Source organism: Heteronotia binoei, chromosome 4 (assembly GCF_032191835.1).
Source record: "Heteronotia binoei isolate CCM8104 ecotype False Entrance Well chromosome 4, APGP_CSIRO_Hbin_v1, whole genome shotgun sequence".
In the NCBI taxonomy this organism is placed as follows: Eukaryota; Metazoa; Chordata; class Lepidosauria; order Squamata; family Gekkonidae; genus Heteronotia; species Heteronotia binoei.
The window spans coordinates 101309791-101453969 of NC_083226.1; the positions used below are offsets into that span (position 1 = coordinate 101309791).

At 43.0% G+C, this 144179-nt stretch overlaps 2 protein-coding genes across 5 annotated transcripts; both read left to right on the forward strand.

The window, feature by feature from the left end:
- The first annotated feature begins 8371 nt into the window (after positions 1–8371).
- On the forward strand, positions 8372–33995 carry CCDC112 (coiled-coil domain containing 112). 3 transcript variants are annotated; one of them, XM_060235581.1, is made up of 10 exons: positions 8372–8497; positions 9470–9585; positions 16361–16482; positions 18484–18573; positions 19016–19091; positions 19919–20303; positions 22799–23212; positions 25497–25592; positions 33503–33621; positions 33697–33995. In XM_060235581.1, exons 1-10 carry the CDS (start codon positions 8447–8449, stop codon positions 33725–33727), a joined length of 1500 nt encoding a protein of 499 aa, XP_060091564.1. In that variant the 5' UTR covers positions 8372–8446; the 3' UTR covers positions 33728–33995. The 3 variants fall into 3 exon arrangements, with proteins under 3 accessions (XP_060091564.1, XP_060091567.1, XP_060091565.1); XM_060235582.1 differs by lacking the exon at positions 8372–8497 and adding an exon at positions 8756–8774; XM_060235584.1 differs by lacking the exon at positions 9470–9585 and having other exon boundaries at positions 8392–8497.
- Positions 33996–36238: 2243 nt separating this feature from the next.
- Positions 36239–111546, forward strand: PGGT1B (protein geranylgeranyltransferase type I subunit beta). Of its 2 annotated transcripts, XM_060235580.1 has the most exons (10): positions 36239–37798; positions 41208–41326; positions 55285–55352; positions 62947–63098; positions 67493–67625; positions 72305–72350; positions 79153–79337; positions 79961–80069; positions 93601–93660; positions 110902–111130. In XM_060235580.1, exons 1-9 carry the CDS (start codon positions 37650–37652, stop codon positions 93624–93626), a joined length of 987 nt encoding a protein of 328 aa, XP_060091563.1. In that variant the 5' UTR covers positions 36239–37649; the 3' UTR covers positions 93627–93660; positions 110902–111130. The 2 variants fall into 2 exon arrangements, with proteins under 2 accessions (XP_060091563.1, XP_060091562.1); XM_060235579.1 differs by lacking the exon at positions 93601–93660 and having other exon boundaries at positions 110902–111546.
- Positions 111547–144179: the final 32633 nt, after the last annotated feature.

Sequence of the window (144179 nt, forward strand, 5' to 3'; positions counted from 1 at the left end):
GTGCTGGATGCGGAGTGCAGCAATGCGTGGTACGGTGCCGATGGCTGGGGCCTCTCGCTCACCAAGATCCCACCTTCGTCACCGCTATAATATAGTGGGTTCTAGGAACTGAGGACTCAAGGCAGTAGTGATAACAAGCTCTTTATTGACTACAGTATGCTTAACTTCGTAACTGCCAGAACAGGCCCCACAGGGCCTACTATATACAGTACTGTGTTCCCGTGCTAGTCTTTGGTAGGGCCATTCAAACCAGCCGCGGGTCTGTGATTGGAGCAGGGCAGTTAGGATTTGGATCCTCTTGCCCATTGTTTCTCAGTCCCCAAGCTCATCACATACATGTGTTCACATACATAACATCACCCAAAGGGTGATTAACACGTGGAATTCACTGCCACAAGAGGTGGCGGCGGCTACAAGCATAGACAGCTTCAAGAGGGGATTGGATAAGCATATGGAGCAGAGGTCCATCAATGGCTATTAGCCACAGCTTATCGTTGGAACTCTCTGTCTGGGGCAGTGATGCTCTGTATTCCTGGTGCTTGGGTGGGGCACAGTGGGAGGGCTTCTAACCCCACTGGTGGACCTCCTGATGGCACTTGTGTTTTTTGGCCACTGTGTGACACAAAGTGTTGGACTGGATGGGCCATTGGCCTGATCCAACTAGGGTTGCCAAGTCCAATTGAAGAAATACCTGGGAACTTTGGGGGTGGAGCCAGGAGACTTTGGGGGTGGAGCCAGGAGATGTTAGGGGTGGAGCCAAGATCAAGGCTGTGACAAGCGCCGCAGCCGCAGGTTCCCGCGCCGCAGCCGCCGCCTGAGGAGGAAGCTGTCCTTTCCTCCTCCTCCCGCTCGTCCTCCCCGCCCCTCGGCCCTGCCTGAGGCTGGAAGCCTGGGTGAAGCAGGGCGGTGGCGCGGGCATGGAGAGCGGGGCCGGGGGCTCGGGGCCTCCTCCTCGGCCTCCGGCGCTGCTGCGCTGGTGCTGGCGGGGCTGTGCGGTGCTGCTTCCGGCGCTGCCGAGGTGCTGCCTCCGGCGCTGCCGCGCTAGTGCTGGCGGGGCTGTGCTGCCAACGCTGCCAGCCAGCGAGGCCCTCGGCCGACAGCTCCTCCGCCACCGCCACCTCCTCCTGCTGCTGGGCGCTGGCGGGCCCGCCGCCTGCGACCTCACTGGGCGGGAAGGGGGCGGCAGCGGCGCGGCGGCCTCGCACGCTGCGGGACGGGGCGGCTCGCCATTTCCCCCCTCTCCCCCCGCTTCCATTTTTGGGGGGAGCGGGGGAAGAGGGGGGAAATCCTGGGGTCCCCCGCCAGGGCGGGAGGGTTGGGACCCCTAGATCCAACATGGCTTCTCTTATGTTCTTATCATCTTGCACTGGCATTCAGAGGCTTCAGCAACTGGCCTGCCAAATGGTTTCATAGGCACAGCCCAGCAGGAGCAGTTTGGCTTGAAATACTTGTAGGTCTGGATTGTAGGAATCAGATGTCCTGGACCAGTCAGCATGGCTCTCTGGAAACTCACTGTGCAAAAGGGCCCCAGGAATTTTAAAATACTGTACAGAGGTGTTTAAACATTGCTTATTTCCTACTGAAGCCATTTCTCTACTCTTCGTATATATTCAGTTTAATTTTGCAAGCTGGAGACAGAAAGTATCTCTATAAAAAACTTAAAATGCAAGTATCATGTGTGTACTATCTGGCATGATTTTCTAGATGACATCTGCTGGCCAAACTCTAGAGAAACAATTTTAACATTAGTACACACATGTCCTTTCTTTCACTCATAAAAATGACTGGTTCATAAATTTAGATTTTCACTGAAACTGCTTATTTCCAATTTATCCTTCCTTCATCCATTCTCCCTCATCCATTATTGCCTGTGGTTGATTGTGATTTTCCAATGAAGCAACAAGCAGTGACAGGTAGGAATGTGCAGTTAGCTCTATCCAAGCCAAAAAAATAGCTGGAAAATACTTTATTGGTATTTATTGGCTATTCTTTCAGCTTGATATAGAGGGGTTTTTTTTGGGGGGGGGGGTCTGATTTTTTTGATGTTCAATATGTCCAAATACAAAAAATCCAGATTTTTTTTTCCTGTGCACACCCCTAGCGGCAAGACAACAAAGATACAAAAAGAGCTTTAAAGAAATTCAAAGTGAGAGAAAATAGAAATAGAAAAAAAGAAAAAAGAAACTTGAGAATGACCACTGTTTCATAATATTATAGGTTATAATAGAACATATGATAAATGTACTATAAAAGTTGGCTTGCTACGCATGGATTGTTCATACAATATTTGGCATAATGAAACCTCTTCTTACATCTCTTTTAAAAAGTATATGTTATTCACTGTGGCTTCTTCCACACAGTTGTTTTGCTGCACCTTGATTTCCTTACTGCAGTGTTGTTTAACAGCATCCTCATAACATTATTCTCTTTCTTTCCTACCTTGTCTTCCCCTGCTTCATTGAAATCTTTCCCAAATTTGGGAACCTGTGTTTGAACACCATGTGGACAGGAAAGGGAACAATTTTCAAAATTGCAGCACAGCCTGCCCACATCAAGGCCTTTTCCTTGCCTGAGCCCTGAGCCAATATTTTTACCACACATACTATTTCCCCTCCACAAAGCTGGGACTTGTAGCTTGTGATAAAAGATCACTGCAACATCACTACATTACCAATTTTTAAATAAAATTAGAAAAAAAGCCTCCAGTGGCACATGGGGGTGGATGGCAGTTGTCAGGGATTGAGCCAAAGATAGTGTAGGAAGAATTACCATGTAGATGCTCTATTACTAGTGTAAATGCCACTGCTTTCACAATGGCACTGAAAGCTGAAAGGAGCATCATCACCAGGTCTCAGATTCAGCAGGAGCTCACAGGAGCACTGCTCCTGAACCTTTCTGAGGGTTCCCCCTCTTCCTCCCAACCTGCCTTGTCCATTGAATAGTAGGTGCAGCTGCATAACAATCCCTGGATTAGGAGAGCAGCCAGCCAGCCAGCCAGCCACCAGGGGCTTTGCCACGCCCCCAGCAGCCCTCATTAACCCCTGGAGAAGCCCGCATCACCCTTTCTCCACTTCTTATGTGATTTTGGGTGGTGGGTGGCCTGCTGGCCTTTTGAGTGGGGGGGGGAGCCCAGGAGAGCCCCAGGCGAGCAAGGCCGCTTGGGCTGGCTGGATTAGACCGGGGAGCCCAAGCAGGCCTTGCTCTTCCAGGGCTCTCCTTTCTTGCATTGGGTTGCTTTTGGCTGGGGGCAGTGGCATATGCTAATGAGGTATGCTAATGAACTCTGCCACCTATTTTTCTACAAAACGACCCTTGATCATCACCATATGGAAACAGCTTTCATTGCTTTGTTTTAGGTATAATCTAAGAAGTTTTTTTTTCCTTCATGACATAGTGAGGCTGACTATAATGAAGTCTGAAAATCCTTGCACAATAATCATCTTAGAATAGAATGGTTAATGGCTCACTATGAAAAATAAAGTAAATGCATCCGAGGGTACAATGTTCCCTTGACATTACAGTATGGCAGCTTAAGACAAAGAATTACATAGCACTGAAGGAAACAAAGAAAAAGATACTTTCAATCCCCTCTGGGAAGTAATCAATAAGGACAATTTCCTAGAATATGCTTTGATGACTATTTGTGGGCTTTAGAGTGCTCCTCAACACTTGCTAATTATTATTCAAACTGAGCTACATAAAAATTGCTAGCACAAAGGAATAAAAAAAATAACTGCAGTCACACAAACAAACGGGGAAAATACAGCAGGAAAGTACTCTGAAAAACATCCATCAGACAATACAAGATGACTGTCACAGCTTTGGACAGTTTGGGTATGGGATGGATCCGTTTGGTTAGGGAGGCGGTGCATACCCACATCCTGTGGTTATGGGACTCTCTTGGGGTAGAGTGGCACACTCAGATTGGGGGCTGTCTGGGGGCTTTCACCACTAGGTGGCAAGGGAACCAAGTAGTGCTGCACCCATGCAGCTCTCTGAGGTTCGCTACTCCTTGGCAGCACCCCAACAAGCAGGCTGGGCGTTCAGGGTTTATGGGGTAGCAGGCAGGTCACCTGAGTCAGGATCAGCGTTCCCTCTAAACTGAGTTAGTGTTTTTAAGCAGTTTTAAGCCTCTGGCTCACACATTTTTGTCTTAGCTCAGGAAAAATGGCACCAGAGGAAAGTAATTTATGCAGTAGCTTACAGTTTTATTGTCAGTAGCTCACAACTTTGTTCCAGTAGTTCACAAAGTAGAAATTTTGCTCATAAGACTCCACAGCTTAGAGGGAACACTGGTCAGGATCCATCTCTATGCTGCACCAATGCTTCTATAGTGTAATCAATAAAGCTGTGGCCACTTTATTCTCCAAATCAAGGTTGTCTGTGTTAATTTCCTTGCCTGCAGACTCTCTATGCCTGTGAGGCCTGCAAAGAATATGTAATATAAATATCATTTTTATGTCTTCTTAAGGGAAATGTGCATTTCCTCTTTCCTCTAAAAGCTCACATTATGATGCTCAGAGTAGCCAAGACAGTATAACTGCAATGAAGACTGCATGTCAGGCACAATGTGAAACAAGCTTCTAGGTGTTAGACTCCCACAATCTGCAGAGTAAATAAGGTGCTGAGCAATAGCACTGCAGATGGAAAAATAAAACAGGCATGTGATGAGGAGAACAATTTTTCAAAAGGTACGTGCTTAACCTCTCACACAGCAAGCACTACTAATTGTGGCAGCTCAGTGACATTCATACACACAGAGGGATTCAATTGTTCTCGGGAACATTTGACTATTGTAAGCTAGCAGAGAAACAGCAGGATGCTGAAAATAGGCAAGCTGTAACAGAGAGCTCCAAAACACATTCACTGTCTTTTTCAGACTACAGTGAAATCAGGCACTTTTGATGCTTTGTGAAAACGAAAAAATAAAATCCATAGTTTTGTGAAAATGAAAGCCATTATTCTGTACAATTTACATAAAATCTCAATTGCAAGGGCTTATATTTTTCTTATTACTATTAATAATAAACATGTCAGTCTTCATTCCCTGGGGTTATAATTCACAAGCCACTTACATGGTGTAGAAACTGAATATTCCTTGGAATAGAACTGTAGGGTTTTAGGGTTTTTTTTGATGGAACTGGATTTTTATTTTACACAGTGGATTCATGGGACGGAGACAGTGCTGGTTGCCCTGGTGGATGATCTTCAGCAGCATCTGGATCGAGGCAGCTCGGCAGTACTGATGTTGTTAGACCTATTGGCAGCGTTCGATACGGTCGACCATCGGTTGCTGACTTGCTGTCTCACCGACGCGGGGATTCAGGGGCTGGCCTTACAATGGCTTTCCTCTTTCCTTGAAGGTCGGGGACAAAGGGTGGCGATTGGGGGTGAACTGTCCCAGAGACACACGTTTGATTGCGGGGTGCCTCAGGGGGCAGTGTTCTCCCCGATGTTGTTCAACATCTATATGCGCTCCCTTGCCCAGATTGCCCGAAGGTATGGGTTGGGTTGCCATCAATATGCTGATGACACCCAGCTCTATCTACTTATGGACGGCCAGCCTGCCTGTGTCCCAGAAAACTTGGACCTGGCGTTGCAAGCTGTGGCTAAATGGCTCAGACTGAGTGGATTGAAGCTAAATCCAGCCAAGACAGAGGTCCTTTGCCTGGGTCGTCATGGCCCCTTAAAAGCCTTTGACAGTGCGCCACTGACAACGGCGCACAAGGTCAGGAGCTTGGGTGTACTATTGGAGCCTTCCTTAACAATGGAGGCTCAAATAGCAGCCACGGCTAAGTCCGCATTCTTTCATCTTAGGCGGGCGAGGCAGTTGGCCCCTTTCCTGGAGCATGACGATCTGGCAACGGTGATCCACGCAACGGTCACCTCGAGATTGGACTACTGTAATGCCCTCTACATGGGGCTGCCCCTGTGCCGAACCAGGAAGTTGCAGCTAGTGCAGAATGCCGCTGCCCGGCTGCTATTAGGGCTTCCTAGATGGGAGCACATCCAGCTGGGGCTCCAGGGACTGCACTGGCTGCCAATAATATACTGAGTTCAGTACAAGGTGCTGGTTATTACCTTTAAAGCCCTATATGGCCTAGGACCTGCCTACCTTAGGGACCGTCTCTCCCCACATGTTCCCCAGAGAGTGCTGAAATCGAGTTCTCAAAACCTGCTTGCAATCCCCGGGCCAAAGGAGGCCCGACTTAAGTTGACCAGAGACAGGGCCTTTTCAATCACAGCCCCTTGCTGGTGGAACCAGCTACCGGAAGAGGTGAGGCAGTTCCACAGGGCAGTTCTGGGGCAGTTCCGCAGGGCCTGTAAGACAGTCCTCTTCCGGTTGGCATACAACGGATCGGTACTTGAAAATTTCGAATAGAAGGCTGTAGTATGGTACTTTGGTAAATGACTTTGTTTTACTGTTTTTACTGGTTTATTGTTTAAATGTTGTAAATTGATGTATTTTAAAACTTAATCCTATGTTAGAACTTTTGTGTTGTGAGCCGCCCTGCTCTGCTTTGGTGGGAAGGGCGGGATATAAACTAAATAAAATGAAAATGAAAAATTCTACTTCATCTGACTCAATACACAATTAAATGTTTTCAAATAAAGTGATGTCTACAGGCTGCAACCCACAAACTATTTAAACTGGAGTTAATTCTCTGTATCTATTGGTGGGAAGAAGTGGACTTTATTGGACATGGGGGTGGATGGGTGCTAGGCTGCAAGCCTCTTACCATAATAGCGTATTTACAACTTTTTTGAAACAAAGAAAACATTTCTCTTTCATGATGCATAAGATGGTATGATTATCTATATGCAGCGTCCTGTGCTGTAAGTCTGTGGGACAGAAATTATGTGAGTCTGTGGTCTGATGAACAACTAGGTGCCCAGATTGCCTCAGTCCATGCCAAATACAAATTGCTATTTTTGTAACAGCAATTTACTACAGTGTACATGTAACCACTCAATAAGGTGGCGTACTTTTTGTCATGTTAAGCTATTACAATGGGGCATGCATACAGCAATTTTCTCAGTACTCTATTTGCCTCAGTTTCTTTTGGCTGTTACTTCCCCACTACTCTTAGAAGGCTTTTCCCGTTTTTTTTAAAAAAAGTGGCAATTAATGGATTGCTATAATGCAATAAAGTTATAATAATCTATTGTAACAATGTGCAAGCTGCACATTTCCCCTTATAACTCCACAATAAAAAATACTGGATATTTAGTTTAAAGTGAAATTGGAAACCAGTATGTTGTTGCAATAGATTGCTATACCGTTAATGCTCTATAATGATCTATCAATTAATGATTTTTAAAATGCCCTATGATGATCATACCCTCCCTCACTGACTTTCCCTTTATATTGTTCTTAGCTGAGCTGCCCCTTTTTCTTTCTTCTTTGTTTTTCTCTGGTTGTTGCACCGTTGTTTGAATGTGTATTGGTAAATGCTGACCCAACCTAATTGTTATGTCCTAGTCAAGGGCATATGTGACTAAGACATAAGGTTGCATTATAAGAGGCCTTAATTACATCTTTAAGCCTTTGTTACTTTATTGTAATTAATTAATTCTGAAATATTATTATTAAATGCTGTTATACGAATAATTTTTACCAATTTACATTTTCTTTTCTTTATTACAGAAACCACTTTCTTTTTGGTCCAGCATTGGTTTATTGTATTTTATATCATGGGACTGTATGTGTATATACTTGTTTGACCTCTGAAGAAGACTATTCTAGGTCAAAACGCATCAGGTCAAGTGGTTTCCCATTGTTGTTTTATGAATTTACAAAACAAGGAGGCTAATGATGGGCCCCTAAATGTTTTTAACTTTCTATTAACTTTCTGCAGTGGTACGCTGCAGTACTGCAGTCCAAGTACTGCTCACCACCTGTGTTTGTTGGTCTTAAAGGTACTACTGGTCCCCTACTTTGTTCCAAAAGACCTTGTAAAGCTTAGGTAAACCAGCACAATTCCTGAGGTTGTCCAGTTTCAGTTACTGTAAATCATCTTGTCTACAGGAGCAGACAGGCTATTTTCATTACCAGGAAAAATCCGGGTGGACTGCTGCTGCTGCCCTGAGCGCCTGAGTGGCGGGAAAGGACGGAGCCCTTTTCCAGGGCGGGTATGGCTCGCTCTGCAGCGCTGTAGAGGTCGAGCCGCTTTGCATTCAGTAGGAGTTACTTTTGGTTAAACAAGCAGGATAAATCTGCACGAAAAAGCAACAAACTACAGGGCTGTTGCGTACCGGCGCTTGCAACAAACGAGATCCACCGGACACCTTCGCAGGCATCAAAGTGCTGCAAGTGCACATGCTCGGAGAAACAGAAAGGCGAAGCCCCGCCCGGCTCCTTCTCGACGTCCAACTGCTCGACGCAGCGTCGGAAAGGCTTTCTTGCCCCGCGATCATAGACCCGCCCAGTTTGTCGGTTTCCAAGATGGCCGCCCTAGCAACGGGGGTATCTACGAGGAGATCTAGGCAGCAGGAGGTAAATGTCCCCCTCCCTCAGTTCCGCTTTCCATATTGTTTGTATTCGGGGGTTTTCAGTTCGTTCTCAGGAGGACTTTCTTTGCGCGGCGGATAGATATGTGTCGGAAACACATGTCAGACCGGGCACGACTGGGTGGACAGCTTTCGGACGAAAATCCGTTTTCAACCTCGAGGAAGAATGTACCTGTTCCGGCCCAGACAAAAGAAATGCACTGTGACGTGAGCTTCTTTAGGCTCCAGCCTGTATCTGATGCTGGACATGGCTTGGGAATTCAGTAAACTTATATAGATATCAGTGGAGACAAGACCGTTTGGGACGCTCAGGTTTAGAAGAAGAAAATGAGCGAGAGAAGGCTTAATCACAACGAAGTTGTGTGTGTGTCTGTGCATAAACCCGTTTCAGTCTAGGACAGCTAGGTGGGCCTAGAGAGACATCCCTCAGATTAAACGTTCGTTCTCATGAATAACAGCGAAGAAACTTCTGCACAAATAGGAGGTTGTACCATTCTTTGGATATATGCAGAGGAAGCTCCCTGCATATCTCCGCTGTGCCCAGAACCGCCTCCCAATGAAGAGAGCAGCATAGCGTAACTTTTTGTAGATCTATGTGTCATCAAAGCCCTCTGGATCCCAGAATAGCTGCCCAAGATTTTTCAGCTGCTTCGTTTGCAAGTTTCCCATACATGAATTTTACTCTCTTGCTGTAGCATCTTTGGGATAAGGTATAGTGATGAAAGTATTTAAAGTTGTATACAGGCATTTTAATATGTGTCCACTACAGAATCCATTTCTGTATTCTGTTTTAGATTGAATTTGTGTGATGTCATTACACTGAACAACATTGCTGTTAAATGTGAATAATTTTAAACAAAAATTAAATTTTTACCTGTTCTTTCCTCCCATTTTAATTACCCTGTATGCATTAATACTTAGTTTCTGATTAAAATAAGCGTTCTTATGTTCTTTATAGTATGACAGCTCTTTCAGTACTCCAGGTACTGATCAAAATATTTGGAACTGGCAGAGGAAAGCTGAACAGATTAAGAAAGCGGAATTCATAAGAGAAGGAGAAAAACTAAAAGTCCAGTAAGTTTAGATCTTGTAATGAATTTAGGTGCTCCAAATTAGTAGAGAAGCACTGTTAATATAACAGATGAGAAAGTGCCTTAGAAATAAATATGGATTAAAATTCTTGTTTTTACGTTATATAACAACTTCATTGTTTGTCTTCATAAAGATTTTCTTGGATAACCTTGACTTCTATATGAGATACAAACATTTTTACTTATTTATTTAGATTGCTTATAGTCCACCTTTCCACTGAGACTCAAACTGAATTACATAGTTTAAATCAAGTACAGTCAGCATGGGCCATCAAATGAACAGTACAATAGGTTTGGGACTACAGAAATCTGAAAACAAACAAAAAGACAAAAAGAAGCAGAATTGCTCCATTTTGATGCCTCTCCTAAATGTTGTTAATATCCACCATGTAATTATGTCCTTCTAATGTCAGACCTTTTCAAAATAAAGATCCTGTGAATTTAGGGGGGGGGGGGTATTTGTGAGTTTCCTGCATTGTGCAGGGAGTTGGACTAGATGACCCTGGAGGTCCCTTCCAACTCTGTGATTCTATGAAATATCAAACTGGACTGAAGCAAATTGGAAACAAAGTATAGACATTTTAATCTGATAGTTAAATGCTGTAGAAACTACTTGGTCTGGAACATACCACAGTGATAGGCAGCAGTGGGTAGTCTGATCTTGTAAAAATTTAGCTGGAACAAAGTCCCATGCTTTGTTTCCGCTCTCTTTCAGATTTATGGATTTCAGACTCTTCAATCCAAATCCTGCTGTACTTTTTATTGGATGGCCCATTCTGTTGATTGTATTGATTTTAGACTGTGTAATCTACCTTCAGTCTCAGAATGGCAGGCTATAAAGAATGCAAATTAAATAAGCAGTTTTTATATCACTAGAAAACAGCTGAAGTTGAGATATCTTTGGGGTTTGTACTTATCCAGTCATAAGATTTCTGTTGAATATGATGCCTTGAAAAAGAAGCAGAATTGCTCCATTTTGATGCCTCTCCTAAATTTTAATATCCACCATGTAATTATGTCTTTCTAATGTCAGACCTTTTCAAAATATATGGTCAACGTAAACTGTCCTATATGTACAGATATTTAAATCAACATTCGGTTTATTTTAAAATGATACTCATTGATTAGGATTATTCCAGAGAGTATTGGCTGTGGATTGCTGACTGAAAAGCAGCACAGATAGCATAAATGCTGCAAGCTGCCTGCCAAATGTTAGTTTGCTTATTGAATTTTTTTTATTTCTCCCTTGTGAATGTGTCCTTAAAGTGAGCCATTGGTGTGCACTTAATTGCCACCCCAGTTGCACAGCCCCACCATGTTGTAGCAGATTTCATTAACTGATGCATAAGAGGGACTTGCTGTGTTGTGGCAACTGCAGGAGGAGGAATGTAGTGGCTTGCATTTGTTGCCTGTATTGTGAGCACTGGCCAAAAGTATGTAGTGTCTTATGGATATTATGCTATGAAAATGGAACTGTTCAAGGCACCTTTTGTTTTTGTCTTGTTACTAAAGTAAGTTAAAATATCCCATCCCCCCCAAAATATGAGAGTACTTTAAAATAATTTTCAAGTTTGATATTAAAATGAATTGAAAGAGTTTATATTTGATGTGCTTGACTGAAAGCCTTTTAGCAGAAAAACATGAACAGTGATATTTCAGTGTGTGTTGTAAAGAAGCATATGTAGGCACAAGGGCCACCAAGCAGAATAGCTACTGTCACAGCTGCTGTTTGCTCCATGCAGAAACCCTGTTGCTACTGCACCTTTGATTAGAGGATGACCCAAATGGTTCTTGCTCTTAGGATATGGCCATTAGCAAGAGCCATTTGGTCCCATCCTGTAAATTAGGTGCAGGAGCAACAGGATTTCCACATGATGGGTTTCCCTGCATTTTTCCTGTCTGAGGCCCTCCACAGTGGCCATTTCCCCCTCATGCCACTAGGAGGCATTTTTTTAAAAGTAAAAATGGTAATTTATATATTGTTGTAGTATTATAAAATTATAATGTTAGATCCTCTGAATTCTTGGCTTTCAAATGAAAAAAAGTCTCTAGCCCCTTTTGTCACAGAGGGAAAAAGGTGTATCTGAACTGACAAGAGTTAGATATATTTTAAAGCATGAAAGTTTGAAATTCAGAGGATCTGGTATGATAAAACTGTGTCAAACCAATTTTATTGTTGCAATGTATTGTAACAATATTTATAGAAAAAAGCACTAAAGCAAAAATAATACCAATACATCACTTTTCACCCCTTCCATCCCCCTTATTTTGACCCCTGCCGGTGTTTACTTAAATTGCTAAAAATACAAGGTAATATCTCTTGGAAAAAAACACCTTATACTCTATCTTCTTAACCTTATCAAAAAGATACTAATAGTCCAATAAAAACAAAAGCCCCCCCAAAAAAGACAATTCCATTTCTTTATAATTATTACTATAGTCCACCATTCCACAAAGCTTCAATTATTTCAAACATCACTAAATGTCCCTTTACTTTCCAATGATTTCTACGTATATTTGAAATTTCTCCCACTTTTTAAACTTCTCCAAACCATAGTCTTTTAAAATTCTTGTAAGTTTGTCCATTTCACTCCAAGACATAACTTTTAAAATCCAGTCCCATTTTTCTGGTGTTTTATCTTGCTTCCATAGCTGCGCATACAGTATCCTTGCAGCTGAAAGTAGATACCACACAATAGTTCTGTCGAATTTTGGAAAACTTTCCAGTTTTAATCCCAACAAAAACAAGTCTGGAGATCTCTTAACGTCGTAACCTAAAATTTCTGACATTTCTTTCTGAATCATTTGCCAGTATTGTCTTGCCTTTTCACACATGTTGTAAAAAGAACCTTCATGCTTTTTACACTTCCAACATCTGTCTGACATCTGGTTGCTCATTTTTGCTAGTTTCTTAGGCGTCATATACCATCTATATAACATCTATATAAGCATCTGAAAAAAGGCACAAAGATCAATGTTTACAAAGCGGTTGTGATGACAACCTTCATCTACGGCTCCGAATCGTGGGTTTTATACCGTCATCACCTGCGACTCCTTGAGCGCTTTCATCAGCGCTGCCTTCGCACCATCCTCAACATCCACTGGAGTGACTTTGTGACCAACACTGAAGTCCACAAGCGGGCGGAGGTTACAAGCATCGAGGCACTGCTGTTGAAGACGCAGCTGCGCTGGGCAGGGCATATCTCCAGGATGGAAAACCACCGCCTTCCCAAGATTGCTCTGTATGGCGAACTTTCCACCGGCCATCGAAATAGAGGGGCACCAAAGAAGAGGTACAAGGACTCCTTGAAGAAATCCCTTGGCACCTGTCACATTAACCATCACCAGTGGTCTGACCTAGCCTCAGATCGCAAAGCATGGAGGCACACCATCCACCGGGCTGTCTCTTCCTTTGAGAACGCACGCATAGCTGGTCTTGAGGATAAAAGGAGATTGAGGAAGAATCGCACTGCTACAGTACCAACCCCAAATCAGACTTTTCCCTGCAGCCACTGTGGCCGGATCTGCCTGTCCCACATTGGTCTTGTCAGCCACCAGCGAGCCTGCAGCAGACGTGGACTACTGCACCCTTCTTAAATCTTCGTTCGCGAAGTCAAGTCGAGAGAGAGAGAACATTTTAAAACAATTCTCTTTAATATTGTAACATGTAGATTCTTCATAGAGTTCTTCCACAAGTGTTCCCATGACTCCATTTGTATTTCTTTATTTATATTAATTGCCCATTTAATCATTTGAGATATAACTACTTCATCTTCCGTAGACCATTTCAATAACAGTTTATAAATTCTTGATATCAATTTATCACCAAACAACATTCTTTCCAATTCTGTTTGTTCTTGTCTTAAGCCTTCGTTTTTAATATCCTGTTCCACCAAGCTCTTAATTTGTTGCATTTGAAACCAATTGTATTTATATTCCAATTCTTCGACCGATTTTAATTCAACCTTCTCACCATGCATCTTTAACAATTGTTTATATGATAATCACTTCACTTTGGAGGTATCTGAATATAATTTTATCACTTCTGTTGGCACAATCCACAGCGGTTTTCTCTCATCCCCATATCTTTTATATTTTAACCATATATTCAGCAAATTTCTTCTTATATAGTGATGTGAATAAAACCCGTCCATCTTATTTTTCCCATAATACATATAAGCATGCCAACCAAAAATATTTCCATGACCTTCTAGTATCAGTAGTTTTCTATTTAATAACGTCATCCATTCTTTGATCCACACCAAACATACTGCATCATGGCACAACTTTAAATCAGGCAATTGGAAACCTCCCCTTTCTTTTGCATCAGTCAAAATTTTCATTTTAATTCTTGGTTTTTTCCCAGCCCACACAAATTTTGAAATCTTCCTTTGCCATTTACTGAATTGTTTGAAATCCTTCACAATTGGGATTGTCTGAAACAAAAACATAATTCTTGGTAGAACATTCGTTTTGATTGCAGAAATTCTGCCCAGCAAAAACAAGTTCAGTTTATTCCATTTTAGCAAATCTCCATCAATCTTACGCCAAAGCTTCTCATAGTTATTTTTATATAAATCTATATTTTTCATAGTGATTTCCACACCCAGATATTTTACTTTTGAAACAACTTCACAATCTGTTGTATTTTGTAATTCTTCCTGTTGATTCTTTGTCATATTTTTACATAAAATTTTTGATTTTTCTTTATTTATATAAAATCCTGGCAATTCTCCATACTCTTTTCTTGTGAAGCAGCAATGGTGTTACATATATAGGATTTTTATCAATAAACTTTACATCATCAGCAAACTCTCTATATTTATAGGAAAAAACCTTTCAGTTTCAATCCCTCAATTCTTGTATTTGCATAAGCAAAATCTCTAGAGTCATTATGAATATCAATGGAGATAGAGGGCAACCTTGTCTCGTACCTTTGTTGATTATCATTTTTTCCATAAATCTGCATTTATACAGTCTTGCTCGTTGTTCAGTATATATTGCCTTAATCATTCTTATAAAATTTTCTCCTAATCCTAATTTCTCCATCACTGCAAACATAAAGTCCCAATTTACATTATCAAAGGCCTTCTCTGCATCAGCAAAGAATAATGCCACTTCTTTTTCAGGGTGCTTCTCATAATATTCAACCACGTCTATGACAGTTCTAATATTATCTCTAATTTGTCTCCTGGGAAGAAAACCTGTTTGCTCATCTTTAATAAAATTGTTCAAATGCTGTTTGAGTCTTTCTGCTAGTATCCTAGCATATATTTTGTAATCATTATTAAGTAGTGAAATTGGTCCATAATTTTTTACGTTTGTGGTGTCTCTATCTTCTTTCGGTATCAACGAAATTACTGCTTCATTCCATGTATTTGGCACTTTCCCATCAGTTCTTATTATATTCATCAATTTTTGAAGTTTTAGTACTAATGTCTCTGCGAGGACTTTGTAATATTTTGCTGTAAAACAATCTGGACCCGGTACTTCTGGTATGATAATACTACAAGAATTTGAACAAAGTAGTAGACAAGTGCACCTTTAAGACCAACTAAGTTTTATTCAGAATGCAAGCTTTTGTATGCTCTTAAGCAGACTTCATCAGACAAAATGGGAATGGAAGCAGCAATTCTTAATATGTGAGCAGTGTAGAATCATGGGGATGTTTTTAGCAGATTAAAAGAATCACAAATAGGGATCTGTGTTTGTTAGTGTTAGGACAAAGCAGGGCTGAAAAAACACTGGAGGGTGATAAAAAGCAGACTGCTGTTGTAGGTGTGAAGTGCCATAAATCTAGGTAACATTTTGGCTTTGTTAGTTTAAATAGAGGGCATGGCTTCTCAAGAACCAAAGTTCATGGAAAACTGGGCCAGTTTGTTGGTTCATGAACTGCATTCAGGCAATTGCATTGAACCTCCATGTTTTTGTGGCAGTTCGTTCTACTCACATGTCTCTTTAAATATCTTCCCTTCTCTCACTGAGTCACGCTTTGTTCTATTGCTTCAGACCAACACAGCTGGGATCTAACTACAGGAATTTGCCTACTGGGATCTAACTACAGGAATTTGCTAGGCATGTTATGCTGTATGAGATGGCAGTGCAACACCCTTGTCTGTTGAATTGTGGATTTTGTAATAAGTAAAATAATAGGGTAATACATAAATCTGGAGTAAACATAATTATGAACAACATGATTATGAGCAACATGATCAAAAACAAAGCCTTATTCTGGCCCTTCTTATCGTAGCTAGATTGGAGTTGACGACTCATTGAAAAGAGAGTTTGTTCATTAATACAGGCATGGTACTTAAGCATTTGGGAAGTGGGCACAGTGGAAAAGCTGTCTTTCAGAAGTGCTTAGCTAAGTGATTGACAGCTGTTTATAAATAAAGATTCAAAAGGCTTGTAACTACTTGGTAATTTTTTCTGCTTCCTTGCATGTAAGGCTGTACTACTGTTATCAGGCAGTTTTGTGTTGTTTTATTTACTCTTTTGCTCATTTTCTGAATTATATGTGATATTTGTAAAAAATAAGCTTTTAATAAGTGTTAATCTTGAAAATAATCTGGCATTTTCATTTAATTGATATAAACAAGGATTAGTATAAAATGTGGAGGGGGGCCCATGTGTGTGACCTGGAGTTCCTTGGAGAAAGATGGAATAGATGTGGTTGGTCAAATATACTTTTAAAACCCAAACTGGAATAGATGTGGTTGGTCAAATATACTTTTAAAACCCAAACTGTGTTTTCCCAGACTTATGAATATTGAAAAGGATAAAAATAGCCTTCTCTTCAACAAGAAGAGTGACTTTAGAATGGAGTACGGCATGCTAGAAGAACTGGAATACAAACTGACTAAAAACCGGAAAGAAGAAAGTAAAAATATTCCTTTCTTTATTCCAATTTATTCACTTATTTTGATAATTAAATTCCTGTGAAGGCAGAAAGAATTTAAATGCTATAACTGTGCAATAGTTGTGGGGATCTACTGAAAGTATATGTGCTATCTGTGTATGTGTGTATCTGGACATGAAAATAAGCATATGATTGGGCAGCATAATGCTGTTTCACAGGAGCAGGGTCATATCCTAGACCAGGGGTGGCCAGACATGGTTAAAAGAGGGAGGGAGAGCTGGAAGGAAAGCAAATTCAACTTTAAATGGATTCTTCAAGCTGTGGCTGACTTGGCTTGGAGAAGTGATTTAAACAGAGAAATGCCTTCTCCAAGTTGGTCAATGGGGCAGTGGGGGCTTCAAGAGCCACATGATATGTGTGAAAGAGCCAGTTTGGCCACCCCTGTCCTTGATGATAACATCTTGATCCTAAGTGATTGTTCCTTATCAACTTCATGTGCATTCAGATGTGCCCATTGAGATACTATTTAAATTGGTTTCCCTTTTTATGTTAATAGAAGAGCAGCTCTACCTCTGTGTGTATGAGTGAGTGAGTAAGTGAAGTGCTGTCATATGGCTTCTGACTTATGATGACCCTGTGAATTAATGATCTCCAGAACACCATATTGTTAACAGACTTGCTCAGGTCATGCAGACTAAAGGCTGTGGCTCCTTGGTTGAGCCAATCCAATTCAAGTTGGGCCTTCCTCTTTTTCCTAGCTTTATTGTCTCCCAGTGAGCTTGTCTACTCATAATGTGACCAAAGTACAGTAACCATCATTTAGTTATTTTAGCTTATAGGAAGATTTGATCTAGAACCCATTTAATTGTCTTTTGGGCAGAAAATTAAATTGTGGAATCTAGTAAAGAAATTTGTACTAAAAGAAGTAAAATATAAATGGCATATAAAATCGTTTGTCTAGGTCAAAATAAAAGCCAGTGCAGGGGAGAGAAAAAGAGATGTGGTTGTAACAGAGTGATGCTTCAGATGTGTTTGCAATTTAATGGAATTTGAAATAGTGAGGTTTGTGGCTTCAGAGGGAGCTCTCAGGTATCCTCCTGTCATGCCTGCACCCAACTTCAGCTGAGAGTTGTGTTGACTGAAGTGGATTGTAGAGAACATACCACTCCAGTCTTGGCCCATCTACACTGGTTTTCAGTTTGTTTCCCAGTAAAATTCAAGGTACTGCTGGGGTTTTTCCACAGAAAGCCCTGTGCTAAACAATGGGGATGTCATGGGGTATGCCCTAATATGCAAATGAGTTACTGCTGGCTTTTTCTACAAAAAAAGCCCTGGTCTCATTTATGTCAGATCTGGCTCTCATAACAAATGAGTTTAACACTCCTGCTTTAAGGACTATCTAATCCCTTATGAACCCACCCAACCATTACAGTCATTTCAGCAGCCTTGCTTCATGTGCCCCTGCCTTCTGAGCTTAAGTGGGTGGCAACCCAGAAGAGGACCTTCTCAGTCATGGCACCAAAGCTTTGGAACTCTCTCCCAAGGAAGAATAGTCTGTACCCTTCTGATACCATCTTCTGCCAGTGGGCGAAGATTATTTTGTTTCCCGTGGCATTCTCTCAGTGATCCTTCCTTTCTAACCAATGTTTTAATAATTGTTTTTGTGTTCTGTTTTTAACTGAAATCAGATAAATAATGCTTGGATCGAGTTATGTTTTAATTTATAGTTTTATATTTGTATGCTTTAATTGCTTTAAGCTGTTTTAGCTGCCATATTGTAGATGCTAAAAAGTGATAAAAATGTAATAAAATAAGAGTGACTCAGGAAAAGGTGGAAGGACAAATGTCTCTTATGTAGAAAGTGAACAGGAATTGATAAAGCAGTACGAAAAGGAAGCAGATAATTAAAGTGATCAGACTTGAGAAGAGCTTAGATAATTCAGGGTTCCTAAATGCAATACAAAAGACAATAAATGTTAAATGATAATGACATGGCTAAAATGAAACCACTTTTTCTCACAGAAGTTAAAATCCAGCAACAGCTGACAAAAATTCATAATAATGTTAAAGGACTTCAGCGGCAGTTGAAAGATGTGAAACTAACCCCAGAATGTAAGTATTAATTTTTTTGCAAGTTAAAAAAAATTCTTGTTTCCTTGTGTTTTGCAGTGAACCTTTGTTTTAGCAATGAAGTGGTGTTGACATTTTCCTAGTGTGTAAATCTGGAGCTTTTAATTGGAGATTGGCATGAACTGGGAAAATGAAAGTTAATGTAAGTTTGGAGGGTCTCACAAACCTCTACAAACCTTTCTGTTGTTTCGGTTTGAGGTTTACGGTCCGTGATCCGGCATGGCTTCCAAAAACCATTTAAAGGAATCCCTTTAAATGTTTGTTGCAGGCTGAGCTGCTGCTGCCATGGTGCCACTCACAAATGAACTTAAGAAGGTGTTTAAATGCCTTTGGAGTTCACTTGCTGAGTTGCACTGCCATTGGTTTGGAGAAGGCATTTAAAGAGACTATACATTATTACCGTTACTTTTCTTCTGTCTTGCAGTTGTTGACAGACTCAAAGAAATCATGGAAGAGATTGAAAATGCAATAAATAACTTTAAAGAAGAACAACGACAAATGTATGCTGATTTCCTTGGTTCTAAACTTGAGTATGGTTAAACATAGCAGTTGTGTGTGTATGTATTTGTAATGGAAGAAAGCTGTATATTAGCCATAGGAATAGGTTTAAATGTTTTGTATTTGTTCCCTTTAAAAATAAAACTAGATTATAGAAGTTATACCACCCTCTTTTGAAAATGATTAGGTTTCCTGTGGAGAACTGTGCATCAGTTACCTCTGCCAGGAAGACTGCTCTTTATCTCAGCCCCCTATTTGCAGTACAGAAACAACGTCTGACATAGCCTGAAGATTGCTGTAAGGATACTATACGTGAAGCACTTTGAAAGAAGTATGTAATGCTTGATTTGTTTCAGGATTTTTCGTTTAAAGTTTCTCAATTTCTGTAAAATATGTTTCCTTACATTTGTATAGATAAGAGCAGTATATGGCCATTTAAAAGCAATGAAAATCTCCTTGGGCATACATATCGTCTGAACCCTATTTCAAAAGCTTATTCACTAGGATCCACAGTGCAATCCTAAATAGAGTTATACATGTCTGAGTATATTGAAGTCAGTGAACTTTGCAGGGTATAACTTTGCTTACTTAGGTTTGTAGTGCCGAAAAGTATGTTAAATACACCCAGAAATCTTTGTGACTCTAGCAGGATCTTTGACTGAACAGCTGCTAACTGCTGTTTCAAAGGCAGCACAAGGAGCTGCATTTTATGGAAACAAGACAAAACCACAGAATTAACTATGTGTTTCTTTAGATTTTGGCTCAGGACTGTTAGATAGTTATTTTGCTAATCAATGGGTGGTTTATTTGGTTTTGTTTTATTTTGTAGATATGAAGGGCTTATAAGAGAGGAGAAGACTTCTGCTAATGAGCTTAATGCCCTGGAGAGAAAAATTGAAATGTGGACACTAGGTGCTTCAGCAACAGAAAAAAATTTCAGGCAAGGCAAAGTTCCAGTAGATAAAGAAAATCAAAATAATCTGCCCAATGAAGTGCTAGAGCTTGAAAAGTTTCTTCAGCAGACAGGAGGAAGATATGGGAAGTGGGATGAATACGATCATCATGTTTTTCTGAAATTGTGGACAAAGCATAAAGGAAAACCATCGTATATAGAGGAAGCCTATGATTATTTCCCTGAAAGGAAAAAAGAGGATATTCAGCAGCATGAGAAATGGTATCAAGAATTTCTTATTTTAGAAACAAGAAAAAAGGAGGTAAGAACTTTGCTGAGAAGTATATGCATTTTTAATACCATACATAGAAATGATAAAGGTTTGGGGAGGGATGGTGGCTCAGTGGTAAAGCATCTGCTTGGGAAGCAGAAGGTCCCAGGTTCAATCCCTGGCATCTCCAAAAAAGGGTCCAGGCAAATAGTTGTGAAAAACCTCAGCTTGAGACCCTGGAGAGCCGCTGCCAGTCTGAGAAGATAATTCTGACTTTGATGGACCAAAGGTCTGATTCAGTATAAGGCAGCTTCATATGTTACACTTTTTCCCTCATCTCTCTGGCTCTGTATGTTGCAGTGGCTTTTACGCCTAAGCGCATAAGCAAGACCTTGTAGACTGGTGTACCAGTTTGGAAAGAGAGCGTATTAGTATGGTCTTGCAATGACCAAGATCATGCATGACCCCTTTTTGGGGAAATTGTTGGGCTCTGTGGAGGATCACACTCCCCCCTCCTCCATCCATTGCCCCATTTCTGTTTCCACAGCGAACACAGCTTCCCAGGAACCTGAACACTGAGTACTATAGTGAGGTTTCTGCCTCTTTACTAGCGTTTGGTTTTTATGTACATCAGGTTCATCTTGGTTGAGAGGTCTAGCCTCAGGAATATCATTTCTTGCTCCCTTTCATAAGTGTACCTTCATGAAAGCTGGTCATGAGGCTTTTGTGTCTGCTTTTTCCTGTAAATGTGCTGCACAGCTGGAGCTGCCATTCTTACTGCAGTTACTTTGCTGATTTCTGTTTCTTCTGCCTCTTGGCACTCACTCATCTGATTACTGTGGTGCCTAATGAAACAACTGTCAATGTTGTTACTGAAGATTCTTTGATGCCTCCCCCCCCCCAGCTAGGAGGGAGCTTGCTGTGGCTATTTCTCTGTTTCTGCTCCCCCCTCCCCAAATTTTGCCCCTTTTATAGGACCAGTGCTCTGTGCAGAAGTTGCTGTTGCTTACCAGTGATGAAATCTCACAATTTTTGGTCACTTACGTTTACTTGCATCTGGGCAAGTTGAAGGTGGGAAGTGTTACGTAGTCCTACAAGGGCCATACCAACTTACAGCCCTCTTACCTTGTACTAGTAGATCAATAAAATGAATCTGCTCAGCAGGTTGGTTATTTGTCAAAGGAAACATTTTGAAGATGAAAAACGTTTAACCAAAGCTGCATATTAACCATATTAACCATATTGAAGAGCCCCGGGGCACAGAGTGATAAAGCTGCAGTACTGCAGTCGGAGCCCTCTGCTTAAGACCTGAGTTCAATCCCAGTGGAAGCTGGTTCAGGTAGCCGGCTCCAGGTTGACTCAGCCTTCCATCCTTCCGAGGTTGGTAAAATGAGTACTCAGCTTGCTGGGGGGAAAGTGTAGATGACTGGAGAAGGCAGTGGCAAACCACCCCGTAAAAAGTCTGCCATGAAAACGTGAAAGCAGCGTCACCCCAGAGTCAAAAACGACTGGTGCTTGCACAGGGGACTACCTTTATTTTTTTTTAATGCTACAAAGTAAATGTATTGTGTAATAAGTTTCTTATTCTAATCATGAACATTTTCATGGGGATTAAAGGTTTGTCTGTGTATCATAGCTGCTGCTTTACTTTAGGAGAATAAGATCCATTTGACATCTAAAAGGATCAATCTGTATGTTAGACTTGTGAGCACAAATATATACAAGATTTGTGCTGATACAGAGATGACTGTCCCAACTGCACATGGCATTGTTTCCCATAAAAGACTTGCTGTATGCTAATGTTCACTATGCTGAGCAATTTACAGAAGCCTCTATTAGATTTGCAGTTTAAGGATGGAATTAAATATTCTATATGATCAAATCTTGGGCTGCTGTCTTCTGCTATTCAAATAGGGGCTGTGTAGAAGAGTTGTTTGCAACAACAATGCTTTGGAGAGGAGAAGGGCAGTTTGCACACACAACAAGGCTCTAGAACCTGACTGGAGGAAAACAGCTGGTGGCAGAGAGAAGAGAAAACTACAGAATATGGGAAGAATTAAGTGCCCTTTAGTGCCCTTTCTCCTGAACAAAGCTTCCCCACTACAAATTGAGCTTTCCTTGCCTCAAATTGCAAAGAGGAAGCAGTGGCTGGTCTTCAAAGATAGTGAAATAGAAAGCATTGTTTTGCTTCATACACCACTTATTCTACTGTAGCCCTTTTTAAAAAACAAACAAACCAAGAGCATTACAACCATGTAATTGATCACTGAAAACTCCCTAAGTGGCAGGTGTTCATACATATCGGCAAGTAAATACTACTTTCATTTGATGAAGCAGAGTGTACCTAGCAAAGAAAATCTCTCAATGAAATTCTGTCAACCTGTCCTCTGTATTTATGGCTATACAAACTAGTTGCCTGCATACATTGAAGGTGAGGTCTAAGAATTTGAAATAGTTTCTTCAGTCCTGATAGTATCCTTTAAGAAAATTAGAATTAGCATGACAATACATGAAATATAATTTAGTTTTGTTGTTATATAACCTAGTCTATTAAAAACTGGAAGACAAAAAAACGAGAAGAAAGAGAGAAAATCTTAGCCCCAAAAGATAGCCCAGAAAAAGTGCACTCCTCAAATCTTCAGTGGGAAAAAACTCAGAAGCAAAAGGCTGAAGAAGAAAGGAAGAAGCGTTTCGAAGACCTTGAAAAATGGAGAAGACAAAAAGCAATAGAACATGCAATGAAGCAAGCTGCTCGACTCAAAGAAGACGAAGAGAAGGAGAAGAAAATGCAGAGAGAACGACAACGGCAGTTCCATATAAAGTTGCTGTTGGAAGAGTATGGTAGGCAGAAAAAGGAACAAGAAGAGCTTGTAAAGCTTGAAAAAGAGAAAAGGGAGGAAGCTGAAAGGGAAGAGAGGAAAAGAACTGCTGCAGAAGAAATACTTAAGTTTCAAGAGCGAGTGAGTAGTCTTGTTTGCATTTTGTGTGTATGCATGTGTCTATGAATGTGCTCAGGGGTCATTTCATAAAAAAGTTGCCAGAGCTTATTAGCACAACTCATTTGCATATGCCATACACCCCTGACATCACTGGAAGGTGTACTAAATTATATCAGCTCAGCATCTACCTCAGAATGCTTCTTGAATTATAATTGTCATAATAAAACCTTACTCCCATACTGTGTGGCCACAGTGGCATGATGAAGATTTCTATCTGTCTGATTTATATGTTTTGGTTGTTTTCCCTTTTTTGTGGGGGAAAATATTAGGTTTGTCAAATCTTAAGAGTGCAGCAAAATTCTCACAGGGGGTTTGAACAATGGAGCCCAGAAGCAAGTATTTGGGGGGGGGGGTAAGAAAGAAGGAGCACAATAAAATTTAGAGCAGGAGTGTTGAACTCATTTGTTATGAGGGGTGGATCTGATATAAATGAAACCTTGTTGGGTCGGGCCATGTCAGGTTGGGCTGGGCCATGTTGGGACAGGCCAGGGCTTTTTTTTGTAGCAGGAACTCCTTTGCATATTAGGTCACACACCCCTGATGTAGCCAATCCTCCTGGAGTTTACAGGAGGCCTTGTACTAACAGCCCTGTAAGCTCTTGGAGGATTGGCTACATCATGGGGTGCGTGGCCTAATATGCAAAGGAGTTCCTGCTACAAAAAAAGCCCTGGGCCAGGCCTTGTGACTACCTATTTAAGATTAGGTAGTAGCAGAGATATAAACTTTATAAAGGACACAGACAAACACAGTTAAATATTTAGAAACCCACCCCCCTCAAAACATGCTTAAAGCATTTGCACTTGATGGTCTTAAAGGTGCTTTCATTGTATTTCTTCCATGGGATCCAGGGAACACGGCAAAGGAAGCTGTGGCTCTTTCCTTCCTTCCCCAGGGGACTGGGGGGAGGAGCCTCAGGCAATAGAAGGCAGACAGACTTGGCTCAGTAGCTCTGCTGTGCGATTGAGAGAGCCTGGAAGAACAAGCTCGGCCTTTCCCGTTCCTCACTGTTGCGGAAAAATTTAGAGCTGGTCCCCTTACGAAAACAACCCATGAAAGGTCTAAGTCATTCTATATTGTTTGAAGCACTTAAAATCACTTGATGCCTATAAGCTTGTAGATTTAGCTGCTAGAAGAGAATCTTGGTCAGAAAGAGGGTTTATCTAAGGATAATCTTAGATATGAAAAAAACAATTTGGCTAGAAAGATGTTTGTTAAATGGAGACTGGAAATATCAGATAAGAGAAAACGTTCTCACTGGACCTTCTCTGAGTCCAGCCTGAGATCCAAAGAGAGACAGACATTAGCCAGTATGGTTGCCCATCTGCAGCTGGTGAGAAAATTGTCAGATTGACCTAGGAGAGATATTTATCAAAGATAAGTAATAAGTTATATATATATAAGCCTCAGAAATTTCCCATAGTGTTGCTGCCCCCTTAGAAAGCTTGGTTAAAGATCTTTAACAAAGATTGGGTTGATAGAATCATAGCTGCTGTGCTTAAGACTCTAGCAGATATAAGATTGTAAAAGATTTGTTAACTGAGAAAATAGTGTGTGTAAGCCTAATTACTAAAACAGGAAATTATTTTAACTGTATAAGAATGTATAAGAACATAATGTGAGTTTGCTATCTAATTGGAAAATGTTTTGCTTCCTTTATAAATAAAAGCCTGAGCGTTCTGTCGAGAGAACGCTGGAAAATAAAATCTTATTTGTTGTTTACAAAAAGTGTTTCTGGGTCTCATGTATTAGATCCTGGGAGCCACAGGATGTTTTGGGGAACTATGGTAAGAGAAAGTGTTTATGAATTATAAGAAGAGAAAATTCCCAACACTCACCAAGGAAGGAGCCTCAGTCAGTTGAGAAAAACAGAGGTTTTGCTCTGTGTGATTGAGCAGGCCTTGCAAAGCAAGAGGAAGGAAGCAAGAGATAGGCAGAAGGAAGCAGATGACAGCCAGTTGCTTGGGGCCCCCCGGGCAGCATGTCTGACACTCCTGGTGTAAACTATGAAGGACTTCAGCAAACATGAACTATATTTGGGCCAATTTTTAATTTTTTTTTTCAAAATTAAATTACAAAGTCTTATTTTCCTGCAAACCTTAGTAGTCCTGTGAGTAGGCAGAAACTCCAACCTTGTTGTAAGTGGTCTGTTTTCCTGGTTTTGTGACAGGCAAAGGCTGCCCATTATACCATTTGAGAGTTTTTTTTATTGTTCTTGTAAAAAAAATTCTTTTGTGGTTTTTTTAAGGATTTGCATAAACTTGAGCTTAAGATTCTAGAAAAACAGATGAAGGAAGAAGAAAAGATGGGAAAAGAAAAAAGATTGTCCAGGCTGAGAGAAAAGGTAACACTAATTTGTTATTCAGCCCAATCCTATGCATGATTTATTAGAAAGGCACCCTGCACTGTGCGTAAGATCTTTGCCAATATATTTCATTTTAAAGAGAAGATGTGATCTAGCTTGGGAACATTTCCATGAGGAAATATAACAACTATGTCCTTTGAAGGGACCAGGTTCACAGTATGGCATATTTTTGACCCTGTCCTGATACTTAACCACCTCTGAATGTCTCTTGCTGCAACTTGATGGCACTTTCTACCACTACCATTTCTTTTTTTTTTTTAAGGATAGACATTGGGGTGTGCATTCGGATCTTCCTGAGTAAGTCATATACCTGAAAAATACCCTATCAATATTTTCTTGGTGTATTTTGGCAATTCTAAAAGCATCTGGGATTTTTTTGGGAAAACCGAGGGAAAATCCTTCCCCCTCCAAAAAAAAAAAAAAAATCCTGGGTATTTTTGGGAATTAGGAAGATTGGGAAAACAGCTTGTTTTAAAGGGACTGCAGAAAAAATTGAGGAAAACAGCTGAGAGTCTGGGAGACTTCTCCTAACCTTTCAGCTGTCTCCCCCCACCCCTCTTCTGCAGACTCTTTAAATCAACCTGAAGAAGAAATCAAGGAAAACAGCTGAGAGACAGGTAGCTGTTTCGTCCTCATGGCTCAGCTGTGTTTTGTGGCTTTGCTGCTTGTTTTCCTCTTTCCTTTTTTTTCATCTTGGGTCTATTGAACCCCCCCAAAACACAGGATTTCCAAAAAATCCCATATCTGAATAAAAAGGTAAAGGTAGTCCCATATGCAAGCACCAGTCGTTTTCGACTCTGGGGTGACGTTGCTTTCACAGTGCTTTCACGACAGACTTTTTATGGGGTGGTGAATACTTTGCTGATATTGGGATCCAGAATTTTTTTGAAATCTTAAGGGGGGGGGGTCCAATAGACCCAAACTGAGAAGAGGTGGGGGGAGAATTTGCAAACCTCTAATAAGTCATACATTTTCCCTCAGCCTTTTCACTTTTTTCTACACAGTATTACACACTGATGTTGATTAAGATTGCTAGGCCTCATGCTTTGGCCCTTATACTCAAGTTTTGGGGCACAGATTTAAGGCTGACATCTCAGGGTAATTAGCGAGCCGATATAATGCTTTTGTGTCTGCCTGTTTCTTGTAATTACTGCCTATGTGAACTCAGCATGGGAGTCAACCTGGCACTAGCGGTTTAGTAACTTTGTATGTTTAGGCACAGTTTATTCCATTTTTTTAAATTTTTTTATGTGTAGTGAAAACTGTTTCTTTGAAGTCCCATAGATTGGCCACACACATTAACAAATTCTGTTTGATAAAATTCCTAGCAGCATGTGGAAGCACTACCATTATTAATGACACTCAGTGTGACATTACTGGCTCCTGCCTCATGAGGTTCAGTGCTTGGCATGCTGGGGGCTTGGCATCAGAGCCAGCGTGTGGGAGTAGACCAAGTAGGCGGCCGCTTAGGGCACCACTTGGCCTAGGGGCAGCACAAGGCACCCCTTCTCCCCAAGCCTTGCGTTGCTGCCGTCCTTTGCTGAGGTCTCCCAAGGCTCTGGAGGCCTTGGCAAATGTGGGAGGAGTGTGTGGAAGCGAGGGCACTCAGAGCCCAGCTCTAAGTGCACCCGCTCTGCTGGCCTTCCGTTCTGGTCTTGCCGAGGTCTCCCTGTGCCTGGTAAGCTCCAGGCCGCCCCTCTCCCCCTCAAAACACTCAGCCATGGCCAGAGGAAAGGAGGAGGAAGAAAGGAATGGGAAAGGAGGTGAGGGGACAGCAAGCCTTACCCTTCTCGGGGGGGGGGGGGCTAACTGTGCCTGGGTGCTGGGGAAACGGGTGGGGAGTGAGAAAAATGCATCCTACACATGCTGAGAGAGACCCCCGTGGCACTGGTAGGAGGGGTTTGAAGATGAGTCAGATTTCTCCAGGCTTCTGCCATAGAATGCTAACAACCCCTGACTCTGTGATCACTCCAAAGCACATCCCCCATCCCCCCCAAAAGCCCTCACTCCTCCGCAAACAAGAATGCCTACAAGAACTGCAAGCTTTACTATTTAGAAGGAAGCTTCCCCCCCACACACACACCTTGTCTAATCGGTTTGACTCCCAAGCAAGCATGCAGAGGGCTGCATTATTCCTCTTGCAAATGTGCAGGCTGGGATTGCAATTCCTAGCAAGTACCAGGTTTGGGAGAAAAGATGGGGACGTGCGTACTCACCCTGCAGACAACCACCATGCCCTGTAAAAACCAGCACAGAATTCAAGCTCTTGCTTTTCGCTCCTGCCTTTTCTCTGAGCCAGTTATTTTGCCTCCTTTTCTACCCAAGGTATGCCCCCTCCTTTTCCCTTACCCAGCAGGGCTCTTGTTGTCTTCTTCCCCTGCTTCCCACCTTTCCTTTCCGAGGAATGCAAGGGAGAGAGAGATCCAGGTGGGCAGCCGTGTTGGTCTGAAGCAGTAGGACAAAGTAGGAGCCCAGTAGCACCTTTAAGACCAACAAAGTTTTATTCAGAATGTAAGCCTTCGTGAGCTAGAGAGTCAAGTGCTTAGAAGACCCTCCGAGAGGGATTGGAAAGAGGAGAGAAGGGTGAATTTCAGGGCTAGTGCCTCTGCAGTTTTCTTTCTTACTGTTTTTAGAGAGTTCTGTGGATTCAGGGAAGGTTGTCTTTTGTAGAATTGTGTTAGTATATATCTAATGGTGGTCTGCTGTGATGCTGTTCATGGGTCTAGTGAGGGGGGGCAGTCTAGGGGATGAGTTGTTTGTTTTAAAAATCTGTGTGGTTATATATGGTTCCTCTCACCCTTGCAGAATGAGAGTGTCTTCTGTCTCTGGCAGGGAAAATATTTGCACTGGAATAGATTTTTTAAAAAATGTAGACTTGTTTTTCCTATGCTTTCTGAATAAGTGTGCTTTGCTCATTTGTTTTTTTTTTAAAGTTCCAAAATTGTATTGGACAAAGAGGTCCTGCTTTTGGATGGACAATGGGAACTGTGCATGAGTGTGAAAGGTTTTGCTTTTTTTGCTTATAGGTTTTAGGATATGTTTTCCTAGACCTTGACCCTTGTAGTTGCTTTGTATATTACAAGTTGACACTCTTGTCCTATATGGAAAGAAAAAAGAAATGGTAGGGATATATGTATGTTAAATAATCATAGCTCTTTAAGGTGCTTCTACCCATTTCAACTTGTGCACCTTTCAGAATGGAGATCTCCAGTTAGATTGTTTTTCAAATGGGAAAGTTCTATAAAAGCAAGAGGGCAGCTGAATGGAGAGGGTAGATGGAAAGTCTCAACAGACTTGTGACGACCCCACATCCATTCATTATTAGTTCTGCAAAACAATTGAGATTTTAGAAATGAACATTTTTCCATGAACAAATAAAGCACTGGAAAAATTTCTGCCCCGCATCTCTGTAGACTGCAGGGATGTCGAACTCATTTGTTTTGAGGGCTGGATCTGATAACCTGTTGGGCCGGGCCATGTCAAGTTGGGCCAGGCCATATCAGGCCAGGCCATGTGTATACCTATTTAAGATTCAGTAGAAGAGATGTAAACTTTATAAAGGACACAGACAAACACAATTAAAGATTTTTTAAAAAAACCCATAAACATGCTTAAAATGTTAGCACTTATTCATCTTAAAAGTGCTTTCTTTGTCTATCTCCCATGGGATCCAGGGAACTGGGCAAAGGAAGCTCTGGCTTTTTCCTCCTGGGGAAGGATCCTCAGCCAATAGAAGGAACTTAGCTCAGTAGCTCTGCTGTGTGATTGAGAAAGCCTGGAAAACCAAGCTCTGCCTTCCTCCCCAAGGGAGGAGGCTCAGCCAATGGAGAACATAGAGGTTGTGCTCTGTAGATCCTTTACAATTGAGCAAGCCTTGCAAAGCAAGCTGTTATGCAGAAGGAAGCAAGAGAGAGAGAGAGAAGGAAGCAGATGACAGTTGCTTGGGGGCCTGATAGGAGCCCTCTGGGGACCTGATTTGGCCCCCAGGCTGCATGTTTGACACCCCTGTGTAAAGGTTAGTTCAGATGCCACACCCATCTACAGCCAACTGGTTTCAAGACTGCTATTCACAGAGATGAAACTGATTCTTTAATGTTTAATAAACAAAAAAGTGGCATACATTTTGTTTATGAATAGTTTATTCCATTCAGCCATAGAGCACACCTCCTCCCTATGGCTGCAGACCAAAATACTCCCTGAAATGCTGCTTCTAGGGAACAGGGGCCACAAGGTATAGAGAGAACACTATGTCATGGCAATGATGCTTTGTATTCTTATGTTTGGGGGGCAAAAGCTACCTCCTTTAACCCTGACGTGAGGGCAGGATTCTCGGGGGCAGTGGGGAGCGAGCCACAGGTAGGTACTGGATGAAGGGCAGAGAGAGCAGGGGTGTGTGTGTGGAAATAGGTAGTCTTGCCTAGGGCACCAAAAAGCCTAGCACCGGCCCTACTTGGCATCCCTTATTCTGACTAGTAAGGAAAAGTCGGTAGCTTAAATCCTACTGCCAGAACCTCTTGTGCAGCACACAATGTCCTTTATTTTGATTAAGCATGTACTCTAGGGTGCTTTCTGCATATTCATGGATACATTTTTGTTTTCCTCCAATTGATTTGCATGTCCTAAGTATCTTTCACCAGTCCCGGACTAGCGGGCGGGGGGGAGGGGTGGCTATACTCATACGAGAGGTTTACTCCTTTCGGGCTCTCCCGCCCCCCGAGATCAAGGGCATTGAATGTGCCGGTTTGGCGTGGGACGTTGGGGAGGGGTTGGCGGTTTGGCTGGTGTACCGACCGCCTAACGCACCGGCCGACGCCTTACCATCCCTGATGGAGGCTGTAGCAGGCTGGGCATTGGAGTACCCAAGGCTCTTGATCCTGGGTGACTTCAATGTCCATGCCGATGACATGTCCTCTAGTCAGGCGATGGACCTAGTGTCATCCATGGCGACGCTAGGACTCCCCCAGTTTGTTACAACGCCTACCCACCAGGCAGGGCACATGTTAGACTTGATCTTCGCGGCGGGAATTTTAGTGGACGATATTACTGCTCAGACAGTGCCATGGTCGGACCACTATGCCCTTAAGGCTCGTGTGGATATTCCACTCCAAGCCCGTTTAGGCGGCGAGCGTATTTTAGCTCGCCCGTGGAGCCAGATGGACCCTGAACAGTTCCAGATGGCTCTACGGGATCCCTGGCCCTCTGGCAATTCCCTCGATGACCTGGTGGAGGCCTGGAATGATAGGCTCTCCAGGGCCATCGACGAGATTGCACCTAGATGCCCTCTTCGCCCTTGCCTACAGCTAGCACCCTGGTATAACCAGGAGTTGCGGCAATTAAAGCGAGGACTCAGATGACTAGAGAGGCAATGGCGGTGTACTCGAGACAAAGCGACTAGAGCATCATAGAGAATGTATGAAGTCCTATGAGATGGCAGTCAAAGCCGCAAAGAAAACATACTTTGCGGCTAGGATTGCTTCTGCAACTTCGCGCCCGGCATAATTGTTTAACACAATTCGGACTCTTATAACGCTGCCACAGGGCAGCCCAAACGCTAGTCAATTGGAAATCGGCTGTGAGGCTTTTGCGAAATTTTTTGCAGATAAAGTCACGTCGCTCCGCCGTGACGCCCCCGCCATATTGGAGACAGTATGCGAACCCGAGGCTCCTTGCCTGTCTTCAGCCTGTTTCTGGATGGTTTCGGCGCTCTCAGCCTGGAGGAAGTTGACAGGATCCTCTTGTCTGCACGCCCTACAACTTGCAATTCGCACCTCGCTTATTAAATCTTGCCAGAGGGAGCTTAGGTATCCTGTACGGGATATCATAAATAGATCCCTGATGGAAGGGCAATTTCCAACACCTCTTAAGGAGGCAGTGGTCCGCCCCCTCTTAAAAAAACCAACACTGGACCCGGCCGAATTGGCACACTATCGGCCGGTCTCGAATTTACCCTTTTTGGGTAAACTCATTGAGAGGGCAGTGGCGTTGCAACTACAGAGTTTCCTGGAGGATGCTTCCGTCCTTGACTCCCATCAGTCAGGCTTCCGCCTAGGTCATGGGACGGAGACAGTGCTGGTTGCCCTAGTGGATGATCTCCAGCGGCATCTGGACCGAGGCGGCTCGGCGGTACTGATGTTGTTAGACCTATCGGCAGCATTTGATACGGTCGACCATCGGTTGCTGACTTGCTGTCTTGCCGACGTGGGGATTCAGGGGTTGGCTCTACAATGGCTTACCTCTTTCCTCAAGGGTCGGGGACAAAGAGTGGCAATTGGGGGTGAACTGTCCCGGAGGTACCCGCTGGATTGTGGGGTCCCTCAGGGAGCAGTTCTCTCCCCGACGTTGTTTAACATCTACATGCGCCCTCTTGCCCAGATTGCCTGGAGATATAGGCTGGGTTGCCACCAGTATGCTGATGACACCCAGCTCTATCTACTTATGGATGGATGGCCTGCCTGTGTCCCAGAAAACCTGGACCTGGCATTGCAGGCCGTATCTAGATGGCTCAGGCTGAGCAGGCTGAAGCTAAATCCGACGAAGACAGAGGTCCTTTGCCTGGGTCGCCGTGGTCCGGGGAGGGAGATTCCCTTACCGGCCCTCGATGGTGTGCCTCTGTCAGCGGCGCACAGGGTTAGGAGCCTGGGGGTGCTATTGGAGCCTACTCTAACTATGGAGGCCCAGATAGCAGCCACTGCCAAGTCCGCATTTTTTCATCTTAGGCGGGCAAGGCAGTTGGCTCCTTTCCTGGAGGACGGCGACCTGGCAACAGTGATCCATGCAACGGTCACCTCGAGGCTGGACTACTGCAATGCCCTCTACATGGGGCTGCCCCTGTGCCGAACCCGGAAGTTGCAGCTAGTGCAGAATGCCGCTGCCCGGCTGTTGTTAGGGCTCCCTAGGTGGGAGCACATTCAGCCGGGACTTCGGGGACTGCACTGGCTGCCGATAACATACCGAGTTCGGTACAAGGTGCTGGTTATGACCTTTAAAGCCCTTTATGGCCTGGAACCTGCCTACCTTAGGGACCGTCTCTCCCCACGTTCCCCAGAGAGCGCTGAGATCGGGGTCTCAGAACCTCCTTATAATCCCTGGGCCAAAGGAGGCCCGTCTGAAAGTGACCAGAGACAGGGCCTTTTCGATTGCAGCTCCCTGTTGGTGGAATCAGCTCCCGGAGGTGGTGAGGGCCCTGTGGAACCTTGAACAGTTCCGCAGGGCCTGCAAAACAGCCCTCTTCTGGTTGGCATATAATTAATTGTTATTGGAATGCCTGAATATTCCAGTCTCGAACATCAGATTATTGAATACTGAAATACTGAAGAATTGATTTAAGGAAAGGTAGCATAGTACACATTGAAGTGAGTTTTATGTGTTTTTATGTATTTTATTGTATAATTATTAATGTATTTTAAACTGATTTTTGTTAGCTTTTTATGTTGTAAGCCGCCCTGAGCCCACCTCGGTGGGGTAGGGCGGGATATAAATAGAATAAAATAAATAAATAAATAAAATTTTTACCTTTCTCCTTCCAACTATGACAAATAATTAGCAGAGAGAACCATGATCTATGGATTGGTTTAATCAACTGACTTTGAGCAACTGCTTACTTCTTTTCAAGGCAAGAGATATTCAGAGGTGTTTGCAATTACTTGTTTCTGGCAATCCTGGATTCCTTGGGTGTTATCCCATCCAAGAACTAACAAGGGCTGATCCTGGTTAGCTTCTGAGATCTGAGACAAGATTAACAAATTGATGGCTACATTTTTCTCTTCTGGAACAAAGTCAACAATGTCACCCTAGACCTGTCTATTCAGAATCCTTCAGTTAAGATACCAAACTGATATTCACAATTGCATTTTCTGATTTTTTTTTTTAAAAAAACTCATTTCTAATAGGTTGAAATTAATGTATCTCGAGACCCATATAGGCTGTACAAACCTACAAAAGTTTGGGAGGAACGAACAAAAGAGATTGGACCACTGAGTGCAGGGCCACTTATGCATATTCCACACAGGTAAAGAATTTTATTAAAATATACAAATATATTTTCATTTCATTACAAGATACTCATTCTAGTTTATTTTTATAGGGCTGTCCCAACCTGGCGACAAGGTCTATAGCAGGATGTCTGCACACACTTTGACTGGAAAAATGCATAAATGTATGTGTAAAATGTCCTATCAGATCATCTTATGGTTTTCATTACTGGCTAAAAAGATTTCATTTTGTATTTAGGATGGAAATTCCGTAAATGTGAATTTTATGTTATGCTAAACAAAAGATCAAACACAAATGCAAAAAGTAAAGGCTTTGTATATTGCTTTTTTTTTCAGAAACCAAAGTTCTCGTTGGTGCATAGTATTTTGCAAAATAAAATTTGTTGCATTATCTCTTCTTCAGCTTGTTTATTGGCTGACACTCATGTGCCTCAGTTTACCATAGAAATGCAAGTTACTGATAGATACATTTGGTGTTCAGATCTCAGACTTCTGGGGTGAGGGAGATCCACCCTAATGGAGTATTAGGAAAATATGAATTACTTCCTAGCTGCCCAACCTCCAAACACCTCATTTTATCTCCATGAAACCAAGAGACCAAGCGTTAAGTTGTCCATTTTGACTTCCACGTTCCAATCTATATCAAATTTACTTTGAAAAGTGTCTTGCAGATACAATTTCTCATACTTTTCTGTAGAGTTTTAAGTTATGTGGAGCAGGAATTCTTAAACTGTGGTTTACAGCATACTCTGTGTTAGCTTGCAAGACAAAGGGGCTGAATCCAGCAGTGGCCTAGAATTATTATTACTATTAATTTAGCTATTTATATTCTGCTCTTCTTGCCGAGACTCAAGATGGATAAGCAGAAACCATGTCTGATTGTATGGGATGGGTGGGGACTGATAACTGCATAGCCTCTCCCCTAGCTGCAGCCACCTGTCACACTCAAAAGTGTTCTGGAGGGAGAATGCAGGTAAGATATGTTCTGTCACTACAATTGAACTCCCATATGATAGTATCCAAGTCATCAGAAGCATAGAGTGAAATACAGAATGCCTTTTCCAGAACATATGCCGCTGAATATTTAATTAAAACTGAAGTTCTCTTCTCTGTAGAAAAACTGAATTCAATATATGAGGAAGAGAAAGGGGAAACATTACTGTTTCAAAGTTTGCATCAGTTTTATATTAGGCCTTTAACCAGCCTTCATTAGGTGGAGGTAAAACAATACATAGACAATGGTGTGTGGGAGGGGAGTAGTAGTAGTCCATGGCGGATCCCTCTTAAAAAAAAGCTGATTTGGTAGTGGAAAGCTGCAGCTGACTTATAGCAACCCTGTAGTGTTTTCAAAGCAAAAGAAGTTCAGAGGTGATTTGCTCTTACCTGGCTCTGGATTGAGAGTTGTGACCTTGGATCTCTTCGATAGTCTCCCATCCAAATACTAACCAAGGTCAATGTTGCGTAGCTTCTAATACCAGCCTGTGCTATTCAGGTTGGGACTGATTTATCCCTGCTTCATCAACTATCCTTCTCAAGTATCTTGCTGTGTTTGCAGTCATAGCACTCTAACTTAAAAACAGAAATTGAACATTTTTTGGAATGAGGCAAGTGAAAAGCCTCATGTTTCTTTTACAATGTGGGGGTGGGGAGAGGACCAGTGCTGACCCACTGTACTCACTAGCCATTCTAGAAACAAGTTTGGAAGAGGAATTAAGAAGTCCAGTTCTAAGATGAGTTTGTCTATATAATCGTAAAGGATTGGGCTCCCTGTGAGACCTATATCAACTAGCCTCCGTTATGGTATATTTTCCTGCAAAGATTCATAAGTCTCAGCCAGGGCAGGTGCCAGACTTTTTGGCACCCTAGGTGAGGCTCCATGGTGCAGAGTTGGTAAGCTGCAGTACTGCAGTCCAAGCTGTGTTCACGACCTGAGTTCGATCCCAGCAGGAGCTGGGTTCAGGCAGCCAGCTCAAGGTTGACTCAACCTTCCATCCTTCTGAGGTTGGTAAAGCGAGTACCCAGCTTGCTGGGGGCAAGTTGTAGATGACTGGGGAAGGCAATGGCAAACCACCCTGTAAAAAGTCTGCCATGAAAACATTGATGCGACGTCACCCCAGAGTTGGAAATGACTTGTGCTTGCACAGGGGACTACCTTCACCTTCTTAGGCGACGCTACCTACTGGCGCCCCCTAAGACCAATCAAACCAGCGCAGCAAGAATTTGCTTTAAATGTGATGGCCAGAACTTCCTAGCTCCTGGCTCCACCTCCGAAATCCCCAGCTCAGATACTTCCTGAATCAGACCTACAAACCCTAGCTAGATGGTACAATACAGTAGACCTACCTGTCCTAGTGCAAGTACAGTAGTATGCTATATTTGGCTGTCATCCAGCTAACAAATATAAAAATTGTTCTTAAAATGCAAGGCACCTCCAAGTGCAATTAATGTACTCATGTTTCAGTCTTCAGCTACTAGTCTGTTTTGTTTTGCTGTAACATTAACTCAGCTGGTTCCCTAGAATTAACACTAAAGCATATTTTATGCAAGTGAGAAACCTACACTTGGTAAATGTTTATTTTCTGCAAGGGGTTGATAGTAGCAACTTTGCAACAATGAAAGAATCAAAGCTAGTCATGACACCATTAACATTTATTGCAACTCATCCTCTATTGGAAAGGAACAAATATTTTAAGTCCTTTGGACACAGCCCTTTCAAGAGATGGAGTGTGCATCCACATTAAAGCAAATGATCCAGAAGAAAGAACCAGACATACAAGGCCTCATATACAATATGGCATTTCTACACTAATAATTACTGAATATCCACCGTTTTTCTTTTATATCTACATTGGATTTGAATACCCAAACCCTCACAGATACCCCTTTACTACAATAACCATGACTGTCAATATTACAAGGAAGAAGTGATCACCTTATGATTTTAAAAGCTGTAGACGTACGCACCTGGAAATAAATCCTACTAAAATTAGTGGTTCTGAGTAAAATAGCACCTTTTTCAGAAAGCGGGAGAAGCAAGCAGGCTGAGGGCTAAGCTGATTATGGCGGGTAAGAAGGCTGGCATGAGCCTCTTGCTGCTGTTCACAGGAGGCCGAAGGAAAGTTACCTCTTCCCCGCTTGCTGAGACCAACGATCAGAGCGAACGGAATCACAAGCCCCACCTCCTGTCACAGTATTGCTGGTGAAATTGTCTTCCCCCTCCGAGCTGCTCTCCGCCGAGGGGTCGCTGACCACCGCCGCGCCAGGGAAGGGCGGGGGAAGCCGGTCTGTCGGGGAGCCACTCGGCTCCCACACAGCCCCCGCCAGAAGCGAGTGGCCCAGCCGGCTTTTCAGGAGCCTCGTTGCCCGCCGCAGCACAAGGAAAGAGAGGGCGCGGCGGCGCGCGGAACTCCAGCTTTCTTTGGCTGGGTGGAAGACAGGTGCTGGGGCAAAGGCCGCCGCCCTTGTCCGGCTTTCTCTGGGGCTGGAAGCTAGCGGGCGGCATCTCTGCTCCGCAGCAGCCCCGAGTCAGAAAGGAGAAGGCGGGGTGCTTGGAGTGTTTTTACTCGCCTTTCCTCTGCCCGCCTACGTCTTGCTTGCTCAGACTTCCTCCACCGCCCCGGCTGAGCAAGGAAGCGCCAGCCAGCCGCTCCTGTCTTCTGGCCTGCGCTAAACGTGCGACGGGAGCCGTGGGGGTGGAGGGCGCTTGTGTCTTGTTTGAAACTGTCTTTAAGGCCGAGCGGCCGTGAGGCTCCCAGCTTATCTGGCCTCTATAAATCCGGCTACTGCCGAAGGCTTGTATTGGAAGGGCTCAGCGTGGTGACCAGATGCCTGCAAGCTGCCAAAACCCTCGCGAAGCTACTTCTCGGCTCGCTCTCTAACGCCTGGCGCCGCCTCCTCGCAGCAGGGGGTGGGGCCGACTACTCTCTCCGGTGACTCCTCCCCAGAGCGCTGATGCCCCAATTAACTTAGCACTCAGGCCGTGCCACGTGACCGGGAGCTACCGGCGGCGGACGTTGCGCGCGAAGATAGGGAGCGGTTGGCCAACATGGCGGCAAGCAGTATGCTGGGGGGAGAGGAGGAGGGGGGCTTCGGTGATGGGGAGCGGCTGGATTTCCTCAAGGACCGGCACGTGCGGTTCTTCCAGCGCTGCCTCCAGATCTTGCCTGAGCGCTATTCATCCTTGGAGACAAGCAGGTATGAGATGGGGAGGGAGAGCTCTCAGGAGCGAGGCAACGAATGAGGGGGCCCCGAGGCACCCGGTATTTGTGACCTGAGAGACCAAGCATCCGGTCAGACTCTCTCTCGGGGGCGGGGGGGCTTCCTTTGCTTCTCGTGGTTTGTGATGCGAAGGCGGCGGCAGCAGCAGCAGTTGTCGACTCCGAGAGGGATGTTCCGGAACGAGTTCTGTGCCTAATTCCTAAGAAGGCTTGCTGACTCGCGGGCTTGTGAACGCCGAGCTCTCGATGTCGCGGTGCGAACTGTGAGTGCTGACGGAGACTGGCTCACCCTGCAGTTTGTATGTTTGCAATAGAACAGCAGGATTTGAGTACAGCAGTATCTTAGAGATCAGTAAGATTTTTGAGGTATAAGCTTTCGAGAGTTAAAGCTTCCTTTCATCGCCCAGTGTATGCTCAAGGTTCTTTTTTTTCTTTTCCTCATCTACTCTCCAGCAGATGAAGATAAGTTGTGGTAGAAACCAAGCCCTTGCTGAGCAATGAATAATGGTGGCTGATGTTTTCTGTAACCTTAAAGTGCATGTGTTCGGGGGTGGTGTCATATGGCCCTGGAAGAAGTGGATAGAGAGGCTGTGGAGCTCCTTGGAAATGAGAACAACTGTTATAGAGGGGTTCACAAATCGTTAAATATCCCCCTCAAAGCAGTTGTGTACTGCACTTTATGTTTTACTAGAAGCAGTATGCTATACTTTAACTTTCTCATCCCTTTTGTTATTCCTTTCTCTTCTGTGTTACCCTGCTAATTTATAGGCTGATCTGTACTGTGTGCTGGGAGTGGAAAGCTGCAGTCCCTCCCTCCCCTGCACATTTTATCCCCTTTGGAAGCAGTTTTTTTAAATTATGAAAATGCTGTGAAGTAGTCTCAAGGACACAACTCTGTGATGTTAGTGGCCAATCTGTAGTACAAGTGGAGGGTCTTGCCAGTGTACCATGGTCTGTGGCCTTGCTGGCACTGATGGTCAGGCTTTCATTCCTGTTGTCATTCTGACATTGTACAGCTTCCTGGTCTTGACAGCTAGTTCCAAATCAAGATGTGGATGGTGGAAGCTGACTGAATTCAAAAGAATATTTGCTGTGTGATATTATTTCAGAAGATCCAAAAATGCCGCTTTGAATCCAGTGAGACTGCCTTTTTTTTTTTTTTTTTTTGTATAAACACCAGTGAGACTGCCTTTTGAGTGAACACTATAGAGCAGGGCCAGAAGCCTTTCTCAGGCTAAAAATAAATTTGGGATTTTCTTGAAATTTCTGGAAAACAGTTTGCTGGAAAGAATTTGAGGGGGAAATTAAACTATAACATCAAACATAGAAATTTAAGTAGAAAAATGTTTGAACTGTTTTCAGGAAATCTGTTGTAGTTGCCATTTTAAGTTGGACAGCAGTACGGGAATGTTAAAGAAAGTTGGTGTGGGTTTGGAACTTGAAAGACATTGGTTCTGCATGTACTTGTTAAGATACCTATATACATGGATCATGGGAATGGTGATTTATGCAGGAAATACAAATGGGATACTGTGATAAAAAACTGTGCAAGTGGACTGGGGAGTGGAACTGAAGAACAGGGCAGGGATGTAATATTTTGCAGCAACTAGGGCAGACATGATAGAAGTTTATAAAATCATGCATGACATGGAAAAGTGGAAAGGATGAAACTTTTATCTCTCTCCCATAATACTAGAATCTGTGGTCATCCTTTGAAGTTGATGGGTGAGGACAGACACTCAGCATACAGTTAATTTGTGAAACTTTCTGCCACAGGATGTAGTTATGGCTGCCAACTTGGAAGCCTTTAAAAGGGAAGTGTACATACTAGGGCAGTTCCTCCTTATTAAAAGCCTGAAAGTTCACTTCTGTTTGAGGGATTCATTGTTTTGGAATAGCCTTTTTGTTTTAGTGGTAATTTTAAAAGTGATCAACTGCTTAAGGGGAACAACCTTAGTTCTGGTAGCATTATTTTTAAAAGAAGAACAAGGGCTTTTATGTTCTGCTCTGCAGCTATGTTTCTACTGTTCAGAAAACACCTATTGGATATTTTAGGTCATCTGGGCTGTTAAGAATTACACAGTATTATTTGCTCTTTGAATATGCTTTCTAATACAGGGGGCCAGCTATCTAAAGTTCTACTGCTGTGGTCATATTGGATCATGTAATCTGTGGTTTTGGTTACTCTGTATTCTTAATAATTAATACCAAGTTTTAAAGAATTCCTTTAGAATAGTTTTCTTTTACTTTGTGTTAAACATTCAACATAGCAAAGCTTAGTCTAGATGTGGTTCCAGTGTTGAAATACAAAAATAGGTAGCAAGTAAATATGTATACCAGGCACGCATATGTATGGAAGTTATTTATTTATCTATCATATTGCAAAACTCTGGTAAATAAAATTAAAGCTATATCTAAGCTAGCAAAGTGAAGAGTAAATCATGCTTGATTATTATTGGTTGTAGTACTGTGAAGTTTTAATAGAGCCTCACTGAAGCTCTAATTACTTGCTCTATCTCACGAACGCTGTAGGTCTCCACAGTGAAATTAACCAGCACCTAAACTCTTACAGAAAAATGATGACATATGTAGAATACATCAATCGAGTTTAGAACTCCTGAACCTGTTGTGTAGTTAGTTGGACACCTTATTTGTTTAAGTTTGTTTACTGGGCCAAAGAATCTTAAATATGGTTTTGGCTGCAGCTCTTTGACACGCAAACAACATAATTCATATATAGTTATTGTAGAGCAATGTTAAACGAGTATGGCAGCATAATAGAGGAAGAAGTCAAAGAGTTAAGAGTACACCATAGTGCAATGCTGGTTGCTGGACAGGTTAGATTGTGCAGAGTTCTCTGATGAGCCACTTCTCTATGCAACTCCCTGTGGCTGTGCAGTTTGCCCCATTCATATGACTGCATCATTCACTGGTAGTCACATGTATGTTGTTCATTACATCAGAGAAAAAGCAGCTTCATGTGAAGGATACTATTTTACTTTTTAGTACATGTATGATTCATAGCACTAAAAAAATTGTGTTATAAGATACATACATTAGTTGTGCTTGTTTATCTTATGATATTTTTCTGAAGCAGTTCCCAGCGCTGAAGGAGCTGCTTCCAGCTTCTCAATGAATGTGATGTGCTTCACCTGTTATGGAGATGCTGCTGCTATCAGTTTTTCATTCTTTGGCTGAAAGTAGACTTGATCAGCACTGCCTGACAGCAGCATGGCCATCTTCTTACAGAACTATTTGTGAGGAGTTCCCTTGTAGCTTTGTGACAGCTTACAGCACTTGCATGTGTCTCAGTTCATTCTGGAATTGACATATATAACAATTTGTTATTGGTGATGGATAGTAAAAAGCCTCTTTTTTGTTTTCAGGTTGACAGTTGCATTTTTTGCTCTCTCTGGTTTGGATATGTTGGATTCTTTAGATGTAGTCAACAAAGATGACATAATAGAATGGATATATTCTCTGCAGGTCCTTCCCACAGAAGACAGTGAGTGAGTTTTAACTTTTGTTAACATTCATTATGTTCATTTGCCTCATTTCTTGCTTTTGAGAATAGAGATCTATCTCTTGTTCACAGAGAGATTGTGCAATTTCAAATATATATTTCATATGTAAGATTAGTAAATGATCAGGAGTTCTAATGTTGTTGTGTTCTGTTATGCAAGAGGGGTGGATCAACGCTCAGTAAGAGTATTGAGCTTTGCTGATAGTATAGGAATGTGTCCAAGCAGAGGAAGTGTGTTTATCATTTCTCTAAAACTTCAAAAGAGTTTGTCAGTATCATTTCAGTACCATGGAATTAGAAGGTATATTTTCTACTCTCATTTTTTGTTTATGAAGCTATTTTAAATTTCACTACAGTACATAGGCTATTATTTTTCCCTATTGGATATTTATCCTTTCTACTTGTTAGACTCGCTCTACAGGAAATATATAACTTGCTAATGTGTTTACTTGCCAGAGCTGTAATTAACTAGCTTAATAACTGCTAAGCCAAGGTTTTCAATCCTATAAGAAGACAATGGAGTAATAGCAAATGAATTCAAAGTGTATTAAGTTAGTATGGTAAGAACAAAACATTCCTGTAAGAACTCAAGGTGCTATCTACTCCCAACATCTGGAGGCCATCCCAAGCCCTTACTGTTCCAAAGACTAATAGTAATAATGTGTTAAAAACATTAGGGGGTTAGGGAAGCCTTTACAGTTACAAATTCCAATGACAAAAATACATATGTACATTTCTATACATCCATGGGTCAAGTTATGTGTAAATGGTTTATAACCTCTGCTTTTCTATTTTCAGTGAGATGAGCAGACAGTAAACAGTGATAATGCAACTCACTGAGACAAGCAAGCTATAATTTATTATAATACTTACGGCCTTTTTGGTAGAAAAAGCCCAGCAGGAACTCATTTGCATATTAGGCCACACCCCCAGATACAAAGCCAGATGGAACTGCATTCATGCTAGGGGGAAAAAAGCACTGCACTTACTACAATCTAATTGTTACCACCAGTACCATAAAACTTCGGTAGAACTCATTTATAATGTTACAGAAAATTGCAGAGTTGAATGTATCAATCTAAATGGAGTTCTCGTTTCTAAAAATCAAAGAAAAATTTCCAACTAGCTGCAAAGTAAGATTGGTTAGCTTGGCAAGTTTAGAAAGTTTTGCAGTTTTCCAGACTTCATTCATCCAAGATGTTGTATTCAGACTTTCTGCCTTTTTCCTGTTCCATACAAGTAGCAGTTTTGCTACAGTGAGTAAATCAGGAATCATGCATCTTACTGTAAAGTGTTAAGTATCAGCTGTTAATTGACAGCACTTTTCACCACCACAAAAGCCTTGATAATAAACACTTTGGTTCATTTGGAATTATATCTCTCATTGTTTTATGAATTTCTCTTGGGTTCTGTCCTTCAAATCTCTCAATTACTGTGCATTTCCAAAACACATGTTTAAAATATGATACTCTTATAGCCACATTTCCCGTTTACATATTTGACAGTATGACATATTTCAGGGGTGGCCAATGGTAGCTCTCCAGATTTTTTTTGCCTACAACTCCCATCAGCTCCAGCCAGCATGGCCAATGGCAGGTGCTGATGGGAGTTGTAGGCAGAAAACATTTGGAGAGCTACCATTGGCCACCTCTGACATATTTGGTTTATTTTTGCGGTGGTGGTTGAGTTAAAAACTATTTGTATATTTTCTAAAAAATTCTTCATCCTAATGTTAATATCAGAATTTGCAGTGGATATGGAAACCTTTTGCTAGTTATCTTCAGAAATCAATTATGTTTCAAAATCTTGCCATTTTCGGAAAGTGTTGCATTCCATAATTAAAGAGTCACCTAACAGAGGCATGTATATATTAAATAATAGTCCCTTCTGGTTTCTTTCAAAATAAATTACCGTATTTTTCGCACCATAAGGTGCTCCGAATGATAGGATGCACCTTCCTCCTGGGGGGCGATCCGCTGCCTCCGATCCCGGCGCTTCCTCCGTGCCTGCCTGCCTGGCTCCAGCTCTGACGCTTACAGCAAGCGCCAGGATCGCTCCCTCTGCCCTCCGATCCTGGCACTTGCTGTAAGCATCAGAGCTGAAGCCAGGCAGGCAGGCACGGAGGAAGCACCCACCCCCTCCGCAAACCCAGCGCTTTGCGAGCACCGGCTGTGGAGGGGGCAGCGTGCTTCCTCCGTGCCTTTCTGCCTGGCTTCAGCTCTGATGCTTACAGCAAGCGCCGGGATCGCTCCCTCTGCCCTCCGGTCCCGGCACTTGCTGTAAGCGTCAGAGCTGACGCCAGGCAGAAAGGCACAGAGGAAGCACGCTGCCCTCTCCACAGCTGGCGCTCGCAAAGCACTGGGTTTGCGGAGGAGGTGGGTGCTTCCTCTGTGCCTGCCTGCCTGGCTTCAGCTCTGATGCTTACAGCAAGCGCCGGGATTGGAGGGCAGAGGGAGCGATCCTGGCGATTGCTGTAAGCGTCAGAGCTGAAGCCAGGCAGGCAGGCACGGAGGAAGCACGCTGCCCTCTCCACAGCCGGCGCTCGCAAAGTGCTGGGTTTGCGGAGGGGGCGGGTGCTTCCTCCGTGCCTGCCTGCCTGGCTTCAGCTCTGATGCTTACAGCAAGCGCCGGGATCGGAGGGCAGAGGGAGCGATCCTGGCGATTGCTGTAAGCGTCAGAGCTGAAGCCAGGCAGGCAGGCACGGAGGAAGCACGCTGCCCTCTCCACAGCCGGCGCTCGCAAAGTGCTGGGTTTGCGGAGGGGGCGGGTGCTTCCTCCGTGCCTGCCTGCCTGGCTTCAGCTCTGATGCTTACAGCAAGCGCCGGGATTGGAGGGCAGAGGGAGCGATCCTGGCGCTTGCTGTAAGCATCAGAGCTGAAGCCAGGCAGGCAGGGGAAGTGCCGGGATCAGAGGCGGAGGCAGCAGATCGCCCCCCCCCCCTCCCCCAGGAAGGTAGGTACCGGTACCTTCGCTCCATAAGACGCACACACTTTCCCCCCCACTTTTTTTGGGGGGGGGAAGTGCGTCTTATGGTGTGAAAAATATGGTAATTTTAAATGGGTGCAAGACTCATACTTTATCATGTTATTTGCTTTTTTGCATTTATATAATTTTACAGCTGAAAGACGTGAAACCATTGGCACTCTGTTTTGTATGTATTTTCTATGTCATCTTTGTGAAAACATATATTTATGTTGTACAATTAATGTTGATCCAGCTTATCCAAGACATCATGATTGTAAAATCCTTGCTGTGAATTAATAATTGTAGAAACAAGATTTGCAAGTTCACCATGTCCCCTTCCCCTCTTAAAAGATGCCTGCCATTTAACCCCCTCCCCCCAAAAAAAACACTGGCAAGCAGACAGGCCATGCAGTGGCTCCTGAAAATCTCCAAGTAGGGAGCACCCTCACCTCTTCAGTGAGCCCATTTCACATACCTGGAGCCATGATGGAAAAGGCTTGGGCTCTGGTCAGTTCCACAAGGGCCACCCCTAGTAGCAGGACAGTCAACAGATGGCTGCCTGATGACTGTAGTTGGTACACATAGACATATGGAAGGAGATGGTCCTTGAAATATGTGGATCTCAGGTCATAAAAGTCTTTAAAGGACATAATGAGCACCTTGAATTGAACTTTGAAACAAACTGGCTGCTGATGTTTCAAAACGAGCAACATAAGTTTCCAGTAGCTAGCCCCTCACAATAGCAGGGCTTCCACATTCTGGACTAGTTGAGGTAACCAGGTTTTCTTCAAAGGCAGCCCCTTGTAGAGTGCATTGCAGTAATCCAACAATAAGGCTATCAATCCAGGGATCAGTGAGACCAGATTGTCTGAGTCTGGGTAATGAGAGAGTTGGCAAATCGAATGCAGCTGATAGAAGGTGCTCCTGGCCACCATGCCAAATTTTTCAACAGCAAGGCAGGGTTCGTAAGAATCCCTGGGTTATCTTGCTTTGAAAAAGCTAACTTTACACAATCTAGGACAAGTGGATTCATTTACGTTAGACTTTCAGCCTTTTCAACCAGCATTACTTCTGTCTCATCTGGATTCAGTTTGTTCTGCTTTAGCCACTTGAACGTATGAAGCTGCCTTATACTGAATCAGACCCTCTGTCCATCAAAGTCAGTATTGTCTGCTCAAACTGGCAGCGGCTCTCCAGAGTCTCAGGCTGAGGTTTTTCATGCCTACTTGCCTGGACCCATTTTAGTTGGAGATGTCAGGGATTGAGCCTGGAACCTTCTGCTTACCAAGCAGATGCTCTACCACTGAGCCACTGTCCCTCCACTTGCCAGCATATGAGCCAGTTTGGTGTAGTGGTTAAGTGCATAGACTCTTACCTGAGATAACTGGGTTTGATTCCCCACTCCTCAACATGCAACTGCTGGAGCCACCTTGAGCTAGTCAAAACTCTGTCAGAGTTGTTCTCTCAAGCAATTTCTGTCAGAGCTCTCTCAGCCCCACCTACCTCACAGAGCGTGCCTGTTGTGGGGAGGGGAAGCGAAAGGAGATTGTAAGCTGCTCTGAGACTCTTTTGGGTATTGAAAGGCGGGGAATAAATCCAGTCTCCTTTTCTCTGACTACAGACAGAAAGCACCAGTTCAGAACCACAGAAACTTCTGCAGGCTTGGATAATGAAATATAGAGCTGGGTGTCATCTGAATGTTGATGACTTCCAGTCTCAAAGCTCCCGACAGTCTCATTCAGCAGCCGTGAAAAGACAATAATCCTAAGAAAAGTTGAAGATAGTAGGAAACGAGGAAACCCCAACATGAGATGGGTTGACTCTAAAGAACCATAGCCTTCAGTTTCAAGACTTGAGCAAGGCTTTTATTGATAGAAAGTTCTGGGAGTTGTTAATTCATAGGGTTGGTATAAGTCAGAAATAACTTGATGGAACTTAAAACACCCATACACATTTTGTGTGTGTGTGTGTTAAAGAGTTTTGGCACTCCACAGGAGAAATTACACCCACTCGATTCTGCACTTCTGGTAGAAACTCTTTGTGTCCAGTCACACAGAAAAGAGTGAAACCACCAAAGGGCTACACCCTTAATACCAACTCCTTCTTCAGGTCTGTTAAAAGTGGCTAACTGTATTAGAGGCTGCTGAGTGGCTAACTGTATTATAGGCTGCTGAGAGGTCCAACAGTATCAGCAGGGAAGATTGTCCCCTATCTAGCTTTAAATGAAGATCATCTGGCAGTGCAACCAGATCAAAATGTGAAACCAGATCAAAATGTGTCAGTGGTAGATGTGTCATCCAAGAAGCCTTGGAACTTCCCTGCCACCATGCTTTCAGCCACCTTCCCTTAAAAAAGTGAATTGGAAACTGGCCTGTAATTGATTACCTGATCCCTAGCCAATGAAGATTTTTTGAGCAGAAGTGTAATAACTGCCTCCTTCAAAGTCTAGGGAAAGCTTCCTCATCAGGGAGGGATTGATGATTTTCACTAATGGTTGCAATACCTTTGTCTGGCAGAATTTTAAAAGCCAAGATGGATACGTGTCCAGAACACATGTGGTGCCCCTCACACTCCCAAGGATCCTGTCAGCATCCATAGGCAGGATCAGTCTGAAACAATCCATAATAACAGAAGCACTTGCTTGTCCTTTTATTTCAAGTACAGGACCTACGCTCAACTTGGTCTCTGAGTCAGAACAGATGGGAGATTTTGTCAGCAAAGAACATTGCAAAAGCATCACTGTTCGGGACCAAATTTTAATTGCCATCAGGGTAGGACTTAGGTATTATGAATGAAGAACCAAAAAGGTTAAAGAACTCAGAATATAAGGGCCCAATAGTTCTCTGTCTAAAACTGAATCATAAAACTTATCAAATATATGAAAATAACATGTATTTATTATAAATTCAATGAAAAACAAATATAGGCTCAAGTAATAACTTCAGTTCAGAGATTGACCTAACAAGGCAGCGCTTGTATGTATGTTGAAATCTCCCCAAACAAATCCACACTATCTCATTCTGTTCAGCCAGAGGTTTTTCTGTTAAGCTAGGTAGGCAGTACATCAGCAGGATCCCTAATCTGTCTTTCAGATCCACACAAAGTACATAATCAAAGCCTACCTCTGTCTACACCAGGTATCTAGTGATGGGGCAAGCTTCACAGCTACCCCCCCTCTGGTCATCCCTTTCGAAGTTGGTAAAGACTTTATACCAGCCAATGTGAGCTGTGTTGGAGTGTCCACATCAGATTCATTCAGTCAAGAAAGCCAGCTTTGCCTATTCCTCATGCAACAGGTCAGATATTTTTGAGATCTTATTTTTCACAGACCTGGCATTGCACAACACCAAGGTCAAAGATGAGCCGCCTAAAGGAGCCTCCCCACCCACATTTTGAGGGATGGGATGTACATTAGATATGTGGTGAGCAGCCTTTACGTTTTCCTGTATGTCTTCCTGCAGCATTACTCCTTTCACTGCCATAAGCCACAGGATATGTGCCAGTGGCATACAACTAGCTGCCTGCTCAGTAATAAACCAAAGGACATTCTTATCTGTGTAAATTCTTATGTTAATTATTAGTAATAGATTAGATTTATACGCCACCCTTCACTCAAAGTGGTTTACAATCTCCTTTCTCTTTTTCTCCCCACAAAAGACACCCTGCAAAGTAATGGTGCTGAGAGAGCTCTTTATATAACTGCTCTTGAGAGAACAGCTGTAAGAGAACTATGACTGACCCAAGATCACCCAGCAGTTGCATATGGAGGAGTGGGGAATCAAACCTGGCATTTTCCCAGATTAGAGTCTGCACTCTTAACCACTACACCAGACTGGCTCTCAATAACCCATTGATAATGTTTTATTACATTAGGATATGCTAATTCACCATTTTCCTTTTTTCTTTGCCGTGTATCTAAAGCAACTCTCAGTTATTTGCTTACCCAGATAAATTTAATTAATTCCCTTTGCCATTCTCATATTGAAACTTCAGGAATCACAATATTCTCAGAAAGGAACAATATCTTTGGGATTACCATCATTTTTAGAGTGGCTGTCCTTCCAAACCAGGGAAGAAGTAGTGGAGATCGTCTTTTGAAATCTAACTTTATTTGCTTTCCATAATCTTAAAGGGCTGTTTTCATATAAATCCATTGTAGTAAAAGGCAGCCATTTCCCAAAGTATCTTACAGCTAAACTGGACTACTTCATTATATTTGTCTGATATCCGTTTTGCATAGCTGCATTTATATTTCTGCCAATTGTGTTTTTTAATTCATCTTGTATATTGATAATTTACCATATTTTTTCAAACACAACAAACTGCTCCATATTGAATTTTCATGGTATTCAGTGCCGCAAAGATTACTGTTATGAAGTCCATGTTCATGCAGTAAGATCTCTAATTTTGGACACTTGGTGTGTATCCTAGAATTCTCTATAAAATAAAACTCTCCCACTGAAATTTCTTCAGAATAATGTCTGACTCATTGTTCTGTTTCTGAACATTTCAGACTTTTCTGTCATAGTACCATTTGTTCAGAAACCTGAAAGTAGATGGTGCTATTCCATAATTGAATTTAAATAAAATACTTCAGTTAACAGCAGTCTTAATGCTTGTTTTATGCCACAGGAGTTCAGTAGAAGAAAGCTAACCTTGACCTGATGCTTGTGGCCGTTCTGTTTGTCTTAAGAAGTTGCACCTGTTCTAAAACGTTAATTGACTATAAAAAAAATTATTTATGTTGGCTCTTAATACCCTGATTAAAAATTTTTACATGGCACTTATTTTTGATATGCAGTATCATTAACAAATGTGAAATATTTTTACTTGCTTTCATTCATCTTAAGATCTGTTATTAAGTCCAGGAATATCACTTTGGCATTAGGTTAGGCAGTCTTTCTGCCTATAGAAACCTCTTCTGTAGCAATTGAACTTTTTTGTTTTAAAACTTTTTTGTTTTTAATATTCATGATGTTTACTGGTTATGTTGGAGTATGTCATTGTGGCAGGCTGTAAAGATTTGATAGCCTCACAGAGTCTGGGAACAGTTAAGTGACAGGCTGTTCAGGCAGAATTCTGTGGAGAGCATCAGTTAAGAAATGACAGTTGAGAACTGATAGAAGAGATAGTTTAGTACTGACTGAGGAGTGGGAAAGAGCCAAAGAGGAGTGAGGGAATAACAGAAGATCCCCATTCAAGCTGAAAAGGGAAAGAGCGAGAAGTAATCCCTGTCCAGTGAAAAGGGACGTAGCTCTAAGGAGAGGAGTAATCCCTTAGTCTGTATATGGAGAAGAATTTTGGAAACTTGATTGTATGTTTCTGCCTCCTAAACATGAAGTGAATGTGAAACTCAGAAAGTTATGCTTGTGAGTTAAAGTAAAAATTGAAAAGAACTCAAAGACCTTGTTGAAAAGCAAAAACACTTACTTGTTGGCAGCATATTACCTGGATTTAGTGTGATTACAAAGTTACTTCAGTGTTATCGATTCTTTTCATACCATCCTACACCTGATTCCACCTGACCTTTTATCCTCTAAGTTAAATAAAATATTTTATTTTTAATCTCCAAAAGCCTCTTGTGTGCCATTTCAGAATTAGAAGATAAGGTTATTTTGTTTCTTCCCTCAAGTCCTTGGACTAGGCCAACATCATCCTTTCCTTTTGTACCCATATTAGCTCATTGATTCACAAATCTTATTTTTTGATGCAGGGGTTAAAAGAGTTGAGACAAATTTCACGATTTATAGAATGATCTTAGGATCCTTATCACTGAGCAAAACAGCCAGGGTTTCTCGAGTATGGGGGGAACTGGGCCAGCATCAAAATGTATAACATGACAGGGTGGGACAGCCATAGACCTGCAAATAAGATGAAAATAGATATAGGGGGGTTGCTCAGCAAGAAAGGAAGAAGAAAGAAGGGAAGATTCTGTGTGTGAGAGAGGAAAGAGGGTGAGCTAGCCATAGTCATTTTCTTAAATTCAGTATGGTAGTCTTTGTTTGAATCCATGATATTGATTGCTGGAATTAAGATCTAAAAGATTCTAAGATGTAATTATGTAATGTAAAGTCAGTTTACAAAACAGTGTTTAAAGATATCTCCTCTGCTGATGGATAGAGCTGAGAATGTTAGTTGCTTTAAACATGGCTTCAGTAATGATTTACAAAACGCAGCAACTGATAGGGCAATTCTGAACAGGTCTACTGAGCATCCTACTGTGATCTCCTCAATAGGCCTTATTCCCAGGAAAATGTTCTTAGGATTGCACTATCTGCCAGTTAATGTACCCGTGTTTAATGTCTTCTGAAACCGATCAAGAAGTCTGTTTTTTGAACTCTACTTAAAAATATAGCTACCCCATGACCTTTTAACATTTCAGTTTTTAAAAACCCCACACTTTTAAATTCATGTATGTAAATATTTTGCCAACCAAGAAAAGTGCTTAGTGCATCAGCCAAAATAGGTTCTGGCCTGAGAAAGCTTATGTCCTCTACATTAGCTGGGCATAAGGTAGCACACATCTTTGTTTTTATTGCCACAGATTAATATGACTGGTTTACATACTTGTATCATGTCTTAAAGCAAAAGCATGTCCAGAAAAGTATAGTGAAAATAAAATAGATCTCCACTTCAAATAATTAAGCACAGTGTTCTTCTCTTATTCCATGGGTTCCCCTGAGACATCACAAAATTAAAGAAAGCAGGAGTCAACTTGCACCTTTAAGACCAACCAAGTTTTATTTCGAACGTAAGCTTTCATGTGCTCTCTAAGCACACTTCATCAGACGAGGGGATCAGGTATTGTGGGCTGAAATACAAGCAGTTTGTTGATTAAGAGTGCAGACTGGTCACATGGTAAAACAGCTGTTGTACTGCAAAGGAACTTCAAGAATGGAATGGAGAGAGACATTGCTGAATTACAAATTATTATGAAACTTGGAACAAACACCTCCCCAGGACTGAACAGAGGTATTGGTTTTTTATCTCATTACATATGCTAAAGCTACTCTCAGTTGTAGCTATACATCCACAGTATTCCAATGTATTTCTCTTTTATAATAGTATATCAGAATATGTTTTATATTGACATACTCAAATAAGGGATATTGGCTATTTATCTCATTACATATACTTAACCCGTTTTCATCTTATGTATTCTTGTTTTCTAATGGCAGACTAGAATTATGTTTATAATGTATAGATTGATATTGATAAGTAAATTAGGTGGACTACAACTGGGAAATGCATGTCCTTTTGTGATTCACCTAGATTTACAGAAACACCAATTGGCAGAGGACTTTATTATCTTTTATGGCTATCCAGACCAAATGGCCAAGCCACACTGTTTTACCATGTGACCATTCTGCACTCTTAATCAACAAACTGCTTGTATTTCAGCCCACAATACCTGATCCCCTCATCTGATGGAAGTGTGCTTAGAGAGCACATGAAAGCGTACGTTCTAAATAAAACTTGGTTGGTTTTAAAGGTGCAACTTGATTCCTGCTTTGTTCAACTGCTTCAGACCAACACGGCTGCCCACTTTGATCTATCACAAAATTAAGGAATGGTAAACAAGTCAACATCCCCTTCTTATCAAGGAACATTAGCCATAAACAGTAATATAACAGGCACCTAGCTGCTCTTTGCCTGGCCGGGAAGTAGTAATACTGGACCAATATTTGGTGTCTAAAAACTGCATAAACCATAAATAACCCTGAAGAGAATATTGAGAATTGGCTTGTTGGCAACATAAGATGTGAAGTGGCTCAAAAGTACCACAAATCCAAAAGCATTCTATATATTCATGTTAGTAAAACTTTGTATCTAAAATGAGATTTTATTTATTAATTGTATTCATATTTTTATAATTAAGCAGAAAGATTCATAAAACAACTTCTCAAAAGTATCAGCTTCCTACCAGATCATAGCTGAATGTTTCAAACAGTTCTTCCAGACTCCACAACCCATTTGCTTTGGCTTTGTTTTTTTCTCTTCCCCCTTTCATCTTTTAGTGAACACTATATTACAGTTAAATTTCAGATGGATAGTGTTGTGTATATATGCTGGCCTACATTACTTGATTAATTTTTGATAGTTAAATCTAGTCTCAGTGGAAATGTGAAGACCTGGGAAAATAGTGGAAGAATCTGGGCAAAACCCAGGTTTTCCTGTTTGTTTCAGAGGCCCTTTTTTCATTTCATCCAGTGGTAAAATTGGAAATCTGGGGGAATTTTGAAAGAACTCCTGTGATTTTTTCCTTTTTAGAAAGAGTGAAATACTTTTAAAGACAAGGTGAGCATACTGTGTAGACATACACAGTTCTCAACTCCAAGATGCATTTCTGTACCTGGAAGGATACATCATCTTCATGAGGGAAGCATACAGGGGTTTCATAGCTTGTCATCTGTTGAATGCCTTCTGTTGTCCTTTTGTCTTGGCTCTTCCCTTGTGGTTGATCTTTTCAAACTGTTGTGATACCTATATCCAGAGTTTGAGTGACAAGTAGTGTATTTCCCTATCTTGCTGGAGGGAAAAGATCGGAAGGAGGTAGGACAGAAACTGCACCAAAGCCTCAGAGGTTTCATTGAGAACTGAGTGCTCTCTAACCAGACAGCAGAAATTAAACTACATGTGCTAAGGTAGCATAGGATACCTTGCAAGTTGCAGTTTTCTCTCAAGAAATGGGCATATTTGCAATTTTACTTTAGAGAACTAAAGCATTTATAACTTTTATATTCCATAATATCATTGCAATGTTATATCCCAAGTAAGTCATAAATGATGCCTTTTGTGTTGTTGAAGCAATAAAATTAGTTTAGGGTTGATAGGACATAGCTCATCACAGTACTTCTGGCAGTTAATGGGATTTTTGTAATATAAATACTTGTTGGGCAGCAAAGGAAACACCATTTTTAAATTGCTTAGATTCAGAACATACAAAAGGAAGTATTTCTTCATTCAGCATATAGGTAATTTGTGGAACTAGCTGCCATAAGATGTGGCCATGGCTGCCAACTTGGAAGGCTTTCAAAGAGGATTGGACAGATTCATGAATGAATAGGCTAGCAGTGTCTACTAATCACAATGAATATCTACCCCCTACAGTATTGTAGTATGTCTCCTTAAAGTAGTTGCTGAGGAGCCAGACATAATGATGATGTTGTAGTCTTCCTGGTTGTTTGCTTCTTAGAGGCCACTGTGTGAACAGAATGTTGGCTAGATGGGTCTTTGGTCTGATCAGGCATGACTCTTCTTATGTTGAACCAAGCACTTTGTTAACAACAATATTTTCCCCTCAGGACCTGTATAAAGAAACAATGGGGGAGGTGCCGCCCACCCTCATTTCCCAGTTTTGGATGCTAACAATTTCTTCTGTAACCATTTCTTCTGTAACCTTTATATAATTTTGAGAAAAGGGTATGAGGCCCATACCCAGTAATTGCTGAGAGAAGTTCTCACTAGTATGTGCGCCTTGCAATGTGATCTGTATTAATAATAATAATATTAAACATTTTTCCCAAATGATTGCCAGTTTCTTCTGCAAAACCATGGGCTTGCATCACATCGGTGGAATGAAAAGCATTAATTTGTGTAATTTGTTAAAAATTTAGCTAGATTCCTTGAGACTCATTTTGCTAACAGAGGCAAGCTTTACGTAGGTTTAAATTTAGGTAATTTATTGAAATATGACATAAAAGTTTAGGCTAATTTTTCCTTGAAATCATGGTTTTATATTGGGCAGGCCTTGCTGTCATTTTACCATAAAGACGCTATCTACACTGTACAAATGGGTTGAAAGCATTAGATGAAACTAAAGCTAACATCGACAATTTAACCTACAGAGCCATTCTCAAACAGCAAACAAGCTAATTTTCTAAAGTGACATGTAATAATACTTCGTTACTAAGAATACCAAGTTATTGGTCTTTCTTTTTATGGAACAGGGCTTGAAAAGAGTTTGTAACAGATTTCCCCCTCTGCCAATAGTTGCCATTTGATTTCTCAAAAGTCCCATAGCTTCTCTCCCTTTCCTGCTTCTGCTTCCTTCTCCTTTTAGGGTTTACAACCTGGAAATATCTTGGAATCAGAATAGATCTCCCAACTCCAGCGATCAGCTCCAAGTTAGGAAATTTTTGGAGATTTGGGGATGAAGCTTTGAGAGGGCAAGGTTTGGAGAGGAAAGTAACATCATCAGGGTATAATGCCATAGATTCCAACCTCCGAAGGAATTACTCCAGGGGAACTGATCTGGAGAGCAGTTGTCATTCTAGGTGATCTTCAGCTGCCACCTGGAGTTTGGCAATCCTCGTTCCTCTGGAACTCTAGAGCAGTTGCAAACCAGAGAAAAACTTTGAATTGGTATTTTGGAAGAAGTTTTGATACAGTAATATGTTTTGAGAGAGTGGTTCCTACTTGAAAAAATCTTGCCAGGCAAAATGTGGAACAACATTGCTAGCATTCCCATAGAACTTTCAGGACCGCCATCTGTGGATATCAGTGTTGGGGCTCGGTTGTCTAGTTTCAATTTGGAATGTGACTTCTGTTTCTGAAAATTGAAGACACCTGAGCACCTACAACAGAGTTACTTATGAGCCTTTGATGGACTGTAGGAACATTTGGATTTTTGCCCTATGATTCAGCAGTTTAAATTCTGATATTGTTGGCATATGAATAGCTCTCCTACTCCTATGGTGATTCTTGTCTTTTATCACCACCATCCCTTTCTTTGACATATAACGCACTGAGCAGGAGTGTCATCAGACATCAGTAACACTGCTGTAAAGCTTTACATTTCAGTTGAATTGGTTAATGCTGAGGCTGCAAACGTGTGCATTTACATGGGAGTAAATTCCATTTAAGGTAATGGGATTTCAGAGTAATACAGGGGATTAAATACTAGGAGTATTTTGCTAAAGTGTGTCTTGCGTCAATGAATGTGCAAGGTAAAATTGTATTTTTTTCATCCCCAGGATCAAACTTGCATCGTTGTGGGTTTCGTGGTTCATCATATCAAGGAATGCCATTCAATCCATCCAAGGTTAGTTAATTCTGTATTAAGAGGCAAAGTTTCCGAACGTTTTCTCGTTGGCATTTAACAGACATTTATGTAATCATATAAGTCTGTGAGGCGAGTATTGGTCCAGGACCAGAAGGCAACTTGGAAGCTAAAAATTTCTTATTTTTCCTGATTTCCACCAATAAAAAACCCTTGAAACATTGTAAAATTTCTGTACAGAGTTAGGGAGCAGTATTCCTAACGATGAGTAAAAAAGAAAAACCTGGGACATGTAAAGAACTGGAAGGAAAGGGGGAGAATGTGGAAATACTATTCCATCTTTCTCCACCAACATCCTTTAGGTTCTTGAAAGTTTAAGCAGACTGATTCTCTCTCCCTCTTTCCCTTTCATAGTTGCTTAGCTGCTATTAACATTGTTTCTCTTTCTTTTGACTTTTTTCTTGTCTGATTTTCAAAGTAGCATTTCTGTATACCCAGAGAAACCTCCCAAATAGATAGAGGCCTCTGGTGAACCTGTACTGTGGCTTTTATTATCTGCACAAAGAGAAGGAAATTTACTATTAGATCCAGCAATGCACAGCTTCATAGACTTTAAAACAGTTCGGAATGGCAGTTGGGAATGGTAATAGCAACTTATGTAACAGCAGATCATATGTTACATTTACTATGATTTGGAAGCCAACAGATTTGTGTTCTAGATGCACAGACAAATCTTAGATCATACTTCTTGTTTCCTTGGCTGCTTTCCTCCAGAATCCCCAAATGATATCCCAAATTGGACAGCCTGAGAAAGTATTGCTAGGCATAGAACAGAACCTATGAATAGACAACATTATTTATTTTATTTATTTACCTTGAATTTATATCTCATCCTCTCTGCGAACGGACTCAGGGCAGCTAACAGTCAAACAGAAACATTACAATACTAAAATCGCTAAACTTAAATCATACTAAAATGCAAACATGGTGCTACTTAATAAACATTCTTCAGCAGGCAGTTCGAGGTCCTTAAAATATCAGTGGTCTTTAGGGTATTACATATTTTCTCATAGTTGGTATTGCTCAATCACTATTAGAGTGGCAGCACTCTCCCACTCAGATGGTGTAGGCCAGTTGAAATAATTCTGTATTACAGAATTGGGAAATATTGCAATTCTGCAAAATTGGGAAAGATCCTGCAGGGCCCTTATAGCCTCCAGGAGGGTGTTCCACAGTGCTGGCGCCACCACAGAGAAGGCCCTGGCCCTTGTAGAGCTCAGTCTGGCCACCCTTGGTTTGAGGATGGAGAGAAGATTTTGAACTCTCGAACACAGTGCTCTCTGAGCAACATGTGGGGAAAGGTGGTCCCGTAGATTGACAGGCCCTCGGCCGTATAGGGCTTTAAAGGTCAATACCAGCACCTTAAAGCAGATTCAGAATACAATAGGCAGCCTGTGCAGTTTTTTTAGCAGTGGTTGAATGTACTCCTTTCGAGGGAGCCCATGAACAACCTCATTGCAGCATTTTGCACCAGCTGCAATTTCCAGATCTGAGTGAAGGGCAGCCCCATGTAGAGGACATTACATAGCATGGATCACCATCGCTAAATCACCAGGAAAGGGGCCAGCTGTCGTACCCGCCACAGATGAAAAAAGGTGGATTTGGCAGTGGTTGCTACCTGGGCCTCCATAGTTAGAGAGGGATCCAGAAGCACTCCCAGGCTTTTGACCTTTGGTGCCAGTAACAATGGCACCCTATCAAAGGCCATCAAAGGGATCTCCCTTCCTGGACTGTGACTGCTTAGGTAGAGAATCTCCATCTTCATCAGATTCAATGTCAGTCAACTGTCAATGTTTCACAGCGTGTTATATATTATATAGAGGAGAACCTAAATTTTCCATCAACCCTCCCAGAATATTTTCTCTCAGCTAACTTGTTCACCTGCTGCACTATTGATCTAGGAGATTTCATTAGAAATGTTGCTGTGTAACTGATGAAGTTTTTGATTAATAATGAACCACTGCATGCCTTTGTACGGTCATTTGCATTTCTCACCCTTAGTGTTGCAGGCTAATACTGCAAACTGTTTTTTCTCCTTTTAACTGAGTGGATCTATGCCAACACATATGTTAATGTGTTGCTTTAATACCAAGAATACTGTAGTGTTGCCTGAAACTTAAATACAGTGTTCCAAATCAGGGTATGCTGTACTGGGAGATCATCACTTTGATTAAATCAGCTATGCAGTTCTTCTGCTGATGTCCAGGGAAATGTTTAAAAGTAAAATCTCAGTCTTTTTGTCAGAATACATCTAAGGTTACAGTTTGCTTGTGCCATAAAATTTGTGATAGAAATGACAAGCGGGATTCTCTAATTTGTTATCTTTTTATATGTTAGGAAAGAGAGCTAAGCAATATCTGTTCCATCAGAGAGGCATTTTAGAGGGGAAAAGCATAAGATTCGGGGAAGGGAATAATAGGATGGATTATAGGAGGTTAAAGACCAAGGCAGAGTAGCAACAGGCAAGATCTCCTGAGGGGTTAAGTTCTTGGTAGGAAGTAAATAAGTGGAAGCTGACTAGGGATGGTCTGGTTGTTTACCTTACCAGGAGAAATCCCAGTAGGCTGCTGTCTGGAGGGTTTCTGGGCTATCCAGTCCAGAGCCCCACCCTCTCTTTGGGACACTCCTTATCTTATTGGCTGCTGTTATCAGTATTGTTTTCTGACACACAGTGCTGTGAGCAGCCCAGTTCAAGCTGAGGTGTGTGTAAGGGGCAGGATGCGGGTGGGTAGAGGAGAGCTGGCATGGTATAGTAGATAGAGTGTCAGACTAAGATCTGGGAACCTGGCTAGAATCCTCACTCTGCCATGGAAGCTAGATGAGTGACTTTTGGCCTGTCACAGTCTCTCAGCCTAAACTACTTCACAGGGTGGTAGTTGTGAGGATGAAGTGGAAGAGGGGAGACCAGTATGACAAGCTGCTTTGGCTTCCAATGAAGGAGAAAAGTGAGATATAAATAAAAAGCAAGTGGGGCTGGCTCTGCAGTGCTCCCTAGTAAATAACATGTAGAATTTCATCCTCAGTTTTAAATAGGTTCCAGCCTCTTGTAGAATAGCCTTTTAAAAATAGAATGGAGCCCCTATTCTTTCTCCTCCCCTTTGCTAATAAGAAGTCTGTGCTGAAGCTCCTGGACAGTTCATTGGAGCTTTCCTACAGGTTAAGGTGCATCTTCTTTAAAATTTGGACTGAGGCATCAGCTGGTCCTTCCTGTTTCAGTTCTTTCTGCTCCCTTGTTTTTGTAATTAACATAAGAATATAAGAGAAGCCATGTTGGATCAGGCCAATGGCCCATCCAGTCCAACACTCTGTGTCACAGTGGCCAAAAAAATTATATACACACACACACACACACACATATACATACATACATACATACATACATACATATATATATATATATATATATATACACACATACACACACACACACACACACACATATACATATACATATATATATATATACACACACACACACACACTGTGGCTAATAGCCACTGATGGACCTCTGCTCCATATTTTTATCTAACCCCCTCTTGAAGCTGTCTATGCTTGTAGCCGCCACCACCTCCTGTGGCAGTGAATTCCACATGTTAATCACCCTTTGGGTGAAGAAGTACTTCCTTTTATCTGTTTTAACTGCTCAGCAATTTCATCGAATGCCCATGAGTTCTTGTATTGTGAGAAAGGGAGAAAAGTACTTTCTCTACTCTTTCCATCCCATGCATTATCTTGTAAACCTCTATCATGTCACCCCGCAGTCGACGTTTCTCCAAGCTAAAGAGCCCCAAGCGTTTTAACCTTTCTTCATAGGGAAAGTGTTCCAACCCTTTAATCATTCTAGTTGCCTTTTTCTGGACTTTTTCCAATGCTATAATATCCTTTTTGAGATGCAGTGACCAGAATTGCACACAGTATTCAAATGAGACCGCACCATCGATTTATACAGGGGCATTATGATACTGGCTGATTTGTTTTCAATTCCCTTCCTAATAATTCCCAGCATGGCGTTGGCATTTTTATTGCCATCGCACACTGTCTTGACATTTTCAGTGAGTTATCTACCACGACCCCAAGATCTCTCTCTTGGTCAGTCTCTGCCAGTTCACACCCCATCAACTTGTATTTGTAGCTGGGATTCTTGGCCCCAATGTGCATTACTTTGCACTTGGCCACATTAAACCTCATCTGCCATGTTGATGCCCACTCACCCATCGTCAACAGATCCCTTTGGAGTGCCTCACAATCCTCTCTGGTTCTCACCACCCTGAACAATTTAGTGTCATCTGCAAATTTGGCCACTTCACTGCTCACTCCCAACTCCAAATCATTTATGAACAAGTTAAAGAGCATGGGACCCAGTGCTGAGCCCTGCGGCACCCCACTGCTTACTGTCCTCCGCTGTGAAGACAGCCCATTTATACTCACTCTGCTTCCTATTAATTAGCCAGTTTTTGATCCACAAGAGGACCTGTCCTTTTACTCCATGACTGTCAAGCTTACTAAGGAGCCTTTGATGAGGAACTTTATCAAAAGCTTTCTGGAAGTTAAGGTAAACAACATCTGTTGGGTCTCCTTTGTCCACAAGTTTGTTCCCCCCCCGCAAAGAAATGTAACAGGTTAGTGATGCAAGATCTTTCCTTACAGAACCCATGCTGAGACTTCCTCAATAACCCTTGTTCATCAATGTGCCTACTCATTCTGTCCTTGATAATGGTTTCTACCAACTTTCCCGGTATTGAAGTCAGACTGACTGGCCTGTAATTTCCCGGATCTCCTCTGGAACCCTTTTTAAAGATGGGGGTGACATTTGCTACCTTCCAGTTCTCAGGAATGGAGGCAGATATTAATGAAAGATTACATATTTTTGTCAGAAGATCCACAAGTTCAATTGTCACAAGAAAGCTAAAAACTGGGGCACAGCTTAGTAGGCAGGCACTATACTCCTCCTGAGCTCTGCCCCAGCCATTCTTAGCCATCTTCTTCTTCTCCTTTGCAGTCTACACTGACAGTTGCAAATACAATGGATAGAGTGAGGGAGGGACTAAGACAAAATAACGGAGTTACAGGGTGGGCTAAAAATGGGAGGAAAGGCTACAGCAGTGAGGAATTAGCAAGTGGCATGTGAGGTGAGCATGTGTGAAAACAACAAAACAGAGGGCAGGAGGATCTGAGGAAGGAAGGGGCAGAAAAGGGGCACTGTGTTCAGAATTGTTTTAAATTTAACTTCAGTTTTCTTGAGTCCAAAGGTTCCTTGAGACTTAAATACAGCACTGCTTTATCATAACAGTCTAATTTGTTGCTTTAGTCTTCATTCCATATATGCATTGGTTCTTTAATGCCTTGTTTCATTAGAGATTCCATTTTAAAAGTAATAATAATAGGCAGTATTTTACAGATTAACAAAGCATGGGTTCAGTTCTAAACAGGTTTACTCAGAAAAAAGCCCCCTTTTATTCAGTGGCACAGTTCCAGGAAAGTGTTCTTAGGCTGCTTCTGATAGCTGGATAAAATATTAAGGTTTATTTTCTTCATTGCAGTTTTGTAAAGTATTCAGCAAAATTTTCCTTAAGCTGTAGTTGGAAAAAACCATTATTGCTCTGAAGTGTTTTGGAAAAAATGGAATTCTGTAACAAGGGATTCTTTGCTCATCTAAAACAAAAGCTATGCAATACCTTTTATTAAGATCAACCAAATTACTGCAACACGGCATGCAAGCCCTTTGAGTTCTTCAGAACTTTTCGTGGAGGAGGGAGAGAAAAAAATTCTAGCCTTTCTCATGCTTTGTCTCTGCAAATGTCTTCTCTTCCAGTGTTGTGTTTTTGTGTTATGTGGTATCTAATTAGACCCAAATGGTCGACAAAGGAATCTTATAATATTAGTCTTCCAGCTTTCAAAACTGCAAAATCATCATCTTCCCTTTTCATTTCTGTCCCCTTCCACATGTCTTTTGCAGGGGCAGGATTTCCTTTTCTTCTGTGGGATAAACAATTGATAAATTGTTGCTATCTGCTCAACAGGAGGTGCTGACTGAGGCCACCTGCTCCCCTGTTGTGGCTGCCCCCTCCTTATTGTCCCTGCTAGTGCTACCTGCTAATGCTTCTCCTCTCCCTGCTCCCCCGTGTGTCTTTAAACACAGCATGGTAAGCCTCATCTGCTTGTACATGAAGTAGATACATTAGATTGCCCAATGTTTTTGCAAGTATTCAGAAAGTCCTATAGCCCCTTTACCATCAGAAAAAAAAATGATGCAGCGCATCCTAAGCCCCTCTTTTTGGTGTAGCTGCACTTATGCTCTGTAGGATTTAGAGGCAAGGCTTTTCAACCTTCTAGGCTCTGCCCTTTCTTTGACTTGGCAGAAACATGAAAAGGAGCAACTGTCATGCTTGTTTTCAAGACTGTTGTAGCTTCTCAGTCTGCCCCTGGAGCAGGGAACAGTTTAGGATTGTGTGTGGGAAGTCTCAGGTGTAGGATGGAAAATGGGCTAGAGTAGGGCAGAAAGGACATACTCCAATTTACACTGTCAGAGGAGCCAGCTGGGTCTGCTGTATCAGATACAGTAAATTAACAAGTTTTCCATTCCAAACATTTCTGTCTTGCTGTGATACTCCCCTAAAAATGTGGCTTTTGTGAGGAGTGACATACAAACATAAATATCCTTATGATAAAATGCCTCTAGCTGCCCATCATGCTAATGTGTTCACAGTTTTCTTTACACTCATGGATGTTAGACGTTTTAAAAAGAAAAGCTACATTTTCAGTCCACATTATGTGTTTTATAAATATATATATATGAGAGAAGATATAGTATTGAGTGAAGGCAAACAGCAACTTTGGTTGACTTTTAACTATGCTGTAAAACAACAGTTTTAGGACTTCAAGTAGTTAACATGTGATCTGCTTTCTAAGTATGTTAAATTGTATCCTAAATAAACTTTCAAAACCTTGTTTTACTTTGTTACATGATGTTAGAATCCTGTTACCTAGGATGTTTTATTTAAATCTTGGAGGCTATTGCAGGAAAATGCCTTTTCTGTGTACTTAGACTTTTAAAAATATTGGTTTACTCAATTCTCTCTTCATGGCAAAAACAGAAAAGTCCATTTTGCCAGTTTCAGCCAGTAGAGAACCCAGTGATGTATTTTATCTATAACTGTGTCACTGACTGTTTTTTCTTGCAAATTCTTTGCAGAAGGCACTCCTCAAATTACTATCTAGGCAAAAAGGATTTTTTGGTGGTTGAGGTCTGTCTTACAGGACTGAATGCAAACTGTCAAAAGCTTGTAGAAAAATCTGTGCAAAATTCTTTTTGTGTCAGAAACTTACCCTTGTCTTAAAATAGCTGGCATTCTTCTGGCAGTCCATTTGCACAGCTGCTGATTTGTGTGGGTCATGTTGAGGTTGAGGTATTTATATATAGTCTTTTCAGAAAAGTCTCTTGGATGCATGCCTCATGCCCGAAGATACTTCTGGGAAATTATCATGGTTTGTCTCTAATGCAGACACTGATGTTTCTGTGAGTGCTCAGTCAATATTCTAGTTAGTAAACTGAAATTTGCATTCTTTTGTATTTCAGGGTCCTGGTGTTTTCCATCCCTATGATAGTGGGCACATAGCAATGACTTATACTGGCCTCTGCTGCCTAGTAATTCTTGGTGATGACTTGAGTCGAGTAAATAAAGAAGCCTGCTTGGCAGGACTAAGAGCTCTCCAGCTGGAAGATGGGAGGTATGGTGAATTCCATGGTGCATGGAATTATGTATTTTTAGAAAGGAAAAACTGGATCAAAATACATAATGTAGTCTTCTTTAAAGGAGGAATTAGCCAAACTAACCCTAGGTTGAACACAGACCAATGAACGTTGAAGTTGCCCCGTCCTGAAATAAAACATTGGTCTGTCTATGTCATTGTTGTCTAATCAGCCTTGCAGTTGCTCTCCAGGGTCTTAGGCAGAAACCTTTCACATTGCCTTCAGTCCTTTTAGCTGGCGATGCCAGGGAGCTTCTGCATGTTAAGCCAATGCTCTACTGAACCACATTCCCTGAGGAGAAAGAGACAGAGTTACAAACAAGAGGAGAGGATGTTCTTATTCACATACTTACTCCCTTCCTTCTGTGGAAGGCAAACTGAGACTAGAGCACTCTTCTGAGAGTAGTGGTTGTTCTCTGCTTGGCCTTTACTTAATTTTTAGTAATATAGAGGGGAGGAAGAAGATTTATGTGGAGTAGAGGTAAATTCAGGCTGACTATGTTCAGTCTATCTGAGCTCCTTCTTGAGTCCATCTATACTAATAGCCCGATGCTCTAGAAATCATGAATGTTATTATACTAGCTTCAGGATGCGCAACTTACTGTTGAAGATGTTATAGCTGTTTTGGTGTCCTGGTAAGCTATGCTTCCTGTTTACCTGCTCTTGGCCATGATCTTTAGGCTTGTTTTTCAGGCTGACTAAACTAGAGGTGTCAGATGTGTGACCCAGGGGCTAAATCAGGCCCCCGAGTGCTCCTATCAGGTCCATGAACTAGTCTGCTTCCTTCTCCCTCTCTCTTGCTTCCTTCTGATCACAGCTTCCTTTGCCAGGCTTGCTCAGTTGCACAGAGGCTACAGAGCAAAGCCTCTATTTTCTCCATTGGCTGAGGCTCTCCTCCCTTGGGGAGGAAGGGGGGAGGGAGAGCTTGATTTGCCAGGCTCTCTCAGTTGCACAGCAGAGTTACTGAGCCAAGCATCTCTTCCTTCTATTGACTGAGGCTCATCCCCCTTGAAGGGAGGGAAAGAGCCAGAGCTTCCTTTGCCCAGTTCCCTTGATTCCACAGGAGAGAGTCCCCCTTTAAAAAAAAAAAAAAAGCACCTCTGTGTCCTTTATAAAGTTTGTATCTTTGCTTCCTGGCATTTTATGACACACATGACCCCGCCTGACAAGATGTCAGATCCAGCCCTCATAGCAAATCAGTTCAACAACCTTTCTCATTGGCCATCTATTTGGTATTATCTCCTTTCACAACAGGGCTTCTTTCACAAGCTATAAATTTGTTTTGGCTATATATCCCCCACCCACCCCCAATTATGGCCCTTCTTTTATTTCTTACTCTTTAGCACTTCAGGAACAGGCCATTTCTCTCATTGACAATAACATAGGTATTTGGTAATCCAGTATTTTGTGGGATGTACCTGCTTCTGAAGAAAGCTTGAACCTTCTTGAAGAGAAAAGATCAGGCTTACTAAGGCAGAACACACACCTTGTGCTGAGTGAATTCATCCTATTGTCTCTCTAGAATGCTTTTCTGTCCTTAGAAATGTTATGGTATTTTTTTCCTCATTTGAGTCTAAAGAGTTTAGTTTGTCTCAAGTGGTAGGCTTTTAAAGTGTTTATGTATGAGGAGGGGAGAGAAGATTTTTATTAAATCGAACTTTTGTTCTAGATCCCATCTTTCAGCTGTTTCTGGCAATTAAAGAAAGCAGTTGAAGGGAAACTGCATACATGTTACTTCAGTGTATTAAAAGTCATTAGGTTAGTTTGCCAAAGTGCAACTGCTACAGAGAAAGATTGGTGCTTCAGAGGAATGCAGGCTGGCTATAAATTATTCAAGTTAAACATCCAAATGTAGATCTTAATCTTCTTGCTTGTGGGTTTTCTTTGTTATGGTACTTGGAGGTATACTTGAATTGTTTCATTGTGTACATTTGGAAAGATTTTGACAAGAAGCTTGAGAGATGTTGTATTTTTAAGTTTGTGCAGTTTGTTGATGAACGGGAACATCTTTTGAGCAGTGACTAGTCTATAAAATGTAATAAAAGACTGGCTTCATAGAAACCATAACACTGCCTATATGTAGCCACATATTATGAATACTGAAGGGTGTGTGTTCTTAAGAAGGGAAATGGGTTTTTCTCTTTCCCCTCCTTTGGCTCTATGCAGTTCCTGAGGGCCTGCTGACCCAATCTGTAAAAAATGTATTGAGGGACTCTGAGCAAAAGTGGGAGAGCAGAATTACTGCATTAGGCATCTGATTTGCTTCCTGTCTCGCATTATACTACTATGTTCAGAATGAACTTACATTGATTTGTGTTCATTCCACTGTCATTCTAGCTGCATTAACCTGTGGTAATTTGAATATCATAGACTTAGATGGGGCACAAAGAGATGGATAAGAACAAGACTGTGCTGCAGGAATGAATGGATGGGGATAGGGGGTACACAGGAAAAAGAATTTATTGCAGTCTGGCTGATAACCTGGGTGAGATGAGGATTATGTGTGTTATTTACTAGCCTGCAGGCCTCCAATAGTATCTGAAAGCACTTGATAGTTTAATAAAAGTTATTCGTTTATTAAAGAGCTAAAAATCTTATTTTCATTGTTACAAACCATAACAATTACAAACTGGATACTTGTGGCTTCCTCTGGGACAATTCACACATGCTGGACATGTGGCTACCACAGTGACTCTGGAGCAGATGTATGCTAGGAGCACCCAGGTGCATGAGGGCTTGATTCTGATTGGAACTGTGGCATGCAAGGAGAAGGAGCTGAAGGGAAACTGCATACATGAAGAAGAAGAAGATTACAGATTTATACCCCGCCCTTCTCTCTGAAGCAGAGACTTAGAGTAGTTTACAATCTCCTATATCTTCTCCCCCCACAACAGACACTCTTTGAGGTGGGTGGGGCTGAGCGGGCTCTCACAACAGCTGCTCTTTCAAGGACAGCTCCTGCGATAGCTATGGCTAAACCAAGGCCATTCCAGCAAGTGGAGGAGTGGGGAATCAAACTTGCTTCTCCCAGATAAGAGTACGCACACTTAACCACTACACGAAACTGGCAAACATGCCATTTTCCTTACCTTAAGCAGCCCTGGGGAGCTGCTGTTGGTCCTATTGCAGAAACATGCTGGTAGCCTTGAGTTTTCCCAACAGGCAAAGGAGGGCTATTTTCCTTGGATGTTGTGGCCTTAATCTGAATCAGGCCCACAAGGACTTCGGAATGAAATTCCAGGTGAGGAACTCCAGATCATCTCCTCAAAAGTCCACATGGGCTTTCACTTCATAATGTGTGAATCAACCCTAATTTGTTTTACATACTGGGTGATTTCTCTATCTAATATTTAATATATATTTTTGAATTTGATAAAAATGAGAGCATTGGTCACAAAATGTAAATTATCACTTGTTTTCCATTGAGGTTAGCACAGGTTGATGGGGTAAATTGCTGAATGAGAAATTCTAATGAGAATTGTTACAGTAACTAATCTATAGCAATGTGATACAACAGCAGATGGAAGGTTGCAAGCAATGAAATCTTTCATTAAATATTAATACAAGTAGCCAGATATTTATCTGGATAAGTTTTATGAGCTTCTCTTTCATTTTTGCATTTATGTACTGTGCAAAATATCAAAGGATTATAATGCAACTGTGGATTATAAAGCACATTCTTGTAATGCCTTCATATTTATTTTATTTATTTTCATTTATTTCATTCGATTTATATCCCGCCCTACCCCACCGAAGCGGGTTCAGGGCGGCGATGTGTATGCTGACATTAACTAAGACCTCTGGCATGAATTATTCCATTTTCCCTTTGGATGGGACTGTAGCCATAAAAAAGAGGCACACCAGGTTCCTCTGAGATTGTGGACATTTCTCTGATGAATGCTGAATTTCCCAGAAAATGAGTATGCGACCAAGAAGCATAGTTAAAGACCCCCTAGAATGGATTGGGATGAATGAAATCAGAGTGGAGGGTTACCTATATTTGGTTTAAGCTTCAGGTACTTGATCTTACAACTTCATTGATTGAGGTCTTCTGTTGTCCTTAGAAGCAGAGAATATACAAATGGGGAAGATGTAGAACCATGAGTAGGTACTGCCATTCCACTGAGCAGTGGGCATTGTTGCAAGTTAAAACAAGAAGCCTCTCTATCTTGCAGTGAGTGGAATAGGTAGAGGGTCTGTCATTGCCCTGTAGGAGGTAACTTGAGAATTATCCCTTTAAAAACCACACCTTTTGAGGGGGGGGGGTTCCCCACTATGAAGTAAAATGAAGAATTTCAGATCCAGTTTAAATGCTTTTAAATCTGCAATAATTGTTGTAAACATATTCAGTATAACTTCAATATATGTTTCAGTTTTTGTGCTGTTCTTGATGGAAGTGAAAATGACATGAGATTTGTATACTGCGCTTCTTGTATATGCTACATGCTCAACAACTGGTCAGGAATGGATACGAAGAAAGCCATAGACTATATTAGGAGAAGCATGGTAAGTTTGTCAAGCAATGCAAGAATGTTCTGAGGAGCTCTGCCCTTCATGAAAGCTCAATGAAATTGTTTTACTTGCTCTTACTTGTTTGTAGACTGTCATAAGTGAGGGAACTAGAAGTAGTGTCCATGGAAGGACAGAAGCCTGCGGCAGAACTGAAAAGGTTCTACTTCCTGCAGAAGCTAATAGTCACAAATTTGAACTTGGGAAAAGCCAAATTGATTAGAGAAAGGGAGGGGCAGTGGGACTGTACATACAGTTATGTAATCCCATCCCTTATGCTTTGTGATTTGCTTACACTTATAGCCATTTGTTTTAATTGAATAAAATAAAAAAATGAGTGTTTGGAGAGCATTTGGATTGCCAACCTCATGCTTGCTTGCCAATTTGCTGGGGAGAAGTAGTGGGCTGGGGTATATGCTTAATTGTTTCCCAGTGCACTGTTTTGTTTTTACTATGCTGTCTTCTTATCATAAATCACTTTTCTTTCAGCTAAAAATTTAAAATGCAGTTTCTAGGCCAGTAAGAAAAAGGGTCAGAAGAGAATCATCAAGCAAGGAAGGGCTAAACAACTCTCCCAAGACATCTGTTCCCTGCAGATGACCCATCTCACAGTTTGGGGAGGGACGGTGGCTCAGTGGTAGAGCATCTGCTTGGGAAGCAGAAGGTCACATATTCAATCCCTGGCATCTCAAAAAAAGGGTCCAGGCAAATAGGTGTGAAAAACCTCAGCCTGAGACCCTGGAGAGCCGCTGCCAGTCTGAGAAGACAATACTGACTTTGATGGACCGAGGGTCTGATTCAGTATAAGGCAGATTCATATGTTCATGTTCATTTTCATATGTCAGTGGCACAGGGCTGGAGATCCTGCTTGCTACTGAACATCTCATTCCATCCTGAATTGTCATGTACACTAATGTTGTACTGTTTCCTAGTACAATGGAGTGTATACTTGGATGCCCTTGTTAAAATTTTCATTCTCATCCTCTTTAAATACTGGGTTGTGCTACACCAGTATCTTTGGTATGCAGTGTTAAGTTTTACATTGACATCTGGTTTTACACTGACACTGTATTTGTAAAAGTGATGTTTGAAACAGTGATATTTGAGATTTCTCAGTTCCTAATGCTAGGTTACTTTAGTGGAGTTTTTGCACAAAGCAAACTTATTTAGGTCTCCCTGTTTATCACTGAGGTAGTACAATTTCTCTTGAACTCACTTGTGGTAGTATTTTTATTACACTAGGATTCCTTATAGCAGCTGCCTTGAAGCCTTGCAACTGGAACGTTTTTCAACATAAGGCAATACTGATAATGGAAAATATTTCTGTGCAGAGCTATGTTTATGACTATCTGAGGAGTTTGATGCTCATTATAATGATATATAAATATAGCACTGATGCAAATGATTGTGTTTGTATTTCTGCAATTCTAGATTGTTCTGATATGTCCCTTTACTACAGGCAAAATGCACATCGTTGTTAGAAGGCTACTACTAAACAAAGATGTGGTTTTGTTTCTCTATATCTTATGTCACTGTTTTGCAAGAAAATGAGGCTTGTCATCTTTCCTTGGCAGTGAAAATTGGCACGTTGGAGAAGTTTGTATAATTTGGTTACACAATAGTAATTCTGCCAAGTCAATAAATAATGGTGTAGCACACAGAGTCAACCACTGCAGCGTTAAGATTATCTAGAATTTATGCTGTCCCCAAAGGAAGCTCATTGGGTCTCTTTAAAAGCATCCTGGAAAGCTTTTCCTGATTACCCCACAATCTAATGGGCATGGCAGTTTGAAACCCTTTGTCTTAAATTCTGAACCAGTGGTACAGCGTGAATCTGGTGCTGCGTGCCTTTTTCTCTGTGCATGTGCTGGTTAGCAGTTCTCCCTCTTAGTATCCAAAAGGTGCTGCTGGTTCCCTTCCATAAAATTTTTCTCAATGTTGGATGTGCCCAATTCAGTAAACATGTCCGCTTCAGTATATCTTGTCAGAACTTTCCTCAGCAGTGCAAATTAGCATAGTGGGGTTCATGTAGTCTGGTTAGGCAACAATACCTGATTTTTTTCATTGTCTGCTTAATCCATAGAACGTTGTTCTACTTAAGATCTGTTTACTGAGGCTGGACATATGACTGTCTTAACAAGTATGAAGTCAGAAAGACCATATGTTCTTAGGAGTTCTCAGCCTATCTACTATGATAAGTGCCACCATTTTTAAGTGCTTGCTGCATCCCTGGTTTATCTGCAGTCATTAGCCAACTGCTAAGATCTTTATCTACACCTGCTACAAAAGAGAAAGCAATAGAACTCTTGGCTTTGAAAGATATATATGCTCTTCCAAAAATCTGCTCTCTTTGTGAAGAAATATTTAATGGCTATGTTCTAAGTATTATTTAAGCTTCTTTTTGTGTTGCTTTCATATATGAGTTAGAACTCTTGAGATATTCCCATGTAACCTCATCAACCATGGTGTCTCCTGGTTGGGAATCTTATGCAAAATATATGTGAACAGTTCCAAAAGCAGTGAAATATGAGTGAAAAGAAGAATCACTAGCCGCAAATACTATAGATTTTATGCCTGCTAGAAACCAGTCAAATAGTTAGGACTGTAGTAGTTCTCTTCTATAATTGGGGTATGTGTATGAATACTAGCAGCAGTGAGATCCAGAGGAAAAACCTCAGCCTGAGAGGAAACATTCAGGCTGTAAATATTGGTAGGGAAGGTCAATGGTCTGTCCCAAAAATATTGTGCTGCTTTTGCCCCTTCAGCTGTCTTGAAATAAGCTGCTTCTTTTGCCCCTACTGCTTCTTAAGTAATTCCAGGCTTGTATATTGTGGGTTAGTTCCCCAGTATTGTGAATCGTCAGGCCTTAGTTATCCTTGATTGTAGTCTGGTCACTTAATAGAAGGTAAAGTTATCTATAAACATATGCAATTTGTGCCTCTATACAATTAGACTTGTATAATAATGCTATGAAATGCATACCAACAGGACTGAATTTAAGTCTGCTTTTGGTGTGTATTTCACACTTCCTAAAACTTTACAGGTTCACTGTAAGTTGGGTGCAACTGATAGCACTTTCCACCACCAACATCTTGCAGTTCTTTTTAGGTCTACCCTACAGATTAACTCTCCTTTCTTGGTGTGGTTTTGCTTTTAATTCTCCACTATATATTTGATCTTCTGCAAGTCTTTTGTCTGTGTGCTTCAGATTATAGCAGGGAAGCTGAGTGATCCTTAAGGAAGGATAGGCATGATTCACTGCTCTTTATTCTTTCCCAACCCTGCTCTCAAGCAGCAGTCACAATTGTTTGTAAATCAGGAGCTTTTGTGTGGTTTTTTCATAATGGTAGTTATCTGGGCCACTGTAACATTTGAAGGACTATGCATTTACACAAAGAGTAAGTAAACCACACAGCTCACACACTCAGAACATCACTTTTTAAAATAATACATTGGGCTGGAAGAGGAGGGCAATGGTATCTGAGATTAGAGTTTTTTATTGCAAGTACTTCAACAGAGGTCAAATGTGAACCTTTATTGGCACTGGTGCAAGCTAACTACAATAGGTACAGCTCTAGTATCCATCGCTTCCTTTGGCACAGATATATTGTACTCTACTGTGCATGTGCTTGTGGATGACTGAGAATAGATAGATTATAGTGTATCTGTATCTCAAAAACCAAATAGATTCTTAAACTACATAATGCTGCAGTTTCATTTGAGATCACATTAAAAGGTGGTGCTCTTTGGAATCAGAAAACCAATGAATTGAAAGTATGAAGTGGCCTTGGAATTATCTCTTGTGCAGGGAAAAGTAGAAAGGCAAATCAAAAAGAAAGGAAATAAATAGGAAAATAGTTTTTTTAATATAGGAACATGGAACATTCATTACTTAATACTTAAAATTCTGAGTGATTCAGATTGCGGAACAGGATGCTAGAGGATAAATGATACACCACCATCACTTCTGTTTTTCAGTATAAATCAGTGGTACTCACAGTTAGCATCAACCCAAAGAGACACATTTATTTTCATCCTTTGCATGAGGCCTACACCTCAGTGGAGGGTCACAGTTTACCTTTTTCTGTAGCAGCAGCTGTTTCTGTCTGACCACAGCATGTCTACTGGGCAAAGACCTTGGCTACTTTCCTGAAACATGAAGATGGTGCCGCATTGAGGAACTGTGCTGAGAAAAACCACATGTGACATCAAAGTGGTGTCAGTTGTGGATCCCAAGCCACTAAATACATATCACTGGTATAAAGCATAAAATAACGATCAGGGCTTTTTTTGTAGTAGGAACTCCAGTGCATATTAGTCCACACACCCCTGATGTAGCCAATCCTCCAAGAGCTTACATAGGCCCTCTGAGAAGAGCCCTGAAAGCTCTTGGAAGATTGGCTATGTCAGGGGTGTGCATCCTAATAAGCAAAGGAGTTCCTGCTAAAAAAAAAAAAAGCACTGATAATGATATTTAAGCTGTTTTGCCTTCTACATTGGAAATTACTCTGAGCCTATAAAATGCTTTAATCTAGGAGACAATTTATCATTTAAAATGAAATGAACTTTGGTTAGAAGCCACTGAGTGTGATTGGATGCTTACTCAAACAAAACTAGTGTTAAAAGTTCATGTGAATGATTGCTTTCTTTCTTTCCTTTTCCTTTTTGCTTTTTAGTCGTATGATAATGGGCTTGCCCAAGGAGCTGGACTTGAATCTCATGGTAAGAACGTCAGTGTAAATATCAGCCTCTTTACAACAGCATCACTTCAATAGAATAATTTTTGCATACAGTTGCAAAGAGAATGTGTGTCATGAGAAGCTCTAATGTTGAAAAGCCAGCTAAATTTTTGGATCAGCGGTCTTGACACTCGCCCCTATCATACTACACTAACTCTTTGTATCTACACTGGGTGTAAAAGTGTTATGAAAACTGCAGTTCTAGAAGTGGTAGTGTGGAAGCTGAAAAGGAAGACTGAAATACCTGTGTTTTCTTTGGCTGAAGCATAGTTCCAAGATGGAGCTGTATGAATAGGAAAACAGTGGTTGTACTTGCTTGTGTTTTTGTTAACTATTTTATGTGATTGTTGACATTCAGACAAATAGGCTTGGGGATGTCAACTATCTAAAAAGCAGTAACATATTTGAATCATTTACTGCTTGAACATTAAACTGTGATCTTCGTGGTCTCTGTGCAGTCACACACATGGGTTTTCCTGCTGGGACGAACCGAACCTCGGAGAATTTAAAGCTAGTCTAGGCATTTATTTTGGCGTGCATTCCCCTCCGCTCTGGGGAGCAGGCATCCACTGCGCATGCCTGGAGCAAGGAGAAGGCGCTCCACCCACTCAGTTTCTTTCTAACCGCCGCCCGGGATAGTCCTTCCTTGCTGCGTCTCCTTCGTTGCCTAGCCTATTTACCTCATCCGTACCTCATCCCTGACTGATCCGTACTCTATTTTCGATCTTCATCTTCTTCTACTTCTGGTATCGTAAAAAAAAAGAAAAGATATTTACCCGCTTTCTATCGCTTCGCCTCCTTTCTCCTCCCCCTCTCCCCACCCCTCCCGGGCGTATGGAAGGAAAGGATTCAAAAGTCACTTTTAAAAAATGTACTCATTGTGGGACAAAGATCCCATCATTGGACGGCCACTCAGTGTTTGTTTTGTTTGGGGGAAGCTCACAGAACGGACACTTGCATCTACTGTACTCAGTTTGGGAAGCAGGCAAGAAAAAACCGCGCCACAAGGCTGAAGAGTCATTTTTTGGAATCCTCTCTGCGACCTGCGATGTCCCATTCCTCTGGGTCCCAAAAATCTCCACCTTCCCTGACCCCTCAGGGGGAAGTGGCGAAACCGGCAGCTTCAGTGGCCTTGGCTCCCAGGAAGCTTAAGTCCGGAAAACATACAAAAAAATCGGACGACTCCAAGAGGAAGCACATAGATTCATCATCTAAAAGACATCAGGAACTGAGAACTACATTGAAGCCGACCGAGCCGGATCCCAGAGCTCCTGATATTATGGCTGCAACAACTTCGGTACTGAAGACGACGGCACCAAAACCTACAACTCTAATCGTTGCACCAGAATTGTCGATACCGACGGAGGTGATTGAGGATGAAGTTATACACATTTGATCCCGGTCACCATCCATTCACGATACCATGCCCGAAGACTTCTTGGCGTTGGAGCCTACAGAACAGTCACCTCGTACCCAGACTGAGAAGAAAATACTCAGACTGCATTCGTTCCGAGAGGTATCAGTGCCCAGGGCATTCAAAGATTCTGCGGATTTACAGCAGGAATCCCCTCACCAGCAAGACGTTCGTGCCCATCGGTACCGAGAGAGATCGCTGAGCCGAACAAGAGCATTCAAGGATTCTACGGTATCCCCTCTACACCGGGAATCCCCTCACCAGCGAGACTCATGTACCCATCGGTGCCAAGAGAGATCTCTGAGCCGAGGAAGAGGAACCGACGGTACCAAGAAAGGTCCCCGAGTCACGGAAGAGATAAATATGATTACTACAGTCAGTCTAGATCTCCATCTCCATACAGATGTTACCATTACAGGCCTTCGAGATCGCCTTCTGCTGAATACCATCGGTACCACTATCAGTCTCGGTACCGTGTTGAATCTTACCAACCACGATATCGGGATGTGCAATCTTACCAACCTAGACAAAGAGAAACGCACCATTCTCACCAGCAGGAACCGAGACATATGTCACCGGCTCCTTCGACTTCCACTTCACAACCATCTCAACGTCTAAACCAAAGCCTCTGCCTACAACACCGATCCGAGACACATCGATACCAGACACGACTCCAGTTGACACTCCAGAAGATTCTGAAGCTGAAACCTCTGAATCATCCCGTTCGTTCTCCTCTCCAGCATCTCCTGCATCTGACATCGTTAAGCCAGCGGAACTGTCTCTATCTGAGGGAGCAAAAGCTTATTTGGATCTAATCACCAACATGGCTACCACACTCAATATTAAGTTAACAACTGACCTCCCAAAGATATCTGACGTGGTCCATGACCTAGTTCATGCTGACTTGCCTGCAGGATCCTCCTTACCCATGCTAAGTTCGTAAAACCCATACCGGTTCATTTGGAAGCTCTGAAGGAAGCCTGGGACAAACCAGCCTCCATTCCACCAACATCTAAGTGCGTGGAGTCACTATACAAGATTCATGCACCAGAATCAAAGTTCCTGTTTAATCACCCAGCTCCAAACTCGATAATTGTCTACTCTTCTTCGAAGTCTAAGCAAATGCGCCATCCTGTACCACCGGAAAAGGAAGTTGGATACATTAGGCAGGAAACTCTACTCCCTTTCAACTGCCACAGCAAAAATTAATAACTTAGCCTACTTCGCTGCATACTCCTTCAGTATCTCTTCTCAATTAAATAATTTAGTGCCATCTTTACCTGAAGCCTCTCAAAAACAAGCCTCAAAACTGCTGCAAGAACTTAATCGTCTAAGCAAGCAGCAAATCAACATTGTACGACACGCTGTGGGCTGCTCCTCAAGATCTATGGCTGCTTCCATTGCCTTACGCAGACATGCCTGGCTCCGTTCATCTTCTCTGCAACCGGACATAAAGTTTAAAATAGAAGATCTACCCTTTGATGGCTAAGGTCTGTTTAATGCAACCACTGATGACATCCTAACCACAGTGGATGATAGCAGGAAGAGAGCCAAGAGATTGGGGGTTAACCAGCAACAACCTCAAACTGGCAGACAAAGACCATGGAAGACACCGTTTTATAAACGCCCTTGTTCTCCCAAGCAAAAAGACTATTGGAAGCGTAAGGCTCCACCAGCCAAGCAACCATTCCACTAACGCCAACGACCGCAGTCTACCAAGAAGACAGCTACGGCTACGAAGCAGTCTCTTTGACTTGCTAACACCACCACCACCACTAATATGCCATTGTCATCCAACTGTACCAAGACTACTTCCCTTTTACCCCATGTGGAAATCAATAACAACAGATTCATGAGTCCTGGCGATCATCCACAGGGGTTACACCATAGAGTTTGCTTTACCACCAAAGCACCATCGCTTTATACTTACCCCTCCCTCCCTACCTCTCCAGGAAGAAATTGCTGCTTTGCTGGCGAAAGCAGCCATAGAGCCAGTTCCACCTCAATACCATCACACGGGATTTTACTCCCAATACTTCCTGGTTCCAAAGAAGGATGGAGGGCAACGTCCAATATTGGATCTTCGCGAACTCAACACTACATCCAATACAAAAAATTCCGCATTATCACTTTACAGTCTATCCTCTCTCTCATTCCCAAGAATGCTTGGATGGCACTCATTGATCTCCAAGACGCATATTTCCATCTTACAATCAATCATCGCCACAGAAGATTCCTGAGATTTGCTGTCGGGAATGACCACTATCAGTTCCGAGCTCTCCCCTTTGGCCTGTTGACCGCACCAAGAGTCTTCACGAAATGCATGGCAGTGGTGGCGGCGTTGCTTCGTCAACAGAAAATCGCCATATATCCGTATATAGACGACTGGCTCATAGTCAGCCAATCAAAGGAGCAACTGAAACAAGACATTTCAGTCACTCTAACACTTCTATCCTCTCTAGGCCTCCAAGTCAACCACCAAAAATCAAATCTTATTCCAACACAAGACATCCAATTTATAGGAGCACGTCTATCGACCATAGATCACAAGGCCTACCTGCCAGCAGACAGAGTCAACAATATTCAGACATTGGCCAATGCTATCATATCTCGTCCAATCCAGACAGCCCTTACGTTCCAACAGATGCTGGGCTTAATGGCAGCCACGACCTCAGTCCTTTCTCATGCACGACTTCGCATGAGATCCCTACAATTATGGTTCGTTCGATCGTTCCATCCACATCGACAATGCCAACGAACCTTACTGACAGTTCCACATCACATTCTACCAGCTATAGAGTGGTGGACAGTACAAGATCATCTTCTCGCAGGGATGTCATTTCTGAGACAACCTCCGTCAGCCATTGTCATCACAGATGCTTCGAGGTGGGGTTGGGGAGCCCACTTCGATACTCTAACAGTGCAAGGACAGTGGACAGCCTACGAGAAATCTCTCCACATCAACTGTTTGGAACTCCTAGCAGTCCACAGACCGCTCAAATCTTTCCTGCCATCCCTGCACGGTCTACGTATTCAAGTCACATCAGACAATGTGATGACTGTGTTCTATATCAACCGACAAGGAGGGACAGCATCCACCCGTCTGTGCAAGAGGGCTCTAGCTCTTTGGTATTGGAGCATTGCGCACAACATACACCTCACAGCTGTACACCTTCCGGGGATCCAAAACATCCAAGCGGATACCCTGAGTTGCCAACTGGTCAACGATCACGAGTGGACACTCCAACGGTCATACCTCCAACCAGTCTTCAAAAAATTTGGAGCTCCTTTTATAGATGTGTTTGCCTCCCCGAACAATGCCCAATGCACCCAATTTCATATGCGAGGCCCCCCTTTGATTCACTCTGCGGGAGATGCCTTTCTCCACCAATGGAATGGGCTATTTCACTATCTTTTTCCACCCATTCCACTAATAACAAGGACGCTCCAGAAGATCCAAATGGATCAAACAAATTGTATACTAGTCACACTATGGTGGCCCCGCCAACCTTGGTTCACCACGCTACTTCTCCTCTCCAACAGCATATTTCACTGCTTCCCTCAAGCTCGGGACCTTCTTTCACAACAGAATGGCAAGGTCCTACATCACGACCCAGGACTCCTCCGACTGACCGCTTGGAAGATCAGTTTTTAGAGTTCCCTGTGGAAGTCCGACAAGTTCTGCTGAATGCCAGAAAACCATCTACTAGAAGGTCTTACTCCTTAAAATGGAAGTGGTTCACTGAGTATGCTACTCATCATAATTTCCAACCTATTTCATCCTCTATAGCTCAAATCCTGTCATTCACCCTTTTTCTCTCCAATTCTGGTCTCAACTATTCATCGTTGAAAGTACATTTAGCTGCCATTTCAGCTTTCCATTATTGATGGACACACAGTGTTCTCTCACCCTGCCACAAAATCATTCCTCAAGGGCATTCTACATCTCCGGCCTTTAGTCTGTCAATTGCACCCCACTTGGAGTTTATCTTTGGTTCTAAGCCAACTAATGAAATCTCCCTTTGAACCGATGGCATCTACCCCACTGCATCTTTTATCGTGGAAAACAGCGTTATTAGTGGCGCTTACATCTGGTAAAAGAGCCAGTGATATCTGCGCTTTTTGGACAGACCCTCACACTGTTTTCCACCATGACAGAGTGGTTCTACGTCCTGATTCTTCATTTCTCCCGAAGGTTGTTTCACCCTTCCATTTAGGGAAACCGACTACTTTGCCATCCTTCTTTCAGAATCCTACTGACAAGGGCCAATGAACTTTACACAATCTTGATGTACGTTGAGCCCTTGCCTACTATATTGACAGGATGCACTCTTTTTGTAAGGACGCCAGACTTTTCGTAGCCTACGGAACTCACAAACAAGGGCAAAGAATCTCTACTCAGAGACTCTCTAAGTGGTTGGTGGCTGTTATTGCATTATGTTACAAACTAGCTAAACAACCTACCCCAGAACATCTACGAGCCCATTCAATGAGAGCTCTTTCTACGTCTTCTGCTTTCTCCAGAGGTGTACCAATGGAAGTCATCTGTGCTGCTGCAGTTTGGTCTTCTACATCGACATTCGCCACGCACTACGCCTTAGATGTTCGTGCAAGGCAAGACTCGTCCTTCGGACAGGCTGTACTCTGCTCTGTCTTTGACTGAAGTATACAGTCTCTCCTCTGGTGAGTGAAAATAACTTTGGTATCCATATGAATATCTAGTTGCTTAACTTATATGCATGTATAACCTCTGCAGTTCCTTTTCAGAACCAGCACCCACCTCCGTGCAATGCAGCTTACCTGTCACCCATGTGTGGGACTGCACAGAGACCACGAAGAAGTTAAACAGGTTGCTTACCTGTAACTGATGATCTTCGAGTGGTCATCTGTGCAGTCACACACGCCCATCCAGCCTTCCCCGCTGCTGTTTTTTAATGCACTCTACTTTTATACTATTCTTTGTACAGCGGCTAGAAGAAACTGAGTGGGTGGAGTGCCTTCTCCTCGCTCCAGGCATGCGCAGTGGATGCCTGCTCCTCAGAGCGGAGGGGAATGCGTGCCAAAATAAACGCCTAGGCTAGCTTTAAATTCTCCGAAGTCGGGTTTGTCCCAGTGGGAAAACCCAGATGACCTCTCAAAGATCATCAGTTACAGGTAAGCAACCTGTTTTTGCTCAACCATCTGGGGGGTTTTTTGCTCTTGTTGGCCTCTGCCCAACTGAATGATGTTAATAGTGCTACACTGTGAATTTATTGGTGAAACTTTGGTATACTACATTTTGTATGTTATGTAAATGGTAGAGTTTTATATACTGTTTAGATTGAGTTTCTTCAGTAAACTCTTTATAAACTAAAACCTTTGCATCTTAAAGGTGGATCTACTTTTTGTGGTATTGCATCATTGTGCCTGATGGGTAAACTGGAAGAAGTCTTCTCAGAGAGAGAACTTGACAGGATAAGAAGATGGTGCATCATGAGGCAGCAGAATGGCTATCATGGCCGGCCAAATAAGCCTGTAGATACCTGCTATTCGTTTTGGGTAGGAGCAACTCTTAAGGTAATATAGTACGAATTTTGGCTTATTTGCCATTTGCTAGTTCATTGATTAAGTTATTTCATGTATATGTATACTTTATAATAAACAATATTTATACAAAATAATATAATTTATTCATATGTATACTTTATAATGCATAATATAATTATTTTATAATTCTAGTAATATTTTTCTTAAAATTTTAGGCTGCTTTTCCCACCTTCATAGCAGTTTAACAACAATTTACATAATGAACAACCCAAGGGGAGCAATAAATATAAAGTTAAAGCAATTTGCACATCTGTAAAATTTCAAATTATTACCCATAAGTTGAGGGAAATAAAATCTTGAAGTCCCTCAAAGTGACAACAGTGATGTGGTCATTATCTCTTGTGGGGTGTATCTCTACAAAATGGGCTGCTACAAAGACAGCCTGCAGTATCACTGCCACAGTTCTAAACAATTGTGTTGAAAGTATCACCAACAACTCTTATAATTCTTATCTAAGACAATATGCATGTGTATCTGGGATTGTTTTCATGGTACTCCGCTTAAAGCAATGCTCTGCTTTACTGCTAATTCCAAGAAAGCTTGATAATACTTCTTTGGTAATAGTGGTGTTTTTAAATTGACTTCTCTTTCAGCTTCTGAAAATATTCCAGTATACAAACTATGAAAAAAACAGAAATTACATATTATCAACCCAGGATCGCCTTGTTGGTGGATTTGCTAAATGGCCAGATAGTCATCCAGGTAACTTGCTGGTGTGGGTGGGGGGGAGGAAATTAAGCAGGAAGGAGTTTCTAAATGCTTAAAAAATGAAAGAGTAGTGTCCTGCTTTCGATAGGTATAAGAAGAAGGTTCCTGTAAAACATTAATGAACTCTCCACAATGCAAATTCTTATGACTGACTGCTGAATATGTGCTTTTGGTTTAGCAGATAATGCTGGCTGCAGCACTAGTTCATCTTTGTGGCTTCTGTTCAATCCCACATGGGAACTGTGCAGTTGCAGGCCAGCCACGGAAAATTTCCTAAAGCTTTCTAGAAGACTAGGTGCACCCCCTCCTCCCTCAGGCTCTTTCCCACCAAAATGATCACATGACCAGGAGGAGGGGTGCTATCCCTTCAGCTCTCTGGTTGCCACTGTGGAGAGAGTAGCTCCGTTGCTTGTTTTGTGTTTTTTCTTTGCCTCATACTTGGAGCTGCGGAGAATTTTCTCATTTTCCTCTTTATCATCAATAAGCTTTCTATTAAAGAACAAACCATAATTACAGAAGAGATGTTTCTGAATTACCTCAGAATTAAACTGACTGTTGCTTTCAAATGGTGCTGTTAAACAGCCAATCTTCTTCGTGGTCTCTGTGCATCACACTCATGGGAGAAGGCGCCGGCGCCGATCACGATCGGTAACTTCAAAGCTGCGGATTTCCGCGCCCCCGTCCCGGTGCGCACGCGCAGGCACTCCCCTTCCCTGCGCATGCCCACCAGGACAGGAGCGGACATCCCGCCAGTTCTCTTCTGACCGCCGCTGGGATCAGTCGATCTTCGCTTCGGTCGGCGGATTTCTTCTTTGCTAGTTGGATTTCCTACTAAAACTACTCCGCTAACATACATCTGTCCGTGAGTGGGGAGGAATAGGGCGTTTGGTATTTTTCCTATCTACCAGTCCCCCTTTCCCTTCCCTCCCCCGTAGCCTTTCCCCCCCTCACCCCCGCGCCTTCCGCGCATGGAAAAGCGCTGGGGATTTTTCAAAAGGTGCAGGAAGTGTGGCAGCAAAATCGCCCCTCCGGACGGCCACACCCTGTGCCTACTCTGCCTTGGAGAAGCGCATAAACCGGACTCTTGCCCACACTGCGCAAAATTCTCCAGGCAAACGAGAAAAAACCGAGCAGCTCGCCTCGCCGCAGCCTTGATGGAGCAAGTGCTGGCTCCTCGCGAAATGGCGTCGTCGTCTGAAAGCACGCCAAAGTCCTCGGTGTCGACGGTCGATGTCGACAACCCCTCCGACGCCGATCGCCCCCTGAAAAGAGCGGGCTCGGCTGCGAGATCGGATGCCTCCACACCAGCCAAGAGGCCCAAGGAGGTCAAAGGGGATTCTTCGGAGCCGAAGAAGAAGAAGAGGGCGGACAAACAGAAGCATGTCAAATCTGCTTCTCGCTCCTCCCCGAAGTCCCCGCAGGATCCGAGGCCGCTACTCGTCCCACCGATAAAACTCTGCTACCTGTTACGCAAGCGGCCTCTGCCAGGGCCGGTCAAGGCCCATTCCACAAGGGCAATGGCCACCTCCGCGGTGTTTATGAAGGGGGTGCCGTTGCGGGACATTTGCAAGGCGGCCACTTGGTCCTCTCCGCATACCTTCATCAGGCATTATGCGCTGGACCTCCGGTGGAAGCATAGTTCGTCTGTGGGCCGTGCAGTCTTGCAGTCGCTGACCTGTTGACGGACCGTGCAACCCTCCTCCAGGTAGGCTGCTAGCTTGCTATTCTCCCAGGAGTGTGATGCACAGAGACCACGAAGAAGATAAACAGGTTTCCTACCTGTAACTGATGATCTTCGAGTGGTCATCTGTGCAGTCACACTACCCGCCCACCTTCCCCACTGCTGCGGGTCCGTCTACAGGGCTCCTGCAGCGGTCAGAAGGAACTGGCGGGATGTCCGCTCCTGTCCTGGTGGGCATGGGCAGGGAAGGGGAGTGCCTGCGCGTGCGCACCGGGACGGGGGCGCGGAAATCCGCAGCTTTGAAGTTACCGATCGTGATCGGCGCCGGCGCCTTCTCCCATGAGTGTGACTGCACAGATGACCACTCGAAGATCATCAGTTACAGGTAGGAAACCTGTTTTTCTCTGTGCCTTAACCTCTTACAGAGTTGTCTGCTCTTCCTATTACCATTTTCCCTTAAAGGCATGTGTGGATAGAGCAGAATTCAGAAGAGCACTTTTCAAAGGCTTTGGCTTCACACCAGCCTGAATACAGGCAAAGTGCCCCTCCGTGGCAAGGTGTGGTGAGTTAGAGCCTTGACCTCACTGACTCTTTCAAAGGCTTTGGCTGCATGCAGCTTAAATAAAGGCATATTCCCCTCCTTCACTTCATCTACTCTGAGGGGAGGAACCTGGAGGTTTTGCTGGATGGAGCCTCCCTAGCAAATCAACCCAATGTCAAAATCATCCATTCAGGATTGGCTGGATGCCATCACTTCCTTTCTCTTTGGAGTCATCAGCGATGTCCACTCTGACAGTCATTGCTGGGATATTCACAGTCCCTACAACATTGCAGTGTTTCTTCTTGTTGTTGCTTGCTGTTGTTGACATGGAGTCGACCTTTGGCATCTCTAAGTCATTTTCCATAGGGCTCTCCCCAAGGTCAACAATTTTGATACCTTCAGTGTTGAAATCTTAAGTATCAACATCAAAGTTTTAAGTATCGACATAACTCCCTTCTTCTGACAGCAGTAGACCATGCTTCTGGAAAATCCACTTTTCCTCTTGATTCCAACCAGAAGCCTGGAGGTGAGACCTGGCACAAGCTGCCTGACTGAAGAATTCCCTCCCGCCTCTCTTCTCTTAGTTTTGAGGGAAGAAGCTTGGAGGTGTGGCCTGTCAAAAGCTGCCTGAATGAAGGATTCCCTCCCCCTTCCTCTCACTTCGGGAGGAAGAAACCTGGAGGTGTGGCCTGTCAGACACTGCCTGACTGAAGTAACCTTTACCCTGGCTGCTCTCAGTTTCAAAGTGAGATGTGGGTTAACAGAGCCTTGTAATTCTCCATGGTTCTTTGTGATAAGTATTATGTGTCAAAAGGGTACTGTGTCCTTTCATTGGGGTTGTTTGGATCTCTTCAGCCCCTGTAATTTTGGAAGGTGGCTGAAGTGGGTGGAGTTTCCTGTTCTTGTTGTTTCTTGTGTCAGGAGACAACAGGCTACTTATGCTTCCAGTTTCCTGTGGTTTATTTTACCACTTGCTCTATTGTGAATGCCTAGTTTTGAAGGTTGACACAGTTTTACAGCAGCCTTAGCCCACTAGCTTGCTGCAGTGAGCTTGTCAACTTTGGTGTTGTTTCAAGTACAGATGAAGCTTACTGTTGCCATCTCCATGGTAAAGTCAGAAGTGATCAACTAGTATGATTTTGGATGCCGGCCTAAGTAGTTCACCTCTCTTCTTGGTTTCATGGTAGACTTCAGAACCATCGATGTTTTGGGGTACTTCTTAGCTCCCACTGCTTCATTAGCAATGATAACACTGCACGAGTTGCTGTTAAATGACATAGTTCACAGCGAAAGTCAGTGGCCTATAGTGGTTAGAGTGCTCGACTGGATAGGGGAGACACTGGTCAAATGCCATTTGGTCTGTAAACCTGCTGATCTTGGACCATTGTAGTCTGTCAAGTTGACCTGCCTTGCAGGGCTCTAGCAAAGATGGAATAGAAAAGCATAACATTTTATGTGACACCATAGCAGAATTTTAATTTTTGGTGTATTTTTTACCCTTCATGGGATGCCCAGACTTGTTTTTTCTTTCTGAGACAGATCTGGCATGCATCTTTCTTGTGGTCTCAACACTGCATTTTTCTTAGAGCACTTCTTCTGACTCTGAGCCTTTGGAAGTCAGTGTGTCATCTCAGATGTCTCTGTCCCTATGGTATGGGGATCCTGCTGTAGGCTCCTGGTGTTCTGCATCTTTATTGTACATCGCCTAGAGCCTGGCTTTGGCTGGGATGAGGCAGTTCATCAGATCAGTTAAATAATAATAAAATTAGTTTGCCATACCACTATACTGAGGGTTGTAACAGATGCCCTCTCCATTCATGAAGATTCACACATGAAGTTTTTCCTAAAACACTGGACAGACTTTCCTTCTTGTCTTTTGTAGATACTGAACAGTAATTAGGTTTTCATCACCTAAGGGAGGTTAACTCCCTGATACTCTGATGGGGGCGGAATCCGAGCTATTTCACCATGCCCCATGATGGGACATCCTGCACCTTGTCCTTTGCTTTTCCTTCCTGACAGGGGCTCCTGTTATTGAGGACTACTATTCTAACCAGTCTGTTTTATCTTTGGCAGTATTGCTACCCAGATTGCTCTGTAAGATACGCAAGGTTAATTTTAACCGCCAATCCATCCTTTCCTTGGCCACATCATATGCGTTTTCATTGTCTTCATTATTCGCACTCTTACTGGTGACTTGATACTTTTATTAACACTTTTCCTGCATTGTAGCAACAGCTTCCCATTGTTCTGTGTGGCAAACACCTCTCCTACACTACCAGATTTTGCACCTCTTAAGTGGCAAAGAATCTCTATGGAAACCGTAACAGGGTTTTGACCCTGCTTCTTTTTATGTTGATTATGTTTGGGCCACCAATTGCGACAAACATTCTCTCTCCCTTATTGGATTTCTGATGATGCTACAAATCAGGGGTACAACCCTTTATTTTATTTTTGAATTTCCATGATGTTTCATTTAGAACTTTTGTAAAAGTATTGCAGTGCTTCCAATTGTGCTATGGGGACACTGAGGGTTGTAACAGATGCCCTCTCCATTCATGAAGTTTCACAAGGTAATGCCCTGATCAGAATCCGCTGCCAAGGATTATCTCTCAGTTCTCATGTCGCACATGGTCCTCACGTGACCTATCTTTGTGTGTCGGTAGAGGCTCTCACACAAATGCAGGGCTGTTCAATGCTACATCTTCTTCGTGGTCTCTGTGCTTCACACTCATGGGATAGAGCGCCTGCACTGATCCCCGAATCGGTACCTAAAAAGCCCGGGATTTCTTTGTGTTCGGCACCAACGGGCATGCACAGGCGTCCCGATGCGCATGCTCGCCAGCACCATCACTAGGATCCTGCCAGTTCCATTCTGACCACTGCGCTGAGAGGATTTCATTTGTGTTCCCGGTTGGTGAAGTAAACTTAGATTGCTTTTTTCCTGTTGTATATAGCCCGTTTGTTATTTTCTTAGTGTTGTTAGTTAGTTAGTTGTTAGTTAGTGTTGCTTAAAAAAAAAAAAGTTGGTTGGACTTGCACTTTGGGGCTCGGTTTTCCCCCCGTGTTTTTCCCCCTCAGAGACTTTCCTGGGTGGGGTTTTTTTCTGGGCGTCTATGGAAAGACGTCGGGGTTTTTTTAAGAGGTGTCGCTCCTGTGGGAAGAAGATTGCCCCCCCCCCCCCGACGGCCATTCCCTCTGTTTCCTCTGTCTAGGCGAGGGACATCGCGTCGATTCTTACACACACTGTCTGAGTTTCTCCAAGCAAACTCGTAAGAATCAAGCGGAGAGGCTTTCGGCAGCTTTGGTCGAGTCGGCACTTCATCCTCAAAAGATGGCATTGGGCCCGTCGGTACCGATGGGTGAGGCCGCGGCCCCGACAGTCACATCGGCTGAGGCTTCGCTGATAGGACTGAGATGCCGGTCGAGCGTGGGCATTCCACGAAACGGCCTTCTGAAGGGTCAGTGGGCACCCCGGCTAAAAAGTGTTGGTATGACTCGGGGACCCAATCATCCGCGCCGAAGGTGAAATCGAAGGAGAAGTGGAAAAAGTGACCATCCCGCACTCCTTCACCTTTGCATGACACATCAACATTGACAGCTCCACCGAGGAAGATCTCAGCGTCCCCACGTTGTAGCCCTTCGGTGTCGAGAGGCAGTGCTTCGCAGCTGTGCCTATTGGCATCGGAGCAAGAGACCGACCTGACTCAGCGCTCCCTCTCTTCAGGGTCCAGGCGTCGCAGTGAGAGCGACTCAGTCTCGGCGGTGGAAGTGTTGGCGCCGATGGAGCCTTCGGCACCGATGGATCAGGCGAGAGGCCGGAGAGAGCTGGAACCGACTACAGTAGCTCGTCGCTTCCCACCGATTCCACCATGGGAGCAGCGCCAATGGCCTCCTTACGCTTATCCCTACCCATCGTACCAATGGTACCTTCCTTGCGAGTTCGCAGACTGGGACCAGCAGTCCAAGGTGTCCCATATGTCCAGGCTGTCTCAACACTCTAGACGGCACCCTTCGGCATCGATCTCTGTCCCGCCCGACAGACGCGGCATGGTAGTGGAGGAAGTCCAACCTCGGTCGTCGGTGTCGATCCAGTTGCCCGCCAGAGAGTCAACACTGGTGCTCTCAGAACATTCTCTACACAGAGAGTCTTCATCGTCGGACTCCGAGGTCGGTACCGACGATCCGGACTGGGTTTTGGAACCTTCACCAGTGTCTCATACAGCTGAGGATCTTCCCATCTCACCATCGGAGGATCTGAAGTCATACGGGGACCTGGGGAAGAGGATGGCACTCTCCCTCTCGCTTCCAGTGACACAGCTGCAACCCGTTGTAGACGATAATGTGTTCGACATCATGCAGCGGGATACGTCTACAGCGGTTGCCCTGCCGGTGACGAAGGTCATCCTACAGGCGGTGAAGGAGCCCTGGGCAAAGCCTGCTTCTACACCCATGTCATCGAAAAGGTTGGACCATATGTACCGTGTCCAAGAGTCCGGGGCTGAGTTGCTCTTTACACACTCAAAGCCAGATTCGGTGGTTGTTTCTTCCTCGTCGAAGGCCCGCAAGATGCACTCCTCTCCACCAGACAAGGAGGGAAAGAAGCTGGATAACGTCGGGAGGAGGTTCTACTCTGCTGGGGCGCTGGGAGTAAAGGTATCTAACTATGCTGCGTGCATGGCTAGATACCAATACTCAGTATGGGAACAACTTACCCCCCTCCTGTCTACCCTGAGTGAGGAGAAGAAGTCGGCTGCAAAGAAGTTGCAGAAGGAAGGCTTTGCTGTAGCCAAACAACAACTGGCTGAAGCAAAGCACATGATCGACATCTCAGCAAGGACCATCACTTCTGCTGTCTGCCTCCACCGCCACTCCTGGCTCAGATCCACAGCTCTCCAGCAGGACACCAGCGCCTTCATTGAAGATCTGCCCTTTGAGGGCGAAGGCCTGTTCAGCTCTACCACCGACAATGTGCTCCAGGAAATTGATAAAAGTATAAAAACTTCCAGGAACCTGGGCGTACCGGTATCTTCCAGAGCTGCAAAACAGAAACAGTGGCACAAGCCTTGGCCAAAGAAGCTGTACCAAAAGTTCTCCCTGGAACAGCAGTGGAGACCTCGCTCTGCTCAACCTGAGAGTAGGTCCCTACACAAGGGGAACAACAGAAACCGTTATCAAAGGTTTCAGGTTTTCATGGCTGGTAACATCATTAGGGTTTGTAGAATCTTTCGGGCTCAAGTGCCTTGTTCTACTGGAGAAAGTTTTCCTTCCAGACGTTTCGTTCTCAGCTGCGGAGAACATCCTCAGTGGCGTTGCAGCCGGAGCAGGCGCTCTGACCTTCTTGGCTGCTTTGCATCAATGCAAAGCAGCCAAGAAGGTCAGAGCGCCTGCTCCGGCTTCAACGCCACTGAGGATGTTCTCCGCAGCTGAGAACGAAACGTCTGGAAGAAAAACTTTCTCCAGTAGAACACAACACTTGAGCCTGAAAGATTCTACAAACCCTAAAGAAACCGTTATGCTTCAGCACAGACCACCGGCAAGTCCAAGGGCACTCACCCTCAAAAGCAGTGCCTTTGACTTTCTGGCAGCATGTGTCACTGTCCCCTCTTCCCGTTCATCTATCCGCCTCTGCCCATTCCTGTCAGCCTGTGAGTCCATCACTACGGACAGGTGGGCGCTTTCCATTGTAGTGAAAGGCTACAAAATAGATTTTGCTCAGATTCCAAACCAATCTGTAGTAATTACCACTCCCCCTTCCCCACCTCTGCTGGCGGAGGTGAGCAATCTCTTACAGAAACAAGCCATAGAGAGGTTCCTGATGGAGGCCAGGATGGGAGACTTCTACTCTCGTTACTTCCTGGTTCCCAAGCAGGACAGGGGTCTGAGACCAATCATGGATCTTCGGAATCTGAACAAATTCATTTTGTACCAGAAGTTCAGAATGCAAACAATTCTGCCCCTCATCAACCAAGGGGATTGGATGGCAACGCTGGACCTCAAGGATGCATACTTCCACGTCAGCATCCATCCTGCGTTCAGACGTTTCCTTCAGTTTGCAGTAGATTCTCAGCACTTCCAGTTCAAAGCCCTTCCGTTAGGCCTGTCCGCTGCACCTCGGGTGTTCACGAAGATGATGAATGTTGTGGCTGCCCATCTCCGGCTACAAGGGATAGTCGTCTTTCCAAACATCGACGACTGGCTCCTGTGGCGGAGTCGAAAGAGAGTTTGTCATCCCACATTGCCGTCACTCTTTGTCTTCTCGACACCTTGGGTCTGCAGGTCAATTTGGAGAAATCACATCTTACTCCATCAAGGACAGTTTAGTTCATCGGGGCTTTGCTGGATATGAACCTTCATCACGTGTTTCTGCCTCAGCAGAGAGCGATGGACATTATCGACCTTGTCGAAGTTCTGCAGAATCGAAAGTGGCGCAGCAGCTGTAGCGGATGCTGGGGCTGATGGCGGCGACTACAAGCGTGCTGCTCTTTGCGAAGCTGAGGATGAGAGGCCTACAGCTTTGGTTTCTTCATCAGTTTCGCCCGTTAAGGGACTCACCTCAAAAGAGGTTTGTAATTCCACCTGTGACACTTCAAACACTGCAATGGTGGAAGTCAAAGGGCAACATTTGTCAGGGAGCTCCCTTCCGTCTACCTGCACCAACGGTGACTATCACAACCGATGCGTCGCTGTGGGGTTGGGGGGCCCACATGGACGATCTGTGTGTAGGGGGTTCTTGGCCTTTGAAATTGACTCACTGCCACATAAATTACTTGGAACTGCTGGCTTTTCGGTCTTTCTGCCCCTTGGTGACGGGGAAGATTGTTGCTCTGCTAACAGACAATACCACTGGCCTGTGTTACATCAACAGGCAGGGAGGGACAGGCTCTCGACGGCTTTGTGTGCTAGCGCTGGATCTGTGGTTGGAGTGCCTGGACCATGACTTCTTTGTGAAGGCAGCTCATCTCCCAGGGGTCCTCAACTTCCAAGCAGACTCCATCAGCAGGGGTGTGGTTTCCCCGCACGAATGGGAGTTACAGTGGTGCTTCCTTCAACCCGTGTTTCAACTCTGGGGGTATCCTCAGGTGGATGTCTTTGCCACAGCTGAAAACTGGAAGTGTCCTTGGTTTTGCTCCAGAGGGTGCTCAGATCCAGAGTCATTAGGGGACGGTCTGCTGTTCCCGTGGGAAGGTCGGTTTCTTTATCTGTTCCCACCTCTGCCACTACTGAAGAGGGTGGTCAACAAGTTCGCAAGAGAGAGACCATGCTGTATCCTGGTGACTCCCTGGTGGCCTCGCCAGAACTGGTTCCTGATCCTGCTCCAACTGGCGAGGGGGGGTCTTCTATCAGTTTCCGGCGGAACTCAGGATGGTCATGTACTCCATCGCAACGTGCCCCACCTGAAGCTGACAGCGTGGTTCATCGACCCTGTGGGTTCTCTAGCAGAGTCCAACATGTTTTCTTGAACAGCAGGAAACTTTCTACCCGTGCTTCCTATGACAGGAAGTGGCGGAGGTTTCTGCAGTTCTTAGTTGATCCCTCAGTTTCACCACAAAGGGTGGAATTGTTGGTAATTTTTGAGTTTTTGTTATCTCTGGTGGATGCTGGCCTTGTTTTATCTTCCATCAAGATTTGGCAGCAATTTCTGCATTCCATGAACCAGTTGAGGGGCACTCTATTTTTTGCGTACCCTCATTCTAAGAGGTTTTTGAAGGTTTTGCTTAGGCTTCATCCTCCATCGAGATCACCCCCACAGTTGTGGGATTTGACTTTAGTGTTGGACAGGCTGAATCCACGTCCTTTTGAGCAGATGGTCACATGTTTGTTACAGCTTCTATCTTGGAAGACTGCTTTTTTGGTAGCCATCACATCAGCACGCCGTGCAGGGGAGCTCACAGCTATGCGTTGTGACTACCCATATCTAGTTTTTCAGGAGGCTGGAGTGTCGTTAGCTCCTGATATTTCTTTTCTCCCCAAGGTGGTTTCTCAGTTCCACCTCAACTTAGAAGTTTGGTTGCCCACTTTTCATCCTACACCTTCCTTGGATGAGGACTGTAGTTTGCATGCTCTAGATGTGAAACATGCTTTATTGATTTATTTAAGTCGCTCCAAGAGTTTTCGTAAGGACCAGCAGCTTTTTGTTTCTTATGCTGCTCCTAAGTTAGGTTCCAGGATCTCGTCTCAGCGGCTTTTGAAATGGCTCACTGAGACTATTAAACTGTGTTATTTGTTTGCTAAGAAGCCGTTACCTAGGCCTATTTGCGGACACTCTACAAGAGCGATGGCCACGTCGGTGGCATTCCTGAAAGGCGTTTCCCTGACGGACGTTTGCAAGGCTGCCACCTGGTCCTGTCCGTATGCCTTTATGAAGCACTATGCGCTGGATGTGCATGCTCAACAGGACTCGTCTGGGAGCTGTGGTGCTGCAAGCTGCTTCTTCTGGTTGACCGTCTTCCCGCCTCCAGGTATTTCTTGCTTGCTAATCTCTCATGAGTGTGAAGCACAGAGACCACGAAGAAGATAGACAGGTTGCTTACCTGTAACTGTAGATCTTCGAGTGGTCATCTGTGCATTCACACTACCCACCCCCCTTCCGCACTGCTGATGGTCAGGGGCTTCCAGCGGTCAGGAAGGAACTGGCGGGATCCTCACGCTGGCGCCGGTGAGCATGCGCACTGGGATGCCTGCGCTTGCCCGTTGGTGCCGAGTGCAAAAAAATCTTGGGCTTTTTAGGTACAGATTCGGGGATCGGCGCAGGTGCTCTATCCCCTGAGTGTGAATGCACAGATGACCACTCCAAGATCTACAGTTATAGGTAAGCAACCTGTCTTTCTGTGTCATGACTGTCTTCAAAAGAGTGCTTTTTTCCCATGGCCACATTCCTACATGTATTTCAGTTGGGACACTTCTAGAGAGCTCAAAGTTCTGTTATCAGTCCAGGTGAAGGTCAATATGTGGTGCTGAGCACTCGTTAAGAAGGTGGTCTTCTGTGGTCTCTTCCTTTGAGAGATTCACAGAAGCCATGAAGATGAAAACAGGGTTGCACTAACTTGTAACTATTGTTCATCAAGTGGTCCTCTGTGCAGGCAGACATGCCTCCCTCCCTACTGTGAACTCTCTGGACCCTTAGTTTTTTGGGGTCCCCAGAGGCGGCATGGAGAGAATTGAGGAAGTAGCACCCCTCTTCCTGGTCATGTGATCGTTCTGGTGGGAAAGGAAGGAGAGGTGCTCCTTGTCTTCTAATAAGCTTGGAAATCTGCAGCTGTCATGTAGCTGCATGGTTCCCATGTGTGCCTGCACAGAAGACCACCCAATGAACAACCGTTACAGGTAAGTGCAACCTCTTGTTGCATGGCAAGCAACAGAAGCAGAGTAGTGAAAAACTATACATCTAAGGAAAAGGAAGGTGAAAAGGTGGGTGTGAGTGTTGGATATGGTATTCAAGGAAAAAAACAAGGGGGGCAGGTTTGTTTGTAGTAACAATTTTTTTCTGAATAGTGAAAGAGCTCCAAAAAGATCTCTCTAAACTGTGTGGATTGACAACAAAATGAGAAATAGGTTCCGAATAAGTCAATGAAATGTGATCCCAGTTTCACTTGTACAGCTGAGGGCTGGCTGAAAGTATTTAGAAAAAGGGTTTTGGGAGTTGTGGTTGCTCTGCCAAAGCCCATTAGACACAACAGTAAAATGGAGCTTCTGTGAACAGTATACCAGTTTCTGGGGTCAGTGATGGGAGAATTGTTGTCTTTGTCCCACTGTGTATTTTGTGGAAGTATTTGGTTGAGCAGTGTTGGAACAAGAATCTGGATCATATGGACCAATAGCATGATCCAGTGGGACTTCTTGTAACTAACAGATAATAAAAGCCCTGATAGTACGGAATACTACAGTATTAAGAACTGGACCCATTGTTCTAGCGTCTGCTTAATCTTGTGGTTTTCAGGAATGAAAAGTCCATTGGCCCTTTGATTTTTCAGAAGATGCACAATGTACCTTGGTTTCTTCGGGGGAGGAGGTTAACTCAAGATCAAACAGCATGCATGCCACATCATACAAAAGTCCATTTTAAAAATGTTGTAAGGCCATAATTCAGATCAGGACTGTGGTGCTGAAGAACTTTAAAGGTCATAACTTCCCCATGTAATTTTCCTGAACCTATTGGGGTTCTGTACATCTTCCCTATGTCATTTTCTTGAGCTTGCTGGGGTGCTGTACATGCAAGTATTCTGTACAGATGAAGCCCTAATTGGGGGTGGAGGGGGAGCAGCTACTACTCCTGTACCATGATTCTGATCTGAATTCCGGTGCCATGGCACTTATAAAGTAGGGTTCCCGATGGGAACTTGCAACTGGAATATTACTGCAAACCTTTGTAGCAGATTCATATATGTTGTAATGTATAGTTTGGCTTTCAGTGAGGTTCTCCTGGCAAATCACCATCTTCTGTTTTATAGCTATGTTTATGAACTATAAAAAATGTAGAGTACTTTGTAATGCTGTAAGTACTACTTACAGCAATACACAGTACTCTACATTCTTTTGTAATCTTGATAAGAGTATTTGATTTATTTTCCCCAGTACGCACACACAGACACAGAGCTGTGGAAACACTAAATTTTATGAAAGCTTTAAACAATACTTTGGTTATTCCAACCAAAGCTTTGATAATTAGGTTAAGATTTGAGTCTGTTAAGTTTGAACATTAATTATCTACTTTGATTTTAACTGGGTAAGAAGTACATTGTCTTCCCTTTCAATTGGAGTACCTGGAATGCCCTTGAACAGCCTTCAAAAATGCAATTAATTAGAAAAAAAGGGAGCTTTTCAGAAATGGAGTGTTAGATGTGCTGTGCTTCTCAGTTTCCAGAGTGTACTACAGTTGCATTATCAGTCAATTTAGTTTGAAAATTTCTAGTTTGAAAATTTCTAGCAAGACTTTGTTTCTCTCTTAATGCTGTTAACTGTTTAGAATTTCCAGTGTTCATGCATGTTAAAAGTGAGAGCTGAGACCCATTTTTCCATATTGTGGATTGTACATTTGATGTTCTTGTGCATTGTGGTGTATATCTGTGGGTTAAATGGACTGCCTGTACATGAAGTTGAACACATCAAATGTATGGCTAGATCTGCTTCTTAATATTTTTATGACCTACCTGCACAAGTCTTATGTTGTTGGAACAGATTTTTTGCAGGACTTACTTTGTGCCAGAACTTAGCTCTGGCATGTAGTTTCACTTGCTAGAGCTAAACCCAGGAGCCTCTAAAGCCTGATATTAATTATTTTGTATTGATATCTCCTACTATAGAAGGACATTCTACCAAGTCCAGGTAGCATCTTTTCCAGACTTCTGCTATTCTTCAGGAAGGTAGGACAGAATAAGTTATCTTAGATAAGATAGTTTTCAGATTTAGAACAATAGCAGTAGTTGTTTTCATCTGTTTCAGGATATAGCTCCAGTTATGTAACATGCAGTCTGGATGAACAGTGTATTTTTCTTCATTGAGTAATTACAATGAGCAATCAATCCTCTTTCCCAACATTAGATGGTGGGACTTCTGAAAACAGGGCATACTTTTCAGTAGGTTCAGTCTGTGATATTCCTTGTACCTAATGCTGATTAAGGATGGACACAAAGTGGAAAAATGGAGGTTCATCCCAGTTCATGGGGTCACGCAAACCACAAGCCTTTATGACCTTCCCTGTTTACTGAACTAGTTCATTTCATGAGGTTCATGGCGATGGGGGAGATCTGAGATCTTCCCTCCCACCTTTCTGATGGGGGCACCTCCCCAAGGCCAACAGAATGGCTTTTGCAAGCTACACCCTGCATGAGTGAAGTCCAAGTGGTGAGGGTGAACTCACTGCTTGGACTTCACTTGCGCACAAACTGCTGACAGAAACCTTGCAAACCTCCATTAAAAACTTGGAGGTTCATAGCAGCACTATTGTAACCCTCCGCTCACAAACCATGAACCGGGCAATGTTCATCATGAAATTAGGTTAATGATGAAGTTTTGCCCATCCCTAATGCTGACCACTTATGAAACAACTGATTTTCTGAGCTGAATGAGGGACATTGAACTGGCCGTCTGCCTTCAGAACACAATTAGCAGAGGAAATGGAGTGATCTTTACCAGCTCTCCATGCATTTCTTCACTTTGCCTTCCTCTGTATGCTATTAAGGAGAATTCATTACCTTCAGAATTTCTAGGGGTTTAGGAAGTTTACAGTGGATAGGAGGTAGATGAGAAAATCCAGTTCCACTTGTGGTGCTTTGTATCCTCCCCATTAATAACGATTAGCTCTTTTTTTAATTTGTAGAATTAGTTGGATTCTGCATGAAAGGTGTTTTGCTTGTTCAGTTTGAGTTATCTGAGCATATTCCATGTTAATTTACTGGTGTGTGTGTATCTACTACGGCCTCTAGGCCAAGACCCTTTCTAGACTTCATTTATACAGTTGTTTGGGTATTGATTTTGGGGAGAAAATCTATACCAAAGGAGGCTAATATGTCCCTTCAGCTATCCCTGTCTTTGTGCCCAAGGTTATTACATAGATCTTCTTCATGGTCTCTGTGCTTCACACTCATGGGATAGAGCATCTGCGCCGATCCCTGAATTGGTACCTAAAAAGCCCGGGATTTTTTCGCGCTCGGCACCAACGGGCATGCGCAGGCATCCCAGTGCGCATGCTCGCAGGCGCCAGCGTGAGGATCCCGCCAATTCCTTTCTGACCACTGCGCTGGGAGGATCTCCTTTCGTGTCCCCGGTCGGTAAAGTAATCTTGGATTGCTTTTTTGCCTTTGTATCTAGCCCATTTGTTATTTTCTTAGTGTAGTTAGTTATGAGATAGTTAGTATTGGCAAAAAAAAAAGTTTATTGGACTTGCCCTTCGGGGCTCGGTTTCCCCCCCCCGTTTTTCCTCCTCAGAGACTTTCCTGGGCGGGTTTTTTTCCTGAACGTCTATGGAAAGACATTGGGGTTTTTTCAAGAGGTGCCGTTCCTGTGGGAAGAAGATTGCCCCCCCCCCCCGCCCCGACGGCCATTCCCACTGTCTACTCTGTCTGGGCGAGGGACATCGAGTCGATTCTTGTGCTCACTGTTTGAGTTTCTCGAAGCAAACTCGAAAGACTCAAGCAGCGAGGCTTTCGGTGGCTTTGGTAGAGTTGGCACTTTGTCCGCAGAAAATGGCATCGGGCCCGTCGGTACCGATGGGTGAGGCCGCAGCCCCGACGGTCACATCGGCTGAGACTTCACCAATCAGGACCGAGATGCCGGTCGAGCGAGGGTGTTCCATGAAACGACCTTCTGAAGGGTCAGTGGACACCCCGGCTAAGAGGCTTTGGGATGATTCGGGGACCCGATCATCCGCGCCGACGAAGGGGAAATCGAAGGAGAAGCGGAAGAAGAGACCATCCCGCACCCCTTCGCCTTCGCGTGGTGCTTCGGCATCGACAGCCCCACCAAGGAAGATCTCGGTGTCCCCGCGTCGTAGCCCTTCAGTGTCGAGAGGCAATGCATTGCAGCTGTGCCTATTGGCATCGGAGCACGAGATCGACCTGACTCAGCGCACCCACTCTTCAGGGTCCAGGCCTCGCAGTGAGAGCGACTCGGTCTCGGAGGTGGAGGTGTTGGCGCCGATGGAGCCTTCGGCACTGATGGATCAGGTGAGAGGCCGGAGAGAGCTGAAACTGACTGCAGTAGCTACTTGCTTCCAACCACTTCTGCCATGGGAGCAGCGCCAATGGCCTCCTTACCCTTATTCTTACCCACCGTACCAATGGTACCCTCATCGCGAGTTCGCAGACTGGGACCAGCAGTCCGAGGCATCCCACATGTCCAGGCTGTCTCAGCATTCTAGATGGCGTCCTTCGGCATCGATCGCTGTCCCGCCTGACAGACACGGCGTGGTGGAGGAAGTCCAACCTCGGTCGTCGGTGTCGATCCGGTCACCCGTCAGAGAGTCTACTCTGGTGCTCTCAGAACGATCTCTGCACAGAGAGTCTTCATCGTCGGACTCCGAGGTCGGTACCGATGATCCGGACCAGGCTTTGGAGCCTTCCCCAGTGTCTCATACAACTGAAGATCTTCCCATCTCACCGTCGGAGGATCTGAAGTCGTATGGGGACCTGGTGAAGAGGATGGCACTCTTTCTCTTGCTTCCTGTGTCATAGCCACAACCCTTTGTAGACTTTGTAGAAGCTGCGCCTTGCCAAAGGCTGAGCACATCTCACAGAGGTCTGGGAGGAGCAGAGCAGAGCAGCTCTGATAGCTGAGACAGCTGGAGAAATTGCTGAGAATTTCTGAGTTTTGAAGGACTACATTCTAAGGTTTGTGGGGCTGCCTAAAATTCTAAGGTGTGATAGCTGGGGAACTGCTCTTTGTTTGGTTGACTGCTCTTTGTTTGGTTGACTGCCTTAAGGGTGAAAGAGATTGAGAGTGATTGCTGCTGATTGAGAGTGATTGCTGAGGAGTGCCCTGCTCCACCTCTTTGCATTTTAAGCTGCGCCTTGCCAAAGGCGCGAGCCTTTGGCGCGAGCCGAAGGGCGAGAGCTAAAGGGCTCTTGGCCTGTGGCTCTTCGCCTAGGGGCTCTCTAAGGAGCAGGAACCCAGATCCCTGGCTTCCTTGTTCTCCAAATAAGGTAAGTTCCCAATAAGGTAAGTTTAGGTAAGTTGACCCGCCAGAAGGGGAGCCACTTAAACAGCATTTAAAGAGGACTGTATATTTTAATATATATATATATACAATGAAGATAGAATGCCAGCAGGGGGTTGGGGGCTTTCCAGTGTTTTGCACTGAGTGTCACATGTATGACTATCTGCCCAAAGGACAGAAGTCTTGGGTGTGTGCTCGATGCAAGGAGCTCCTGGTCCTCAGGGAACGAGTTCGTACCCTTGAGGCCGAGGTGACTGCCCTGGAGAAGCAGAGACGGTCAGTTAGGCACTTGGGGAAGACTCTCGGGGGCGTATTAGATGAGCCCCGCTCTGAACGTAGCAGCCCCGTTGCTGCCAGAGAGCGTGAGGGTCGAGAGGGAACAGGGCACCGTGCTGAGGATAAGGGGAATGCGCCCTCAGAAGGGACCTCTTCTTCGGTCGGTGAGCGGGAATCCTTTCGCGCCAAGGAACCATCCCTGAGCAGGGGGAGAGGGGGGGTATTGGTAGTTGGTGATTCGATCATTAGGCAAGTAGACAGCCGGGTGGCGAAACCGCGTACTGACCGTATGGTGACTTGCCTGCCTGGTGCGAAGGTAGCGGACATTACGCGTGTAGTAGATAGACTGATAGACAGTGCTGGGGAGGAGCCTGTGGTCGTGGTGCATGTTGGCACCAACGATGTGGGGAAATGCAGTCGTGAGGTCCTGGAGGAAAAATTTAGGCTGCTAGGCGGGAGACTTAAGGCCAGGACCTCCAAGGTAGCCTTCTCGGAAGTGCTACCTGTTCCACGTGCAGGGCAGGAGAGACAGGCACAAATTAGAAGTCTCAATGTGTGGATGAGACGATGGTGTAAGGAGGAAGGGTTTAAGTTTGTTAGGCACTGGGATGCTTTCTGGAACAAGCGGGAGCTGTACAAAAGAGACGGTCTCCACTTGTCCCCGGATGGAACCAGGCTGCTGGCGCTTAAAATCAAAAAGGTGGCAGAGCAGTTTTTAAACTAAATCTTGGGGGAAAGCCGACAGGAGATGAAATGTCTCTGGTTCGGGAGGACTCGTCTCAAAGAGATGAAGGGTTAGCTGCTATTTTTCTACCGGGTAACGGACCGGAGTTGTCCACTGTGAAGGTGACAAACAATATGGACTGTCTGCCAGTGTCTCGAGGCGGCAGGAGGAAGGTGGCGGGCCTAGCTCGCCTGGGAAATTATAGATGTTTGTATGCAAATGCTAGAAGTGTTCAAAGTAAAATTGGTGAATTGGAATGTTTAGTGCTGGGAGAAAACATAGACATTGTGGGAATTTCAGAAACTTGGTGGAATGAGGAGAATCAGTGGGACACGGTGATTCCTGGATATAAGCTATATCGGAAGGATAGGGAGGGAAGGGTTGGAGGTGGGGTGGCTCTGTATGTCAGAGAGGATATACGGTCCAGTAAGGCTGAGATCAGAGAATTAGATTCACTTTTAGAAATGCTTTGGGTTGAAATAGAGGGCCCAAAAGGAAATTTAACTATGGGAGTTTGTTATCGCCCACCAAATCAAAAGAGAGAGGACGATTATAATATGATGGAAGGCTTAAAGATAGCGGCTAAACGTAAAAACTGTGTTGTAATAGGTGATTTTAACTACCCGCAGATTGATTGGGTCAATATGTGTTCTGGTCGAGAGAAAGAGATTGAGTTTCTTGATGCTCTCAATGACTGTGCTATGGAGCAGATGGTCTCAGAACCTACCAGGGGTGGGGCGATCCTGGATTTGGTCCTAAGTAATGCCCAAGACTTGGTGAGAGATGTAAAAGTGATTGCGCCGCTTGGGAGCAGTGACCATAATGTTATTGATTTCACCGTTTGTATAAATAGGGAGTTGTCCAAAAAGACCACCACAACCACGTTTAACTTTAAAAGGGGTAAATACACTGAGATGAGGAGGCATGTGAGGAAGAAACTGAAAGGAAAGGTACATACGGTCAAAACCCTTGAGAAAGCTTGGACGCTATTTAAAACTATAATCCTAGAAGCTCAGATAAAATACATACCACAAGTTAGGAAAGGCACAAACAGGCATAAGAAAAGGCCTGCGTGGTTAACAAATAAAGTAATGGAAGCTGTAAAAGGTAAGAAGGACTCCTTTAAGCGGTGGAAAACCAGTCCAAGTGAGATTAGTAAAAGGGAACACAGGCTGTGGCAAATCAAATGCAAGACTGTGATCAGGCAGGCAAAAAGGGACTATGAGGAGCATATTGCAAAAAACATAAAGACCAACAATAAAACTTTCTTCAAATATATTAGAAGTAGGAAACCAGCCAGGGAGGCAGTGGGGCCCTTGGATGACCATGGGGTAAAAGGATTACTGAAGGAGGATAGGGAAATGGCTGAAAAGCTAAATGAATTTTTTGCCTCCGTCTTCACTGTAGAAGACGAGAACTTTTTGCCCGCCCCAGAACCACTAATTTTGGAAGGGGTGTTGAAAGACCTGAGTCAGATTGAGGTGACAAATGAGGAGGTCCTACAACTGATAGACAAATTAAAAACTAATAAGTCACCGGGTCCGGATGGCATACATCCGAGAGTTCTGAAGGAACTCAAAGTTGAACTTGTGGATCTTCTAACAAAAATCTGTAATCTTTCATTGAAATCTGCCTCCATTCCTGAGGACTGGAAGGTAGCAAATGTCACCCCCATCTTTAAAAAAGGTTCCAGAGGAGATCCGGGAAACTACAGGCCAGTCAGTCTGACTTCAATACCGGGAAAGTTGGTAGAAACCATTATCAAGGACAGAATGAGTAGGCACATTGATGAACACGGGTTATTGAGGAAGACTCAGCATGGGTTCTGCAAGGGAAGATCTTGCCTCACTAACCTGTTGCATTTCTTTGAGGGGGTGAACAAACATGTGGACAAAGGAGACCCGATAGATGTTGTTTACCTTGACTTCCAGAAAGCTTTTGATAAAGTTCCTCATCAAAGGCTCCTTAGAAAGCTTGAGAATCATGGAGTAAAAGGACAGGTCCTCTTGTGGATCAAAAACTGGCTGAGTAATAGGAAGCAGAGAGTGAGTATAAATGGGCAGTCTTCGCAGTGGAGGACGGTAAGCAGTGGGGTGCCGCAGGGCTCGGTACTGGGTCCCATGCTTTTTAACTTGTTCATAAATGATTTAGAGTTCGGAGTGAGCAGTGAAGTGGCCAAGTTTGCGGATGACACTAAATTGTTCAGGGTGGTGAGAACCAGAGAGGATTGTGAGGAACTCCAAAGGGATCTGTTGAGGCTGGGTGAGTGGGCGTCAACGTGGCAGATGCGGTTCAATGTGGCCAAGTGCAAAGTAATGCACATTGGGGCTAAGAATCCCAGCTACAAATACAAGTTGATGGGGTGTGAACTGGCAGAGACTGATCAAGAGAGAGATCTTGGGGTCATGATAGATAACTCACTGAAAGTGTCAAGACAGTGTGCGTTTGCAATAAAAAAGGCCAATGCCATGCTGGGAATTATTAGGAAGGGAATTGAAAACAAATCAGCCAGTATCATAATGCCCCTGTATAAATCGATGGTGCGGTCTCATTTGGAGTACTGTGTGCAGTTCTGGTCGCCGCACCTCAAAAAGGATATTATAGCTTTAGAGAAGGTGCAGAGAAGGGCAACTAGAATGATTAAAGGGCTGGAGCACTTTCCCTATGAAGAAAGGTTGAAACGCTTGGGACTCTTTAGCTTGGAGAAACGTCGACTGCGGGGTGACATGATAGAGGTTTACAAGATAATGCATGGAATGGAGAAAGTAGAGAAAGAAGTACTTTTCTCCCTTTCTCACAATACAAGAACTCGTGGGCATTCGATGAAATTGCTGAGCAGACAGGTTAAGACGGATAAAAGGAAGTACTTCTTCACCCAAAGGGTGATTAACATGTGGAATTCACTGCCACAGGAGGTGGTGGCGGCCACAAGTATAGCCACCTTCAAGAGGGGTTTAGATAAAAATATGGAGCACAGGTCCATCAGTGGCTATTAGCCACAGTGTATGTGTGTATATAACATTTTTTGCCACTGTGTGACACAGAGTGTTGGACTTGATGGGCCGTTGGCCTGATCCAACATGGCTTCTCTTATGTTCTTATGTTCTTATTAATGTATTCGACAATATGCAGCGGGATACGTCTACAGTGGTTGCCCTGTCGGTGACGAAGGTCATCCTACAGGCAGTGAAGGAGCCCTGGGCGAAGCCTGCTTCTACACCAGTGCCATCGAGGAGATTGGACTATATGTACCGTGTCCAAGAGTCCGGGGCTAAGTTCCTCTTCACACACCCGAAGCCAAATTCAGTGGTTGTTTCCTCTTCATCCAAGGCCCGCAAGACGCACTCCTCTCCCCCAGACAAGGAAGGGAAGAAGTTGGATAATGTTGGGAGGAAGTTCTATTCTGCTGGGGCGCTGGGAGTAAAGGTATCTAGCTATGCCGTGTGCATGGCTAGATACCAATACTCAGTATGGGAACAACTAACCCCACTTTTGTCTTCCCTGAGTGAGGAGAAGAGGTCGGCTGCGAAGAAGTTGCAGAAGGAAGGCTTTGCTGTAGCCAAACAAGAACTGGCCGCAGCAAAGCATATGATCGATGTCTCAGCAAGGACCATCACTTCTGCCGTCTGCCTCCGCCACCACTCCTGGCTCAGATCTACGGCTCTCCAGCAGGACACCAGGGCCTTCGTCGAGTATCTGCCCTTCGAAGGCGAAGGCCTCTTCAGCTCCACCACCGACTGCGCTCCAGAAAATGGACGAAAGTATAAAAACTTCCAGGAACCTGGGCGTACCGGTATCTTCCGGAGCTGCAAAACAGAAACAGTGGCACAAGCCTTGGGCAAAGAAGCCGTATCAAAGGTTCTCCTCTGAACAACAGTGGAGACCTAACTCTGCTCAACCTGAGAGTAGGTCCCCATACAGGGGGAACAACAGAAACCATTATGCTTCACAGACCACCGGCAAGTCCAAGGGCACTCGCCCTCAAAAGCAGGGCCTTTGACATTCTGGTAGCACACATCACCGTCCCCTCTTCCACTTTGTCTATCCACCTCTGTCCATTCCTGTCGGCCTGGGAGTCCATCACCATGGACAGGTGGGCGCTTTCCATCGTAGCGGAAGGCTACAAAATAGACTTTGCTCAGATTCCAAACCAATCTGTGGTAATTACCACTCCCCCTTCCCCACCTCTGCTGGCGGAGGTGAGCAATCTCTTACAGAAACAAGCCATAGAGAGGGTCCTGATGGAGGCCAGGATGGGAGGCTTCTACTCTTGTTACTTCCTGGTTCCCAAGCGGGACGGGGGTCTAAGACCAATCATGGATCTTCGGAATCTGAACAAATTCATTTTGTACCAGAAGTTCAGAATGCAAACAATTCTGCAAACAATTCTGCCCCTCATCAACCAAGGGGATTGGATGGCAACGCTGGACCTCAAGGATGCATACTTCCACGTCAGCATCCATCCTGCGTTCAGACGTTTCCTTCAGTTTGCAGTAGGTTCTCAGCACTTCCAGTTCAAAGCCCTTCCGTTCGGCCTGTCCGCTGCACCTCGAGTGTTCATGAAGATGATAAATGTTGTGGCTGCCCATCTCCGGCTACAAGGCATAGTCTTCTTTCCATACATTGACTACTGGCTCCTTGTGGCGGAGTCGAAAGAGAGTTTGTCATCCCACATTGCCGTCACTCTTCGTCTTCTCGACACCTTGGGTCTGCAGGTCAATTTGGAGAAATCACATCTTACTCCATCAAGGACAATTTAGTTCATAGGGGCTTTGCTGGATACGAACCTGCATCGCGCGTTTCTGACTCAGCAGAGAACAATGGACATTATCAACCTTGTAGAACTTCTGCAGAGTCTAAAGTGGGGCACGGCGCAGCAGCTGCAGTGGATGCTGGGGCTGATGGAGGCGACTACAAGCGTGCTGCTCTTTGCGAAGCTGAGGATGAGAGGCCTACAGCTTTGGTTTCTTCGTCAGTTTCATCTGTTGCGGGACTCACCTCGAAAGGTGTTTGTAATTCCACCTGTGACATTGCAAACACTGCAATGGTGGAAGTCAAAGGGCAACATTTGTCAGGGAGCTCCCTTCCATCTACCTGCACCAACTGTGACTATCACAACCGATGCGTCGCTGTGGGGTTGGGGGGCCCACATGGACGATCTGTGTGTAGGGGGTCCTTGGCCTTTGAAATTGACTCGCTGCCACTTAAATTACTTGGAACTGCTGGCAGTTCATTTTGCTCTTCGGTCTTTCTGCCCCATGGTGGCAGGGAAGATTGTTGCTCTGCTAACAGACAATACCACTGCCCTGTGTTACATCAACAGGCAGGGAGGACAGGCTGACTCGATGTCCTTTTGAGCCGATGGCCACATGTTCGTTACAGCTTCTATCTTGGAAGACTGCTTTTTTGGTAGCCATCACATCAGCATGCTGTGCAGGGGAGCACACGGCTATGCGTTGTGACTACCCATATCTAGTTTTTCCGGAGGCTGGAGTGTCGTTAGCTCCTGATATTTTTTTTCTCCCCAAGGTGGTCTCTCAGTTCCACCTCAACTTAGAAGTTTGGTTGCCCACTTTTCGTCCTACTCCTTTCTCGGCTGAGGAACGTAGGCTGCATGCTCTAGATGTGAAGCGTGCTTTATTATTTTATTTAAGTTGCTCCAAGAGTTTTCGTAAGGATCGGCAGCTTTTTGTCTCTTATGCTGCTCCTAAGTTAGGTTCCAGGATCTCGTCTCAGCAGCTTTCGAAATTAGCCACAGTGTGTGTGTATATATAAAATTTTTTGCCACTGTGTGACACAGAGTGTTGGACTGGATGGGCCGTTGGCCTGATCCAACATGGCTTCTCTTATGTTCTTATGAAATGGCTCACTGAGACTATTAAACTGTGTTATTTGTTGGCTAAGAAGCCGTTACCTGGGCCTATTTGCGGACACTCTACAAGAGCGATGGCCACGTCGGTGGCATTCCTGAAAGGCGTTTCCCTGACGGACGTTTGCAAAGCTGCCACCTGGTCCTGTCTGCATGCCTTTATGAAGCACTACGCGCTGGACGTGCATGCTCAACAGAGGACTCGTCCGGGACCTGCGGTGCTGCAAGCTGCTGCTTGTGGTTGACCATCTTCCCGCCTCCAGGTATGTCTTGCTTGCTAATCTCCCATGAGTGTGAAGCACAGAGACCACGAAGAAGATAGACAGGTTGCTTACCTGTAACTGTAGATCTTCGAGTGGTCATCTGTGCATTCACACTACCCACCCTCCTTCCCCACTGCTGACGGTCTTCCTCCAGTAGGGGCTTCCAGCGGTCAGGAAGGAACTGGCGGGATCCTTGCGCTGGCGCCGGCAAGCATGTGCACTGGGACACATGCCCGTTGGTGCCAAGTGCGAAAAAATCTCGGGCTTTTTAGGTACCGATTCGGGGATTGGCGCAGGCGCTCTGTCCCATGAGTGTGAATGCACAGATGACCACTCGAAGATCTACAGTTACAGGTAAGCAACCTGTCTTTGCTGTATGACTTCCATACACATGCCAGTGTTAGACCTTTTGAAATCATTCAGCCTAAATTCCTGAAGTCATACCCCCACCTTCCTCATTCCTGTATAGTTTTGCATGTAGAAGCAGCTTGAATTTCTCTGAAAATGTGTGCTTGGATACACAGGCTCAATTACTGGCTGAAATTTGTTTTCTCCTGTGGGTCTTGCACCTTAAACACTAGCAAACACCTTTCAGTAAAAATGGAAAGGACCTTTTCAGAGAAATTACAATCCATTGGATATTCTCCTAGTAGTTCATTAGCCTGGGATTGTTCCAGAGCTAAATCTGAAATTAAGCAAAGGATATGAGAAATGAAAAATTGCAAAATACCATAACTTTAGGAACATGAAAGCGATGTTGTCAAACTTTCTAGATAATCTTATTGATTTCCAACACAGAATAGCTTTGTCCATCTCTTATGTTCTTCCTTCTGCTTTGTTAAAAGGGAATACCACAGTGTACTAGTTCAGGAATGTTTATGTCCTTGCACTGCTGGGGAAATTGAAATGGTTGGACATATGCTGCTGCACTGCGCCTTCTATAATGACCTTAGATATGTATTTATTACACCTACCTCCGAAACATGCCATGAAGATTGGAGGAATGGTATACCTCCTTTCTTCTTGCAGACCTTGAATCTGAAATCTTGGATAGAATTGCCAGATTCTGTGCAGCTGTCAGAGTCTACTGAGGTACAGGTACAGTGTTCATTCATTGATGCATATTTGCTTATATATATACACATACATACATACATACCGTATTTGCTGGCGTATAAGATGACTTTTTTGCCCTGAAAAACATGCCTCCAAGTGGGGGGGTCATCTTATACGCCGGGTGCACTTCAGTTGAATAGGAGGGTTCCCTGCTCGTCCCCCAGACGCAGCAGCCGGGCTTTCGGGAGGCCGCCTTGGAAGTGCTGCTGGAGCCGCCGCGCTTTGCTCTTGGTCCAGCGGTTTGGGCGTCCCGTCCGGCTGCTCAAGCGGCTCCACAGGCCTTGATGTGGCTGTGGCTCCAGCCATCTCCTGCAGGCCTCGTGAGTCCGGGCAGGGAGAAGGGAGAAGAGAGCCCGGCCGGGGGCAGCTCTCGGGCCCATGCGTACCGCTCGCCCCCTTTGCTCTGCCACCAGCTGGCTCCCACTCAAGACGGCTCTTGTCCAAAGCCACCCCGCCCCTGCAGGCCGGCAGCGGGCCCTGAAAGGGACTCGGGGGCCAGGAGGAGACTTCGGCGGTGAGGTGGCGGGAGCAGTCGGTGTGCCTAGGGAGTGGGGGGGGGAGTGCGCGTCATGGCACCTGTGCAGCCGGGCCCTACAATCCCTCGGGTGGGGCAGACTGGGCTCTTTGACCCCCCCCCCCGCCGAAGCGAGCAAGACTGCCAAGAGACCAGCCAAACCTTCGCACCGGCGTCCCCACCTCGACCCTGTTGCGTCTGGTGGCTGGGGGGGGCAAGGGGAGCAGCGCGGGTGCGATCCCCAAACCAGCTGCGCGGCAGTATCCGACCCAGGAGGGGAACCCAGGCGGCACTTAAGACCGCCCTGGGCGCTTCTCGGACAAAAGGCCTCTAGAGCTTGCACCCAAGGGCTCCGCTCAGTATATTTTGAGTGGAAATGTTGGGGGGTCGTCTTATACGCCCAGTCGTTTTATACGCCGGCAAATACGGTACATAAATACAGAGAGAGAGAGAGGGTGGCTACAGGAACATATATACAATCTTCCATTCTTTCTCTCTCTCAAACAAAAGGTTATATATGTGTTCTTCTAGCTGCTCTTTTCACATTTTGCTGGTCTGTGACTGTAATAAATGATTGATTGATTGATTGATTGATTGAAGGGAAACTTCGAAGCTCTGTTTAAAAATTAAAGATCACTTCCTTTTCTTTCTATACTTCCAGTAAACAATTTTTCTAGCTGCGGCTAAAACCTTTGACAACATGCCTGATGGTTGGAAGTTATTGTTGCACTTAGCTGCTGGATGGGGAAATCAGAATTAGTCTTTTGTGCTTCTAGGCACATATGTACTGTTATGAAAACTAAGGTGCCTTATGGAGATTGTTTAACATCAACTGCATAAAAGTTGTCATTTTTTTATAAAGCTGTAGAGATTGAGAAGGATGTTAAACACTTGGGAAACAATTTAAAAACAGGCAGGGAATTTACAACCTTTTTGATGCAAAGAAGGAAAGCAAATGCAACTTGTTCAGTCAATCTCATGGCTTGTAAGCTACAATAAGTAAAGACCCAAGTGGTGTCTTACGTAACTGCCATAAAGATAGATTCAGAAGGGTAGCTGTGCTGGTCTGAACTAGCAGAACAAAGTTTGAGTCCAGTGGCACCTTTAAGACCAGCAAAGTTTTATTTATTGGGGCCCCTTTGTTCTTAAGTACTTTCATCTTCACACTGCATGCTGTATTTGTTAATGATTCTGGAGTTGCTGCCTTTTTAAAGCCCTTGAGATTTAATTGGAACAAATAAAAATCAATGTATAATTCAAGTTGCCAAAATACAAAGTGACTGACACAGACATCTGTATTGATCTACTTGTGTCTTTACTGTTAACAGAGTTAGTTTAACCTAATCTAGTGCCTATTGGTTTGTAGGAAAGATCTTTGAACATGCTTGCAGTCTCTCTTTGGTATTTCTGGGAGGCTTGGGAAGGGGGTGCATGCATGAGCGATTTTGGTTGGTAATGCTTAGGTGAGTTAGGTAGAAAGAACTTTATATGTCAGATGTTTTCTGCTTGTGCAAGTGATGAGTTGGGCTGTGTATTCAATGAGGCTCATATATGGGAGGAGTAGCATAGAATAGAATAGAGATTCTTAAAAAATACTTTGCCCTCAGGATTGCATGGGAAAATGAAACTGCTTTGAAGTGCTGGTACAACTGAAAAGTAAGGATTTGTGGGGTCTAATCTGGCTGGTCTGGACAGTTTGCTAGTAAAATATCTGTACAAAACCAGCAAGTTATAGGCAGGGTTATGCAGGGAACATTTTCATATGGGGAGGGACGGTGGCTCAGTGGTAGAGCATTGGCTTGGTAAGCAAAAGGTCCCAGGTTCAATCCCTGGTATCTCCAAAAAAGGGTCCAGGCAAATAGGTGTGAAAAACCTCAGCTTGAGACCCTGGAGAGCCGCTGCCAGTCTGAGAAGACAATACTGACTTTGATGGACTGAGGGTCTGGTTCAGTATAAGGCAGCTTCATATGTTCATATGCAGATGCATCTGGCCAGAAACAATCACATTCAGAGAGCTTGTATACTTTCTTAATAGTATTGAATTATGCTGGCATGTAGGTACCTGTAGAGACTTGTGTTGACTTTAGTCAATAGTGTAGATTTTTAAATATGCATCAAGAGAATAATGTGGTAGGCAGAACCTAAGGTAACAGAGGGAAATATTTTCAAAATCTGTATTCTTTCAATATGTAAGAAAAGAAAATGTGCTAGGCACAAATTTGGGGATTTAGTAGGCAGGCTATTCTCTTCCATTGTGAATTCAATAATTTCTGCAAACATTTGCAAGTGAATTCAGGTGCTTCCACTACTATTCATCCTTTCTTGGCTAGCTGGTATTTGCAGTATCTTTTTTTCTCTTGTTCGACAAACATGCTGGAAAACAAAACAGATTTCTCTTCTTGCTGAAATATTCAGTTCTTCCTAACATAGAGGTTAAGACAGAAAGTGTATAAAGAAGAAAAAAAAACCATATTTACTATAACTAAAGTTAATGGTGTACTGCATAGAATACTTTTGGATAAAAAAAAATAAAACCAAGAGAGATTTTTTACTGTATGTAATTGTGACTTATAAAAATGAATGGCTGTGTTGTTGTCCTAGTCGATGCAGTGGGAGGTTACTTTGATGTGAAAACATGTGGCTAAGCTTTTTATTTCTTACTCCAGTGTGGGCATGCTTTGACTCTTTGTTGTGCGCATTCTCTCTCTTCTACCCTGGTGAAAGTGAAGTAACTGCTGATTTTTAGAGAAAGAGGTTGTGATAGATTACACTAGGAAAGTAGGCTATTAAAATACTGGTCTCAAAGTCAGGGAGTTTAGGAGTTAATCTTCCCATGAGTGAAGAGCTAATGTAATTAAGTGTTTTCTGATAGGGGATAGTCAGAAAGGTTCTCCAATAGACAGAAGAAGAGAGACTCCTTTGCCTTTACTATATTTTAACTATTCTGAGGGAGAATTCAGATTCTCGGCCAAGAAAGCTACAAAAGTGCTTTACTTAAACAATATTACTGGAAATAGATTTGGTAAGAGTTGACTGGGCAGATATGCAGAAACTCCAATCAGCCAAATAGGATGGGTTATTATTGCTTCTTAGGGAAAAGAAGAATAATTCCTGCCAGTGAACAGGGGTTGCTCTGAGGGGAACCTGGGTCTGGAGCAGATTTTGCTTTGGGCAATCTCAGGAGTTATTTGGAAGCTGCAACATCTGATGGGAGAAACCAGATTTCTGAGGGGAGAAATCTAGGAATTATAAACAAATGCTATTCTCCAGAAGAAACATTATTAATAACTGTACTGGAACTGAACTAAACTATAATTACACTCTCTTGCATGTTCTAAGAATGTAAATCTGTACATATTAGAGAGTTTTTACCTCCGCAGTCTCTCTAAACCTTGATTCCTTCTATTATATATACATTCCCTGCCTTTTGAATGTTAAACTGCCACAAGTGCCATTTCAGTAAAGGTTTAAATATAAGACAAGACAGCTCCTGTATTTTCCCTTAAGTTCCTGTTCTGAGAAGAAGTCTGCCTGAGACTAGAGTTGGGGAGATACAGGGGTCCTCCATAGAAGTGTTTTCCACATGGGGATTTAGTTCTGTGGTTTCCCCGCTGCTGCTGCAGTTGCCAGTACAGTGACAATGAGGCTTCCACATGGCATGGTCCTCTGCATTTTCCTGCTCCAGTCCCCTGGCAGCCATTCCTTCCCTGCTGTTCTATTCTTTTTTAGATTTTTTAAAAATGGCTACTGAGGATTGTTATAGCATTGGATTATTATAACAATCTGTTGGGTTTTCTGTATTCCCAGCTTTTGTTTTTTTAAACACATAAGCTTCTCATACCTTGTGTTGTTGATATATTTCAGTTACATCACTGCTATGGTAGAGACTAGAGCAGGGGTGTCAAATGTCCATCTCATGGGCCAGAACTGATCTACTCAGCTTTAATCAGGCCCATCGTGGCTCTTATCTCTCTCCCCCCCCCCCCCCCCGTCCTCACCCTTTGAAGCTCCAAGGCTGCTGAAGTTCCTAGTTCTTTCTGCCTTGTCTTTGATGGCTGCAGCAGGAAGCAAAACTGCAAGGAAAAACATGGAATTATTAAGGTCTCTGTGCCCAGTAGACAGGGCCCAGAGACCTTAATGGAAAATCCATTCCATATTTTCCTTGCAATGTTGTCGGTGCTGCAATGTGTTTCAGTGGAGTGGAGCTCAGTTTCACTTTCCAGCATTCCTATGGCCAGCTGAAGCTGTTGCTTCTTGGAGTTGTGTCCTTGCAAATAAAGGGTTGATGTTTTAAGCCAGTTTGTCTCTGCTCAGTGGTCCTGAAAACTGGTGCCTAGTGAGTATAACCTGGGAACCCACAGCCAAAGTTGGAGAGCCATTACCAATCAAGAGTAGACCTAGGGTGGTGATGGGAGAAGCTTGTAATGCCAAGCCATTTCATGTTTTCCTAGGCTCAGAGCATTTTATGTTTTAGTTTCTGCTGCGGTCCTTGTGCTTTTTCTTGATGTTTTATTTTAAAAATGTAAACAAAATATTGCAAGAGTTTTAAGCTTGTTTGTATTTTAAGTTAAAATAATATCTTTAATTGTGTTTGCCTGTGACCTTTATAAAATGTGTATCTACACTACCCGGCATTACATTTTATGACATGGCCCGGCCCCACAAAGTCCCAATTATGTGAGATCCAGTTCTCATAACAAATGAGTTCGACACCCCTGGACTAGAGACTTGTTTAAAAATAAAACCTGAGAATTTAGAGAATCTGGTAGACTGTTATAATGATATTTAATCACTGATTTTTTTTAAAAAAAGTTCTTATGCAGAGGGAGAAAATGGCCACCATGGCTGAGCGAGGCAGGGGAAAGTTTCTGTTGTGGGTGGGACTGAAACCATCTAGGCTTTCCCATCCACATGGGTGGTACCCTGGCTGTGCTATGATATTTCCCAAAGTGTTGTAAGAAAGCAGGTTTGGATAAACATCACAGGAAAGGTGGGGAAAACCCACAAGTTTCACAGCAATACAGTGATGTGGAATAGTGGTGTGTGTGTGTGTATCTTGACAGCATCAAAGTCAGGACTCAGGGCAAACAATCTCAGTGTAAGTGACCAGAGTCTTGATAATGGGAAAATGACCTAAATGATTGGTTTCTATTGTATAATACTCTCCCTTCTGGTTTCTCCTGTTCCAGATGCTCTGCATGCATACTTTGGAATCTGTGGCCTGTCATTAATGGATGAGCTTGGCATTCGTAAGGTTCACCCTGCCCTGAATGTAAGCACAAGAACTTCAGAACGCCTTCAGCACCTTCATGAGCTCTGGGCAACCAGGGACTCTATACAATATTCAGATGATGTGCACAGTGCCACATGACTGATTCAGACTCCAATTGAGCTTGGTAGCATAATTGTAGCCCAAGGTTAAAGCCATGTATAACCAATGTGCTCTTTTAAGTGCTGGAACCATACAATCAAATGCATATTACTGGCATCATTTTGACAGCAACTGGCAGCCAGTTATTTTGGACTTGGATTAAAAAGAAGTTGCTTGCACCTACAAGTACTCAACAGACTGTTTTTAAGAATCTCTTCAAGGCAGAATTAATGACTAGTTATATTGTGTTATTTCAAACAGTGCAATGGAAAAGTGTAATAATAATGAAAAGGATATCCACAATGTATTGACATATTTTCTTACTTAATCTTTTGAGTTTAATTGACACAGGCTTCGTATAAAATCTTAAAATTAAGTGGATTGCTTAAGAGTGTCCTTTTAAGGTAGATGACAACTCTATAACCTTTGTAAAACATAAATTAAAATTATTTTATTCATTATATAATGGGCTACTGTATTGCATTATTTTATTAGCATCATGATTGTTATAAATTATTATTGTGTATGATGATTATTATTATTATTGCTGTATGATCTAAAGCAAATTTTAATAAGGAATGTCATACTAATAGAAATTTCAGTGAGACGTATTTATAGTCATTGAAAAGAACTAGCAGAAAAGGTATGGGTGGTCTGGAGATTTATCTTGTGTGACTGTTACTGTATGTTGATGCTGCAGATAGGCGCAGTGCTACCAGTAGTGCTTTCTGTGAGCCAGTATGATGCAGAAGTCAGAATGTCACACTAAGGCTAGGTTTGAATCTCCATTCTGCCATGGAAGCTTACTGGGTGTTCTGAATCAAGGTGGTTTCTTGGTCTAACCACCCACACAAGATTGTCTGGAGGGTGAAGCAGGGACGGAAAGAACCGTACACCACCTAGAACTCCTTGGCAGAAAGGCAACCTATAAATGCAACAGATAAATAGATCATGATATCTTGTTCTGTGCTGACCAACATATATATCACTAAAAGCCTGCTTGTGCCATAGAGAATAGACTTTGTTCCTTCCTGAAATTTTTGCTGGGGTGGGGGGAGGGGTATACCACACTGAGAGTTGATGTAGTGGTTAAGAGCAGCAGAGTCTAATATGGAGAATTGGGTTTGATTCCCCACTCCTTTACATTAAGCCCACTGGATGACCTTGGGTCAGTCACAGTTCTGTCAAAGCTCTCTCAGCCCCACCTGCCTTAGAGTATGTCTGTTGTTGGGAGAAGAAGAGAAAGGAGATTGTCAGTTGCTCTGAGACTCCGTTGGGTAGTGAAGAGCAGAGTATAAAAGTCAACTCTTCTTCTAGCCACAAAACATTCCCCAAAATGCTGTTCTTTGGGAATGTGGTGGGTATCAGAGTTTTTCCTCAGGGATAAAATGGCAAGAAGAGTCCCCCTCTTTGCTGCACTTGTGAAAATTCTAGGTAGGGTCGAAGCAACTGGTCTCCTACCACCCTTCATGCTGAGTGTTGTCCTCCTGCCCTTTCTCTTTCATTGACTAGAGACATTAATTTCTGTTTTTTTCTCTCTTCTTAACAGTGAAATTACTAAGGCAACTACAAATAATTCCAGTGCTTTTTTTGAACCGGAACATAGTTTTGGCTGGCTTGGCTTGGGCTCCGGCTCAAAAAAAGGTCTCCAGTGGAAGGAAGGCACTAGGCAGCCATGCACTCCCAGACCACATGCTCCATCCTCTCTGCCGCCTCCAGCCTCCAACAGGCTAGCAAAGAGAACAAGACACAGAGCAGCCCATGAGCATTTCCTTCTGGGAGAAGCTGGGCCTGCTGCCGCCCGCTCCACTGCAGATGACTCTCTCTCTCTGGCCGTCTTTGGGGGTGGGGGTGAAACAAGATCTCTCATTGGGCTGTGTGAGAACCCACATCCATGAAATGCAGCTGATAGCACTATACCGTTCTGTGTCAATATGTGAAAAGTGACCTACTGAATGGGTGGCATCACTTCCAGTAATACCAGGGGATGTGGCCTAATATGCAAATGATTCCTGCTGGGCTTTTTCTACAAAAAAGCTCTGAATAATTCAAATAGTAATAATTTATTCAAAATTCAAATAATCATAATTCATATAATTTCTGTAGTAATCAGACAAATTTCATTGTCAACAGTCCACAAATTCATAATAATCCATACTACTTCATAGTAATCCACAGCGCTTTTTTTGTAGAAAAAGCACAGCAAGAATTCATTTGCATATTAGGCCACACCCCCTGATGCCAAGCCAGTTGGAACTGCTAAAAAAAAAAGACCCTGTTCTGTTTAGTATTCTACAAATGTTCAGCATACACCCATTTCCTTTGATGAGCTTTAGACCTCCTTTGGGTCTGTGGATTATACCAAAGGATTTTTTTTTCCATATTGAAGAGTTTCATGTAGATTTTTCAGACTTCTGTATAAAGAGGAGGCATTCCACTTTTGATTTCAGCATTTTGGATTAGTTTATATCAAAACTTTGTCCACTTCGGGGGATTACTATGCAGAACATTGATAGATTACTTTGAAGTACTATGGATTATTATGAATTGTAGACTATTGATGATGAATTTTGTTTGATTACTATAGCTATTGTATAAATTATATTTGAATGAATTATTACTATTTGAATTATTTATAGTTGCCTTAGTAATTTGCAGTTACAATATCTGTTGTATATTTTCCAGCAGACTCTTACATAACCATCCTTCATTTTGTGGAGCTTCTCTACCGAAGCTGTCAGGTATCACATTTCCTGTCTCATCTCAAATCTCCCTTTCTGCAATTTATATCAAATCTCTTTACAGTTTAGGGTCCCAGGGGTATGATTGCAGCTGTTGTATAAAGACAGCTTCAAGTCCACATTTTTGGAATAAGAAATCCATATGAACAGAAATTACACAAAGGTTAATTGCAAAAATGTTTCTTTTCTCTCTGTGACAATTATATATGAGGAAGGGGTTAAATTATTATCTGGGTTTTTGAAATGCCATCAAGTCTAAGCTGATTTAAGACAACCCTGTAGGGTTTTCAAGGCAAGAGATGAACAGAAGTGGTTTGCCATTGTCTGCCTCTGCAGAGAAACTGTGGCATTCCTTAGTGGTCTCCTATCCAAATACAACCCAGGGCTGACCCTACTTAGCAGCCAAGATCTCACAAGATCAGGCTAGCCTAGGCCATCTAGGTCAAGGTGGTAACTTTCTGGTAGTATGTAAATGATAAGCTTGAAAATAAATCCCATTGTTTTTTTAATTACCCTTTTTGAGAGGGAATATTGAGATTTGCAGTATTAGCTCAATTTGTATGACAAAAATATTCATGATTAAAGGGTGTATGCCAATATTTCAATCTGATTTCCCCCCTGAATTTTACAAAACTATGCATAAAAATACTTTTTACCAGAGTGCTATATGCTGATTAGCAGTCTGGTGACCCAAATTCATAATTTCCTTGAGTTGTTAATCTGCCAGAAGAATAGAACAAGAAAGCTGTTTTCTGTGCATAATTGGAAATATGCTCCATTATACTGATTTCTTCACACAATGTTCTTCACACATAGCGAAGCTATGGCCTTCCGAAACACAGAAAGTGTAAGGCTTCACCCCTCTGCATAGCCTGCTACAGTGGCTCAGAGGGGAGCTTGCAAGGATGGTGCAGTTGAGCATAGTAGAGAGACCAGATGCAAGAAGCACTGTCATTCCAAGCACAGCCCCTCCCACTCAAGTGGTTTCTGCATCTGTTATTGTGCCAGATGGACAAAGCACAGCCAACACTGTTGCTGTAGCCACAACCAAAGTAAGGATGAAGACCAGTTTTATCACAGACGGAACAAATCTTGCCAATGGTAAACCCAAATGGTTCTACGCTAGGATGTAGAGACCCAGATCATTCTACTAGGCTCCACAGGATGACTAGATGAGGTGGGATAGTCAGAGATCTCTGTATCCCATTTTGACAGGAGGTAGAACTGAAAGGAGGGTCCAAACTTTATTCCCTTTCAGGGCAGTTGTTGCATGCTGAAGTTTTCCCAGCCCTGCTCAGCAAAGCTATATAAATGTTAAAACTCACCCAAGAGATATCAAAGATCTTTGTAGGAGCAAATTCCTCTAATCCTAAAGGCTCAGCAGAAGTTTTCTCATAGTGTCAGGACCCAGGGAACATGTTATTCTTTTCCCTGTCCTTTGGTTTTATGCTTTTGAAAAAGAGTGGTCAACCCATTCAGTCATGAAGTCAACTTGTAATTTTGCCAAGCAATATTATGTTCATCTTTGTGCATGGGAGTGTGCGTACACAGGTCAGCTGTGGAGGTGAAACTTCTTTAGCTTTCTAGCTCTTGCTACAGCACTAGGAGTCCACCCTCCTTCCGTCAGCTTGAGTTAGTTAGTTCTCATCTAAACAGATGTGTGACCAAGCTGTAGGAGTAGGGTTGCTAAACTCCAGGTAGGGGCTAGAGTTCTTTTGGAATTGCAACTGATACCCAGGCTACAGATCAGTTCCCTTGGAGGAAATGGGAGCGATGGGGTGTGTGTGTGGACTCTATGGCATCACATTCCTGCTGTTTTCCCTGCCCTCCCCAGGCACCATCTCCATATTTCCAGGAACTTCCCCAAGCCAAAGTCAGCAACCGTAGGATGGAGCTCTCTCCCCTCGGTGTTTCCTTCACTATTATGGAGGTAGGATATTACAGTTTTCTTTGTGCTTTTTCTGAGGATAATTGTTTTTGAGAATAACTATTCCAAGGAGTCTCTCCCCCCCTGTCCCCCCCATTTTGTCAGCTGTCTTCTTCGGTGAGCTAACTTGATGGCACTGGTCAAAAAATATACTAAATGTGGTACAACAGCAACAGCAACAAGCCTTTATTGGCATAAAACAGATTTAGCAGTACAAATAACAATATAAATAATATAAATTCCTGGATAATAGAGTACGCAGGGAAGCTAATGTACATAAAATGAGTAAAATATATGTAATTTCAAGTTTAACAAAATTAAATGAATAAAACAAAATGTGGTCATTCCAGAGCAAGTCTCTGTCAGATTTCCATGGCCTGTTGAAGAAATTCGGCAACAGTTAAAGTTAACTCAGAGCAGGTGTCATTTAAAAGTCTGTAGACTTTGCCTGAATCAGCACAGCTCAACATATCTGCTAAAATATCTTTCAAATATGTACGACGAATATCATCATAAAGGGGACAATTCAATAATACATGGGAGATAGTTTCGATACATTTGGGATTAGAAAGGCAATGTCTGACAGAATAATCAATCCTGTTAAATCTGCCAAATAAAATAGCAGATGGTAATGCATTGCTTCTCATTAACGAGAAAGCATGCCGTTGTTGTGGTGCTTGCAGAGAGGAGAAATATGACGCTAATTTCCCTACAGAAAGAGGAGGTTCAAAATTCAGCGGGGAGCAAGTTTTGTTGGCCAGGCTATATAATGTTTGCATTTTGATATCCAAGATTCTAAGCTTAAGTTTCAAGAATGCATCTTTTAGGGATAGCATAAAAAGTGAATCTATATCAATGCCCATAGACTTAATTTTCCTCTCAATAAATACCAATTTGACATATTGGATTCTGAGAGCAGTTGATATAGAAGGCTCTCCGAATCAGAGTACAAATGTAGCCGTAACCAATATTTAAATAACATTTGCCATGCTTGTGTTTCCACAAGATTCATCCCTGTTTCTAAACATAGAACTGCATATGGTATGCACTTCAGGAATCCCAGGATTTTCCGTAGAAATTTTGATTGGACACCTTCAATGTTGTTGTCCAAAGCTGTGATCCAAACTGGGACCCCATATAAGAGCTGTGGTATCACTTTAGCCTTAAAGATTTTTAGCGCAGCTGGGACAAACTGATTGCCTCTACTATAAAAGAAGCGCTGAATAGCTGCAACGTTAACATTGACTGACTTAATTATACAGTTACGGTGATTAGTCCAAAGTGAGTTATATTGGAAATGAATTCCTAAATATTCATAGTATTTTACTTGTTCTATCTCTTTGCCACCTATTGACCATTTAATTGGTTTCCAAGATTTGAAAAATACAACAATTTTAGATTAGTCATAGTTCAAAAGGAGCTTATTGTAGTTAAGGAAAGTGATACAACGGGCAAGCAAGCATTTTAATCCAATTCTGGAACAAGGTAGTAAAACTGTATCGTCCGCATATAAAAGTAAGGGAACATGTCTGGCACCGAGTTTAGGACTATGATGATCAATATCTGACAAAAGGGGAGCAAGGTCATTAAGAAAGAGGTTAAACAGAAAAGGGGCCAACACACAGCCTTGTTTAACCCCTTTGTTTAACGGGATTTTTGACGTAAGATTGCCTGATGAAGAGCATTTGACCTGACAAAAGTTACAAATATATAATTTTTTAATAAGCACGAGAAGTCTTTTATCTATACTTGTTTGTTCAAGTTTAGCCCAAAGCAAGTCCCTGTCAATTGAATCAAATGCTCCCTTTAAGTTTAAAAAGGCTACATACAATTTCATCTTTTTCCTAATAGTGTATTTGGAAATTAGATGAGATAAGGTATTACAATGATCAAGAGTAGTTTTGCCTTTACAAAATCCCAGTTTTTCCGGACCAAGAATTTTTTCTTGTGTCATCCATTGTTCAAGTTTACTCAACAGATGTTTAGAATATAGTTTGCCAATGGCAGATAGGAGACTAATTGGCCTGTAATTATTTGGGATGACAGGATCTCCTTTTTTATAAATTGGGACCACTATTGAGTTGAGCCAGGCTTTAGGAATTATGCCTGTTCTGTCAGTACTTGTAAAGAGGGATGCGAGCGGAGTAGCCCACCAATCTGAATCTTAACTTTAGGATTTCAGAAGGAATAGCATCAGGGCCTGCTGCTTTACCTAATTTCAATTGCGAAATTAGTTCTTTAACTTCATCAGAAGGCACAGAGGGCCACTTTGAAAGATCTACCTGAGATAGTTCGAAAGGTCCAGAAGTGTATAAAGTACTTTGGGAGAACATAGAAAAGAAATATTGGTACCAGAAATTGGGTGAGATAGCAGACATAGAAGGGGCATCAACTCTATGGGCACCTGATACAATAGACCAGAATTTTTTAGAGTTCTTTAAGATTACGGCCTGGAATAGCTCCTCCCATTGAAGCTTAGCATAGTCATTCTTTTTGTTTATGATAACCTGAGACAACTGATTTTGAAGATCAACGTACTCTGATGGTAAGGACAAAGCCCTTCAGTCACGGTAGCATCTAAAGGTATTGTGCAACAGAGTTTTAACGGCTCTACATTCTTTATCAAACCAGGGCTGCAGAGATTTCATGTTTCTTTCCTAAATCTAAATGTGGTACAAAAATGGCATAATCCAGCAACCATTCACTGAGCCTGTTATGTATGGGCGAGTCCTGCAGTGTCAATGCTTGTGTAGCCTGCAGGTAGTTTATTCCCAAAGCCCAGCATGAAACTTCCTTCTGTTCAAAAGTGTGTTCCTGGGAGAAGGCACTTGCAGCTTCAAGGCCCAGCTACAACACCTTGCAGAAGGTTAAAAATGGTCCTTGACACCCTCAGTGGTGTCCACACCATTGGATCTGTCTACATGGCACACAGATTGATTCAAATAAGTGCTTTTGAGCTGCCTTTGAAGAGGGCAAAGTCAAAGTGAAAACATTCTTTGGACTTACCTTAACTCCTCACCTCAGCAAGAAAATGGGCAACCTTGTCCATTAGTTGGGATCTAGTGGTTGTTATTTTATTTATTTATTTTATTGGATTTATATCCCGCCCTCCCCGCTGAAGCAGGCTCACCCCCTCTTCCCTGTAGTCTGTCACCTCAAGAAAATGGGCAACCTTGTCCATTAGTTGGGATCTAGTGGTTGTTATTTTATTTATTTATTTTATTGGATTTATATCCCGCCCTCCCTGCTGAAGCAGGCTCACCCCCTCTTCCCTGTAGTCTGTCACCTCAAGAAAATGGGCAACCTTGTCCATTAGTTGGGATCTAGTGGTTGTTATTTTATTTATTTATTTTATTGGATTTATATCCCGCCCTCCCTGCTGAAGCAGGCTCACCCCCTCTTCCCTGTAGTCTGTCACCTCATTTGCAACCAGTCAATAGCCTATTGCAGTTGGATGAGGAAGTCAGACTCTTTATTCCACCTGACTATGTAAAGAAGTTAAAGAAGAAGTCAAAATCAGCTGCAGAGATACTTCTCATTGCTCTGATGTTCTGGCAGCCCCCTTGGTTTCCTTGTCTGCCCACCATGTTTATATACCCCAGTAGGGTGCTCCAGACTTCCAGCACATGTGATTCCATCCTATGGTTCCAAAACCAACACTGGGCCTGTCCACATTCGTTGGTTTGCCTCCAGCTCACCTTCCATCCACAGAGGGCTCCTTCTCTGAGGATGGCTTCCCACCCTGCTCTAGTATTGACTCTGACACAACTTCAGATCCATCTCCAGATTAGAAAGTTTGGGATATTGTCTACTCAGATCCAAAACGCTTGGACCTGATACTCTGGGTGGTGTATTCCAGCTCATTGGTTATTAGAGACTCACACTTCCATCTAGAGTAGGCCTGCCTTGGTGCATCTCTCAACACAAAAGTTGGATAATACGTATAGGGCTCAATAGGAGAACTGTGAATTCCTTTTTTCTTTTTCTTTTTTTAGTTTTAAAATTTTTATTTATACTTATAGGATAAACATGCAAGCATATTCGTAGGTAGGCAGGTATACAGTGTATCAGTATAACATACAGCACAGATAGAACTATCTTACAATTTCCAGTATATCATAATAAGTCAAATATGTCTGCAACAATTAAAAATAAAGCATCTGTATACAATGGATTGTGTGGAATTGTTCCTTGTGTTGCTAAATATTCAACTATAGGAAACCAGATGGATATAAATTGTGCTTCATATTTATCTATAGAGGATACAATCACCAAATTAGAAAGCTTAACCATAACAAAATGTTCCCACAAGCGTTGCCATTCAACAATTGTTGGATTAGATTGTGATGCCCATTTTGCTGCGATAGTAGTACATGCTATCAATAACAAAGTGTGGATTCCCTGGGTCTGATCATTTGCTTAATAATAGTATTTTAGGTTCTAATGGTAATTGAATATTAGTTCTGCATTAGAACTGTGAATTCCTGTTCATATACTCCCCTGCCAGTTTCCTGGTTGCAGAAGTCATGCCTTCCAAGCAGAGGGCAAGCACTCATTCCTCCTTGTTGGAAAGAAAGGGAAGGAACTGGATGGCCTAGGTAAAAAAGTCTACTTGTCACGGGCTTTGACTTTTCATGTAGCCAGTGTATGATAATGTCCTAATAGTGTGATAATATTCTGATATCAATTATTCTTATGGGAATGCCTCTCCACATACTTGGATGTACTCCCTGAAGACAAAAAAAGCATTGGCTAAGGAGCTTAAAAATGAGGGTATCTGAGTTAGCAGCAGAGCAACACTTTTAGACACTTTGCTGACTGCACTAGCTGAGCTACAGCCTCAGCAGTGGTGCCCAGAAAGCACTCCTCGTTCTGTACAATTACACCCCCTAATGAAACTCAGGTCAATGGGAAGACCTCTATTTCAAGGAGAAAGAGCTATTCAGTATGCAAATGAATTGGTCCCTTGACAAGATGTGTAAAAATAAGATAACTGCCAAAACCTTGGGGATTACAAGTCATCTGACCTCATCAAACCCAAGTACTTCCCCAGGCATCACCCCAATCCTAATCATCCTTCAGACACCAGCCACCACCCTAAGCCCCATATGGCCCCAGCACAGAGGACAGCAACAGGGGAAGAGATACCAAGGAAAGTCTAGAAGGCAAGAGAGCTAACCATTTCCCTAGGGATCAGCCCAATAGAGGTAAGGCATTCCAATTACTAGAAGTTACAAATATATAAATTTTCCACCAATAGGTTGGCTCCCTTCTGTACTCCTTGAAAGGCTGTCACAAGGGACTCCTGAGTCGTCTCCATAGTAGATTCTGGTTACTGCCTGAAGTTTAAAGTTTCCCCATCTTCCAACCCTCCCCTCCCAAAGCCATCAGCTGCTGTCCAAGGAGGCAATTCACGCTGTTTCCTAGGAAGAACTACATCTAGGATTTTATTTCTGTTACTTCTTCATGAATAAGAAGGATGGAAGAAAACAACCTAAGGAAATTAAATGTTTAAAAGTTCTAGTGTTCAGAATGGCCACATCGTTATATGTGCTTTCCTGATTGGTGATGAACTCCTGGTTTGTAGTCTTGGATCTTAAATTCATATCTCCCATCCACCCTGCTTGTCAAAAATACTGCATTTATCAAATTTATATCCCTCTCCCCTGAATGGGACTTGGGGTAGTTAACAGTATATATCTTAATAAGAACAGTATAAAAGATACAATAAACAAACTTTTAAATATAAAACGATCAAAAATATATGCCAGTTAAAATCTATCCATTATCAAGCAGGGTAGGGTGCATGGAGGGTGAAGGCACAACTGAAGCATAATTTACCAGCTGCTTAGCACAGTGGTCCCTAACTTTTTGGCCCCGGGGACCAGCCCCAGGGCCAGCAGGGTGGGGGCACCCAATTTGGTCTTCCCCTGTGGCATTTCCTCCTCCCTCCTTTGCCCTCCGTGTAGCCTTGCTAATGGGCGAGAAAACCGCAACAGCAGCAAGCAGTGCTGGCCTTGCCTTCTTTCCTTTCCTGGCCTTAAAATAGTGAAAACGGGGAAGAGGTGCCGCGGGGGGGGGGGGGAAGGAGACTGCAGAGGAGGCGGTGAGGCTGCCTTGCCTGGGGGTTGAGGACCCCTGGCCTAGCAGATCACAGTCTCCAAAGGCTGCCCCCAAAAGAGTGGTGTGTCTGACCTCATCAAATCCAAGTACTTCCCCAGGCAGCACCCCCAATCCCCATCAGGTCCCAGAAAGCATGCACCTCTTCAAGCAGCTAGTTCCACAAGATGGAGGCCGCTACAGAGAAAGTCCTCGCCCTTGTTGACACAAGGCCGACTATTAGTGGACCTTCACAGAATTATGAGATGAAGATTGGAGAAGATGGGGAAGATCAAGCCAGAAGAGATGGTCTTGAAGGTATGAGGGTACAGGCCATTTAGACCTTTAAAGGTAAGTACCAATACTTTGAATTGGCACCAGAAACTAATTGGGAACCATTGTTGCTGCCGTAGGATAGGTGTTATATATACTGACCAGGACGCTCCTGTCAGCAATTTGGCAGCTATGTTCTGGACCACTTGCAGTTTCTGAAGCATCTTTGAAGGCAGAACTGCATAGAGCACATTATTGTAGTCCAGTCCAGTCTTGAGGTGACTATTGAGTGAATTATCATGGCAAGGTCCACTCCAGACAGATAGGAAGCCAATTGGCAGGTCCAGCATAGATGGTAAAATGCAGTCTTTGTCACTGAGGACACGTTTGTCCATGGAAAGCAAAAAATAGAGCTACACCCCCAGACTCCTGACAGAGTCAACTGTAGAAAGTTATACTTCATCAAGAGTGGCTAGAAGTGACCATCCCAGAAGTTCAGGCTTCCCCAGCCACATGATCTCTGTCTTAGATGGATTTAGCTTCCACCAGCTGTCACCTACCCATTCCTCCACTGCATCAGGCAGGAGGCCAAGACCTGAGTTCCAGCAACCAGTTCCTCAAATAAGAGGTAGAGCTGGGTGTCATCTGCATAAAAATGGCATGCCACTCCAAACCTCCAGACAATCACCATCAAATAGCATGTATGGATGTCAAATAACATTGGGGAGAGAATCAACCCCTGTGGAACTTCACAAGTCGGGGCCTGTGGTGACGTTCTATCTCACAATTATCCTCTGGGTCTGACCCTGGAAGAATGAGGAGAACCAGCTCAAGGCTGAACCCCTCAAACTCAGGTAGGCTGGGTGGTTGACCAGGACCAAACAGTCTACAGCTGACAGATCCAACAGGATCAATAGTGCTATCTTACCTGCATCAGGGTGTAACTGAAGATCGGCAGCCAGAGTTGTCCCAGTCCCAAAACTTGGCTAGAAGCCATATTGGAAGGGGATCTAAAGACATCTCATCCAGGAATTCCTGGAGCTGTTTAGCCAGTGCTCGCTCAGTCACCTTTCACAGAAATGGAAGATTAGATCCTGGATGGTAATTGATTAGGTCCTTTTTATCTGATGACTTTTTCAGGAGGAGTGTCCCTTGAGGCAGCTAGGGAGCCCTGAGAGATTGAAAGATTTATAATGTCTCCCAAGGTTCCTCCTATCACTTCCTATGGAGGTTTTCACCAGGCAGGAAGGGCCAGGATCCCAGGAGCGGGTAGTAGGCCAAGCAGCCGATAGGACCCTGTCAACATCTGCCTGGGAGAGTGGATTGAAGGAGTAAAAAAAAATGGATCTGATCATGCAGACAAGGCCCTGAGATTCCTACTGACTCCAAATCTGGCAGCCAAGACTTAGTGGAGGGGCATGCTGGTTGCTCAGCTCTACCAGTCCTTAATGAGTTGTGGTTGGAGGAGGTGAAAAATATCCTGCCTCCTCTTTCCCCACCATCACTGACATTCCTCCCACACTATTTTACCTCATAGCCCCATGCCATAGCCATTTTAAGAACATAAGAGAAGCCATGTTGGATCAGGCCAATGGTCCATCCAGTCCAACACTCTGTGTCACACAGTGGCCAAAAAACCAGGTACCATCAGGAGGTCCACCAGTGAGGCCAGGACACTAGAAGCCCTCCCACTATTGCCCCCCCTCCGAGCACCAAGAGTACAAAGCATCACTGCCCCAAATAGAGTTCCATCAATATGCTGTGGCTAATAGCTACTGATGGACCTCTGTTCCATATGTTTATCTAATCCCCTCTTGAAGCTGTCTGTTTGTAGCTGCCACCTCCTGTGACAGTGAATTCCATGTGTTAATCATCCTTTGAGTGAAGAAGTACTTCCTTTTATCCATTCTAACCTGACTGCTCAGCAATTTCATTGAGTGCCCATGAGTTCTCATATTGTGAGAAAGGGAGAAAAATACTTCTTTCTCTACCTTCTCTATCCTATGCATCTTGTAAACCTCTATCATGTCACCCCTCAGTTGACGTTTCTGCAACTAAAGAGCCCCAAGTGTTTTAACCTTTCTTCATAGGGAAAGTGTTCCAACCCTTTAATCTTTCTATTTCTTGATAACGTTGACCACACGCACCTCACCACATGTGCCCACTCACCTCCCCTGAGCAGCATCCTGCCTTCCTTCCCTTGTACCCATTGCTCATCGACCAGATAAAAGCCCAGGATGGGCGGGTTCTAGCTCCTGTGCCACATGTTTGACACTGCTTGTCTAGACCAAGGACTCACAAGTATCCTGCGAAAACAACCCGCTGCTATTTCTTCAGTGCTAGAATCTGAGGAAAGTTTGGTATTCTGCTAGCCATATATTTTGTAGCTCCCCAGAGGGCTTCCTTGTTCAAACAACCCATGGTTTATATGCTTTGATTGAGTTATGGTGTGGATCATTTAAAAAAAAAAACTTAGGTGAAATCCGTGAAGCTACCAATCTTGAAGGCATTTTTCCTAGTGGCAGCTTTGTTGGGTCTTATTGTCACTGTAAGAATACTACTACATATAGATATTGTATATTCAAATGTAACTTTCTAAACCACAGGCTGTAGGAGATGAAGGGGATAGTTGCTGTGAAGCTCCTCATCATATCTCCAATGTCTGCCAGGAAATCTGTGAGTGCTTGTCAAAGACTGACCTTAGTTGTGGTTTTAACTGGTTCCGCTCCCAGAGTATGAGGTTGAGTAGGAAAGCTATTTTTCTAGCCTTTTCTTGTTGGATCAGGTGCAAGGGATGGGCATAGCATTGTCTTGTGGTGTGAGTCAATTTCTTTGCCCCTTAATGTGTGTGTGTGTTTAAAAAGAAAATAAGGACTTTCAAGGAACATTTACAGATCCCACTAGCCCATTTGCTGCTTTGTATTGATTCTTTCCCTTCATTTCATGTAGTACAGCTGCATAGGAATCCAAGCAAAGTTGTGTTTTAATCAATATGTTTGTTCTCAAAAAGTCTTTTAGCATATTTCTCTGTTTGGGATCCAGAGCAGTGTTTCCATGGGTGCCTTTCACCTTTCTTGCATCCCCTGTCTGTTGCAACCCCAGATGTGCCCTAAAAGCAGCATTTGGCGCTGTAGTGAGAAGGGGCAGCAAGCAAATCATACACCATGGGAGTAAGTCCTTGCAGCACACCTACTGCTTTGGATCTGAGCCACACTTAGTGTGCTTTTTGGAATTCAGGTTATAATGCTATTAAAACATTACCTGTGTATTTCCTCTGCTATATGTCTGCAGGCCGCTTTGATCTGGCCGTGAATTCTTCCTTGCCTATTCCCATTTGCATACCTACATGAGCTTGTATTCTTCCTAGTTCATAGAAAGGATGTGTTGGTGATTACACTGAGCTTGAATCTGCAGAATGTTTGATATTAAATTCTGCTTAAGTATGATAGGAATGTACAGCTCTGTGTTTAAAAATGAAACATACAGTGTGTGGAAGTAGCAGACAAGCAATCTCCGTACAAAACTGAACATAAGCTTTTCTCCTAACCGGATCATCGAAAGAAGTATACTTGGTAGATACAAAGAGAATGAAGTCCAGTAAATGTAATGGTACTCAAATTTAAGATTTAGTAAACTGCGGTTTAGACAACCACTAAATGTGAGTGGCCACTTAATGGGGGACCAAGGCAGGGACAGTGTCAGCATACCCAGAGGTAGGGCAGTTACCAGGGGTCACTGTTGTTAACACTCTACCTGTGCCCATTTGCTTGTAAGTGCTCTACCAGCTGTGCTCCCAGCTTGCAACCACTTATGGGGAAGTGTATGTGGGTTGTACTCAGTGGCAGCCCTCCTGGTGGCCCCAGCAACAACTGAAAGGCTAGCTACACACACTAGCCAGTGCTCTTGGGCATGAATGTGGTGCAGGTGGCTGTAAGTATGATCAGAGGGATTATGAGCAGGGGAAAGATGCAGTCAAAGGGGGGGGGCATGTGGGTGGATGGAAAGGGAAACATGAGGGGCCTCATTGTAGGCTGAATGGGGGCCCTTGGCATTGTCTGCCCAGGGCCCCCAAAAGCTGGAACTGGCACTGCATCAAGGATATGATCAGTGCAGCAATTTCTTCTCTCAGTATATATATTTCAGCTTGAACCTCACATTCTGTGGATCTGTATTTTTCTATAAAGCGACAATTAATATCTGCAACATGAACACAAACTCAACAAAAATATTTTATTTAAACATCACTAAATTTAGGGAAACCAAGCAGATTGTTCTTAATCATTTGACTTCTTGGACAAATAACTATATGAACCCATTCAAGTGGTGAATACTAGTGTGGCATTTGAAGCACTGAATAACATTCTTACTTACCAGTTGTCATTATTTCCTTTTTTTGAAAAAAAAAATAGAAGTATTTGCATGTATTTTTCGCCTTTGCATGCAAAATGAAATTAATATTTTAAAATATCATATTAATGTTCAAATTTTATTTAGGACAGTTTATTCTGAATGTTCTGCTGATGCAACTGCCGTTGCTTATATGTAGAAATAAAAGGCAGAGATGGCATTATGAAATGTAGGACGATTCAGGTGAGCACACTGCAAACTCTGAAAGTTCATCAATAGTTAACGATCTCTGATCTTTCAGCATGTAATCCTCTCATTGCTCAACAGAAAGCAGCCCTAGTGTGTCACTTTCCATGCAGCCTTTTAACAGCCCCTAAAATACATTGCTGACAAGGAAAAGGATTTAATAGGATATGGGTTTCAAGTATGATGTTGAGGATTTCCTGTTATATAAGTGACAGATGGATGTTAGAATGTCGCTTAAAGAATCCTAAAATACAGTGCAAGGGTGTTTTCCAAATTTAGACACACAAGCTGCCTAATTTGAAAAAAAATGAAGCTGGTAATCAGTAATGCATTTACCAAGCTTGAATCTTTCCTGCAGGTATATATAAAACATTAAACTGGTATGCAAGTCTTGACCTTTGTCTCGTGGTCTCTCTAAGGCAAAAGTCCCCTTGTTGAAGCTGGAATTTTGGGAAACATATTAGGTGCAACTACAAAATTGCTGTGCTGGGATGGAGCCAATCCCACAATGGTGGAAAGTTTCAAGTCCAACATCCTCCTGTGATGGAGCTAAGCAACTCTTTCAGAATGGTGGCTCCCTGCAGACAAAGGTGATGCCTCCTGGGCTTTTCTAAAGCGCCTCCTTTTTCAAAGAGATAGAAGAACACCAAGATTAACACTATACTTTAGGGAAGAGACACTATAGGGAAGAAGAAAGTGGATGCTGGGAAACACATCTGTGGCCACCATGGGAATTGCTTTCCTAATAACTTCAGGGATTCCTTGGTGTGTGTTTGATTCCTTGCAAATAAACTAATAATGCAGAGACAAAAGTTTCTCATGTGGGAAACAGACTGAGAGCTGAAGTCAACAGGATGCTCTGTAAGGCACATTACCTATATTAGATGCATTTTAAAGCCTTAGAATTTGAATTTCAAGAACTATAAATATCTTGAACGAGGCCTCTAGATGCAGATGACTTGAGCAGGCTTGGAGCTGTTTACCAGAAAGGGACACACAACACCAACAGCTTGTAAGAAATGTGTGTCAAGGACTGGGATGCCAGTTGCCAACTGCCAAGCTTGCCTTTGAGAATTACAGCATTTCTTTGTACATACCCAAATTTTTTGTTTTAATGCCTGCTCTAATTTTTTACAGTACCAAAATAGTAACCTTCAGTTTTAAATTTTAGTTCTGTCCTGTTAGCTCTGAGAAAGAATGGCGCCTTGGAATTGGGATACATAAAATGTGGGCCTCTCTCAAAAGTGCATGCAGACTTTGGAATGCTGTTGGAGACTCACAGTTCCCACGACTTTCCTTCTAAAAAAGGCAACAAAATTCTGTCACAGCTGTTGATCTGATATCAAGTCTGGATTGGATTCCATCTGCTTTTGCTTTCCCTTTCTTTCCTCCTTGCCCTCTCTTGGCAGCTGCCACAGTTTTGCTGGCTGCCAGTGACTGAAATGTTTTTGAGGTAGAAGCAAATAGGCAGTGATGACTCTTTCCATACCAAGTCATATAGGGAACAGGCTGTGTGTGTTGCATGGTATGAAAAAAAGACAGAGTTGGCAATAAATGCTTGACTTTAACAGCAAGGACCTACCGTCCCATACAGAATTCCTAAAATTTTTTGCTGTTTTGTGGTTGTATTAGTTTGCTTTTAAAACATTAAAAATGGCAGGTATGGTATATTTAAACTTTTAAAACTGAGTGGTGTATCTTGAACTAATGATGAAGGAAGTAGTTTTGCTGTAGCTGCAAACAATTCTGGCACTACTCAGCTGAAAAGCCAGTGTACTGAAGTGAGCCCAGTCAATTGAATATGAATGAAATAAACTCCAGATTTCTCTGCTGCTGTGAAACTTATCAGTTGACTTTAGGCAAATCACTTTGTGGCCTAACCTATCACTAAACTGCTGGGAGGGAAAGTATGTTATAAACATAAGTTTCTAATTCAAATGATGGAACAGATTCCATATAGATGATTTTTTTTTAAAAAAAAAATGACATGCTATATTCTAGCAAAGATGCCCCTAATAGGAGGTCTGGGTAGAACCAAAACTAGCTTGTATAGAATCTGTAACATCCAGAAATCAGGATAAATGTTTTGGAATTGCTGCTCCTGGAATTTAGTGGGCCCTTTTTTCTTTATTCAGGACTGAGGGGTACTAGTACAGGCTGAACTATATTTTATAGATTTGTAGACTTTGGACTGATCCATGCGATCAAATGGGCATGTTGAGAGTGGGTGTGGGTGTGTTAGCAAGATAGCTGAAGCAGTTAGGTGCCCAGAATTCAACACTCATTTACAAAGCTAAAATAATTACATGCCAGATTAGTCATCAAACACCTGCCAAATTAAATTAAATTACTTGTGGAAGACATCAAAGCTTATGGCTGAAGGGAATTTCGGAGTTCCCTTTGAGAGCTCTATCTAGGAGCTGTCTATAGCCAGAGGGCTGTAGGGATTGTGATGTACTAAGAGGGAGGAGGTGGCCATTGGGCTAAATAAGGGTCAATAACATGCTCAGCTGTAATTAGACTGAGGGTCTGTGAGCCAATCAAGTGACCAGCCAGAAAATAAGGAGTCAGCCAGTTCTGGGCAAGGTTCCTGAAGTAGCAAGACCACATTTTAGGGTGCTGTTACATCTGTGCCCTTAACTATGGTGCATAACACATTTAACCAGCTGTGGTGGATTCTGCCCTTCCATGAAATGTTTAATCTGGATACAGTTTTCTATGTTCTGACTGAATTCATGTTGGATTACTGCAGTATGCTGTAAGTGGAACTGTCTTTGAAGACTTTGCAGAAGTGTCAACCAATGCAAAATGTTGCAGCAAGCTCATTTGGTGATGTGAGATATATATGGAAGTATCTTTCTGATAACACACGCATAGCTGGTCTTGAGGACAAAGGGAGATTGAGGAAGAATCGCACTGCTACAGCACCAACCCCAAATCAGACTTTTCCCTGCAGCCACTGTGGCCGGATCTGCCTGGCCCCTATTGGTCTTGTCAGCCACCAGTGAGCCTGCAGCAGACGTGGACTACTGCACCCTTCTTAAATCTTCGTTCGCGAAGTCAAGCCAAGAGAGAGAGATCTTTCTGATAGTACAATATCTTTTTGATTTGCCATAAAGAACCTTGCACCATGCCTTTTGAGTTTTAATTGCCAGGCAAAAACTTTTCTCCTAGGCTAGAGTGATGAAGGACAAAGAGGGTGAAATTGCTCCTTTTTCATCTACAAGAGTATCCCCTTGTTGCCCCCCCCACCCCCATCCCTTGCTGCAGATAATCACATTCAATGTATGGATTTTCCTACCTGAGGCATAATCTTTCTGTGAGTTGGAAAGTGCTCTAGGAACAGAGAAGAATGTGGAAAAACTGCATGGAAGGCTGGATATATGCTATTGTGTGATGAACAGAGGAGGGAGGTCTTTGGGGCAGCATCTGTCCCATGCTTTTGCTCTGCTGAAGGCTGCTTGCAATTGCATTTCATTGAAGAGCCATAGGGTAGGATTCCTCTGTTAAGTGAGACTCTTTCTTTGGTGATGTAAGATTCACTCAGAAAGAGAGTCTTTGGGTTCCATTAACTAGTGGCCTTTCATTAACTAGTGAGGTGTTTATTTCCTTTAAAATTCTCCTTGTCCTTTATTGTGTTTTGAATAGTTCTTCCATATCCCTTCAGAGGCAAGAGATATAAGCTAGGGGACTTTTGTGGGGGAGGGGGCAACAATCAGAAATCCCTCAACTAATCTCCCCTTCAGTCATTCCCAGAACTCTGAAGGGCTAGGCCAGACTATTTCCCAACACAACACCCTTTGCCCCTTAAACAGACATTCCAATTTATGGAGCACACAAGGCTGGGTTTTGAGGGTATATTTCTTATTTTGGTTAATTTAATCTTTTTGTGTGTGTGCATACTTGAGTGCCCAAGTATGTGGAGATGCCTGCCTTGTCTGTGGCTGGCCCTGTTGTGCCATTTTGACCATTGACTCAGGGACCAACCAGTTTACTGTTAGACATAGCCTCCATCCATTGAGGTTAGACAGCAAACTGAGAATGAGTCTTCTCATGTCATGGCACTGAAATTATGGAATTCCTTCCCCAGGGAGATTTGACTGTCCTCTGCTGTCACTGTCTTCTACCAGTAGGTGAAGACTTTTCTCTTTTTTTTAGTGGTCCATCATAACCCTTCCTTGGCCATCCTTCCTGTTTTGTGTTTTTGTACAGGTATCTGTGTTTATATATTGTTGCATTGTTTTATATATATCTGCATTTTACAAATTGGTTGAATGCTTTTTAGTATTTGCCACCTTGGAGGCCCTAATCTGGGTGAAAAAGTAGTATAAAAATGTTTGAAATGAATGCATAAATCCGGTGCTAGGGTTTTTGGTGCCCTAGGCGAGCTGCCCACTAGTGCCCCTCCCGAAATTTAAAAAACAGGGAATTGTGGGAGAAATGAAAAAACTTGAAACTATTTACATTTTTAATTTACAGTTTTTTATTTTAAATTTTATTTTAATTTTTTTTTTAGTTTGAGCAATAAAAATTGTGAAAATATTTGATCCTCTTAGCTGGAGATGCCAGGGACAAGACCTTCACATTACCATTTCTACTTGATCCTTTTAGTTGGAGGTGCCAGTGACAAGACTTTGTGCATGCAAGAAAGATGCTCTACCACTGAGCTATGGCCCCCACCCCATGGCTCTGTTAAAGTAGAGTAGGAAGGATAAGTGGCAGTGTACAATTTCAACAGGAGCCAATTTTTAGAAACTGTAATTGGCTCTTCTTCAGCTTTTACAATTGGTTAATTTATCCCTGCTGGGCTCCAAGGAGTGCACTGCACAAGCTCTGTCTGCTTTTGCATTTCCCGGGTCTGTAACAGATCTGGGGAACACAAAACCAGCCAGGCAGCGTCTGTGCTCCATGGAGCCTGCTTTCCCTTGCAGAAGGCAGGCTCCAAGGAGCACACACTACATGTACGGGGACACCTACTCCCATGCACCGGCCATGGCACTATAGCAATCAGTTACAACTGAATTGAATTGTCTACACAGGAAAACCCAATTGCAAATATTTGCTGTAGTATAATGAGAACACAATATATATATGCATGTGGCAATTGGGTGGTATCCTATCAGTCTGCTTACCTAAGAGTGATGCATTCCATCCATGCAAAGCAATGGCGGCACAAGGCACATCTCACTAACGCAAAGTGATATTCTGCATGTGGGATATGCTTTATGCTAAAGAATGTGCAGCTCTCAGCTGCTGGAATGGTAGGAGTATATCTCTAGGTATCTGTTCAGTTGCTCTAAATTCAGTAAATAGTCTGTTCTTGCTACATAAATAGTCAGTATGTCAAGAAGAATAGGATAGAATCAAGAAGTGTCCTGCTGTTTGGTGCATTTAAAAGCAGAATTGATTAAACTGGAAAATCTTTGGAGAAGCCTTGCCTTGGCTCTGGGGCACAACTTAATTGTCCAGCAGTACTCATCTCCCTGCTATTTCCATAAATCTTTGATTATTGTGTGTGTTTGTTCAGCCAAATTAGTATGCTCAGCCAACCCTTCTAGCCCCAATTAATGTTTTTAACTCTTGCAGTTGTCTGTTTTGCACCTAAGTACATCCATACTTCAAGCATGTTTTCTCAGAAGTAAATGCTACTGTGTTCAGTGGGATTTGTTTCTGAGTAAATGTGCCTAAAAATGCAGCCTTAGTTAACTCAAGAGAGGTTTGTAGCGGCATTTCATATTGATGGTGCAAGCTTGGGATTGTTGCTTATAAATATGTAATAGTAAGTTGACAATTTTGCATGAAATATTCATAGTGGTCTACATACTTAACCCATATTTCTGCCATGAACTCTCTCATGGGCATGTGATATATGGAAGGAGATTGTTTCAGAGAGTATCTAGAAAGAGAAGATCAGATAAGAAACAAGTGGTTTCAGTGCCAGTAGCTTGGTAGACTTTGTGCTGAATGGACTTTTCCTTATTGTACCTGACCTTATACATCCATGGCCCTCTCAATTCAGAATCCTTCTGCTTCTTTATAACCTTGAAATTACACACTTAACAAACAGCTCACAGTTACAATTTGGCACCTATCCTCAAGACACATTTTTGGACAGTAATGCACTGGAATCAGCAGGATTTAATTGTGAGTAATTGTTTCAGTATGCTGAGCATCTCTTCTTGACCTGATTCCTATTAGCAGTTGGTTTTGCTGTGCTTATTGTGCATGAGTGAGAGAGTGTTGGATACCCTGAGAGTCAAAGAATTGTAGTTGGGTCATCTGATAGAAGGCCCCCCATCTCTGTCTCTCACCATAAAAATACTGGCACCTCCATGCCTCTGCTGGGGTTTGGAAGACCAAAGAGTTGTAAAACTGGAGGGCCTACAGCAGCAAATAGTTTAAAATGTTGTTAGTTATGTAGTTTGATCTTATGTAAGATCAATACCTGATGGATTGTGAGGGGCAGGCATAAAGTCTCAGTGTTTTTGTGGTGAGGGAAATATGATGCTGGGAGGAAGAAAGACCAAGAAAGGGGAAGAGGCCAGCTTGTCACATCTCTGGGAGTCAAAGGGCCCTGCCTGGAAGTTAGGGGGTAGTGCCCCCACAGGACTCTTGGTGACTATGGGCCTGTCCCTCATCTGGATCCCTTACTCAGTCAACAGTCAGACCTGTGGATTCCATGATATCTAGTTATTGGGGGGTTTTTTTAACTCCAATAAGTCTGTGCCCAGGCAGGTATCACCAAGATTGGGTAGCTGAGCAGGAATATCCTGATCTTTCTCAGCTCCAGTCACAGATTTCTTGGTGCAGCCCAATCCACATCAGGTAGCTGGAGAGTGGGAGCTGCCATCAACTGCTGGGCTTCCATCACCCTTACCAAGTGCTCCTTCACTCAGAATCACTGTATGTACCTGACACTGGGGTTTTCTGAGATAATGGGGAGTTGGTTGGTGTTGCACCCATCCCACTGCATAACAGTCTCCTTTCCTGGTCCTTAGAATTGATCCTGTGGACCCGAAAGCTAATTGTAGTGGCTTCAATATATATGTTGAGGGCCAGCTTAAGATTTCATGTTTATTATGGTGGCTAGGGCTATAATAATGTATCATGGTCAAACCAGAGAAGAAAAATGAAGGTGGAAGGGGTTAAAAACCATGCTATTACATCCCATACAAAGATTCCTACCTGTTTTACATAGTGCTGTTCTTAGTAGTGAGAAGGCTTTTAAATCAGACCCTTGAAAATTAAGACTGAGCATTCTGTACCTTGCTTGTGACATGACTGCTAGGTGTTTTGCAGATAAACTAACCTGGCTGGGACTGCCAGGACTTGGACTCTTTTATTTATTAGACCTATATCCCGCCCTCTCCACCGAAGCAGGCTCAGAGTGGTTTACATATCAGTATGCACGAACAGAGAACCGTGATGAGATATGACTGTGAACTGTTGCCTAAGCACAGGTTCCGGAGAGTAAAAATGGCGGCCAGAGGAAGTGTAAAGGAAACACAAATTTGAACCTAGGACTTATGTTGCTGCTACTACACCTGTTGAATTGCTCTTCAAAGAGGAACAGCCGATACAAAACTTTAAACTTATGTCATTATGGTACTCAACTCCACAAAAACTGGCATATATAAACTCCCAAATTAGTCCATATTGTTGGAAAAGATGTAAGCATATAGGTTCATATTTGCATTGTTGGTTTTGGTGCCCTACGATTATTTTATTTTTGAAAGTAGTACTTAGTAAAATAACAAATTACGGGAATGCGACTCCCTTTAGCTCCTGAATTTATTTTACTGAATTTACGGAAAAGTCATAAAATAACCTTGGTTAATCAAAGAAGAATCGCTTTTCTAATCTATGCTGCCAAGGTAGCGATTGCGCAAAAATGGAAGGCAGAATCGGCTCCCACTTTAGCTCTGTGGCATATAAAGCTATGGAATATTTATATAATGGCCAAGTTGGCTGGTATGAAGAAAAAACTCATAGAACCAGAAGTAGACTTATTTTTTTCCATTTGGTCCCCTATTATAGAATATTTACTGCCCTAGTGAAATATAGTGAAACATAGTGAAATTCCCAAAGTGATTAATATGCTTCAATTATGGTAAATCTAAGATTATTAATTGTTATCTCTCTCATTTTCACTATTACCTAATGGCTCTAATTAGATAATATATTCTATTCTTGATCTTGTACTCGCAGAAAAATGCTAATTTTGCATTTTGCTTTTGTATCATATCACAATTTATGTTGTACAATAATAAAATAAAATGTTATTTTTTTAAAAAAGAGGAACAGCTGGGCTATCTGCATCATAAGAACATAAGAGAAGCCATATTGGATCAGGCCAATGGCCCATCCAGTCCAACACTCTGTGTCACACAGTGGCCAAAATTTTTTTATATATATATATATATATATATATATATATATACACACACACACACACACACATACATACATACATACATACATACATACATATATATACACACTGTGGCTAATAGCCACTGATGGACATCTGCTCCATATTTTTATCTAACACCCTCTTGAAGCTGGCTATGCTTGTAGCCGCCACCACCTCCTGTGGCAGTGAATTCCACAAGTTAATCACCCTTTGAGTGAAGAAGTACCTCCTTTTATCTGTTCTAACCCGATTGCTCAGCAATTTCATTGAATGCCCACGAGTTCTTGTATTGTGAGAAAGGGAGAAAAGTACTTCTTTCTCTACCTTCTCCATCCCATGAATAATCTTGTAAACCTCTATCGTGTCACCCCGCAGTCTCTCAACAGAAAGACAAGAAGACAGCAGATTTTTATACCTGGCAACATTTACAGTTTGAGTTTCTACTAAGGACTGTTTACTTGCTTTGAAGGACATTTAAGAATTACAGTGATAAAGTGGTTGAGTAAAAGAGTGTTTTGCACTTATATTGCAACATTTGGTGCGTGGTGTTTTTCTTGCTTTGCCTAAACTCCACACCGCAAGTTTCCTTATTTACCAAATTCCCAGGTGGGAGCAGGGGATCCCCCAGTTTGGAGACCCTCTCCCCACTTCAGGGTCATCAGAAAGTGGTGGTGGGGGGGGTATGTCTGCTGGGCACTCATTATTCCCTGTGGAGACAGATTCCCATAGGGAATAATGGAGAATTGATCTGCAGGTATCTGGGGCTCTGGGGGGGCTGTTTTTTGAGGTAGAGGCACCAAATTTGAGCATAGCATCCAATGTCTCTCCTCAAAAGGCCCTCCAAGTTAAAAAAAAAAATTGGACCCAGGTGTCTAATTCTATGAACCTCAAAAGAAGGTGCCCCATCCTTCATTATTTCCAATGGAGGGAAGGCATTTAAAAGGTGTGTGGTCCCTTTAAATGTGATGGCCAGAACTCCCTTTGGAGTTCAATTATGCTTGTCACAACCTTTCTCCTGGCTCCACCCCAATGTCTCCTGGCTCCAGATATTTCTTGAATTGGACTTGGCAACCCTAGCTATGTTGGTTTTGATTGGGTTTGCTTTGGGTTGTGGTGTAGTGGTTAGAATGTCATACTAGGATCTAAGAGACTTAAATTCAAATTCCCACTTTGCCATGGAAGCTGGCTGGATGACCTTGGGACAGTAACATACTCTCAGCCTAGCCCACTTCATAGGGTTGTGTGAAGATAAAATGGGAGAACAATGTAAAGTGCTTTGGGTCCTCTTGGGGGAGAAAGTGGTGTATAAGGTAAATAAATAAAATTATTCATTTTATTTTTGTACTTTTGATTTAAGCTGCCCAAGAGTGCTTCAGCTGAGGGGAGAGAAAATAAAATAAAACAAACAAATAAATGTAGAGGCTGGAAAATTACCTCGAGACCCCATGTACACCCTGACTTGTTTTCCTTAAAGCATGTATGGAATATACATGCAACAAAGAACTGTAGCCTCACATGTCCCTGCACTTATAAAAGCAACCTACCATCATATCCATGCCTGTTACAGTAGGACTGAAATATGTACATCATAACCCTGTACTCTGAAATAGTTTCATTGTGGTCAGTGTTGCTTACTCCCAGGTAAAGTGTGCATAGGATTGCAGATGAAATCCAGCAGTATAATCTTGCCAGGTGACAGTGCCAATAGCAAAGGGCAAAGGGAAAATACTGCACTATCAACCAAAGCAGCAAACTTTTCAATGAGAAACATCCATTATTCAGCAATTTCCTTTTGAGCATAATAAAGGGAGAATTTCCATCAAAGCCTTCCCTATGGATGGGGGATAATTTATGTAAAATTAATTAACCACTAATGTGAATTCAGTCTCATTCTGAATAATTTGAGCCCAGGAATGTAAAATGTTTCTCTTGGTGCATCTTGAAGAATAAAACAGAGTGAAAAGCTGTCAGATATAGCCTTATACTGATTCACAATGTTTATTTTATTAATAATAATAATAATAATAATACTTTTTATTTATATCCCGCCCTCCCCGCCGAAGCAGGCTCATTATTTATACTTCGCCTTTCTCATTGAGACTCAAAGCAGTTTACACATTCTAAGTCAATACAATGAATAGGAAGGGACGTCCATTAAAAATGCACTGTTTGGATTGCAGAAATTTGAAAACAAGCAGAAAGCTGAAACGGAGTTGAGACAAAGCTGAAAGAAAACATAAGAATTAACACAATACCTTAAATAATACAGGAATTACATAGTTGTTTTTAATAAAAGGCAGTGCTAAACTAAGGAAAGTAGATCACACAAGATCTTTGCCAACTTGTTTAATCAGTTATTTCTGCCTCCTTTAGTATGACTAATAGTCAGGGCTTTTTTTGAGCAGGAACGTACAGGAACACAGTTCTGACTGGCTTGGGATCAGGGTGTGTGGCCTAATATGCAAATAAGTTTCTGCTGGGCTGTTTCTACTAAAAAAGCCCTGCTAACAGTGCAATCCTATACAGGGTTATTCCACTATTGAAAGCAACATACCTACATTGGAGAAACACTATTGCACTGTTAGTATTGCCATACAAGAGGACAATACAGTACATATATTTGCTTAACTATAGGAATTTCTGTATTAAATTTTGTATTTCACCCTTTCTCTAAAGAATTCAGAACAGCATATATGGGGTCTTACCTCTATTTTATTATCTTGTCAACCCTGAGGGGTGATAGTTTAAAGTGATAAACCAGCTCAAGATGAGTTTTGTTCCCTCCCCTGCCCCCAAGTGGTGATTTCTACCCAAATCTTTCCAATTAAAGGCAGCTTTTGATCCATTCTACCTCATGAGCTCTCTGGTCCTACTGCCTTATATTTCCTTACATTTATTTTTCAGACTTTATAGCTCATATGACCACTTTCATAATTGCTTCAGGATGTTTGTAGCATTGATATCCAGAAAGGTACCCCTGTACTGATTCCCAAGCCATGCACCCCTGGAATGTGATATTGCAATGTAACCCTAGAATATTAATATGACACAGCAATGCTCATTTGAATTGGAATGGTCTTTCTTGCACGTAAGGGAGACAAATCCAGTTCCTTCTAGGCCCCGGGCAGGCTGGAATGATGTCAAGTCTGGTTCACAGTCTGGGCAAACGTGGTGGCTGTGCTGAAAGGCTAAAGAGCATCCATCTTTCTGCTCCTGGAAATGAAGAATTCCAGGCCCAGAGAGGGACAGGCAGTGGGCAGAGCTGTAAACGTTCCTTCACTTATTTTGGCAATCTTTTAAGTCCTGTTATCAAAACATAAAAACAATATAAGGGTGACCAGGACCCCTGCAACACAAACAAATGGTTTATATATATGTTCTCTTATTCTTCAGGGCAAGACAGCAGAAACACAAAGGCTAAAGGTTAAGTGACCATCTTGTGAATGTGTGGTATACCTGTAAACTGGCCTCACATTTCTTCCAGGGATTCTGACTTTTCTATTTTTCTTTAATTATTGCAAAGGCTATCAAAGTCAACCAATCTCCTGAACACTTGATGGATGCCTATCCATGTTTGACATTAAGGGAGAAAGCTATCACTTTTGGGGAGCTTCAAAGGAATCAGTTTGGAAAAACAGGGTCATAAAAAGTCATTTGGCCAGTGTAATTAAAATTCCTCTATTGGGGTATGGGTCTATGACACAATAATCTCTGATTGGATATTCCACATATGACACTCTGATTTTCCATTGGTGTGACACACTGCTTCCTCATTGGGTAATTGAATCGCTTGATGTGACATAATTTACCCTAGAAAACAGGCAATTCTACCTGTCAAGATTAGGATTTTCTCCATCCCCTCCTGCCTTCACCCTCCCCTTTTTCTCAAGAGAAATCTCCCTCCAGAGGCCTTGTGTTTCCTCTGACTGAGCCTACTCTGCAAGATCTAGGTATTGTATCACCTCTCCCCCATCCACACTTATTCAACTAACCACTGTATTCCTCTTGAATGGTTGAAATTGTTTGATTGGGATGTAACTATTTGAAAACCAATACCTATAATAAAATCCATTATTAACCAAAGGACTTTCAGTGGTCTATCTCCATAAACATTGACAGAGATCCTTGCTCACCTCACCTCTCGTAGACTCACCATTTTGAGCTAAGAAATATTAATATTCTCCAATAAAATGTTAGGTGAGGTGTAACAGCATAGACTACTAAGAGCTTATTTTACCTTTATCTTTGCTTATCAAGAATAATTCTGTAAGGATTGAGACATTTTAAACAGTTGATCTAATGCAAGATAGCAGGTAGCAAAAAGGAAAGAAAGAAACTGTGTATGGGAAGACAAAAATTTGATAACATGAGAATGATGGGAGCATGAAGAGCAATGGGAGGGCATGGAGGAAAAAGCGAGATTCATGGGAGCAAGAAAAGCAATTTGTTAAACAGCGCAGTTAGGGTGGGCACATTACCCTGCCTTGGGGCTAGAGAAAATATATTTTGCAGGATTCCCAGTCTCCAGGTGAGGTCTGGAGATCTTCTGGAATTACAACTGTCCTCCAGACAACAGAAATCAGATCCTCTAGAGAAGACGGCTGCTTAGGAGGGTGGAACCTATGGCATTATACCTCGCTGATGATTCTTCCCTCCCCAAGTCACACCCTCCCTAGGCTCTACCCCTCAGTTTCCAAGAACTTCCTAACCTGGAATTGGCAACCCTAGCTGCACCCACTCCAGTGCTGTTGCCTGCTTTGCCTCCTCTTACTTCTGGACTACAGGCCCAGAAGGAGCAGGATCTGTTTCAGTAATGCACGATGGATCTAGCCCTGGACAATTGGCTCTGAGTGCTATCATAGGAGTGAAGTGACAGGTCTTTGGCAGAGGAAAGGCTACAGGGAAAAGAGTGACAGTGATCTGCTCTGCTGTACAGAGCCATTCAAATCAAACAGTATAATGTTACCACCTTTATGAAGATCACCTCTTCATCACTTGATTACAGTCCCCATTTTTGCTTAGGTTCATGTTGTTAATCTGTACCTTTTGTCACTAAAACAGAAGATAGCATTGAAAAATGTCCAGGAGATGTGCCAAGAGATTCAAACAACAAGCTATTTAGCTAATGAATTATCTCATGGAATTGCACAGTTCCTAGTAACAAAAGACTTAGATATCTATTCGTGTGCTCAGTTTCCTGCAAAATAAAGAGTATATTGTTTCAGGAATAACCTGAAGAAAGGAACTGAAGTAGTATTACTACAGTAACCTAAACCATTGGAGCCAGTGAAAACAGCCATTCTGCTGTTCTAAAATAACCTGTAGACAGATTCTATGGAGAGGTTCAGTGAAGTTACATAATATGGTAGGGTCAGGTTTTCAGCAGATCTTAGCTCCCAGTTTCTCATGATGTGTATTCTGATGAAAATTTGGAGTTATGCTGGCATTCAGACTATCACCTAATTGAGACACTTCCAGTTTTGGATTTATTGGACTAAGGCAGTAAAAAAAAAAGGATTATACCAAGATGATATTAGAAATCCAAAGATAAGAGATTGTTTCTTCAGAAGATTAGACCCAACAAAAAACAGATATCCACTGTTTGAATGAAATACCACCTTACTTGAATGAGAGGGAAGTAAGCAGCCTAGAAACATATTTCAGCAATAAAAATGCTGAAGAATATCTGATATTACCAGGTTATATTTATAGGAACTGAAATATTTCTGAAGCTTGCCCTACCATTCTACCTTTCCCTACACAGAAGCAGAATGGAAGACTGAGCTATTGTAATCAAATCAAATCTATGAACACATATGCAATAGAATTCAATTTTGAAGTAATGCCATGGATTGTATCACTTCAGGCAAAGGATCACATTTTAAAAGTGGGCTCTCATTTTTTTAAATGCATCCCTATTCTTAAAAAGCCATTAGAGCAAAGTAGACAGAGGACTGGTTTAGAACTTTTCTCTTCAATAGTTGGAGGTGTTTTTTTTTATGAAGGGCATATTTTATAAGAAAGGGTATTGCAGATATTATCTCCCCACCACCATCAGTCTGAAGTAGTGCAGTCCAACCTTCCATCTCATGATTCTTTCAGTTCTATTGCATGAATAGACTTGGCCTAAGTTATGACAGTAAGGCTGGTCCCTCTGCCCAAATCCAGGTTCCCAACATTGCCAGGCTGGCATTTCACCAAGTCAGGCAACATTCTTCCTACCTATCTCGCCCCAACCTAGCCATCATGATCTATGCAATAGATTATCTCCAGGCTGGATTACTGTAATTTGCTCTACACAGGTCTGCCCTTGAAGAAGACCCAGAAACTCCAGCTGGTGCAGAATGCAGTGGTCCAGGTCCTTATGGGGACCCTGCACACAGCTCACATCTCCCCTGTGCTGTGGAAGCTACACTGGCTTCCAGTGGAATATCAGATCAGGTCCAAGGTCCTGGTATTGATATTTAAGGCCCTTAATGGCCAAGGGTGCATGTATCTTTGGGGACTGCCTCTCCTGGTATACTCCCAAAAGAGCCTTGCGCTCTGGTGATCAACATCTGTTAGTGGTCCCTAGCCCGAGAGACATCTGGCTGTCCTCAATCAGGGTCAGGGCCTTCTCTTCCCTGGCCCCAACCTGCTGAATCTCTCTGTCAGATTCTATCTGGGCCCTGCAGGGCGTATTTCATCAGGGGACTCCCACTTCTGCTTTCACCTTTCTGCGAGATAGTGGCACCACTACAATTTGATACCATCTCGTTTTTTAAGGGAATGTTTTTACTGTTTATTTTGATTTTACCTTGTTGTAATTGTAATTATAATTGTTGTGAACTACTCTGAGCCCAGTTTTGGGAAGGTGGTAAAAATTAATTAATCTAACAGAGCAATTTGGAGAAAGGAGCCTTAAGAGAGCCACATCTATTCCTGGAGCTCTCTAATTGCATGATCCAGTTTTACTGCATTGATTATGGCATGTGTTCTGTTGGTTCTTACTGCAGTTTTATAGATATCTACGTTGTGTCTCATTAAGAAAGGCAGATAATAGATGTAGTAAATAAGTATAGTACATTGTTTATGCCTCCTTCCTTCAAAGAGCTCAGAGCAGTGTATGTTTGTGAAGCAATCACTCCCCCCCACCAGGATTGATGTGCAGTATTGGGCTTGGGCTGACGCGCAGGTTTTGTTGGCTCTCTGGGCTGCAGGCTCCTTATTATCCTTAAGGCCAAAGATGGAGGATGGTTAATTGGTTTCTCATGGGAACCCATGATCTCTGATGGGAGGGAGGAGGCTGTGAGAGGTGATGTCATTTCAGAGGTTTCACTTGGAGACAGGTTGTGATTGGATAGCACCATGGCCTGGCATGCTGGGCCAAAAGCTATAATTCAAAAGTGGTCTGAAAGGTAGCTAGCTGAGATTTTCATGGGCTACAGGCCTGCACTATGCTTCACAATTGCTAGAGACACAGCCAGCACTGATTTGCACCTATAGAAACCGAGGTTTGTGCCACCTAACGCAACTTGAAATAGTATTAGGTAGTGAAGCTAGCTTTGTTTTTGTTCTGTATGATTTCTGGGTAACATGTTGGCAATAACTATTTTGCCCTTCTTAATATTCTTGAATAAATGAAACATTTTATAAATGGCTATCTGGCTCTTGTGCCCACTCACACTGGGAACCCAAGAAGTTTGATCTCTCATTTCCTTGGCTATGTCCTTCTGCAATGTATCTTCACAACAACCTTGCAGCTATGTTAGGTTAAAATGGAGTGATTGTTCCAAGCCCAACTAGTGAGCTTTGTGGAAGAGTAGAGATTTGAGTAAAAAGAGTAGTGGAAGAGTAGGAAGAGGTGGCAAGAATACACAGAAGAATTATACAAGATGGATCTCAATGTCCCGGACGACCATGACAGTGAAATCGATGAACTTGAGCCAGACATCCTGGAGTGTGAAGTCAAATGGGCTTTAGAAAACATTACTAACAACAAAACGAGTGGAGATGACGGTATCCCAGTTGAGCTATTCAAAGTCCTAAAAGATGATGCTGTTAAAGTGATGCACACATTAAGTCAACAAATTTGGAAAACACAACAGTGGCCACAGGATTGGAAAAGATCAGTTTATATTCCAATCCCAAAGAAAGGTAATGCCAAGGAATGCTCAAACTATCGCACCATTGCACTCATTTCACATGCCAGCAAGGTCATGTTAAAATCCTACGAGCTAGGCTTCAGCAGCATGTAGATCGGGAACTACCAGAAGTTCAAGCTGGGTTTTGGAGAGGCAGAGGAACTAGAGATCAAATTGCCAACATTCGATGGATTATGGAGAAAGCATGGGAGTATCAGAAAAACGTCTATTTCTGCTTCATTGACTACTCTAAAGCCTTTGTGTGGATCACAACAAACTGTGGCAAGTCCTTAAAGAAATGGGAATACCAGACCACCTCACATGTCTCCTGAGAAACCTGTATAAGGGTCAAGAAGCAGCTGTCAGAACAGGATATGGAACAACTGATTGGTTTAGAATAGGAAAAGGAGTTCGACAAGGATGTATATTGTCACACTGCTTATTTAATTTATATGCAGAGTACATCATGTGGAATGCTGGCCTGGATGAAGCACAAGCCGGAATTAATATTGCCGGGAAAAACATCAACAACCTCAGATATGCAGATGACACCACTCTAATGGCAGAAAGCGAGGGGGACCTAAAGAACCTCTTGTTGAGGGTGAAAGTGGAGAGCACAAAAGTAGGCTTGAAACTCAACATCAAAAAAACTAACATCATGGCATCTGACCCCATCACACCTTGTCAAACAGAAGGGGAAGACATGGAAGTAGTGACAGACTTCACATTTCTGGGATCCAAGATCACTGCAGATGGTGACTATAGCCATGAAATTAAAAGACATTTGCTCCTTGGGAGGACAGCTATGGCGAACCTGGGCAGTATAATAAAAAGCAGAGACATCAGCCTGCCAACAAAAGTCTGTATAGTCAAAGCGATGGTATTCCAAGTAGTAATGTATGGCTGTGAGAGCTGGACCATAAGGAA

Coding starts and splice junctions, on each gene's coding strand:
- CCDC112 (XM_060235581.1), top strand. CDS start 8,447: ATGGCCGCCCTAGCAACGGGGGTATCTACGAGGAGATCTAGGCAGCAG. Junction 23,213..25,496: donor TACTTAAGTTTCAAGAGCGA/GTGAGTAGTCTT, acceptor GGTTTTTTTAAG/GATTTGCATAAACTTGAGCT. Junction 33,622..33,696: donor CTTATGCATATTCCACACAG/GTAAAGAATTTT, acceptor TTATTTTTATAG/GGCTGTCCCAACCTGGCGAC.
- PGGT1B (XM_060235579.1), top strand. CDS start 37,650: ATGGCGGCAAGCAGTATGCTGGGGGGAGAGGAGGAGGGGGGCTTCGGT. Junction 37,799..41,207: donor TCATCCTTGGAGACAAGCAG/GTATGAGATGGG, acceptor TTTTGTTTTCAG/GTTGACAGTTGCATTTTTTG. Junction 80,070..110,901: donor ATGGCCAGATAGTCATCCAG/GTAACTTGCTGG, acceptor CTCCTGTTCCAG/ATGCTCTGCATGCATACTTT.